The 143,425-nt window shown below is 42.4% G+C and overlaps 4 protein-coding genes and 1 pseudogene across 11 annotated transcripts; 1 reads left to right on the forward strand and 4 right to left on the reverse strand.

Annotated features, from left to right (window-relative positions):
- Positions 1–5,418: 5,418 nt before the first annotated feature.
- LOC129511125 (probable mitochondrial glutathione transporter SLC25A39) lies at positions 5,419–7,788 on the reverse strand (annotated as a pseudogene).
- Positions 7,789–15,288: 7,500 nt separating this feature from the next.
- On the reverse strand, positions 15,289–28,726 carry RNF135 (ring finger protein 135). 2 transcript variants are annotated; one of them, XM_055332647.1, is made up of 6 exons: positions 26,916–27,522; positions 25,504–25,593; positions 21,024–21,173; positions 18,527–18,689; positions 16,893–16,982; positions 15,289–16,343 (listed from the first exon to the last, which is right to left on the reverse strand). In XM_055332647.1, exons 2-6 carry the CDS (start codon positions 25,558–25,560, stop codon positions 15,814–15,816), a joined length of 990 nt encoding a protein of 329 aa, XP_055188622.1. In that variant the 5' UTR covers positions 25,561–25,593; positions 26,916–27,522; the 3' UTR covers positions 15,289–15,813. The 2 variants fall into 2 exon arrangements, with proteins under 2 accessions (XP_055188622.1, XP_055188619.1); XM_055332644.1 differs by lacking the exons at positions 25,504–25,593; positions 26,916–27,522 and adding an exon at positions 28,363–28,726.
- Positions 28,727–30,779: 2,053 nt separating this feature from the next.
- On the reverse strand, positions 30,780–66,167 carry ADAP2 (ArfGAP with dual PH domains 2). Of its 2 annotated transcripts, XM_055333277.1 has the most exons (11): positions 65,975–66,167; positions 64,973–65,103; positions 63,255–63,346; positions 60,052–60,131; positions 58,993–59,105; positions 50,621–50,767; positions 45,703–45,786; positions 42,707–42,769; positions 41,133–41,210; positions 40,224–40,452; positions 30,780–39,309 (listed from the first exon to the last, which is right to left on the reverse strand). In XM_055333277.1, the coding sequence occupies exons 1-11, from the start codon at positions 66,066–66,068 to the stop codon at positions 39,275–39,277; spliced, it is 1,146 nt and encodes a 381-aa protein (XP_055189252.1). In that variant the 5' UTR covers positions 66,069–66,167; the 3' UTR covers positions 30,780–39,274. The 2 variants fall into 2 exon arrangements, with proteins under 2 accessions (XP_055189252.1, XP_055189260.1); XM_055333285.1 differs by lacking the exons at positions 64,973–65,103; positions 65,975–66,167 and adding an exon at positions 63,676–63,747.
- A 15,161-nt stretch (positions 66,168–81,328) lies between these two features.
- On the forward strand, positions 81,329–88,288 carry TEFM (transcription elongation factor, mitochondrial). Its single transcript, XM_055328019.1, has 4 exons — positions 81,329–81,400; positions 82,513–82,976; positions 86,174–86,323; positions 87,652–88,288. The coding sequence occupies exons 1-4, from the start codon at positions 81,370–81,372 to the stop codon at positions 88,087–88,089; spliced, it is 1,083 nt and encodes a 360-aa protein (XP_055183994.1). The 5' UTR covers positions 81,329–81,369; the 3' UTR covers positions 88,090–88,288.
- A 1,759-nt stretch (positions 88,289–90,047) lies between these two features.
- ATAD5 (ATPase family AAA domain containing 5) lies at positions 90,048–139,710 on the reverse strand. Of its 6 annotated transcripts, none has more exons than XM_055327994.1 (24): positions 139,270–139,338; positions 136,733–136,841; positions 134,220–136,111; positions 133,493–133,601; positions 129,544–129,708; positions 127,400–127,526; positions 126,761–126,842; positions 119,828–120,057; positions 117,809–117,966; positions 117,048–117,207; positions 116,306–116,620; positions 113,487–113,583; positions 111,282–111,361; positions 110,985–111,127; positions 110,734–110,884; positions 106,104–106,277; positions 105,693–105,826; positions 104,106–104,199; positions 102,260–102,324; positions 96,353–96,533; positions 94,070–94,248; positions 92,343–93,199; positions 91,371–91,529; positions 90,048–91,268 (listed from the first exon to the last, which is right to left on the reverse strand). In XM_055327994.1, the coding sequence occupies exons 2-24, from the start codon at positions 136,736–136,738 to the stop codon at positions 91,190–91,192; spliced, it is 5,637 nt and encodes a 1,878-aa protein (XP_055183969.1). In that variant the 5' UTR covers positions 136,739–136,841; positions 139,270–139,338; the 3' UTR covers positions 90,048–91,189. The 6 variants fall into 6 exon arrangements, with proteins under 6 accessions (XP_055183969.1, XP_055183978.1, XP_055183962.1 ...); XM_055328003.1 differs by lacking the exon at positions 139,270–139,338 and adding an exon at positions 138,479–138,602; XM_055327987.1 differs by lacking the exon at positions 136,733–136,841 and having other exon boundaries at positions 119,828–120,012; positions 139,270–139,710.
- Positions 139,711–143,425: the final 3,715 nt, after the last annotated feature.

The following is a 143,425-nucleotide window of genomic DNA, read 5'->3' on the forward strand; positions in this document are numbered from 1 at the left end:
TTCATTTCTTTGTAGCCAACGAAATGACTTTGCTCTAAGCCAAACTTAGTTTCTAAGCCAAATTAAGTCACTTTCTGCGGTTTTCTTTGAGCCAGGTCTTCTGATACTTATCTTTAGTTAAGCTTGCCGAGCCTAGTGCTGGACACATGGGTGACACTCGATAGTGAACTATTAGTGATTTTCCTAATATTGCCTTATTTCCTCCTGGCCCTCTCTATCTGGAGGAATTTGTTGCTACATCCCGAATGCTAGAACAGTGCTTGCCACACAGTGGGAGAGAGAGAGTAGGTAAATGGACGGATATTTAGAATTAATGAGGAAATACAATCTACATAAGGCGTGTTTTTTTTTCTATCTTAAATATTACTTAATAGAGAGCACCTGGGTGGCTCAGTGGTTGAGCTTCTGCCTTAGCCTCAGGGCATGATCCTGGACTCTAGTCCTGCATCATGCTGCCCACAGGGAGCCTGTTTCTCCCTCTGCCTATGTCTCTGCCTGTCTTTGTGTCTCTCATGAATAAATAAATAAAATCTTTTTTAAAAATTACATAATACATTTTTAGAGGAAATGAAGTGGGCATAATACAACCCTCCTTTTTCCTAGGAGAAGCCCTAGGTGTTGGTGTACTAGTTAAGAGCTGCTGACAAATTGCATGGGATTGAATCCAGAGTCCATTACCTAATTAAGTATGTAACCCTGAGTAAGTTATTTTATATATATTTTTTAAGATTTTATTTATTTATTCATGAGGGATACAGAGAGAGAGGCAGAGACACAGGCAGAGAGAGAAGCAGGCTCCCTGTTGGGAGCCTGATGCAAGATTTGATCCCAGGATCCAAGGATCACCACCTGAGCCAAAAGGCAGGCCCTTGGCCACTGAGTGACTCAGGTGTCCCAAGTAAGTTCTTTTACTTCTCCAACCTGTCCATTCAGTAACAGAGCAATAGTGATAATAACACTTACCTCTTCAGGTAGTTTTGAAGAATAAGTAAGATAATACAGGTTAAACATTTGGTATAGTGCCAGACTCGTGGTACTTGCTCTATTGATTTCAGCTATCATCTTTGCCTCTTAGTATAAAGATGTCCCTAGGGGCAGCCCAAGTGGCTCTGGTTTAGCGCCGCCTTCAGCCCAGGGCCTGATCCTGGAGACCTGGAATCGAGTCCCACATCGGGCTCCCTGCATGGAGCCTGCTTCTCCCTCTGCCTGTGTCTCTGTCTCTGTCTCTCTGTGTGTGTGTGTCTCTCATGAATAAAAAAAATAAAATATTTTTTAAAAATAAAAAAATAAAATAAAGATGTCCCTAAAGAGCATAGGAGAGGAAGTGCTTCCAAAAAACACTATTATAGGGATCCCTGGGTGGTGCAGCGGTTTGGCGCCTGCCTTTGGCCCGGGGCGCGATCCTGGAGACCTGGGATCGAATCCCACGTCAGGCTCCCGGTGCATGGAGTCTGCTTCTCCCTCTGCCTGTGTCTCTGCCTCTCTCTCTCTCTCTCTCTCTCTCTCTGTGACTATCATAAATTAATAAAAATTTAAAAAAACAAAAAAAAAAACAAAAAACACTATTATATAAGGAGGGAGACAGGTGAGAGACACTCCCTGCTTGCTGAAATGTAATGAAGTCGTATTCCAGGATGGATGCAAATAAGATGGATGGAAATGTGAAATTCAGGAGTCTTGCTAGCCAGATCTTTCAGGGAAAAGAATTCTTCTGAATTTTAGGATTATACAATGGTTGAGTTGAAAAGACCCTACAGAGCACCTATTTCAATCTCATTACTCTATAGGTAAAAGCAAGACCCAGAGAGGTACCATGACTTGCCGAAAGCAATATAGCTGAGACCGAGCCTGGCTCTGCCATCCTTAGTATGTGACTCTGGGCAAGTCACATTACCTGTTGCCTCAGTTTCCTCTCTGCCAGATGAAGACTATCATCTCTTCCCACTCCTCTACCTCATGGAATTGTTTGGAGGATCCCATGAAATAATATATGTGAAAAAACTCTTTTCTTAAAAAAAAACATAAATTACACAAATATTAAACAAAGAACAAAGGCCCTTTATGAGGGAGGGGGCAAATTCCTTAGGGCACTGCCTGTTCTAAGCAACCCTTTGTGAAGAATCTTGACTCCAGGAGCACTGCAACAGCACTGTCAGCCGATGACAGTGTTAATTCTGAGGGACTTCTCCAGGAGCATGAGAAGAGATAAGATCTTCATAGTGTTGTACATGTGTGCTCGGCAACAGCTTTGGCATTTCTATTAATTTAAACATCTGGAAGGCAGGGGACTCAGAAGAGTTTATTTGGTAGGGGAATATCACAGAGTTAATACTGGGAACTCCTTTGTAAATAAAACCTACTTAAAAATCCAAACTCAAGGCTGCAGTAAAGGGACAGCCAGCAACCACTTTCGACAGGCAACAACTAATGGAGACCAGCAGTTGTTAAAGTGTGGGAGAGAGTGTCTGGGCCTCCTGGACAATGTAAGTTTCTTCTTACAGCCCCTCTCCACCTCCTGGTCAGCTATACTTTTAGAGCTTCAGACCCCTGCACTCCCATGATATGCCCTTCTCATGATCTTAACAGGCACCCATCAAGGGTCACTCTGAAGTTCTAGAGACAGCAGAGTTCAGGGGTTAAGAGCAGGGATTCTGGAGTCTGTCTGCCTAGGTCTGAACCTCAGCTTTGCCAGTTACTAGCTGTGCACCATCAAGGAAATTGTTTAACTTCTCTGTGTCCCTTCTGCTAAGTACACCTCATGGAACTGTAATGAAGATTAAGTGAGTTGATAGACCAGGAAAACACTTAGAATAGTGCATGGTACGTGGTCAGTGATTTACTAATGTTAAATAAATAAAGTAAATTGTGAAGAAAGTGACTTCTGTACACCTCTCTGTGCCCAAGCATAGAGCCACATGATGACACACTGCAGCAAAAATAAGCCAGGGAATGGAGTTGTTGGCAGTAGAGTTTACTATTGAGATATTACAGATTGATTACTGTATATTAAGTATATTGGATAAAGCCAAGAGAACAGATTGGAATCTAGAAGGCACTGATGGAATATTCCTCCAAAACATTGCTAAGAAGAAGCTCTACCATCACAAGACAAACTTCTTGCCTCTTCAACTCTGCAGGAGACATGGGGAGGTCTAAACAAAGTACTTCTGCCAGGAGATAACAGGATCCATCTTTTATGTCAGTCAAAAGAGGCGCTTGCCACACAGCCTCTCTTTGCATCCCAGGATAGTGGAACACCCAGGGCCAGTGGGTAGAAGATGACTGACATTGGGTGGAACAAGAGGTTGGCCTCTGATTGGTGAGTTAGACACAGTCCTGGGCAAGAGGCCAAGTAAGACTCGGGCTGGCATTGGTCCTGCTCCTCAGATCCTTCTATCTTTGGTTTCTTTCTTTCTTTCTTTCTTTCTTTCTTTCTTTCTTTCTTTCTTTCTTTCTCTTTCTTTTTTTGTAAGATTGTATTTATTTATTCATGAGACACACACAGAGAGAGAGAGAGAGAGAGAGAGAGAGAGAGAGAGGCAGAGACACCAGCAGAGGGAGAAGCAGGCTCCCCATGGGGAGCCCGATGTGGGGACTGGACCCCGGGATCATTACTGGAGCAGAAGGCAGACACTCAACCACTGAGCCACCCAGGCGCCCTCATCTTTGGTCTTCAAGTTAAACCCGAAGTATCATTCATCATCCACTTATTCTTCACTTTTGTCTCCCATTCCTTCCTGGAAGACGTCTTCCTTTTCCTGTCAAGCTTGCTCTGGTGGAGCAGAAAAGTCCAATGCTTTGATACAGAGTGAATATTTTATCTTGCCTTTTAATGCACTTGTTCTTGGTTTACTGTTCAAATATCCATGTCTTCTACATAGTCACATGGATGGGTCTCTAGAGGACACGGATTCTGTTTACGTGATTACGCTGGAAGGTATGTTACTCAGCACAATTACTTATTAAAAGGCATTTGAGGGATCCCTGGGTGGCGCAGCGGTTTGGCGCCTGCCTTTGGCCCAGGGCGCGATCCTGGAGACCCGGGATCGAATCCCACGTCGGGCTCCTGGTGCATGGAGCCTGCTTCTCCCTCTGGCCTATGTCTCTGCCTCCCTCTCTCTCTCTCTCTCTCTCTCTGTGTGTGTGTGTGACTATCATAAATAAATAAAAATAAATAAATAAATAGATAAAAGGCATTTGATAACTAACCATGTTGAAAGGAAATTTTTCCACATCGGATCCTCATCTGTTAACACAGCATAATTTACAGAGTTGTGGAATCACTATGTTGTACTCCTGAAACTTTTGTAACATTGTGTCTCAACTATACTCAAAAAAGAAAGAAAGAAAGAAAGAAAGAAAGAAAGAAAGAAAGAAAGAAAGAAGAAAGAAAGAAAGAAAGAAAGAAAGAAAGAAAGAAAGAAAGAAAGAAAGAAAGAGAAAGATGCACTCAGCAGGGTACAAATGCTTTATTTTATGGATTCTCTTTAGTTTTTGAAAAAAGCACGGGCATTTTAGGTATTGAAGTACTAGATACTTTTCATAACACTCAACAAGACAGTAAAGGATGATTTTTGTCCAAAAAAGAAAAAACAAAACAACAAAAAACAAAAAAACAAAAAAAAAAGAAAAACCCTCACATATTGATGAGGTTGCATCCAGTTTTCTTTTTAATTTTCTTAAGCTCCTTTCAGATATAGATTGTAAAACAAGAACCCTCAATTAAGAGATGCTTGACATTGAGAAGCCTCTCAGATCCATCCTCCCCACAAGTGGTCTGAATTCCCGTAGGGAATGGATAAGACCATGGGCGCTGGAGCCTACAGTTTATCTCCAACACTCTGCTACCTGTACAACGTTAGGCAAGTTACAGAACCTCTCTGAAAACATAAACCTCATCTGCAAAATGGAGCTATCTCATAGGACCCTTTTGAAAATTAAATAAAATCAAGATAAAACATTTATCACATTGCTTAATGTATAATCAGTATACATTTTATCACCATTTGCTGCATTTTTTTTATTTGGAATTCTTTTGCTGACATACATTATCTTTCCAAGGGCAAATTGATTAGCCTCTCCACTCAAATTGTAAACTCTGAAAGGCAAAAATGCATTTAATATAACTTTTAATCACTGTAAAGACATTAAACTTTTGCTGACTTATTATAGATATTAACTACTTATTCTCAGAAATTTGTAGGTCAATTTTAGGCTATTTCTGCAAAACAAAAAATTCCACAGAACAGTAAATTAATTAGAATTTCTGTTTATTTCTGCAAAGAGGTCACTACAATTAAATATAGTCCAAGAAAATAATTCAAAGAAGAAAAATATATATACATATACATATTCTATTTAGAGGAATATTACACAACAGTTAAAAATGGAAAAGCATATAATTATAAGGGAATAAATTAGTATGACATAAAATTATTAGAACTTTTGCAGTCTTTTTTTTTTTTTCTTTTTTACTGGAAAGAAGTTCATCATCTTTAGATTCCAGGAATTAACAGGGATGGGTGCAGACTACACCAGGCCCAGGGTTTTGTGGCTCCTGGGAGCAGACCCAGCTACAGCAAACACACAGGAAAACAGTGGGAAGGGAGGGGTCAGTTAGATTTGGTCTTCAACTTGGGGTGGGGGTGGGGGTGGGGGTGGAATAGTGATTATCCTTGGGGCTTGGGAATGAGAAATGGCAGGAAGAAAGCTGTTTTGGGGGGGCCTGAGCAGGCCTACAGGGGTAGCCCCCTACCCCTGGGGCTCAGAGTTGAGGGGGAAGGGAAATGAGGCCCCTTCCCTCAGTGCTGAGGACAAGGCACTTGGCTCAGTCTCCTTCCACCCACCACCCGTCCCAATCCATGGAAAAGATGGAGTCCTTGTCCCATCTCCTTCTAAGGGCCCAGAGGCTGTTCTCTGTTGAGCCGCTGGAAGAAGCTTTTGCCGAACTCATACGTGCTGATCATGATGGCACAGGAAGGGGCAGCCTTGATGATCCTTGGGAGAAAGCCTGCAAAGAGTCCCCTGGTGCCTGACTCAGCCCTGATCCTCCGCAGCAGCAGCCAGGTGGAGTCGGCTCTCGGGGGCCTCCCTCTCACAGCCTCCACCGCTCCCAGCGCGACCTGGCGTTGAGTCTTCACCATGTCGAAGGGTAGAGTCAGGATGGTCGCCACCGTCCCTGAGATGCCGCCAGCCACAAAGCTCATGCCCACGGATGTCTGGTCTTTTGGCCTGAGCCCACTCAACCAGCTCTTCACCAGCTCGTAGTTGAACCAGTACAGGGCTGAAAAGGGCACATCCCAAAGGGCAGTGAGGCCCCCCAGCCCAGCCATAGCGAGCGCCAGCCACCCTGAGCCACAGCTGCTCAGACACAGGCGCCCAGCCCAGCTCCCGGGAGGACACATGCTGGGCCTGCAGCTTTGTCCGCACCAGCTCCAAGGGGCCGATCACAGTCACGGTGCCCAAGCGGGCTAGGGCACCAGCCACCATGGGTGCGTAGAGGTCAGAAGTCAGGGCTCGATCACAAAGGAAGGTCTTGAGTTGGTCATATGCGGTGAAGTAGATAGCAGTGGCCGGCACAGTCATCACCAAGGTGGCTGGGAGGCCACTCCACAGGGTCCTGGTCCCTCGTGCCTCACGATCTTCACAAAAGCGTCCATGGTGCCCGTGAAGCGGGTAGGGTCCTGAAACCAGGTGGCACAGCGGGCACCATTTGGACACAAGTACAGGGGTTCCAGAACACCATTGCAGGGATCCCTGGGTGGCACAGCGGTTTAGCTCCTGTCTTTGGCCCAGGGCGTGATCCTGGAGACCCGGGATCGAATCCCACCTCGGGCTCCCGGTGCATGGAGCCTGCTTCTCCCTCTGCCTGTGTCTCTGCCTCTCTCTCTCTCTCAGTGTGTGACTATCATAAATAAATAAAAATTAAAAAAAATTAAAAAAAAAAAGAACACCATTGCAGTATAGGAGGCACTTCCCTGTGGATCGGAGAGAGGAGGGCAATTTGGTGTAGGGGAGGCTCCAGAGTCTGGAGGGAGGCATCAGCTCACTGGCCGTCGAGGGGCGCTGAGACTGCAGGCATACTTTCACCACGTCCAGGGGTGTCATGAAGAGGGAGGTGACCACAGCCCCAGTTCCTGAGGCCACCGTGTGTTGGAGGGGGCTAATAGCCCCAGGGTCCTGGTCAGGCATCTTGCAGCTTCAATTCTGGCTCTAGGCCGCTGCTCGCGCTGCGCGGTGCCCGGGGCCCAGCGGGCCCATGGCAGTTCTGTGGCCGCTGTACAGTCCCCGCGCGCTCACCCAGCACCAAGGCCGCCTCTGCCTACTTTTGCAGTCATTGTGGGGCACCTGACAGGCTCAGTCAGTAGAACACATGACTCTTGATCTCAGGGTCATAAGTTCAAGCCCCACATTGGGTGTAGAGATTACTTTAAAAATAAATAAATAGAATCTTTGCAGTCATTAAAACTAACAACTATTAAAGATATGGAGGGGCACCTGGGTGGCTTAGTCAGTTAAGCATCTGCCTTCAGCTTGGATCATGATCTCAAGATCCAATGATAGAGCCCCATGTGTGGGGCTCAGCTCAGTGGAGAGTCTATTTGTCTCTGTCCCTCTCCCTCAGCCCTTCCCACCTCTCTCTCTCTCTCTCTCTCTCTCTCTCTCTTAAATAAATAAAGTCTTAATAAAAGATATGGAAAAGTATTTACAAAATAAGTGAAAAAATAGAAATATAAAACCACATAATTACAGCTATATAAAAATCAAGTATGATATACATTTATGCAACATTTACCCTCTATACTTTTGTAGCTTTGAACCTTTACAAGTATGCACATGTGGGATCCCTGGGTGGCGCAGCGGTTTGGCGCCTGCCTTTGGCCCAGGGCGCGATCCTGGAGACCCGGGATCGAATCCCACGTCGGGCTCCCGGTGCATGGAGCCTGCTTCTCCCTCTGCCTGTGTCTCTGCCTCTCTCTCTCTCTGTATGACTATCGTAAATAAAAAAAAAAAAAAAGTATGCACATGTGTTCATCGGGTAATTAAAAACTAACGGATGTACATAAATATTAGATGAGAGTACAAAGAAAGGAAAAATGTATTAAAGATTGTGAATTTTTAGTACAACTGTCTTTTGTAACATGTCAAGTTAATTTAATCTTTTAAATAAAATTAATAGAACTATTTAGAAGAGGGGTGCCTGGGTGGCTCATTTGGTTAAGCGTCTGCCTTCAGCTCAGGTCGTGATCTCAAGGTCTTGGGATCAAGCCCCGCATCAGGTTCCCTGCTCAGCAGGGAGTTTGTTTCTCCCTCTGCCCCTCCCCCTGCGTATGTTTGTTCACTCTCTTGCTCTCTCAAATAAATAAAATCTTTTTTTTTTAATTTTTATTTATTTATGATAGTCACAGAGAGAGAGAGAGGCAGAGACACAGGCAGAGGGAGAAGCAGGCTCCATGCACTGGAAGCCCGACGTGGGATTCGATCCCGGGTCTTCCAGGATCGCGCCCTGGGCCAAAGGCAGGCGCCAAACCGCTGCGCCACCCAGGGATCCCAAATAAATAAAATCTTTAAAAAAATATATTTAGAAGAATAGTATCTCAATGCTTTGAGATACTAATGTAGGATATCATGTTTATTAAGTCATTTAACAAGTATTTATTGTCTCCACCATGTGTGAGGCTCTGTGCTAGGTTCTAGGGGCACAGAAATGAACAACACAGATTTGTTATGGGAAGCAAGCTGTGGACAAAACAATTCATCTTTCTTCTCACCAGAATCCTCGCAGTCATTCTCCATGTACCCAAACCTTTCAAAAACCTTCCATAAAAGGTGGCACCTCATAATCTAAATCTTTACCTTCCCTAGCCCAAACCAGCAAGACCCATGTGGCTGTGTCCCATTCCTCTGGTAGTCCCCTCTTCCTACTGGGCTGTGTTAACAGATGACCCCCAGGCAACACCATGCCTTAACCCAGCAAAAATGCCAATATCTCCAGAGAACTCTTAGGAAAAATGCCATGGTTTTAGCCTGAGTGGCCTTCCTGAATGTTCCTAGTATTAGTACATCTGCTTTGATCCCATTTAAACACATTGTGCACCATTTTCAACGGAGACTTCCCTCTAGACAAGGGGGAGGATATTACAGGCAAAGTAGACTGGATATACAAAAGTACATGATGTGACACAAAGCAAGGTGGCTGGGGTGGAGCGTATGTGTGGGAGGATGACAGGAAATGGGGCTAGAGATAGGGAAGATAGAGGTAGAAAGTGGAACCTTCTACTGGAGGCACTGAGGAACACTGAGGAGTTCTAAGTGGAAGAGTGATACCTGATTTGTGTTCAGGGAAGCTCACATTAACCGAATGAGAACAGATGGGAAGGGGGAAACTGGATGGCTCAGTCGGTTAAGAATCTGCCTTCCACTCAGGTCATGATCCTGGGGCCCTGGAATGGAGTCTCCCATCCAGCTCCCTGCCCAGTGGGGAGTCTGCTTCTCCCTTGACCCCTCCCCCTCTGCTCTGTGCTCTGTCTCACGCTCACTCTTTCTCTCTCTCAAATAAATAAAATTTTTTTAATCTTTTTTTTTTTTTTTTTTTTTTTTTTTTTTTTTTTTTACCTATGATAGTCACAGAGAGAGAGAGAGGCAGAGACACAGGCGGAGGGAGAAGCAGGCTCCATGCACCGGGAGCCCGACGTGGGATTCGATCCCGGGTCTCCAGGATCGCGCCCTGGGCCAAAGGCAGGCACCAAACCGCTGCGCCACCCAGGGATCCCCAATTTTTTTTTTAATCTTAAAAAAAAAATAGAAGACGTACTAATACTAGGAGCAATCAGGAACAGATGGAAGGGGGTTCTGACTAGAGATAGAGGGGTTTAAGTCAAAATAATCCAGTAGAGAAGTGATTAGAGTCTAAACCAGAGCAGGTGCAGAGGGAAGCCATAGTTGGGACGATTTGAGAAGGCGGAAATCCAGTGCCACAACTTGGTAACTAATTGTGCAGAAAGTGGTGAAGAAAAGATTGTATGTGACTCCAAGACACTGTGTCCTGAGCAAAGGTGTAAGGCTTTCTTCCCAGGGCATATTAATTTTGAAAAATAAAGATGAAAAGACTTCACTGAGCCAAGAAGGAAGACACAGTCTTCCATACTGCAGCAGGCCAATCTCTTGGCCAAATTATATCTTGGCCAAATCTTAGGCCAAATTATCCTAAGTGGAAGTGATGGAACAAGATAATTGTAGATGGTGTGGGGACATTGGACATAGTGACCCCTGTGGCCAGAAGGTTCTTTCCTTTTCTATTATGTTTCCATCCTAATTAAGTCAAGGTGAAAGCCTCAGTAAATCTATAACACCTGATAATCTCCTTTTGAGAGAGAGAGAACTCAAGCAAGCGAGCTCCAGAGTAAGCCTTGGGTTCAGAGCCTTATAGGATAGAGCCAAGCTAGTCACATTGTGTTTTCCGTGAAACATATTTAGGGTTTTCCTCGTTATTTAAGACACATGATTCTGATTTCCATTTACATAGTTTTACTTTTTTAAGTGTTATTTTTTTAAGATTTTATTTATTATTCATGAGAGACACAAAGAGAGGCAGAGACACAGGCAGAGGGAGAAGCAGGCTCCATGCAGGGAGCCCGATGTTGGGAGTCTATCTGGGGACTCCAGGATCACACCCTGGGCCGAAGGGAGGCGTTCAACCACTGAGCCACTCAGGAGTCCCTAAATTAGTTTTTAAGGACTTTATCTATTTATTTGACAGAGAGTATGAGCAGGGGGAGGTGTAAAGGGAGAAGGAAAAGCAGACTCCCCACTGAGCAGGAAGCCTGATGTGGGGCTCAATCCCAGGACCCTGGGACCACAACCTTAGCCAAGGCAGATGCTCAACTGACTGAGCCACCCTTAAGTTCCCCTTAAGTCCCTTAAGTTTCCTTTTGAAATGAATATACCTGCGGGGAGTTATTGAGTTGGTTTAGGAAAAAACTTTGTTTTTTTTTAAGGGAAAAATATTAGGTAAGTAAAAAATGGTGCAAATGTGACAAGAATCGTGGCACACAAAGGGTTGAAGCTTGGGAAACCATGTCCTGAGAAAGCCTGTGGCTAGTTAGGAAGGTAAACCCCAAATCAAAACAAATCTTTGACATAAGCCTAACTGTAATTAAAAAAGAAGACTGCACCCCTCTGGAAGGACAAAAAGTCATGCAGGGACTGGGGTTTGGGGTTGTTTTTTTTTTTTTAATATTTTATTTTTAAGCAATGTCTACACCCGACGTGGGGCTCGAACCCACAAACCCGAGATCGAGTCACATGCTCCACTGACTGAGCCAGCCAGGTGCCCCTTGCAGTGATTAGGGTTTTCAACAATTACAACGAGGATGAATTTGGGTTTGGGGCTGAGGGCTCAGGCAGGAATGGGGGATGATGGAGCAGAGCATATACCAAAGAAAATTCTCCCTTCCTGCCAAAAGCCCCAAATGCTGCTAGGGAAGGGATTTTTCCTTCAACCACAGCACAAGGGCCTGAGGTATCTCCAAAGAGCAGCATTGTTGCATTTTGTGGCTTGTTTCTGCAATCAGCTGGGAAATAAAGTCTTCAAATTAACTTTTCCAGAAAAAAAATGTATTTGAGGGAGGAAAAGTAAGGGACAGATATAATTGTATCAAATATAACTGTCGTGAGCCTAAGAAGATGGTGGCTTCCTGCTTGGTAGAGGGTTCTTCCAGGAACACAAAGCCCTGGGCCCCAATAATGGCACAACCATGCCTTCCAGTGGGAGCACCTTCCCCATCGGGTGAAGAGTGTGTCTGAGGCGGAGGGGAAGAGAGAGGGAGAGAGAGGAGTGGCCATTGTCACTGACATTACTCCCTTCTTCCTGACCCCCAGAAAAAAAGCATTTCACAGAGACAAGCCTACAAGAAAATATAAATTTTTGAGAGAAACATCTGCCGGGGGTGGGGGGTGAGAAGTAGCTCAGGAGTCCCTGGCACTCTCCCCATGAGCCTTTGCACCCCCATGAGACGTCTTTCCAGCTTGACGCGTGGGTGGACGATTCCTTCCCCCACACTGTAGATCCCAGTGAGAGGCCCTTCAGCCACTGGCATTTCAGCTTCATTATTTCTGTTCTGGAGGATTTTTGTTTTGTTTTGTTCTGTTTTGTTTTGTTTTCAGAAAAGGGTACCACTTTTCACAGTGTCCTGGAAAGCAGATGCTGACAGAAAACTTGAGACAAAAGCAAAGAAGCAGAGTGCTAAACTTCATTGTCTCAGGTTTTTGTTTTTGTTTTTGTTTTTAAGATTTTGCTTATTTATTTGACAGAGAAGGAGAAAGAGAGCACAAGCAGGGGGAGCAGCAGGCAAAGGGAGAGAGAGAAGCAGGCTCCCCACGTAGCAGGGAACCTGATGAATGATTTGATCCCCTGGACCCTGAGATCATGACCTGAGCTGAAGGTAGACGCTTAACTGACTGAGCCACCCAGGTGCCCCATTCTCTACCTTTTTGGTTCTTATGCTTCAGCTTCAGTTTGGGAAAATCATGTGGCCAGGCAATAAAATATCCATGCTCACAGAGGCCCCATTATCCAAACCACCAGGCAGGATGGTATTTAACCAAAGGACCTCAAGATGCTAAAAACCCTGGCCTCTGAATTCTCCATGTTGGTACTTTTAAAGGGCAAATATCAAGGTGACTCTGGGTGAGAAGATAAAAGCTCCATAATGCAGGAAGTGAAAAAGGAGAGCCCTTTAGCGGTCAACCAGCACAAAGAGAGGGCCTGCCCTTGCTCAGACAACCCAAGGTCACTATACTGAGCACCACCATCAACAACAACCAGAAAAAAAGAGTACCTTGTGGCTCTAGGGCTAGTTGTGTCCCATCAGAGTGGAAGGCCAGGTCCTGGTTCAGCACAGGACCTTAACAGAGGGTATTAAAGTTAGAGACTTGAGAGAGAGGACCTGGGCCTGGTCACTGCTCTATCAGCTAACCAGTCCCAGACAAACCACCAACGCTGTCTGGGCCTCCACTTTCTGGTGTGTTAACATCATGTATAGTCGTTGTGAGGCCAGAAAGCAAGTTAGCAGAACATGTGGAAGAATTGGCTTGGCCCTGTTTTCAAGGATATATATGTAAATGAGACACAAGTCTCAAGATCTCAAGGATCTCAAGATCTCAAGATCCAGGATCTCAAGATGTTAGAGGCCAAGGTGCATTGGAGGCCAACACAACTCTGTCATTGTTGCTGTGGTTATAATCACCATGGCACTTTCCCAGTTTCCTGACCTATTACTTTAATTCTTTCAGCAACCCTTTGAGGAAGGTAAGGAAGGGCAAATAATAATTATTTCCATCTTACAGGGCAAAGAGGTGAAATGTGCTGCCAAGGGTTGCCTGGCTGGGTTGTGTTGCAAGGCTTTCTGTTCAAACCAACGCAACAGCCCAAATGTGAATTTCCACATCTTCAAACTGGGTGCTACAGCCTGGGGTCCTACAGTTGAATTGCAAGGAAAGGAGAGGGAGAAGGAGATGTGTAGACTGGGTGACCTACAAGACACATTGGGAGCTAATAGGTATGAAGGGTCTTTCTGGGGTGATGAAAATATTCTAAAATTAGAATACAGTGACGGTCTCATAACTCCATACTAAACATTAATTTGTATACTTAATGTTGCATGTTCTACAGATTGAGACAGCCAGGTGCCCAATCTGTATACTTTATTTTATTTTTAAAAAAGATATATTTATTCATGGCAGACAGACAGAGAGGCAGAGACACAGGCAGAGAGAGAAGCAGGCTCCACACAAGGAGCCCAATCCGGGACTTGGTCCTGGGACTCAATCCTGGGACTCTGGGATTACGCACTGAGCCGAAGGCAGATGCTCAACGGCTGGGCCACCCAAGCTTCCCTTTTTTTTTTTTTTTTTTGTAAGATTATTTATTTATTTATTCATGAAAGACACAGAGAGAGGCAGAGACATAGACAGAGGGAGAAGCAGGCTCCCTCCGGGAGCCCAATGTAACACTCGATCCCAGGACCCCGGGATCACGACCTGAACCAAAGGCAGACATTCAACCACTGAGCCACCTAGGTGCCTCTCGGAGAGAGGGTCTTTAAGCAGACTCTCTGCAGAGCAAGGAGCCCCATGTGGGGCTGGCTCTCAGGACCCTGGTGCCAAAACCAAGAGTCAGTCCCTCAACTGACTAAGCAACCCAGGCACCCCACTCCCTGCCTCCCTACCCCGCCATCTGTATACTTTAAATAGGTGAATTTTATAAAATGTAATTATATCTCAACAAAGCAGTTAAGAAAAAGACATATCCATTTTTTTTTTTACATGGGTAAGCCTCTTGTGACTAGGTGTGCATATTTGGTGCTAAAACTCTAAAGAGATTCAACGAAATGATTACGGTAAAAGTCAGATTCCTTTCATGTAGAAGCAGGGTCCTGTGATTGAGATAAGGCACATGAAGGAGTTTCTGGCAGGGGGTGGGGGTGGGGGGCAGTTAGGAAACTTCTCTTTCTTGACTGGAAGAATAGTTACTAAGGGTGTTTACTCTGTAATAATTCATTGTATTCCACATATGTTGTATAGAGTTTTCTGTCTTATTATGTAATAAAATGGTTTTTAAAAACAGGGGAAATCAAATATGGACAGTGCTGGCCAGACTGTCAGGTGGCCCCCATGACCTTCCACCTCCTGGTATTCCTGCTCTTGCATAAACCCTTCCCATCGAGCCTGGGCAAGATCTGTGGCTTGTTTCTAAACAATAGAATAAGGCAAAGGCAACAGGATGTATGTGATTATGTTAGCGTGATTACATTATATAAGATCTAATGTCCATTTGGCTAGAAGAACTCCTCTTCCTCATTGGCTTTGAGGATGTAAGTAGCTACAGTGCAGAGGCCTGTGGGGTAAGGAACTGAGGGTGGCCAATAGCCAATGGCCAGCAAGAACCTGAAGCCCTTAGTCTGACAACCCACAGGGAACTGAATGTGCTGAAGATCACGTGAGTTTGGAAGGAGATCCTTCCCCAGTTGAGCTTCAGATGCCATCATGGCTCCATATCACCCCTTGACTGCACCTGGTGATGCTACGAAGCTGAGGCATTGTCGAACTGTGCCCTGAAGCCTGGTGTACAGAAACTGAGATGATAACTGTGCATTGTTCGAAACCATTGCATTCATGGTAGTTATTATTACACAGCAATTGATAACCTGCCTCTGTGCTTGGGAGTCCCTAAAACCACTCTCAGATTCAGTGATTCGCTAGAAGAACTCAGAGAACTCAAAGAAGTGATTATAGTCTTGGTTACAATTTATTAACAGTGGAAGGATACAGATTAAAATCAGCAGTAGAAAAAGGCACATAGGAAACAGGCTAAGAGACCCCAAGTCTCCTTCCCCACAGAGTCACAAGGACAATGTTAATTCCCCATGCAACAGCATGTGACAATATACAAGGAGGACTATCAACCAGGGTGGCTTACCCAAGCCTTGGTGCCTTGGTGTCGGTCACATAGGCAGGCCTTTGTCTCCAGCCCCTCCAGAGGTCAAGCTGATACCTTCTGGCCCAAGGCCCTCAGGTAAACCAAAATACTCTTATCAGGCAGGATATGCCAAGCACTTAGAGGCTGCCTCCCAGGAGCCAGTCAGGGACCCATGCTCTCTTGGGAATGTGCAGTTGAACATCCCAAGCCTGCAGTTAGCCCTTTACTGCACACCCGTTAACTCGAGAAGTAGGATTCTTGTCAAGTTGCCACTGGCTTAGAACCAGAGGGGGAGACCAGGACACCACCACCATGTTTTAACACCCAGGGAACCTTTACACATTTACTGGCCGTATAGTCAGAGAGTTTCCAGGATTTAAGCCATAGAGCCAGAAGGCGGGGTGCAGAGGAGAAGAGGCAGAGACTGGGCACTCATACAGCAGCGTCTCCTGGTCAGCCACTGAATAGAAGGCGAGTTTTCCCTCCTCCAGGTCCAGCCAGATGCCCACCACTTTAGGTCTGTCTGAGCCAAGGACCGTTTCCTGGACCATGTGCCATGCAGAGAGTTGGCTATTCCCCTTCCACTCTACACAGTAAGAGTCCTTGGTCCTTCCCAGGATCTGGGTACGCGTCATCCCCCAGGAAGCTACCCCAACTGCCCAGTGGCTGCAATGCTGAGTGTCCACTTCCCAGTACTGCTGCCCAGAAGAGAAGGCCTGGGAACATAAGACCTGGCAGGTCACAAACCTCTCGTGACTCCAGAGATGGGTCTGTGGCCAGTGAGATACAGTCACCACCCGGCAATCCTCGGACACCTCCAAGCTACAGGAGTGGCTGCGAAGGTCAAAGGTTGGGCTGATGGCCCCTGAGGAAAAAAGTAAGACCAGAAAGCATCTCTGTGTCTTTGGGTGTGGTAAAGTTTTACTCACACTGGCATTAAAATTAGTTTATCAAATTGCAGTTTGCTGTACATATCCCCAGTGTTGTTCTAATAACAATACCCCTTTTTCTATCTTAATTTTTACTTCCCCATTAAGCCTCTTTCAGAAGCTGTGTCTGAATCCCACCCAGCATAGCTTGGAATTTTAGAGTCTTCAATCTCTTTTGCTTTTGTGGTTTTTTTTTTTTTTTAAGATTTTATGTATTTATTCATGAGAGACACACAGAGAGAGGCAGAGACATAGGCAGAGGGAGAAGCAGGCTCCCTGTGGGGAGCCTGATGTGAAACTGGATCCCAGGACCCCAGGATCACAACCTGAGCTAAAAGCAGACAGATGCTCAACCACTGAGCCACCCAGGTGCCTCTCCCTTTTGCCTTTGTAATCAGACGGCCTTGTGAGCCCAGGAACAGACCCAGCAGCAGAAGGTGGACGTGGCAGGCCAAACCCAGGTGTTAAGGAGACCACATACTTACACTGAGCAAACTGGAAGGCCCTCCTGGGGGCTGGGCAGCTGTGGTCAGGCAATGGGTGTGAAGAAGAAGATGGAGCTTCCTGGAGTTCCACTAAGGATTTCAAAAAATTGGGAGGGAGAAAAGAAAGTCTCATTAAAAAAAAAAAAAAGGCAAATAGAAGGTATCCAAACATCATGATCAGGGCATATGGCTTGTCTGCTTCATCACATTTCTTTAGTGGATTTTTTTAGTGTCAGACTTGGATCAAGGCAGAACATCCAGCTCAGGTATGTTCAGCCCCATGTTCTCACCATGGACCTTTTTTTTTTACTGCCCGTTTCCCTGGTAACGGCTTCCCTCTAAGCTTCTTGCTGGTAGAGACCTTGTTCACCTTTATGTTCTAAGCACCAAGCGTAGTGCCAGCTACATAGGAAGTAAGTGTCAGATGCATATCTATCAAATAAATTACAGTTACAGCAGGTCACAGCATTCTAACACCCAGAATACCCATGACCTCCTGTCTGTGATTTAAACTGTCACTCGCACAAGTAAATTCTGAATGGGAACTCAAGAAACTAATACAAGTGGTTAACTGAGGCAGGGCAATAGGAAAATTGGACAAGGGTGGGAAAGAGATTTTCACTGTATGCTGTTATATTGTTTTGATTTCTGAATTTAAATTTTTAAATTTAACCTCAAAATCTAAACATTTATTTCTCCCTTTTTCTAGATTTTATTTTTTAGTAATCCCTAGGCCTAACATGGAGCTTGAACTCACAGCTCTAAGATCAAGAGTCACATGCTCCACCAACTGAGCCAGCCAGGAGCCCCTAAATATTGATTTCAAATATGTGTCAGTAAATAAGATCACTAAGGAACCCAATCTAAATTTAGGGGCACACAGGAGCCAAGAGGGCACTTATTTCTCAGATAATTTTTGCAGCAGCTAATAAAGTATGTTCTAACTTGTTTCCTTGAGAAACTTTTCCCAAGGGATCATGTTTCTCCACCTAAATAAAAAATAACTTTTTAAGCAGAGTAAGATCATTTAAACATAGAAAGAGTTATAAGAGATATGTCTCTAAAGTATAGAAAGCTGGCAGCGGGGCAGGAGGCAGAGCAGAAGGAGTCCAGAGCTAATGTCTAAGGGGCAGGTGTGAATTGTTCTTCAGTCATGACAAGGGTTATAATAGAGAACCTACAAAGTTAGGACAGAGAGGTTCTTTCCTGCATTGTTACTGTTTACTATTAGTATACTCACCAGGGATGACAGTTTAATAGAACTTATCAAGGATGATTTACAAAGTCGCATGCTTTGTTAACAAAGACATTTAATAATTAAACATGAAAAGCAGCCTATTTTTGAATCTCCAGGTAGATAACATAGGCAAGCAGCAAAATCAGGTCTAGATTCTGGATGTATAGGTCTCAGAAAATGAGTTTCTATCTTTTAAAGGCTTATGTTACATCACACCTCCAGTTATATCCAAAACACATAGCTAGCCACAAAAACACCTCAGCCTACTCCTTCCTCATTTACAACACCACAGCTGGGCTCTGGGATCCTCATCCCCCCAAAACAAAGCCATGGAACACTTTGTCATTTCCCCCAACTTCCATAGTTAATCCTCTTTCCCAAAATAAAATCAATTCACCCTGCAGATGTTCTTCAAGGGCCCCGTTCCATGTGAAGTTTTCTTGTAATTTTTTCTGGATTTCTTCTAGGTCATGCAGAATGTCTTTCATTTTTCTCTCAGGTGTGTCAGAAGTCACTGGCTTTGAAGAAGCCAAGGCAAGGTCCGCCCCATCAGAAGAAGACTATTGATGAATCATTAAAAATAAATTAATTAATTGAAGTTTCCTAAGGTATGCATCAAGTTAGTATATTCTAATTCTGCCATCTATAATTTTCTACTTGCCTCCTCACAAATTTTTAAAAACATAATTAGGCCCTCAAACTACATGAAAGCAATATGGAAGAACACATAGTGCAGCCAAAAGTATTAAAGAGTGGTTATTTACGGGTGGTGGAGTTGTGGATGATGTTTGTTTTCTTTAAACTGCTATGTATTTTCTAGTATTTTGTACAATAAATATGGATTTCTTTTATATATATATATAAGCTATTTTTTTAAGATTTTATTTATTTATTCACAAGAGACAAAGAGAAAGAGGCAGAGACACAGGCAAAAGGAGTACTTTCTTCAGCTTACTTCTAATTTGTAGAACAACCTTCCACCATAAGTTGGTTATTCCCTTTTACCAAAGAAGTTTCAACTCATGGTGAACTCAGTCACCACAGTAAATTTTTTTGTCCTGCAATTGCCTACCACTTGAGCACTTTTCTTTTTCTGAGCACTTTTTTAGACCAGAGCTTTTTTTCATCCTCACATCAAACCAATGCAATGATCAAGTGTGAAAGTCAGATTCTTAGGCTTTCCTCCCCCTCAACACCTTGCAGCGCTGAAGACCCCTGTCTCCACTCATTCAGTGAGTGTTTGCTGAGCACCCGCTGTGCAGCAAGCACCTTGCTAGGCCTGGGGATACAAGAGTGAACAAAAGAACAAAGGCCATCAAAGTCCCTACCATAATGAAGCTTCAAGTCCAGGGCAAGGGAAGAAGGAGAATGGATATGAATAAATTATGGCACCCATCATTGTCAAGTTGCAACGTATGGTAACTGCTACAAGTGAAATTGTAAGGGCCTCTAATCTAACAGGGGCACTTGTTTGAGGAAATCAGTGAAGGTTTCTCCAGAAAAGTGAAGATCTAGCTGTGGTCTGAAGGATGAGCAGACGTTACCTAGGTGACAGGGTGAAAGAACATTCCATGGAGTGCATCCCGTGGTGGGAAGAAGTGTGACACCCTGCAGGAACCAATAGTGGCCAGAGTGGCTGCAGCATAAAGACCTGGGGAGAGGCGGAGGAGGGGAGCCGGGTGGCAGGCCACAAGAGGGGCAGACAGGAAATGCGTTCTGGAGGGCCCTGTTCATTCTGTGAGGACTGCCAAGATTGAGGTATTAATTCCACAAAAGTAGATGTCACTGGAGATGTTGTAAATCAGATTTGTGTCTGACAGGGTCACTCTGACAATCACTAGGAGAGCAGACCAGTGGGAATAGAGTGGAGTAATTCATTCTTGCAGTAATCCAGGCAAGAAATGATCAGAGGCTTGGATCAGAGATGTCTCCAAGGAGCTCAAGAGTAGTAAATAGCGGGAGTCCCTGGCTCAGCGGTTTAGCACCTGCCTTCAGCCCAGGGTGTGATCCTAGAGTCCCAGGATCAAGTCCCACATCAGGCTCTCTGCATAGAGCCTGCTTCTCCCTCTGCCTGTGTCTCTGCCTCTCTGTGTGTGTGTGTGTGTGTCTCATGAATAAATAAATAAAATATTTTTTTAAAAAAAGAGTAGTAAATAGTTCCAGGGATGTTTAGGCCAGCAAGGGAGGGAGTGACATGATTCCCAGGTTTATGCACTTAGGATAACAGAGCCAGTCATTGAGATGGGGACTCCCAAAGGAGAAACAGTTTGGGACATTTTAAGTGGGATGTCCAAGAAGACATCCAAGAGGAAAAGGTGAGAAGGAAGACATCAGACCATAGTTCAGAGAAGGGTCCAGGATGCAGTTATGTTTGTGCACAGAGTGGTCATTAAAGCCATGGTGTGGGGAAGACCACGGAGTGGGGAAGATAGGGATGTACCCTCAGCCTTGAGGAATTTGGGCACTTTGCTGCTGAGGAGGGAAAAAGAGAGTGAGCCCACAAGAGAGACAAAGAAGGAGCAGCTACAGAGAAATGGGAAGTTCAGAAGACCCCTGTCCCAGAAGGTAAGGGAAAAGAAAGCTTCAAGAATGAAGTGTGGTCAAAGGGTGCTGAGAGGTCAATGAAGATGAGGACTAGACTGTCTGCACGATTTGCATAGAGGTTCCTGGGTATCTCAGAGCTGGTTAGGTGTAGAGATAAGGATGGAACCTAGCCCACCTGAAGCTCCCCTACCTCACCTCAAGCATTCTGCACTTCCAGTCATCCATGTGTGACAGTAAGAAAGTGGTAAAAGATGAAGACATTGCATCCTTCACATACTTCTGTGGCTCCAGCTGGAAACTGTCCCTAGTCCTACTCCCAGCACATGCTTTCCCCTCCCCGCTGAGCCTACCATGCCCATGCTCAGGGTGCTCCTTTCATTTTCTGGTCCAGATTCAGGAAGGTGTTTCTGACTCTGAAGATTCCTGACAATGCCTACAAGCTGTTCCACCAACTCTGTCAGCTCACGTCCAACTTCTTTGATGCTCTTCTGGGCCGCTGCCTTTAAAAGAACAAAAGAACAAAGTGGTGGTGGGGGGTTGGCACCTGGGTGGCTCAGTCAGTTAAGCATCTGCCTTTGGCTCAGGTTATGATCCCAGGGTCCTGGGATGAAGCCCCACATCAGGCTTCTTGCTTGGTGGGGAGTCTGCTTCTCCCTCTGCCTCTGCTGCTCCCCCTGCTTGTGCTCATTTTCTCTGTCAAATAAATAAATGGAATCTTTAAAAAAAATAAAATAAAATAACAAAGTGGAACACAAAGCTGGACCCAGGACCCAGCAGCTCTAGACAGAGGGAGCTGTAAATACTGCATAAAGGAAGCAGGCAACCGAGTGACAAAAATGTCCAGAGAACAAGGAGGCAGACAGCCCATATACCTTGGCATGCCTACTGATCATCCTATAGTCATAACAGGGAAACAGAGCCCATCCACAGGCAGGGGGCAGAGATGAGAGTGAAGGCTAAAGGAAAGTGAACAGAGGAGGTCAGAGAGATGCTGAGAGCCTGGCAGGGTGCATGCACCCGGCATGGTCAGTGGGACTGTGGAGGGCATTCATTGGAGGGGTTGAAGGTCCACTCTCACCAGGGTCATCTTGTGTCTTCACCACTCCTTTCAAAGTGAAAATGACCCTCCCTCTTTCTCCTCTTCAACAATGCAGAGACTCTACCTGTTTACTGTGCAGGGATCTTAGCGACTTTTTTTTTTTTTAAGATTTTATTTATTTAGTTGAGAGAGAGAGAAAATGAGAGAGAGAGTGCAAGCAGGGGGAGAGGCAAAGGGAGAGAGAGAGAATCTCAAGCAGACTCCGCATTGAATGCAGAGCTCAACATGGGGCTTGATCTCAAGACCCTGAGATCATGACCTAAGCTGAAATCAAGAGTTCAATGTTTACTCAACTGAGACATCCAGGTGCCCCGATCTTGGAAACTTTAAAGTGATGCACAGATGCCAGCTCCTTTCATTTGATTATTGACACCCTACACATACGTACGTTTATTTATTTATTTATTTATTTATTTATTTATATTTATCCATGAGAGACACACAGAGAGAGAGAGAGAGAGACAGAGACACAGGCAGAGGAAGAAGCAGGCTCCATGCACGGAGCTTGATGTAGGACTCAATCCGGGTCTCCAGGATCATGCCCAGGGCCAAAGGCAGTGCTAAACCACTGAGCCACCCAGGCTGCCCAAATAAGTAAAATCTTAAAAAAAAAAAAAAAATTATCATAATCACACACACAAAAAAAAAGAAAAAAAGGAAGCAACCATGTCCCATCAGAAGGTGAATGGATAGATTGTGGTACATCTATGTAATAGAGTATTATTCAGGAATAAAAAGAAATGAGCTATCAAGCCACATACCATCATTTTGCTTAGTGAAAGAAGCCAATCTGGAAAGGATATAAATTGTATGGTTCTAATTATATGACATCCTGGGAATAAGAGACAGTAAAAAGATTAGCAAGTGCCAGGGTTTGGGATCAAGGTACAAAGAGGTGGAGCATAGGGGATTTTCAGAGCAGTAAAACTGTATGACACCATAACTGCAGTTACATATTATCATGCATTTGTCAAAACCAATAGAACTGTACAACCCAGAGTGAACCCTAATATCAACTGTGGATTTTAGTTTCAATTGGCAAAATCATACCTTGGATAAACCTCATTGGCTACAATACTGCCACTGCATCAAGCTCAACTGTGGATTTTAGTAAATAATATATTAATATTGATTCATCAATTGCAACAAATGTACCACACTAATGCAAGATGTTAATAATAGGGCAAACTATTATTAGGGACATATGGGGACTTGCCACAATATCTGCTCAGTTTTCTGTAAACATAGAACTGCTTCGAAAAATAAACGCTATTAATTCAAAAAAGAGGATATAACCTGGTTATACAGTGTGACCTCAATTCTGTTAAAAAAGATTGCAGAGGCACCTGGTTGGCTCAGTTGGTTAAGCATCCAACTCATTATTTCAGCTCAGCTCAGGTCATGATTTTATGGATCCTGAGATTGAGCTCCACCTCATTCTCTGTGCTCAGTGGGGAGTCAGCTTGAGATTCTCCCTCTCCCTCACCTTCAGCCCCTCCCCTCCTCAAATAAATAAATAAATCTTTAAAAATATATATTACAGAGAACAGGGGTACCTGGCTGGCTCGGTCAGTAGAGTGTATGACTCTTGATCTTGGAGTGAGTCTGAGTCCCACATCCACATTGAGTATAAAGATTAATTAAGAATAAAATCTTAAATATATATATGTATAAATATATATCTTAAATATATATATATGTATATGTATATCTGAGAACAGCAAAAGGGTGGAGTAGGCAACTCCAAGATCTCATGTTCCCTCCACACAGAAACATCACAGAACCAGCAGAAACGGACAGAAACAATTCTGTCAGAACTCTGTAAAAGACTCAGAGGAAAATTTATAACTGGAAAGACCTGCATTAAAAAGAAAAAAGATCTCAAATCAATCACTAATTTTTTTTTAAGATTTTATTTAATTATTCATGAGAGACACACACAGAGAGAGAGACAGAGACACAGGCAGAGGGAGAAGCAGCTCCCTGCAGGGAGCCCAATGCGGGACTCGATCCCAGGATCCCGGGAACACGACCTGAGCTGAAGGCAGACACTCAATTCCTGAGCCACCCAGGCATCCCTCTACCAAATACTTAAAGAGTTAACATCAATAGTTCCCAAATTCTTCCAAAATGTTGAAGATGGTGAAACACTTCCTAACTCCTCAGTAAGGCCAGCCTTACCCTAATGCCAAAGCTAGATAAACACATCACAAAAAAATTACAGACCATTATCCATTATGAATATTGATGTAGAAATTCTTAACAAAAACTAGCAAACTAAATCCAACAGCATATTAAAAGGATAATACACCACGACCAAGCAGAATTTATCCTAGAAATGTGAGGTGGTTCAACTTAAGAAAAACAACCAATATAATACATTACATTAATAGAATGAAGGAAGCACACACACACGATATACAATCATCTCAATCGATGCAGAAAAAGCATTTGACAAAATCTAACACCCTTTCATGATCAAAAATATATATATACTGAGAAAACTAAGAATAGAAAAGAATTTCCTCAACATGATAAAGGGAATTTACGAAAAACCCACAACTAACATCATACTCCATGGTAGAAGACTAAAAGCGTCTAGTCAGGATCAAGCATGCCTGGTTTCAACTCTGCTACCAAACATTGTACAGGAAATTTAGGCAGAGCAATTAGACAAAAAATAAAAAGCATCCCAATTGGAAAAGAAGAAGTACGATGATCTGTATTCACATAGGATGAGGATCTCATCCACAAGAGAGGATGGCCTGGGTGGCTCAGGTCATGATATCAGGGTCCTGGGATGGAGCCCCATGTTGGGCTCTCTGCTCAGCAAGGAGCCCCATGTTGGGCTCTCTGCTCAGCAAGGAGCCTACTTCTCCCTCTCCCTCTGCCTGCCACAATGCCTACTTTTGCTCTCTTTCTGTCAAATACATTTTTAAAAATCTCTTTAAAAAAAAAGAATCCACAAGAAAGCTAGTAAATGAATTCAGCAAAATTACAGGGCACAAGATCAGCTCCCAAAAAGAAGTGTGTTTTTATACACCTGCAGGGAATGATCCAAAAATGAAATTAAGGAAACAATTCCATTTATAGTAGCATCTAAAGGAATAAAATACCTAGGAATAAATTTAACTAAGGAAATGAAAGGACTTATATTTTTGGAACCTACAGAACATCACTAAAAGATAGTTAAAAAGACCTAAATAAATGGAATAAATAAATGGAAATAATAAATAATAAATAAATGGAAAGACATTTCACATTTCACATTTCTGGGAAGAAGACATAATATATTTTTTAAAGATTTTATTTATTTATTCATGACAGAGAGAGAGAGAGAGAGAGAGAGAGAGAGAGAGAGAGACTGGCAGAGGGAGAAGCAGGCTCCATGCAGGGAGCCCGATGTGGGACTTGATCTGGGTTCTCCAGTATCAGGCCCTGGGCTGAAGGCAGTGCTAAACCGCTAGGCCACCGGGGCTGCCCCAAGAAGACATAATATTGTTTTGCTTTGTTTTTTTTTTTTTTTAAGATTTTATTTATTCATGATAGAGAAAGAGAGAGAGAGAGGCAGAGGGAGAAGCAGGCTCCATGCAGGGAGCCCGACGTGGGACTTGATCCCGGGTGTCCAGGATCACACCCTGGGCCAAAGGCAGGTGCTAAACCACTGCGCCACCCAGGGATCCCCAAGAAGACATAATATTGTTAAAGATGTCACACCCAAGGTAACCTACAGATTCAATCCACTCCCTCTCAAAATTCCAACAGCCTTCTTTGCAGAATGGTAACATCAATCTTCAAATTCATATGGAATTGCTGAGGCCCTGAAGAGCAAAAACAATCTTGAAAAAGAAGAACGAGTAGGATGGACCTATGCTTTCTGATTTCAAACTTTACTACAAAGCTATAGTAATCAAAACAATGTGGTACTGACATAAGGATAGACCAAAAAAAAAAAAAAATCAGTGGAATAGAATTAGGAGTCCAGAGATAAATCCATTCATCTACGGCCAACTGATTTTTAAAAAATATTTTATTTATTAATGAGAGACACAGAAAGACAGGCAGGCTCCCCATGGGGAGCACAGTGTGGGACTAGATCCCAGGACACTGGGATCACGACCCGAGCTGAAGGCAGATGCTCAACCACTGAGCCACACAGGCGCCCCAAGAGTAATACTTGTACAGATGGTTTCAGGTGAAGGTACCCCCTAGCTGATTTTTTTATAAGGTGCTAACTCCACTCAATGGAGAAAAATAGTCTCTTCGACAGATAGTGCTGGGACAGCTAGATTTCCACATGTAAAAGAATAAAGTTGGGCCCCTACCTCATGCACATAGAAACATTAACTCAAAATAGATCAGCAACCTAAATATATGACCTATTACCATAAAAATCTTAGGAGAAAATATGAGGGTAAATCTTCATGAACTCAGGATTCAGCAATGCATTTAGATATGACATGAGAAGAAGAAATAGATAAAACTTTTGTGTATCAAAGGACACCATCAAGAAAGTAATATGACAACCCATAAGATGGGGGGATATATTTGAAAGTGGTATATCTGATAAGGGCTTAATATCCACAATTTATAAAGATTTCCTAAAACTCAACAAAAACAAAGAACCTAACTTTTAGGGACGCCTGGGTGTCTCAGCGATTGAGCGTCTGCCTTCAGCTCTGGGCATGATCCTGGGATCTGGGATCTGGGATCTGGGATTGAGTCCCACATCAGGCTCCTTGCAGGGAGCCTGCTTCTCTCTCTTCCTATGTCTCTGCCTCCGTGTCTCTCATAAATAAACAAATTAAATCTCTAAAAAAAAAAGAACCTAACTTTTAAAACAATCAAAGGACCTGAATAAGCATTTCTCCAATGAAGATATATACATGAGCAATAAGCACAAGAAAAGAGAGGTCCCTGGGTGGCTCAGTCCCTTAAGAGTCTGCCTTTGGCTCAGGTCATGATCCCAGAGTCCTGGGATAGAGCCCCATATTGAGGCTCACTGATCAGCGGGGAGCCTGCTTCTCCCTCTGCCCCCTGCTAGTGCTCTCTTTTACTATCTCTCTCTCTCTCTCTCAAATAAATAAATAAATAAATAAATAAATAAATAAATAAATAAATAAAATCTTAAAAAAACACATACACATGAGAAGATGTTCAGTCACCATCATCAATCGTCAGGGAAATGCAGATCAAACCCACAGTGAGAAAACAATCCTAAATGGGAAAGCTATACTAAAAACAAAGTGGTGAGAAGGCGGAATGAAAATAAAACGAGAGAATAACAAGTACTGGCAAGTATGTGGAAAATTCGGCAACTCCTCCTTTGCTGGTGGAATGTAAAATGTTGTAGCTGCTGCAGAATTTACCGAAAAGAACTGAAAATAAGGACTTGGTTATTTGCACACCAATATTCACTGCATCATTACTCACAGTAACCAGCAGGTGGAAACAATCCAAACTTCCATTAGTGTATGAACAGATAATATTTGGTACATACATACAATGGAACATTACTCAGCCACAAAAAGGAATAAAATTCAGGGGCATGCTACAACATGAGTGAACTCTGAAAACATGGTAGGTGGAAGAAGCCAGACACAAAGAGACAAATATTACACGACTCCACTGATATGAAATATCTAGAGTAGGCAAGTCATGAAGACAGAACACAGATTAGAGGTTAAAAGGGGCTGCAGATAGGATGCCTTGGTGGCTCAGCGGTTTAGCGCTTGCCTTTGGCCCAGGGCGTGATCCTGGACCCCGGGATTGGGTCCCACGTCGGGCTCCCTGCATGGAGCCTCCTTCTCCTTCTGTCTCTCATAAATAAATAAAAATCTTTTTAAAAAAAAGGGGGGGGGGTGCTGCAGAGCGTTGGAATGAGAAGTTATTGCTTAAAGGGTGCAGAGTTTTTGTGGTGAAGACCTTTTGGAAACAAACTAGTGATAGCTGCACATCACTGTGAATATAACTCATGCCACTAAATTCTACCCTTAAAAAAGTATGTAGGGACACCTAGGCGGCTCAATGGTTGAGCCTCTGCCTTCAGCTCAGGTCCTGATCCCGGGGTCCAGGGATCGAGTCCCACCTCGGGCTCCCTGCACGGAGCCTGCTTCTCCCTCTGCCTGTGCCTCTGCCTCTCTCTGTATGTGTCTCATGGATAAATAAATAGAATCTTAAAAAAAAAAAAAAGGTTGGTATGACTCTATGCTATATGTTACCCCAATAGAAGAATGTTAAAAGAGACCACAGTCTGCAGACAGACTGGCCAAGAGTGGAAATATGCCAAGGAGCAGATAGAGCACCCAGTCTGATTGGAAGTCAGGGACCGGGTTTTCCTCCGCGTCCTCACACTCATCCCCACTTCCCCAGGAGCGGGAGTGCTCAGAGCGAGAGCAGATCGCCAAGCAGGCAGGCGGCGGGGCGAAGGGCGCAAGCGCGGAGGCAGGGCACCGGGGAAGCGCAGTCCGCGGCGGGGCGGCGCGGCGGGGCGGCGGGGCGGGGCGGCGGGGGGCGGCGCGGGGCGGGGCGGCGGGGGGCGCAGGTGCCCGCGGCGCCCGCCGGGCCCGGCCGGGCCCGCCCTCGCCTACCTCGCGCAGCGCGCGGCTGTACTTGTCCACCAGCTCCTGCAGCATCGTGTTCTTGCGCAGCTGCCGCGGCTCCGCGGCGCTCGCGCGGCAGGTGGGGCAGGAGCGCGGGGGCCCAGCGCAGCCGGCGGCCCACAGGCCATTGAGGCAGTCGCGGCAGAAGCTGTGGCCGCAGGGCAGCGTGGCGGGCCAGGCGAGCAGCCCGTGACAGATGATGCAGCCCAGGTCGTCCTCGGCCAGCCACACGGGGACGGCCGGGCCGGGGTCCGGGCCCGCCATGGTGACGCGGCGCCCCACCGGACGCCTGGGCGCGGACGTCTCCTCCAGCTCCTCCCTCGGCCTTCCTCTCCCCGCCTCGGCCCAGCCTTTCTTCCTGTCTCTGGTGTGGGGGAGAGCGGCCTTTGAGCTTCCCCCCCTCCCCCGCACGCCGCGCCCTAGGGCAGAGCGGGCCGGAGTCACAGCTGCGCGGGATCTCAGCTCGCCCCCAGCGCTGGGAATACCCTGATGCCCCAAGGACCCGGGCGCTTGATGCCCTCCCTCTGCACACAGACCCCGGCCCATTAAAACGCGGTCCCGACAGCCCTTGAGAAGAAAGAGAGGGTCCGGTTCGAGAACTTTATTACGAGACTGCGCCCAGTAGCTGTCATCCGTCCCCTCCAACAAGTAGTAAAAGATTAAAGAAAACCGGCGCAGGGCACTTGGGGGGCTCAGTGGCGGAGCCTCAGCCAGAGGGTGAGGTCCTTATCCCAGGGTCGGGCGATCCAGTCCTCATCAGGCTCCCCGGGGGTAGCCTGCTTCCCTTGTGCCTATGTCTCGGCCTCTCTCTGTGTCTGTCATGAATAAATAAATAAATAAATAAATAAATAAATAAATAAATAAATAAATAAATAAATAAATAAATAAATAAATAAAATCTTTAAAAAAAAAAAACCCCAGTGCACATAGCTCTTTACAAAGAATGATGCTGGGGCTTCACTCCCAAAGAGTCTGATTTCATCCTCTGGGGTGGATCCCCGCACGGATATTCTTAAAAGCCTCCTCGAGATGATTCTAATATGCGGCCAAAGTTGAAGGACCCCTAGACATTTCAAACCGCCACTACGATGCAGAACTCTGCCACTGTCTCCGTACTGCTCTCTGCTGGCTGAAAGCACATTACCCAACAGGCAACCGGACAAAAACACTGGGTCTGTTTTCTTGAGGTAGCACGCCTGGCCTTGGTCGGCTCGCTCGCTTCCTCCTCTCTCCTTATTCCAGTCTCAAGCTCATCACAGCAGGAAAATGTTGGGGCTGGAAGGCCCCAAAGAGGCAAAGGAACTTTCAGGTTTACACAGCAGCCATTGAGTGGCAGAGACCAGAACCCCCATCTCTCTGATCTGTTGAAATGAACTAACAATATCTCATATTTTATTTCATCCCATCTTGCCTTGCCCCAAAGTAAGTACCAGATAATACGAATTTATGGCTATTTCCAATACTGGAAATGACAAGTAGTAGTCAATAGAACTACCTATTAGGCTACTCAGTGAAGTTTCCAGCTCTTTTCAGCACCTGGTAGGATTGGCACTTCTCTGACCCACTTGAAACATGCAGAATACTTGTCACCTTTCCACCAACTTAAAAAAGCTAGTAAGTCATTGTATCCCTTTCTGCCAAATGCCCTGACTGTGGAGATGAAGCCATCATCTGGTGGCCTGGTGTCTGAGTGGTGAAGATGAGCAGACCCCCTGGGGACCCACACTGGAACCTGCAGTAAAAGAGGAAAATAAACTTAAGACATGTTAAGCTTATGGAGACTTAGTGGGTGCTTGTGGCTACAGCATAATTTAGCCTATCCTGATTGATATGTTACCTGGATTTTGTTCCGAAGTCTCTTCATTGGTGGTAAACCCTATCTCTTCATACCTCTCTTTTCTTGAAATATAGACACAATACTAAAGACACATGCTCAAATTTTCCATCTTGAAAAATAAAATCTCCTTTGATAGAAGCATCCCTCTAGCCACCTCTCCTTCCCTTCTCTTTTAGACACCCAAGTTTCTTGAAGGAGTGGATTAACCAGTGGTCTGCAAACTTTTTCTTGGACAATTCCTGAAAGTTTCATGCAAAAACATGCAGTGGTTCCCAGAAAGAGGGTAGGGGTAGAAGTAGCCCTAGCTGTAAAAATACATTAACAAGTTCTTCATTTACATTGGAAAATTTCTCATTGTTTCATCTTTTTGAATTTGTATTGCCATTCCATTTTCTCCAGAGAACTATATTCTTCCTTTTCTATTTTTTTGGAATAGTTTGAGAAGAAGAGATGTTCACTCTTCTTTAACTATTTGGTAAAATTCACCTGTGAAGTCATTTGATCCTAGTGATATAGGATAGATATTGGGGTTCATAGCCAACAGCCAAGAAAGAATTCTTAAAACGCCTTCAGTGCAAAAAAGTGTTTTTATTTGTTAAAGATTTTTATTTATTTATTCATGAGATACATAGGTACATAGATACATACAACCTGAGCCAAAAGCAGATGTCCAACCACTGAGCCAGCCAGGGGCCCAAAAGTGTTTTTATTGAAGCACAGGGACAGGACCTGTGGGCAGAAAGAGCTGCACTGGGGTCATGAGGAGTGACCCATTATATACCTCCAAGTTGGGAGGGGGTTAGTGAGAGCATAAGTCTCCAAAGAATTTTGGAAGCAAGGTTTCCAGGACTTTGAGGGGGCTAGCTATTGTTAGGAAAAGATCATTTATTACTGTCTGATAGGACGCCTGGGTGGCTCAGCAGTTAAACATCTGCCTTCAGCTCAGGGCGTGATCCCAGGATCCGGATGGAGCCCGAATTGGGCTCCTTGCAGGAAGCCTGCTTCTCCCTCTGCCTGTGACTCTACCCCCCCCCTCTCTCTGTCTCTCATGAATGAATGAATGAATGAATGAATGAATAAATAAATAAATAAATAAAAAAAATCAATCTTTATTACTGTCTAATAAAACCTTAGTCATGAGACCCTCCAGATGTATATTGGTGGATCATATGCTTGGAGGATTATTGCCAACACATATCTTGGGAGGATAAAGATAAAGGAAGTTTCCAAAGTAATTATTTATTTTTTTAAAAAAGATTTATTTATTTTAGACAGAGGGTGAGCATGAGCAGGAGGGGCAGCGGAAGAGGGAGAGAGAATCTCAGCAGACTCCATGCTGAGCACGGAGTGTGACTTGGCGCTCAATCCCAAGACTGTGAGATCACAACCTGAGCTGAACCCAAGAATTGGACGCTTAATCAACTACACCACTCAGATGCCCCTCAAAGGAATTTTTACACGTTAAAGTAGACTTACAGGATTCTGGAGTTGGGCTAAGATTGCCTTTTGCCCTTAGCAAAGCTCTAACATCGAGGCAGCTGAGTTCCTATAGGACTGTCATTCTGCCTGTTTCAAGGACTTGTCAATGGCCTATAAGTAGTAAAGATGTTTGATTTTTCTTTTGTCTTTGCTTCCCACATCACTGGAGTTTCATTTGTTGGGAGGGTTTTTTTTTTTTTTTTTTTTTTTGTACTGATTCAGTTTCTTTGCTGGTTATATGTCTGCTCAAATTTTCTATTTCTTCCTGTTTCAGTTTTGGTAGTTTATATGTTTCTAGGAATTTATCCATTTCTTCTTAGTTGTCCAATTCCACAGAACGATATTCTAAAGCAATCTATTTTATGCATGAAAGTCTTTTATCACTTTGTAATCACTTTTATCAACTTGTAATAATTCTCTGCAATAGAAATATGCATATTTATTGAAATTTTAAGTCTGTTTTACTTCCTATAACAAAAAGGCTCATTAAATTTTTCTTCTGGGGGGCAGCCCTGGTGGCTCAGCGGTTTAGCGCCGCCTTTGGCCAGCGGTATGATCCTGGAGACCTGGGATCGAGTCCCATGTCGGGCTCCCTGCATGGAGCCTGCTTCTGCCTGTGTCCCTGCCTCTTTCTCTCTCTGTGTCTGTCATAAATAAATAAAAAATCTTAAAAAAAAAAAATTTTTCTTCTGGGGGATCCCTAGGTGGTTCAGCGGTTTAGTGCCTGCCTTCGGCCCGGGGTGTGATCCTGGAGTCCTGAGATGGAGTCCCACATCATGCTCCCTGCATGGAACCTGCTTCTCCCTCTGCCTGTGTCTCTGCCTCTCGCTCTCTCCGTGTCTCTCATGAATAAATAAATTAAATCTTTAAAAAAATAAATAAATTTTTATGCTGGATTGACTTATCATTAAAATTATAGGGATGTCTGGGTGGCTCAGCAGTTAAGCCTCTGCCTTCGGCTCAGGGCGTGATCCTGGAGTCCTGGGATCAAGTCCCACATCAGGCTCCCTGCATAGAGCCTGCTTCTCCCTCTGCTTATGTCTCTGCCTCTCTATGTCTCTGTGTCTCTCATGAATAAATAAATAAAATCAGAAAAAAATTAATTAAAAAAGTTATTATTAGCAGTCAGGACACCTGGATGGCTCAGTCAGTTAAACATCTGACTCTTGATTTCTGCTCAGGTCATGATCTCGAGGTCCTGAGACTGAGCTCAGAGTCAGTCTCCACACTCAGTGTGGAGTCTGCTTGGGATTCTCTCTCCCTCTCCCTTACCCCTCCCTGCTCATACTCTTCTGTCTCTAACAAATATTTTTTAAAAATTATTATTAGCAGTCAATCAAAACAAATATAAATTTATATAAATAGGTATTAACTAAAAAATCAAAATTTTATTGGAATTACAGCTCTTAGTGAGATGGATGGGCTGGTTTCTTTTAAAAAATGCATTTATCGGGACGCCTGGGTGGCTCAGCGGTTTAGCGACTGCCTTTGGCCCAGGGTGTGGTCCTGGAGTCCCAGGATAGAATCCCACATGGGGCTCCCTGCATGGAGCCTGCTTCTCCCTCTGCCTGTCTCTGCCTCTCTCTGTGTCTCTCATGAATAAATAAATAAAATCTTTTTTAAAAAATTTTTTTAATTTAAAAAAACACATTTATCTGTGGATGAATATTACTTTTTTCTCCAGCTTTACTGAGTTATCTCAAATGACACATAGCATTGTCTCTAAGTTTAAGATGTACAATACAATGATTTATTTAATGCACATATATATTGCAAAATGATTACCATAATAAGGTTAGTGAATGCCTCCATCATCTCACCTTTTTTTGAGGCTGATGAGAACATTTAAGATCTACTCTCTTAGCAACTTTAAAATATACAAAATAGTAAACAATAGTCACCATGCTGTATGATAGATTCCCAGAATTTCTTCATCCCAAAAATGGCAATTTGTATTTTTTGCCCTACATCTTCCCATTTCCCCCCACTTTCCAGTCCCTGGCAACCACTATTCTACTCTGTTTCTGAGTTCAGCTTTTATAGATTCTACATGTGAGATCATACAATGTCTTTCTCTGATTTATTTCATTTAGTATAATATCCTCAAGGGGTGTGTGTGTATTTTCTTTATCCATTCATCTATTAATGTAGACACAGGCTATTTCCATGACTTGACAATTGTGTATAACGCTGCATTGGGTGCAGATAACTCTTTGAGACAGTGATTTTGTTTCCTTCATATACCCACCCAGAAATGGAATTACTGGGTATATGGTAGGTCTATTATTATTTTTTAAGGAACCTCCATAACTTTTCCACAGTGGCTGCGCCAATTTACATTCCCACCAGCAGTGCACAGGGGTTCCCTTTTCTCCACATCCTGGCTGATACTTGTTATTTCTTGTCTTTTTGATAGCTACTCTTACAGCAAGGTGATATCTTATTGGTGTTTTGATTTGCTTTTCCCTGATGATTATGCTGTTGAGCACCTTTTCATGTACCTGCTGGTCATTTGTACATCTTCTTTGGAAAATATGTATCCAGGTCTTCTGCCTGTTTTAATTTTTTTTTTTTTTGCTATTGAGTTATATGAGAGATGAACATTACTTAGCAATAGAATTAAACAAGATTCGGGAATAAATTATACTCCTATTTTTTGTTTTTATGTTAGGTCTGAAAAACCTCGTTCACATATATGACAACCATGTCACATACTTTACTGAATACTTTGAGATCAAAAAAATCAGTGATCCATCAACAGAAATTACTTAGTAATCTCTCAGCTGACAATTTGATCAGATTTTCCTTTAATCTTTATTAGAGCAAAGAATTTGAGGCTACCTGTGTTGCAAAAGTCAAAAGTATTTACTTTCTTGGGGTGCCTGGCTGGCTCAGTTGAAAGAGCAAGCAACTCTTAATCTCAGGGCCATGAGTCTGAGCCCCATGTTGATTGTAGAGATTAAATAAATAAAAACTTAGAGAAAAAAGAAGTGTTCACTTTCTAATTTTCTGGGAGGTATGGTAACAAGACTTTGCCCGGGCTTATCAAATTACTATCAATTAAACCAGTCACTCTATTACTTAAGAGTCACTTTGTTTAACTTGATATACTCAGGCCTAGAAAAATTGGAATATTAGTCATTTCAATACACCTTTGCCAATCTCATATTTTTTTGGAGAGATACTTTTATATGCTTGAAATATATTTTCTTTAAAATTTGGGGGCTGCAGATTTAGCTTACCCAATTTATGCAAAATTCTTGCCACATAACCTAATTGGCAGGGCCAGTTCTCACATCAAACCAGTCAGGCAAATCAGACTCATTTTCCGTCCGTCTGACATCATTGTTAAATTCAAATAGATGTGTTAAAGGGCACCTGGGTGGCTCAGCACGTTAAGTGTCCAGCTCAGTTTCTGCTCAGGTCATGATGTTGCTGTCCTGGGAGCAAGCCCTCCCTTGGGCTCCTTGCTCAGCAGGGATTCTGCTTTGGTTTCTCTCTCTCCCTCTGCCTCTACCTCCCTCCCTGCCCCTTGCATGCTCTTTCTATAAAATAAGTAAATAAAATCTTTTAAAAAAATGTGTCAATACACATCCCTGTGACACTGGGTTCTAATGTTAGATGGGAAAGGACAAATTCCTGAATTTGTGTGGGGGATGAAATAAGGTATGACTGCCATTAATATCTACCAGTGCATTCCTTCAGGGACAAAGCATATTTTTTTCAGGGGAAGAAGCCATTAAATGAACATCATCCTCATTCCTACTCCGCTTTATATGAATTCAAAATATCCAAACATAAGCCAAAACACCCTATTTTTCATGCCAAACTTCATCACCAACAAAAATCTGCAAAAAACAAAGGAAGCCATAAACCCTGACCTCAATGCCGTAAGAAAACTTCCCTGGCACTGTTAAGAGAATAAAAAGCTACAGATTGGGGTAAAATATTTGCACATTCCATGTCTGTCAAAGGACTAATATCAAGAATATATAAAGAATTGTCAAAACTCAACAATAAAGAAAAGAAACCACGCAATTAAAAAAATGACCGGCACCTGGGTGGCTTAGTCAGTTGAGCATCTGCCTTCAGCTCACATCACGATATCATAGTCCTGGGATCGAGCCCCATGTCGGGCTCCCCGTATTGTGGCAAGTCTGCTTGTCCCTCTTCCTCTGCTCTTCTTCCTGCTTGTGTTCTCTCTCTCAAATGAATAAATAAAATCTTTTAAAAAAATTAATTTAAAAAATGAGACATGGAACCAAAGTCACTTCTCCAAAGATAAGCACATGAAAAAATGTTCAGCATCACCAGCCACTAGAGAAATACAAATGAAAACCATGGAAAACCACTACACATTTATTAGGACTGTTAAAATTAAGAGTACTGACAATACCAAGTGCTGGTGATGATGCAGAGTAACTGGAACTCTCTTCCTGGCTCTGTGGCACAATGGATGGTACACTGGACTTCTGGGCAGAGTAACTAGGATTCTCAAATATCATTAGTGGAAATGCAAAATAGTCCAGCCTCTCTGGAAAACAGTTTGATGGTTTGTTATAAAGTTAAACATACACCTACCATATAACTCAACAGTGCCACTCCTGGATATTGTTGCATGTATTAATAATTCATTCCTTTTTATTGCTGAGTACTATTCCATGGGATAAACAAACTGTGGCACATCCATATAACGCAATACTACTCAGCAATAAGAATTATTGATACATGCAGTGGCTTGGATGAATCTCGAAGGCATTATACTGAAAGAAGCCAGTTTCAAAAATTACATATTGAATGATTCCATTTATATGACATCTTCAAAAATACAAATCTGGACTGATGAAGAACAGATCTGTGATTGGCAGGTAGCAGGGGAAGGGTGTGGCTGAGGTAGCACTAGGGAATGTTTGAAGTGATGTAACCATTCTTTATTCTGGTTGTGGTGATAATTACATGAATCCTATTGTATTAAGACTTACAGAACAGTAAAAAAAAGTCAATTTTAGAGTGATATAAAAAATAAAATTTAAAAAGAAGGCTTGTCACTCTTATTTCAAAAGATCTCTTTATTTGGCATCCCAAATAAAGATTTTTATGCCTTGGAGCAATATACTCTAGTAAGGTTTAAGGCGGGTAAGAGGTATGGCTTTTCTGTCTGAACAAGAGGAGGATGTTTAAGAAAGAAGAGATGGGAAATAGAGCTGGTGTGCTCCCTCAGACACAAGCCCAGAACTAGGCATTACGATGGTGCTTGTGATTTATGCAATGGCCTCCCAACTGATCTCTCTGCTTCCTTCTCATACTCTACATTGCTGCCTTCTTTTCCTAAGTTTGGAATCTGATCATGTGACTTTCCTTCTTAATACCAAGTAGCTTTCTTACTGCCTGTTTACTTCTTTCTTCCTCTCTAGGCATCGCTCATGGGTAGTAAAAAAGGCAGGTGAGTCAACTGACCCTTAGGTATTGAACCCAGCAGGTATTGAAACAGACATTTTCAAGGTGCTTCAGGAGCCAGAAGAGGAAGCACCCACATCTTCCTCTGGGCTGTCAAGAAGCCTCCGAAAAGACACTCCAATAACACTGCTTGTCCTCTGGGGGGAATCCATAGGAAAACACCGTAAAAAGCAGCAACTCTAGTAAACACCCTCCCAACCCTTTCCGTCTCCACCAAAATGAAGAGAGAACACCAAATGTTCCTCTGCACATCACATGAAAGACAAAGAATCACAGAGCAGAGACCTCGGTGATCTGTTTCTCTAACACATCAGCCCTTCACGATTTCTATCAGTTCCTCTTTCCCATCCAAAGGCCTTTGAACATTTACTTCCCTGAGACGAGTGTCTTCCCCACCCTCTTCCCTTTGACTAACCTCTAAATATCTTTAAGGTTTCTATTTCAACGTCACTTTCTGGAGAGGACAGAGGCCGTCCTATCCCCCGACCCTCAGTTAGGGGAAACCCTATGCTGCATGCTACCCAAGGAGCTTGTACTTCCTGTTCTGAACACTCGTGGCATCGTCCCACCCTGTGTAAGAGTTGACTTGTAGCAGCCTGGGATCTGTGACAGCAGGGATCATGTGATTCCTGCCCTATTCCCAAGGCTTAGCCCAGAGCCTGGCACCTAGGAGATGCTCAAAAATACTTATTGCTTCCATTGAATTTCAATAGTTAGCACAACTTCCTTAAGTAAAAGAGAAAAGCCAAGGCACATCAGTGGGAAAGTGAGGTTTTCAACAATTTCAAGTCAGTGGCAAGGCCACAGCTGACACGCAGATTGGACAGCTGTGTCCTAGGGTCCAGCACAGCCGCCTCCTCGGCTTGCTTCTTTCTTTCTGGAGTATGACGATCATCAGTTCAGACATTGTTTTTTTTGTATTCTCTAGGTTTTCATTTCTTCTAACATGAACTGTCAGGAACTATCTTGATTCATATTGAAAACACACTGCTTTTGAAGGCTGAGAGTGGATGTTTCTTTAAAAATTTCCCCAGCTTCCAACTTTTTAGTTTGAACACTTTTGAGTCACTAGAAAATTTGCACCAACAGGACAATAAAGACCCCATCTATACTTCCTGTAGATTCTTCAGTTGCTAACATTTTGCACTGTGGCTTGCTTTTTCTCTCTCTCCCTGTATATATATATATATATATATACTTCCTGTCTTCCATATATACACATACACACACTATATATATATGTATATACTTTCTATATATACATGTACAAATACACTTATTCTTTGCTGACCCACGTAAGAGTCAGTTGTAGACTAAAGATTATTCCATTTTACCCCTGAACTTTTTAGCACGTGTTCATTAAGAACAAGAGCAATCTCCTACACAAATATAACATAATTATCAGTCTCACATCATGATTAGCTAATATACATCCATATTCAAACTGCCCCAGGTATCTCAATTAGGTCTTTTATAGCTGTTTTTTAAAAACTTAGAATCCAGGGTTGCCTGGCTGGCTCAGTTGCTGGAGCATGTGACCCTTGATCTTGGGGTCATGAGTTTGAGCCCTGCATTGGGTGTAGAGATTGCTTAAAAATAAAAATCTTAAAAAATAAAATAAAGTGTAAAAATCCAGGATCCATCAAGAATCATGAATTGTACCTTGTTGCCTCCCTTAGTCTTCTTTTATCTAGGTAAGTTTCCTCCTGACTTTATCTTTCATGATCCTGACACTTTTGAGGAGTGCAGGCCAGCTGTTTTACAGAATGTCCCTAATGTGGATTTGTCTGATTATTCCCTCATGGTTAGATTCAGAATCAACCTTTTTTTTCTCTTTGAGCAAACATGCCACTTGCATGACATGGTGGGTGGCTTTCCATTGCAGCACCTTCATCTCAGATCTCCAGAGCCTTGATGACAGGTGCCAGGTCCCCAAGACCCCCAGGGCAGTGGGAAGGCCCAGGGAGCCAGTAAGTAAAGGCCAAAGCTTCAGTCTTGGCAGAGTTCATGGCCAGCCATGGCTGCTGACCTCGGGGCACTTCTGCTGGGCACCGAAGGCCTAGGTGACAGCTTGTCCTTCTTCCCATGAGCTTCAGGTGACCAGTGGCCAGCTCCTCAGCCAACGAGTCACCTGCTGCTGTGGCCACTCTCCGATGATGCAGCTGCCAGGGGAGCAAGAAGAGAGCTGAGGTGATAACCATGCCAATGCAATCCTACTGGAGAGAAGGGAAAGTAAGGGGACAAGGGCATGACAACAAACAACCAGAATCAAAAAACCAACCAAAGTGGGGTGAGAGACAGAGAGGACACACACCAGAGTACAGGGCGAGAAACAGAGACTCAGACATACAGGCCCACAGGAAAGAAAGTAGCAGCTGATATGCTTCGTTAACAACTTCTGCTTCTCAGGCTCTTTGGCTGTAAGATTTTGGAAAGTGAAAAGGGTGTGTGTTTATCATCAGCTGACTCTTAAGGGCACAGGCATCTCTCCTAAGGGGCTGGGGGCAGTGACCTACTCTGTTCTTTTCCAAACACAGAACATCTTCCTGGTACCCTCAAACCAGGCCCCGGGCCAGAAGTTTCCTGTTCCAGTTCAGAAGGACTTCCTATTTTTCACAGGACTGTCAGTAGACAGAAACCTACTTGTAACATTGAGGGCAAAAGGGAGGAGCAGGGGAGAAGCAGACAGAAGGGAGGACCAGAGAAGAGCATTAAAAATAGCCTTCCCTCTGTGGGAACCTGAGTGGGTCTCAGAGGAACCTGAGACCCTGGGAGTTGCCCAGTGGGTGAGACTGGAGCTGATAATAACAGGCCAGGGTTTCTCATGAGACGGACTGGTGGAGGGTGGGGAGCTAACAGCGTAGAGCTCTCAACGACAGAAGGACTGTGCATGAACAGAGAGGGCTTTCTGGCAGTAATGTGTACCACCTGTACTTTCCTTTGGCAGGAAGAGAAGAAAATGGAAAGAGGACAGTTGGGGGCCATGACCTCCATTTCAGGGCTCACAGAGACCCCTTGTGAGGCTCCTTTCTGCCCTTGGCCAAAAGAATAAGCCCCCCCAGGCTGTGCATCTTACGGAGGAGGTTGAGGGGCGTCAAGGGGCGAGAGAGGACATCCCGAAAACTCTCCAGCCACTCCCGCTGCTCTTTCTCACTGGGGCAGGTGAAGACAAATCTCCGCTCCGGGGTGATGATGGTGAGGCCGGCTTTCCAGCGGTTCCCCCGGATGCCCTTGGGCAGGTCTTCATAGACTCCATACCCCTGCTCGTTGCTCCCCAAGAAGACCTGGCCCTGTTCAAAGGCATCCTGGAAACAGAGGACACGAGGTCACCAGAGGCCACGGCTGGGGCAGAGGGACGCCGGCAGCCCTGACATCCCCTAGGCTCTCTTTTAGAAAGAGGTGTCATATGTGTGCAGTGAGAGTCTCTGCGGGGAATTTCTGCTTGGTGAGACCCAGAATTTGAAAGGCTACAAAAGCCATAAAGGAAATCACACACGTGATCTGTTAAAATGATACTTAACATTTATGGACAGCTTACTGTTTGGGAGCTTTACCTTAAGTAGCTCATATAATCCTCACGGCAGCCTCTGAGGAAGGTGCTGTTATTAAAACTATCTTCTGGAGAAGGAAACTAAGGCAGAGGGTTAAGTGCTCTGGCCAAGGCATACCACTAAGTGGCAGGACTGAAAGCTCTAGAGCCTATGGTGCTAACCGCTAGTCTCCCAAGTGAGAAGCGAGCCCTGGAGACAGAAGGATGAAAAACCACCTGTTTAACTACATTGGCAGCATTTTGGATACACAGAGGACGTCCTGACGGTGGAAGAGAATACCTCTGTGCATGGAGATGACTTAGAGAGATGAGCAAAGATGGAGGCATTTCCCTCACCAAGTTGTTCCAATACTGTTGCTTCCCCTGCAGTCCCCAGCTGGCACAGACCCCACCTGTCTGGGGGTGCACTGGACAGGGGCCGGCAGTGGCTCTTACCAGTGGGTTCTTGTAATACAGCAGCCTCCGCTCCTGGGGATCCAGAGCAAACCATCTTTTCTTGAAAGGTTCTCTTTGCTGCAAAAGAGGGAACCTCATACTAGGGTCACTCAAGTGCGGGGGTGCGGGTTGGGGCACAGAGGTCAGAGAGCCAGCTTGGGCTGGGCTGGGTCGAGGGAGCTGGCCAGTATCTTGGCCGTCACACACCCCAGTGCTCCTCCCTGGGGCTCTGCCCACCTGCTCACACCTTGCCAGCTGCACCTTGTGCCTCTGGGTGCTGCTGTGGGCAGGAAGAGGGGCTCTCCTCTTTCTCAAGCTAGGGATAAGGAGTCTCAGAAAAAGGAAGTGGGGAAATCAGAAAGAGTTCCTGCTCAGCAATGCTGAAAGCGCTGGCCTGGCTGGAACCCTAACCAAGGTCAGGGGAAAGAAAGCCCCTGGCAAAAACCACTGGGGAGTGGCTGTGCCATCTGCAGAAAAAATGTGCAAGGCTTTGACTAGTTTTTAAGCTGCCCAGAGGCTTTCTTTCACACTGATTGCCTAACACCTTTCCCTGCAGAATTAACAACCATCCTGTTAAAAAAAAAAAAAAAAAAAAAAAAAAACAGCATTGGATTGCTGCTGCTTTGGTTTTTTCAGGAGGCTCCCTCTGCTTTCTCTACTCACCCTCCCTTCCCCACCTCCTCCCCTCACAATCATCAGGATCCTCTCCAGCCAGACTTCTGACTTGGAGCTGTGCCCCTCTTGGCATTCAGGCTGGGGCCCCCCCAAGATGCCCTCACAGCAGGAGCCGCCACCCCTCTGGACCTCCAAGGGAGGCCCAAGAGCAGCCAGTCTTCCCTTCTGTCACTGATAAGTAGAAATGGGCAGCACTGGCAGTTGGGGCGGGTTTAGCAAAGGAGAGCAGAGGCTCAGCTGGAGGGAGGATGTGTGTGCTGGGAAGGGGTGTGCCCACGGGCGGGCGGGCAGGCGTGTGTAGCTGTGTGTTCACAGACCAGTCACCAGCCCGTCTCACTTGGACAGTGCTGGTAGGCCCCCAGCACAGAGCACACAAGGGTTCTGGAAAGTGTAAAAGCTGTTACGCAGAGTTCCTTTTCAGCTCTGCTTTCACAGGAGTGGGGTCAATGAGATTGGAATTAAGAGGAAGGAATCTGGGGCAACTGGACGACTCAGTCAGGGAAGCGTCTGCCTTGGCTCAAGTCATGATCCTGGGGTCCTGGGATCAGCTGTGTACGTTCCCTGCTCTCTCTCTGCCCCTCGCCCTCTCCAGCACTGGCATGCACATGCGTTCTCTCTCTCTCTAATAAACAAACATAATCTTAAAAAAAAAAAAGAGGAAAGAAGCTGCTGGTGATGTTGATAAAGGAGGAGGAGGATCAGGAGAAGCACCCACAGCTGGACCACACACCAGCTCACCAGTCTCCTCTTGGTCTTTGGCCCCAGGAATGCACAAACATTGGGTTACTTCCCTTCCCCCCACTCTTCTCACCCCTCATTCCTCACTTTCCAAATTCTGCCCTACTGCCCACTAGAATCAGGGGCACGTGTAAGTCCCCCCAGAGAGCGGCCAAATGTACCTTTGGACCAGTCTTTTCCATGAAGCCTTGTTTGAGGTAGTTCCTGGTGATGAGGGGCACGAGCTGGGGAAAGAGAGACATACACTGACATACACCAACTCACACGCCAAGGGTTCAAGTTTCCTTCCTGAACTTGGCTCCCCAGCAAAGGGGAAGTCTGGAATGGGGAAGGATGTGTGTTCACAGTTCACAGGGTTATATTTGGAATGTGGTAGGGATGCAATATTACCATTTCAACAGTCAGACGACAGCATCTCAGATGCTTGCAGAGCTCACCAGCAGAGCCGAATCGTGATTTAAGGACTTAGTCTAAGAATTCCTTCAGTAACCCTAGGAGGCAGACAGGCAGGGCTCTGAGGAAACCCTCCTGGTGCCAGGAGGGCATGTTTTGAGGGTCTACATGTGTCAGGCTCTGGATGCAATTCTCAATCACCCTGTGAGGTGGACATTATCATCTTCATTGGACTTCTGAAGAAACCAGGCCTCAGAGAAGTGGCTGGCAATTTTCTCTATGCCGTGTTGCTGGGAGGCTATAAAGCTGGGTGGGATTCACACCTATGGCTGACAGACACTAGTGGTATTCCTATCACCATGACACTACACGTAAACATTCCAGAGCCCTCTGATCAGGCACCTGGCCAAGACCTGGTCTTTGCTGGGGTTTCTGACATAGGCCCACAGGAGATAGTGGCAGGGTGGGCAAATAGAGAAAGCTCTGGACTAGGAGTCAGGAGACCTGGATTCCAGGTGCTGTTCTGACCTCCACCTAGCTGTTTTACCTTGCTAAGACCCTGTCCCTCTCTGGGCCCACTTCCCTCCGAGTAATATGGAGACTGGATTATGTGATCTCTCGGATCCCTTCCAGCTTGCCATCCCATACTCAGAGAAGCTTCCAGGAATTAATGGTGGCCTCCTATGCTCTAGGGAGTCAACTGGCAAGTCTAGAGCTTCCAATGACAGCTCAGGCCTCTGAGAGCAGAGGGGGTCCTCTGGAGCTCCAGAGCCCCGGACCTGGGGCAAAGGGGAAGTGAAGTCTGGGAAGTCAAAAGGAAGAAAATTGTGTGAGCCAAAAATGAAAGTATAGCACTCCCCTTTCCCTAAATTACCTTCCGGAGGCCTTAATTTCTTCATTTGAAAAGAAGAGTCCTAAACTGCTCAAGAGTCTGAACCTGAGCCTGGGCAATGCTAGTCTAGGCCTGAGGAGATACCAGAAGAAGGAAGAGCACATGGATGGAGTGCTGCTTATAGGACCCTAGAAGCTGTGGCCCATTCGATTCTCACAATAGCCCTGGAGACTGGGCATTGTCCCCATGGTGACAGATGAGCAAACTGAAGCTCAGAATGGTGAGGTGACATGCCTCAGGTAACACATCAGCTTCTCTGACCTCAGAGGCCACACATTTCTTAGTATGGGACCACCCCCCACACTGGAACTCCCAGGTGTCTGGCCCCCGGATCCCTCAGCCTGAACTGAGGTCCAGGTGGTAGTCCAGACTCTCAGGCCATACCTAGTGACAGGGGGAGGAAAGGCAGCAGAAAGATGGAGGTGGGGAGGAGACTCATGGTGGATGAGGGGAGGCAAGAGGACATTGAGGGGTTGGCCAAAAACCAATTTCCTCTGCAGGGGTCAACAAAGTTGAAGAGCCAGCCTAGATGACTAAAGCTGAGAGTCTGCACTTTGTCCTCCGAAGTCTCCAGTCAGCACTCAGCATGCACAAGCCCTGCCCACAGATTGTGCACTCGCTCATACTGGGTGCTGACTCCACAGAACCAGAGGGTCCTGACGCAGGCCTGGCTGGAGTCACTCACAGAGAACTGCCATCTCAGTGCATTGCTAGGCCTGGAGGGGTAGCCTGTTTCTAAAACTTAGCTCCCTGCAAACTCTGGAATTAAGGAGCATTTAGGTTTTCAAGGAAGGTGTAACAGTTTGGAATAAGAAAGTCCTGGGATTAATACAGTGTCTCCACCCCCATCATTTACAAAATCCTCCTAGAGTAGAGCCTAAAGCAGACCCCAGACCATAGCACCTCTGAGGTGGAAGGGACCCTGAGGATGACCCAGACCAACAGCCATCTTCCAGACATTGAAGCAGATGTTCCGAGAAGTGATGTTAGTGACAAACAGTGAGTTAGCAACAGAGCATCCATGAGAGCCCAAGCCTCCTGGTTCAAGGCAGCGTCCTCTGCCCCACACACCTGAGAGTTGTAGATGGATGCCCCACATGTCTGAGGACAACCAAAATGAAGTTCTCAGGAGCACCCTGTTCTTGGCTACAGAAGGCCAACTGCCCCTATTAGAACTGTAATGGAGAAGATCCCATTGCCTTCCCGAGACCAGAACACAAAAGGGCAAAGGGAGGACATTAGAGTGGGAAGAGCACTCTCTGGTATTCACTTGACCTTCCTGGGACTCAGTTTTCATCAGTAAAATAGGAACAATCACCCCACCTAGCTGTCTGCTATAAGGGATTACTAGATAAAAGGCAATACAAGATAAAATGGGCTTAAAAGCCCATGAAGGCCCATGAGGGATCATTTGCACATTTCAATGGGAGAAGGTATCAGAAAGAGATGCCCAAATTCCAAGCCCCTTGACACTGGGGATGGTGGCTCTGCATCCAAAAGGCAACCTACATTTTGGAGGCTGCCATGCCATGTGTGAGGCCATAATCCCCTAAAGAAAGCCTTTCGTTTCTCTCAAAGTCTTGTTCACAAACAAAGCTAGTTGGGCCTCTGAGTATTTTTGAGGTCAGCAGACAAGGAGAGGAGGTGGCAGAGAGGAGACTCAGAAGCTGGGGTTCATGGGGCACCTAGGTGGCTCAGTCAGTTAAGCATCTGATTCTGGGTTTCAGCCTAGGTCATGAGATCAAGCCCCGCATCAGGCTCTACACTCAGCAGGGAGTCTGCTTCTTTCTTTCTCTCTCTCTCTCCAACCCTCCCTCCCTCAAAATAAATTTTTTTTTTTTTAAAGGAAGTTGGGGTCCACATTTAGCTCACCTCAGACTCTGGGAGCTCAGGAAAGGCCGTTTTTAGGTATTGCAGACGGGCTGCACGGAGGGCATTGAACCAGTCCACTATCTCCTGTGGAGAAAAAATGAGGATAGATATCCTGTGAGATGGAGTAGTGGGGAGCTGAGTCTGGTGGCAGGAAGTTAGCTGGGTCTTCAGTGTCAACACCCCCAATTCTGCTTAGAGGCCTGATCACAGGCATGTGGGAGAATGATGCCAGAGCCTGGGGAGCTCACCTGAGCAGGTGGGAAGCCACTGACAGAGAGGTCCAGAGCCATGAAGAAAGACCAAGGAGAACTATGCTAGAGTTAGGTAATGGTCTTGAGCCATGCTTGGCCCTTTCCAAAGTGTGTAAGAATCACCTGAGGATCTCTTTAAAATGCAGATTTGGGTCTAGTGGGTTTGAGGTAGGTGAGGCCTCAGATCCTGAATCCCTAACCGGCTCTCTGGTGATGCAATGCTGGTCAGTGGGACATAATTGGAGGAGGAAGGGCCCTCAGATGTCAAAGACTGGCTCTCACATGGGGGCAAGTACACCTGGGGATTCCCTTCAATGGGGATGGTCGTCACCTGGCGTGCAACTTGGGCCAAAGCTGGCTTGGACTTGCCAGTGTCACTCTGGGGGAGTGTGCCCTTAGCAGTGTGAGTTACCTTATAAGGACCTGGTGAACCACTTGTCTAGCTGGCTGTGCCTTGGCTCTGCTGCTCTGCAATAGGTCCTCCCCACAGCAGCCAGAATGATTTTTTTTTTAAAGATTGTATTTATTTATTCATGAGAGACACAGAGAGAGAGGCAGAGACACAGGCAGAGGGAGAAGCAGACTCCTTGCAAGGAGCCTGATGAGGGACTCAATCCCAGGATCCTGGGATCATGACCTGAGCCAAAAGCAGATGCTCAACCACTGAGCCACCCAGGGCCCCCCCAGAGTCCTCTTTGCTACCCTCAGGTGAAAAGTCTAAGTTCTCTAGTATGACCACTTCGCCCTCTGAGCTCCCTCCATACAAAAGCATTTGCAATCCTTCCATGTTGTACACTCTACTTAATCCACCTCTCTTCCCTCACCCCACACATAGCTTTTACCTAGAATATTCTACGTATCCTTTAAAAAAAAGAGAGAGAGAGAGAGAGAGAGGATCCCTGGGTGGCTCAGCGGTTTCGCGCCTGCCTTTGGCCCAGGACGCGATCTTGGAGTCCCAGGATCGAGTCCTGCGTCGGGCTCCCTGCATGGAGCCTGCTTCTCCCTCTGCCTGTGTCTCTGCCTCTCTCTCTCTATGTCTATCATAAATAAATAAAAATAAATCTTAAAAAAATTTTTTTAAATAAAAAGAAAGATTTTATTTATTTATTAGTGAGAGAATGGGAGAACGCAATCAGGGGGAGCAGCAGGCAGAAGAAGCAGGCTCCCCGTTGAGCAGAGAGCTGATGCAGGGCTCGATCCCACCACCCAAATGTCTGAGCCAAATGCAGACAGACATTTAACCGACTGAGCCACCCAGGCACTCCACATTCTTCTTATCCTGAAGTTTAGTTTAGTTGTTTTTGTGGATTTTTGCTCAGCCCAAGCCCTGCTTCTATAAGAACCGCCCCACCCATTCTCACACACCACTCACCCACAACTGCAGCCACATTTGCTGCTAGGATCTTCCCCTTCTTGGCCACAGGAACTAGGTCAGGCCTGGACCAATGAAGAGGCTAGCCTGGGCTTATCAGGGCCTTTCTCCCAAATAATTTGGAATTGGGAAGCTGAAAGATTTGTTCAAATAGCTGGTCTGCTCCACCTCGATGTAATACAGTGATTGAGAAATTCATTCAAATACAGTTTCCCAGGAATGCAACATAATGACCCTTTCTCAGCAGCCAAGCAGGCTGGCCCAGTATTCCAGAATTGTTAGCTCTCTTGTCCTGGGCATTAATAACCTATGCAGGTCCCAGAAAACACCCACTCAGACTTTGGTCACTAACTGGTAACCCTAGGGCCAAATCCAACCTGCATACACATTTGTTTGGTTCCAAAGTTTTGTTTGTTTCAGTCCTCCATACAGGTCTTCCTGCTTTATAGCCTTATAGTTGCCCATTCCATATTCAAATGACCTACCTGGCCCCTGCAGGCATGAGTCTGCAGCCCCTGTTTATGCCTATCTAACAGAGAAGCTGGGGCATTGAGGGAAAGAGAATGGCCATACCCAGGTGGTCAGATGCTCCACAGCTGGGGGGGGGGGTACCTGGAAGGGGGGCAGTTACCCTAAGTATTAGAGACCTTGGGCACTTCAGCAAAAGCCCTCATATAGCGACTGGCATGGAGGGGTTGGGGGGCCACTGGCATCCAAAATGGACATAGGGCAACAGCAGAGAACCCATGGACCATGGTTCGAAGACCAAGGACCATGGACAAAGAACCGGGAATCTCCTCTGTGTCTCCCAGTCCCAAGGTTATGGTAGAACTAAGTGAGGAAGTCAAGAAAGATGATGGATATTAGATTTCTTGCCACTTTGGGGAATGGGGGGGTCCTTGAATTTAGAGAAATAAATATGATTTACTTGTACTTCTGGTGCTATAGAATAATGTATTCCTGTGAGAGTCCTTTCCTTCTCTCTCTCTCTCTCTCTCTCTCTCTCTCTCACATACACACACACACACACACACACACACACACACAGACACACAGAGTTCCTGACTAATCTCTCAGGAGACCCAGTCATATCTGTTGCTCTTAAAAAAAAAAAAAAAACTTGTATATTTTCCATTCATACCCCCTTTAAGCTGGTTTGAGTGTCCACTTTTTCAACATATTCACATACTTTTTAAATAGAAAGTCTTTCCTCTGATTGCCCTCTACCCATGCCAGCCCAGACTAGGCCACTGACATGTCTCCTATGTGTCCCCAGCATGACTGACACCCCATCACACAGTATCAACAATGCCCATTTCCCATCTGACTCCCTCTCCAGACTCTGGGATGCTTGAGGCCCACCCATGGCTCTAACTATTCATTACTACACTCTCTAGAACTCAGGGCAGTACTTCGAAGCACAATAAGGATTAACCAAAAGAGTCACTGAATGGGGTGCCTGGGTGGCTCAGTTGATTAAGTGTCTGACTTCAGCTCAGGTCACGAACTCAGGGTCCTGGGATTCAGCCCCTGGCGGGCTCTGCATTCCACAGATGGGTCTGTTTGTCCCTCTGCCCCTCACCCACTCCCCAGTAAATAAAATCTTAAAAAAAAAAAGTGAATGAGTAAGTGATACAGATGTGAAATTGCCCATAAGATTTTACCCTTTACAACTGCTACAATCATGAGCAAATAATTAGCAGAGGTTAATGTTTGAAATGCACTTCACTGTAGGGGCATGTGGGTGGCTCATTCAGTTAAGCATCTGCCTTCAGTTCAGGTCATGATCCCATGGTGCTGGGATCAAGCCAAGCCTTGGGCTCCCTGCTCAGTGGTGATACTGTTTCTCCCTTCTCTGCCCCCCTAGTGGTGCTCTTTCTCACCATCTTTCTCCTAAATAAATAAAATCTTAAAGAAAAAAAAAAAAAGAAATGTACTTCACAGTAATGAAATTCTTTGACATTCATGGTTCATGGTCATTCAACCCTCAAAACCCCTCTGGGGGGTAGGTGTTCAAATCCATAACCAAGCAGATGGAGGAGGGGAAGGGACTTGGCCAAGTAACTCAGCCCAGAGTGGAAGAACCAGGGCTCCAGTTTCTGACTCCAAACCCCTATTCTTCAGACTCCACCACCAGGAACTCTGCCCAGACTATGAGGAAAGCATCCCAGTGCTAGCACCCCTTGGGAAGATCTAGTCCCTGCCTCAGGTTCCTGGCTCCTGCTGCCAAGGATTGTCCCTCCAGCAGAGGCACATGGGGTGGTAAATAGGTGTAGGACTCAGGAACCGTAATCTGGGTGACCCTGAACAAGTTATGTAATGTGCCCACGGCTCAGTAACATAGGGTTAAAACATCTCCTGGACTGTTTTGAGGAATAAGAAATGATATAGAATGGGGCTCCTGGGTGGCTCAATCCATGAAGCATCTAACTACTGATTTCAGCTCAGGTCATAATCCCAGGGTTGTGGGTTTGAGCTCCACATCGGGCTCTGCATTCAGCATGGAGTCTGCTTGTCCCTCTCCCTCTGCCTCTTCCCAACTTGTGTTCTCTCTCTCTCCCCCAATTAAATAAAATCTTAAAAAAAAAAAAAAAGATGTGTGGTGATTGCCAAGAACAATGCCTGGCACAAAATCAATAGGCACTCACTAAATGTCTGCCCTCACCTCTACCTCTCTGCACCTCCACATTGCATCCATGCCCCTTGTCCAGTCATGAGATTCCACACATTCTGACCCAGCTTATTCTCCTGGACATATACTATTGGCTTGCTCTTCTCTGGCAGAGCCTATTTCTTAAACTTTAATGTGCTTAAGGGTCACCTGGAGATCCTGTGAAAATGGAGTCTCTAATTCAGTAGGTTCAGGTGGGTCTGACTGAGACTGTTCCTAGCAAGCTCCCAGGTGATCCTAATACTGTGGGTACAAGACCACATGTGAGAAGCAAGGCCTTGGAGTTCAGGGCTGCAGGATCTTCCCTTCTCCCCTGCTCCCATGTTCAGAATCTCTGCCCTACCTGGGTTTGTCACCCCTGGGCACGGCCCTTCCTGCTAACTGGAGTCCCCTTAGTGGCTGCTCACTATCCAGACACATCCATGGTGCCTGCCAGATTTCTCTCCCTGCTCTCACTCCCTGCTGCTGTGTTGTATGGCTCTCTCAGATTGGAAAATGATGAGAGATGAGGCAAACAGCAGCAGCAAATGCCAAGCAGCAGCTGAACCAGGGAGCTAGCAAGCCAGGCCTGCAGAATCTCGGAGTGCGGGCTGGGGGCCAGGGTGGCCATGCTGGTCATCTCACCTTCCCACTCTCATGGTACACGAACAGGTTCCTGATGTGGCCCTCTTTCCTGTAGGTGATCTGCAGCCCATGGGGGTTCCTTATCTTCTCTGTCTCGAAGGTAGCATTCAAGTCCTTGATGCTGATGACAGCTTTGGGGCCTTTACCCTGAAAGAGAGGAGGCAGGTGACTTCTCGCCACCTTCACCAAGGCCTTAATACAAACCAATAACCAACTGCTAACTCTTCAGGGCTTTTATACGTCCCTGTTCTAATATTGAGATGCACAGATATTCTGCTCTCCTGCGGATTGGCTTCTTGGAGCTGGGATGGGGCCTAGAAAGGCCTTAACTGAGGACTTTTCAAAACTTTAAGCCACAGGGGCACCTGGGTAGCTCAGTGGTTGAGCATCTGCCTTCGGCTCAGGGTGAGATCCTGGGGTCCTGGGATGAAGTCCTGCATCAACCTCCCCACAGAGAGCCTGCTTCTCCCTCTGCCTATGTCTCTGCCTCTCTCTTTGTGCCTCTCATGAGTGAATGAAAATAGAAAAATCTTCAAAAAACAAAACAAAACAAAAAAAACTTTAAGCCACAGAACTTTTTCTGAAGTATATTATCTATGGAAACCAAACAAATAAAATAAAACAGATAAAAGCAGGTATAGGGCCCTTAGGGAGCTCCCTCCTGCACTCTTTTCTGTTGGCAGGGGTCTGGAACACGGGTTAAGCACTAACCAATACTCAGCAAGGAAGGGAAAAGAGTGTTTTCTTTGTAATTGCTAACAGAAAAATGGCACAAACCTTCTAGACCTGTGGCAGCCATTAACCACATGTGGCTCTTTAAATTAAAATTAAATAAAAATAAAACTTCAGTTCCTTGGGGCATGCCTGGCTGGCTCAGTTGGTAGAACATGCGATTCTTAATCTTAGGGTCATGAGTTCAAACCCCACAGTGGGCATGGGGCCTAGGTTAAAAAAGAACTATAGAGGGCCAGCAAATTATTCTGCTCTATGGCTCTCCACATCGGTTGTACCAATATTTACTTCAATTCTAAATACTAAACAACATAAGTGAATAACACAATCATAGAGGAGTTCCACTTCCCCTATGTCCTCACCAACATCTGAATGGCAGATTTAAATTTTTTGCCAATATGATGGGTATGAAATTGTATATCATTATTAATTTTCATTCAATCAACTTTGTTGAGGTATAATTTTTTTAAAGATTTTATTTATTCATGAGAGAGAGAGAGAGAGGCAGAGACACAGGCAGAGGGAGAAGCAGGCTCCATGCCGGGAGCCCAACGTGGGACTGGATCCCAGGATTCCAGGATTGCGCCCTGGGCTGAAGGCAGGCACCAAACCGCTGAGCCACCCAGGCATCCCCCAAGCTGTACTTTTAAAATGAGTTTCATTTATTATTTATAAATTATACCTCAACAGGGATGCCTGGGTGGCTCAGCGGTTTAGCGCCTGCCTTCAGCCCAGGGCGCAATCCTGGAATCCTGGGATCCAGTCCCACGTTGGGCTCCCGGCATGGAGCCTGCTTCTCCCTCTGCCTGTGTCTCTGCCTCTCTCTCTCTTTCTCTCTCTTAATATGTCTATCATAAATAAATAAAAATAAATCTTTAAAAGTACAGCTTGATTTTTTAACAAATAGATATTCTCACGGAAGTACCACCACAATCAGGACACCTGACTGACTCAGTTGGTAGAGCATGTAACTCTTGATCTCGGAGTTATGAGTTCAAACCCCATGTTGGGAATATAGTTTACTTACAAAAGAAAAAAGTTTAAAAAAATGGACTTTGGAGAAGTAGCACCACACTCAAGATATAGACCATCATGGGGGCACCTGGGTGGCTCAGTCAGTTGAGCATCTGACCCTTGGCTTTGTCTCAGATCATGATCCCAGAGTCACGGGATTGAGCCCCAAGTTGGGCTCCATGCTCAGGGCAGAGTCTGCTTGTCCTTCTCCCTCTGCTCCTCCCCCTGCTTGCTTGCCCTCTTACTCTCTCACTCTCTAATAAATAAATACAATCTTAAAAAAAAAAGGTATATAGAGCATCACTATCACCTCAAGAGTTTCTGCATCCCCCTTCGCAGTCAGTTTCCATCCTACCCCAACCCCAGACAACCACTTATCTCCTTTCTATTGATATAAAGTGGCCTTGCCTGTTCTAGAACTTTGTATAAATGGAATTATATAGTGCATACTCTTGGATAAGGCTTCTTTTGCTCAGAATAATTTATTTTATTTATTTATTTATCTATCTATCTATTTATTTATTTATTTATTTATTTATTTAAGGACTTTAGTTACTTATTCATAAGAGACACAGAAAGAAGCAGAGAAATAGGCAGAGGGAGAAGCAGGCTCCCTGTGGGGAGCCTGATGCAGGACTCGATCCCAGGACCCCAGGATCACGACCTGAGCCAAAGGCAGATGCTCAACCACTGAGCCACCTAGGTGTCCCTATTTATTTACTTGACAGAGAGCATAAGCAGGGGGAGTGGCAGGCAGAGGGAGAGGGAGGGGGGGAAGCAGGCTCCCCATTGAGCAAGGAGCCCTGATGCTAGGCTCAACCCTAGGACCTGGGGATCATGACCTCAGCTGAAGGCAGACACTTAACCAACTGAGCCACCCAGGCACCCCCAGAATAATTTATTTTAGATTCATCTACATTGTTGCATTTATTAGTAGTTTGTCCCTTTTTATTGCTGAGTAATATTCATTCTATGGATATACTATAATTTGTTCATTCAAGTGTGAGTGGACCTTTGGGTTCTTTCCTCATCTTTGTGGGGTTTTTATGAATAAAGCATATATGAGGGATCCCTGGGTGGCGCAGCGGTTTAGCGCCTGCCTTTGGCCCAGGGTGCGATCCTGGAGATCCAGATCGAATCCCACGTCGGGCTCCCGGTGCATGGAGCCTGCTTCTCTGCCTCTCTCTCTCTGTGTGTGACTATCATAAATAAATAAAAATGTAAAAAAAAAAAGCATATGTGAACACTTGCATACAAATATTTTTGTGGACATTTGTCTTTGTTCCTCTTCAGTAAATACCTAGGCGTGGAATGGCTGGGTTATATGGTTAAGTGTATATCTACCATTATTAAAAACTGCAAAATGGTTTTCCCAAGTGGTTGTGTCATTTTACAATTCCACCAGCAACATATGAGAGTTTCAGTTTCTCCACACCCTTTAGATGGAGTCAGTCTTTTTAATTTCAGTTATTCTGGTGAGTATGTAGTATATCTCACATGGCTTTAATTTGCATTTTCCTGACTGTCAGGGAGATTGCCCAACAGGGGAAATTAAAAAAAAAAAAGAAAGAAAAAGGTCTACATATAGGAAATGGAGTCAGGTGATAGCTGATGTGCTCAAAGTTTGTCCTTTTCTGATTTTTTGGCTACTCCTTCACATTCTCTGCTGGAGACTTCTCATTTTTATGCCTTCTAAATACTGCAATGTCTTGGAGCTCAGTGTGGTAAATAATCTCCAAAGATGGCCCTCACTGATTCTGGCCCTCCCGGTATACACACACCATTGTACCCCACAAAGGGAGGCGAGGGTCATCTATATGCCCTCCTCTTGAATCAGCGCTGGCTGCTTGAGTTGCTTTGATCAACAGAAGTTAGTTCTTGGCCTCGGGTTTAAGAGGCTGAGTAGCCTACCCCTTTACTTAGGGGAGGCCAACTGCCACACTGCAAAGAAGTTCAATGCAGACTCCTGAATAAGGAACAACCATGTGGACAGACAGCGACTACCTGTAGTAACCAAGGCACCAGACATATGCGTGAAAGCTTCCTGGGCCTTCTCGACCAGCCCAACCACCAGCTCAATGCAGCAGGGTGAATGACCTGACTGATGCCCCATGGAGTACATTGCAACAGCCAAGGCCTGCCCAAATTCCTGACCCTCAAGATTGAGAGAACTAATAAACTGATGTTTTAAGCCACTAAGCTTTATGATGGTTTCTCATTCAGCAAGAAGCAACTAAAATACACAGTCCTAGGATTTCTGCTTTCACTCCTTTTTGGGTGACCACCTCCCCACAAGAACATGCTCCTTGTGAAGGACCTCATCCAACTATCCTCAGAAGAGGAAGCACAAGAAGCAGCACCTGGTGCAGAGTCCCAACCCCTACTTTATGGCCGAGAAGTGCCCAGGATGCTACAAAAAAATCACCACCATCCTTAACCATGCACAAAAGGTAGTTTTGTGTGTTGGCTGCACCACCGTCCTTTGCCAGTCTACAGGAGGAAGGGCAAGGCTTACAGAAGGATGCTCCCTCTGACAGAAGCATCACTAAAAGCACCCTGAAAAAAGAGGAGTGGGAAACTATACCAATAAACACATGTGGGATACAAACAAAACAAAACAAAAAAATATTTTCTCATTTACCCACATTCCCTGCCCAGGCGATTCCAGCCTGTCCCATCCTTAAACCCATTGCAATGCTGAGGACTCCACCTCCAAACTCTCCCCAGACCTCCAAGCTCATATATCCAACTTCCTTCTCAGTGTCTCCACCTAGATGACTAATAAGCATCTCAAACCAAAAAGGGCTCTTGATCATCCCTTCAGAGGGCTAAGTTTTTGCCTTTTCAGTAAATGGCAAATCTGTCCTTCTAGTTACATAGGGCAAAAAGCTGCGAACTAGCCTTGATTCTTCTTACTCTCATACCCCATGGCCAATCTGTCAGTAAATCTTGTGGGTTCCACTTCCAAAATCTGATCACCTCTAACTATCTCTTTCACCACCATTTCATCTAATCCACCATTATTCCTCAATTGAGTATTTTTTTAATTAACTATTTTTTATTTCTTTGAAGTAACTCTATGCCCAATGTGGGGTTCAAACTCACAACACTGAGATCAAGAGTCATATGATCTACTGACTGAGCCACTCAGGCACCCTGATTCCTCACATTATTGCAATGGCTTCCTAACTGCTTTCTCTCCTTCCACTCTTGTTTCCTCTCTGCCCCACCCTGACCCCAGAAGCAACCAGAGTGTGCCTTTAAAAAAAATTTAAATTGGACACTTGGCCAGTTCAGTCAGTAAAGCATGACTCTTTTTTTTTTAATATTTTATTTATTTATTCATGTGAGAGAGAGAGAGAATGAGAGAGAGAGACACACACAGGCAGAGGGAGAAGCAGGCTCCATGCAGGGAGCCCGACGCAGGACCCGATCCTGGGTCTCCAGGATCACGCCCTGGGCCAAAGGCGGCACTAAACCGCTGAGCCACCGGGGCTTTGCTAAAGCATGACTCATGATCTTGGATTTGTGGGTTTGAGCCCCATGTTGGGTGTACAGATTACTTAAAAGTAAAATCTTTTAAAAATAAATAAAAGAGCCGTATCATAAAGGTCCCTGATGCAAGTAGGAATAAGAGTACAGAAGAAACTGTCCCCATGAAATGTTCATCCATCACAAGACTTATATTCCCAAAATATAAAGAGCTTAAATCAAATTGTATTATTTTTCTGCTCAATACCGTCCTGTGGCTTCTCACCTCAGAGTAAAATCCAAAAAGCCTACATTTTTTTGTAAATCATGTATTCAATATGGTCTTATACCTACAATACATAAAGCACTATAAAAACTCAGTAATAAAAAGCCAACTAAACTAATTAAAATATTAGAAATGGATCTGAACAGACATTTCTCCAAAGAAGATAAATAAATGGCCAATAAGCACATGAAAAAATGTTCAATATCAATACCCATCAAGGAAATGCAAACTAGAATCACAACCAGATATTAACTCATATCCCCCAAAATGGTTATAATCAAAAAGATAGATGACGAGGTGCCTGAGTGGCTCAGCGGTTGAGCATCTGCCTTCAGCTCAGGTCGTGATCCCGGGATCCTAGGATTGACCCCTGTGTTGGTGGGGGTGGGGGGGGTGGTCAGTGGGAAGTCTGCTTCTCCCTCTGCCCCTCTCCTCATTCATGCTCGCTCTCTCTCTCGAATAAAGTAAATAAAAATCTTTTAAAAAAAAAAAAAGACAGATGACAGCAAGTGTTGGTGAAGATGTGGAGCAATTGGAACCTTCACTCATTGCTGATGGAGACATAAAATGGTGCAGGGACTTTGGAAAAGTGTGACAGAGTAAAGACAGTTACCACCCGACCCAGCAACTCCACTCCTAGCTATATCCCCAAGAAGAATGGAAACACGTCCACATGAAAATTTGTGCACCAGTGTTCATAGGAGCATTATTCATACTTACCAGAAAGTGGAAATAACTCAAATGTCTATCAGCTAGTGAAAAGATGAAATATCCACACAATGGACCAATACTTGGCAATAAAAAGAATTACAATACATGCTACATAAATGAACCTTGAACACACATGCGAAATAAAAGAGTTCTGTTACTAAACACCACATAGTCCATATACTTGAGGTGTCTATAAATACAGAGAAAGTAGATCATTGGTCTTCTGGGGCTGGGGGTTATGGTGGGTAAAGATAGGGCTAATGGGTGTGAGATTTCTTTTGGGGGTTATGAAAATGTTCTAAAATTGTGTTGACAGTTGCACAATTCTGTGAATATATTAAAAGCCATTAGTTGCATGCTTTAAATGGGTGAATTGTATGGTATGTGAATTTATATCTTTTTTGAAAATTTTATTTATTTATTTTAGAGAAAGAGAGAAAGTGCAAACGTGGGAGAGGAACAGAGGGAGAGAGGGGGAGAGAATCTGGAGCAGGCTTTCCATTGTGTGTGGAGCCTGATGTGATGCAATATGGGCTGGACACAGGGCTTGGTCCCATGACCCTGAGATCAAGACCTGAGCTGAGGTCACAAGTCCCACACTTAAGCCACCCAGGCACCTCTGTGAATTTATACCTTGATAAAACTGTTAAAAAAAAAAAAACAACAATCTTGAGTCTTCTTAGGCCCTACAAAGTCCTTACCCATGTGAGTTCATCTCCTTCCACCCTTTTCTTTGCTCCCTCTGTACAGGTCACTTTGGCTTCCTTGACCCACCAACCAGTTCAGGCCAGGGCTGTGGCTTATGGGCAAATAGTTTGTGCACTAATAAAAAGTCCCTGGCTGAGACAAGAACTGCAATCTAGGCTTCCGCTTATCTGACCTGGGCCCCAGGGCTACACCATCTCAGAGGAGTCATTTTCTAACTGGCACACAGCTGTGCCAAGACCATGTTCAGGGTTTATGCACATCATGTTCCCTCTACTGCTTCTACTCTGCCCTCACATACGCACATAACTTGCTCACCTTTTTTTTTTTAAGATTTTATTTATTTGAGAAACAGAGAGAGAGGGCACCTGGGTGGCTCAATGGTTGAGTGGCTGCCTTTGGCTCAGGTAGTAATCCTGGGGTCCTGAGATTGAGTCCCACATCGGACTCCCCACAGGAAGATGCTTCTCTCTCTATGTCTTCCTCTCTCTGTGTCTCTCATGAATAAATAAATAAAATCTTTTAAAAATAATAATAATAAAAGAGAGAAAGTGGAGAGGGGCAGAGGGAGAGAGAGAGAAACCCAAGCAGACTCCCACCCTGAGCACGGACCCTGACACGGGGCTCAATCTCATGACCCCGAGATCATGACCTGAGCAGAAACCAAGAGCCAGATGCACTTAACCAACTGAGCTGCACAGGTGACCCTGACTTGCTCACTTTTATTCATTTCTCTGCTCCAATGTCATCAGAGGGGCCTTCCCTAAGCCCTGAATGATATCAGCCCCATCATCCTCTCACTCTTCACCCACTTTTATTTCTCTTCACAGAACTTACTACTACCTCGTATATCATATATTGATGTACATTTTGGTTACCATCTGTCTCCTTTCATTAGAATGAAAGCCCCATGAGAATGGGAGCTTCGTTTTATTTATTGCTGTAGCTCCAGTGCCTATGGGAATGTCTAGTATACAGCAGGTGCTCAATAAATTTCTTGAGTGCATTCATAAATACGGTAAACTCAAGTAGTCATCCAAGACTTTATTGTGGACACATCCAAGCTGATTCTAGGTGAAGAGAAGGTGTGTTTTCTGTGGACTGGACTGATCACATAGCCATGGAAAAGTAACAATGCAGTGCTGAACGCTCAGTGGCCAAGATTATCCAGAAGACACAGCACCACTGATTCAAATGTGACCTGAGTTGGGTGAGAGCCAGTGCTCAGGGAGCAACCCCTTGCTGGTTGGGGCTCTTTTTTTTTTATTTTATTTTATTTACGATAGTCATACAGAGAGAGAGAGAGGCAGAGACACAGGCAGAGGGAGAAGCAGGCTCCATGCACCGGGAGCCTGACGTGGGATTCGATCCCAGGTCTCCAGGATCGCGCCCTGGGCCAAAGGCAGGCGCCAAACCGCTGCGCCACCCAGGGATCCCTGGTTGGGGCTCTTACCTCTTCTTTTGTATAGTACTTCAGGAGGCCTTCTCTTGCCAGCAGGACAAACTTCCTCCTCAGGAACTGAGCATTGTCCCTCCCTCGCTTCCACAGGAACCCTTCTCGGTTACCTTAGCCACCAAGGACAAGACAGAGGGAACACTCACATCCTTAATATGAACAAGCAGTTCTCAAACCTCATAGGGTCTTGAGGGTAGAATGCACGCTCCGCCCAGGGCTAAAATATCTAAAATATAACTTTGCCATGTCAGCTGCAGCACGTTCGGACTTTGTCTGGGGCCAAATTTGCAATGTCTCATGATTTCAGTTGGGCCCTCCCTAACTTCCTTCTTTGGCTGTTTCATAAGATAGAGTAAACTCTTAAGGAGGCTAAGTCCCGAGAAACTGGATGATTCTGAAAGATGCCCATATGGTCCTGCCCAACATCATGTCAACATTGGCCTAATGAAACTCTCCAGGGGGTGGACCTAATGAGTGACCTCTGGGTACCTGCTAGCTGAAGAATACTGTGAGCTCTGGGTAGCTCAGAACACTGAGCTCTGGCTGCCGCTGGTCCTCATGGTGGTTTTGTATGCTTTGTTCTCTGGGTCAGTGTCAGCTTGGACTCAGAGTAGCTGGGCAGAAACGACCCCAGGTCAGGGGCCAGCGATGAGCTTGTGCCCCACACAAAGGTGTGAAGGGAGGCTGAAATCCTTCTCATGCACCTTGCCAAGTCTTATGCACACCATGAGTCATACTCACAAGAGCAGGGGTGCCTCTTTTCTAAAGGTTCTGCCTGGCGGGTGAGTCTTTCTGCAATTCTATACTAAGACTCTACATGCATGTGTGGCCCTGCAGGGACCTGAGATAAAAATGCTTCTTGACCACTCAGACCATAAAACTCTACCAGCTGACGTGTTGCTGTTTCAGAGACAGAGGAACCCACATCTTGGCCTCTGTGGCCAGAGTGAGGTCGGCAGATACTGTCTGAACTGGGCCCTGTTCCAGTAGCCAGGCACTTCATTGTCTAGAATTCATTAGAACACAGACTTCACAAGATGATGGAAATAACTTTACCTGGGGATGACATGGTTTTCCCATCGGCCATAAATTCCTGTCTTTCATACTTAGCTCGAATCCACTGTTCCTTTAACACTCTAAAAAAAAGAAAGAACCTTTGGTCAACTGCTGTCTGATGCATCCTCTTCACACAGAGTGGCGCATCACAGCAGCTGCCTGCTCAGACAACCCAGGGCTGCTCAGCCTCAGTACCTTACATCTGGGGCTAATTCTTTGTTGTGGTGAGGGGAAGAATCCTGTGTTCGGAAGAATGTTTAGCAGCATCTCTGGCCTCTATCCTCTAGATGCCAGTAGTGCCCCCTCCCTAGTTATGACACCCCAAAATGTCTTCAGATATTGCAGGGTGTCCTTGGGGAAAATATTCCCCCAAGGGGCTACATAAAAAACACTGGGCTACTCCAACCCCAGCCCAGCCCTCTAGGTCAACCAGCTCCCCTGGACTATCTACAGTCCCCCTCCCACTGCATGCTCATAAGTTGAAGCTAAGGGAGTCCATGAGCCTCTTCCTGTGGCTTGCCCATAAATTCTGGGCATGCTACACTGGACAGAGCCATGATCTTGGGGTCCAATCACCTGGGACCTGGTCCTCTTCTACTATTTATCCACTGTGTGACCAACACAAGTTCCTTAACTCCTCTGACCTTGGGGGAATAGTTCAATAATACTATACCTACCTTCCCCTCAGGGTTGTTGTGGAGTTTAAATATATACAAAAGGGCCTAGTACCACGATCAGCATATAGTAGGAGTTTAATGTTAGCCGAAGCAAATATTGTCATCCGTGACCCCGTGTAGAAAACTTTTCTTTTTTAAAAAAAAAAAACATTTTATTTATTTACTCATAGAGACACACACACACACACAGAGAGAGAGAGAGAGAGAGAGAGAGAGAGAGAGAGAGAGACAGGCAGAGGGAGAAGCAGGCTCCATGTAGGGAGTCTGACGTGGGACTAGATCCCGGGTCTCCAGGATCACAACCTGGCTGCAAGTGGAGCTAAACCGCTGGGCCACCGGGGCTGCCCAGAAAACTTATTTCAATTGTTTGGTTCCCTCTTGCCTTTTCCAGGTAAATGCTCCAAGATTTCTGTGACCTTACTCCAGACCCACAGGGAAAGACCCAGAAGTGGGCACTGGGCCTGAACTCGCTAATCAGAGCTCTGCCCCAGGCTGTGTGGAGTAAAAGGAGTAAAGCTGAGAGGGCAAAGGATTGGAAGCCCTCTCACCATCAAGCTGGGAGCTGGAGCTGGTGATCTGGAGCCAGGGACCTGGAAGTAGCCTTGCTCCCAGCTGTATGAAAGAAGCCTGGCCAACAGAAAGGGGCAGGAATGAGAACCAGACAGAGAGTGAGAGAGGCCGAATAGCATTTGAGTCCCTGGCTTGTCCTTCCTGAGGGTGGCTCTATCTCTGTCCCTCCTACGGTCTGATCCCCAGAATCCATAAAATCCCACTCCTGCCTAAGCTGGTTTAAACTGGTTTTCTGTTACTTACAATCAGGAGTCCTACCTAAGGCAATTCTCACTCTCTCACAGCCCTCACTCCCAGCTCACTGCAGAGAGTCACCAAGCCTTCTGTGAAACCCTGAGCCACAGGATCAGAGCTGGGAGAGGGAGCGGAGACTGAGGCCCCAGTCCTGGTCCTGGAGGTGGGGAATTTAGAGGACTTCCAGAATTATAGGGAGAAGACCATTGGTGTTCCACTAAAAGGGGATAAGGTGTAGGGCTGTGGTTGGAATCATGACAAGTAGTGGCTGTAGTGCTGGCATAAAGCCTAACACATAGTAGGTATTCACCAAATTCTTATTCCTTTCTCCTTGCAGCCAAGCACTGAGTAGCAGCAGTGAGGCAAGGTGAGCCAGACCCTCTGGAGTTAAGCCTGGCACATCCCTCCGCCTGGGCCACGAACCAGGCAGCATTCTGAAGGTGACACTGAGAAATGGATTTAAAACTAGCCTGTTGGGTGGCCTGTAAGACATTTTACATAAATTATCTCATTTAATCTCTACCACCATGCCATGATAAAGGCATCATTACCTACATTTCCAGAGATGAGGATGCCACGATTCAGAGAAGTTTGGTAACTTGTCCACCTTCTCACAGGTAGATAGTGGTAGAGTCAGGAAACAATACTGGAGTCTTCTGAGTAGAAAGCTGCAGCTCCCCTGCTACTCCATGCTGTATCAGTAGTCTCTCGGTTGTTTAACTACTGGGAAATGGCAGGGTACTGGGTAGAGTTGTATAGTTTGTGCACTGTCCAAAAGCTTCCTGCTGAGGCTAGCAGACAATGGTGGCTGAAATGCAGCCTGCTTCCTGCAAGCCATACCCGCTATGAGGCTGTGTTTGCCCAGAGGGTACCTTCTTCCCATTTGTATGGGTGGAGGCAGAATGCTATCTAACAGCCCTGGCAGTGAGGCTGAGTCCCCAGGAGGGAGGTTAAGGCTCAGACAGTCAGTCCTAAGAAAGTTGGGGTCACTAGGTACCAGGGTCACACTGACCCCTCATATCCAGGGGACATGAAACCTCCTGCTGCTTCCCAGCTTCCCTCCTTATATTAGATTTCCCCAGTGCCCTGGTACCCAACACCAGGCCCTGGTGTCAGATGGGCTAGTCAGTCCCAGTTCTGTCTCTATGAACCTCAGGTATGTCACTATACTATAGAGACCATGTCAGTGCTATCTCAGAATCGTTGAGAGAATTAAACAAATTACCGCACACAAGCATTTAGCACAGAGCCTGGTGCATAGGTAAAGTTCAATAAATATTAGTGGTTACTATTATTTTTATGGTGATTATGTAGGCATCCGAGGCCAGACAGCTGCTTTGGAGCTATGCTGAGTTCAAGACATTCCGTAGGAAGTAGCCAAAACACACCCATTCTACCAAACCTCCTCCCCCCCCAAAAAACAGTGTTCCTCTTCTCTATCAAATTAGCCACTATGAGTAGGCTATGAGAACATCAGAGACAAAGGGCCCATCATAGAGAAAATGCCCCATTTCACAGCTCTGGAAACTGAGTCACAGAGAGGGGAAGTGATAAACCAAGCAATAAAGGTAAAGAGGGAATGAGGCCAGGTCTCTGTGTTCTCCACAATAGTACCAAATGTTTTCCCGGATCCACCAGGTCCATGGAAAAGACCACCACACACAAAGGTACTAGAGATGGAGCAGGGATCAGGGAAGTGAGACCAAGAAATCACCCACTCACAGGCAGTCGTTGGCTTGGGGGACATAGTAGAAAGCAGGGACTCTGGCTTCATACTTGGCCTTCACACGGAGGTTCCCATTGTGGCTCATAAACTGTAAGACAAGAGCAACTTGGGGTAATATTAGAACTTGAAAAAATGTGAAATGAAACCACTGTCTACCCAGAAGGCCACTCTTCCCACTGGCTCCTAGGCTGAGTCAGGAAACGCTCCTGGAGTTTGATGCATCCTATTGGGCTTGGTCATACATGCTGCTGGGAAGCCACAGCCTGGAACAATGAGGCACTACAACCGTGGCTCACATGGGCAGAGCACTCTATGGTTTTTACCCTAGTGGATTCATTCGATTCCCTAGACCATTTTAATACTATCATCCCCATATTAGAGGTAAGGAAATGGGCTCAGAGAGGTTAGGTGACTTACCCAAGGTGACACAGCTAGCAAGTGAGGAGCTGGGACTTGAACCCAGACCTAACTCCAAAGCTCATGTTCTTTCTCCCACCCTCTCTCTCCACAGATGGCCAGGACTACCAGCAGCTACGTGCAGGAGATAGACATAGCTGGAGGACAGAAGAAGTTGGAGCTGGCCCCATGGAGTAGGTAGGTCAGGATGATCACTGGGGCCCTGGGACACCTGACACACCCAGAGGCAGATATGCCAAAGTTGGCCTTGGCCAACAGCTGGCACTCAGTAACGGGTGGCATATCTGGGGTGAGGGCACATGTGGGAAGAAACATCAGGTTTTTAATATACATCCTTTGAGCAGAGTGAATCCCATTCTCCCCCAATCCCCAGGGACTCCAGACTATGACACAGGATTTGAATGGGCTCTGGATCCCAACAGAGCAGGTTTGACATCCCAGCTGTGCCACTTACTCAGTGACCCTTGGGCACTACTTAACCCCCTGAGGTTCAGGGATTAGAACTGCAAAAATGAAAAAAGTATAATAACAGGAGGGTTACAAGGAAGGTTACAATCTTCAGGTCTGTGTGCTGGTTTACTGGTTTCTTGTCTTTCTCCTGCACTAGAATGTAAGCTCCACATGGGCAGAGACTGTATCTTATTCATTGTGCTTTCCTAATACCCAGCACGTAGTAGGCTTACAGTGATGTGTCCAACAAATAAGCATCTAGCACAGTGCCAGGCACAGAGTGGGCACTCAGTAAACACGGGTCTACTTCTCCAATAGTCCTTGAAATCCTCAGCCAACCAGCACAATTTAGAACAGCTTGTTCTCTGAAGTTTCTGTGGCCAAAATGGTATTACCATCCAAGCTGAAGGTGTCCTCCATCTCTATAGGTCAGGAAAGAAAACTGTGCCCTTCCTGGCTAGGGGGTGGGCTGGAACCGGGACTATAGACCCGGAAGCAGGAGCTTACATTTAATCCTTAGAGCAGCCCTGTCAAGGGGTAGTGGTATCCTCAGAACACAGACATTTAAACAGGGAAATAACCGGCTCAGGGCCTTGCACTCACCGTCTCTGGCTAAGCAGGGAGTCTAAAAGGCAGTGCTTTCTCTTGCTAGTTACTGCTTCTCTCTGGAACCGTTTCACTGTTTCTTCCCCTGGAGAATGCTCCATCCTCCCCACGCCAGTACCCTAGGGCCTGCCCACCGCCTCCACCCCCCACCTCCATCCCACCCCCCAACTCCACCCCCACCCCCGCTCTGCTGTTCCAAGGCTACCAGTGCCTCCCTCCACCACCCCCGCTCCCGTCCTACCTCCACAGTACTGTCGTCCCAGAAGTCAAGTCTCACGGATTTAACTTTGCTGATGTCTGGGAAGTTGCGGTGGACGCCGGAGCAGTTGAGACAGATGAAAATGCCCAGCTTGTAGGAGGCCCAGTCGGGATCTGCGGGGCGAGAGGGCGGAAGGGTAGTTGGATGGAGAGAGCCAGGCACCGAGACCAGGGCTGGGCTGGCTGCGGGGCTGGGGGTGGTGGTGGTGGTGCTGGGAGAAGCAGGGCTTGGCCTTAGGATTCCTGGGCCATGCCCAGCGCTGCCCACGCTAGGAGCCCTTTCCTCTCGGTCCCCCCACCTTGGGTGAACTAAGATACCAGCATGGTCAGCCCACCAGGAAGATCCTGGAAGGCGTCTAGGGATGGGGCCGAGAGGCTGCGGCGAGGGCGAAGTGGAAGTGACAGGACTCCGGGGAACCGAGAGGAGAGTGCGGAGGAAGGGGCCGACACTGGGGCGGCCGGCCGGGGAGCGGCAGGTGGAGAAGCCGGCCGTGGGGCCCTGGGCGTCGGCGTCGGCGTCGGCAGGGTCCGCGCGCTGCGGAGCGGGAACCCGGGAGGACCCCGGGGCGCCACGGGCAGGAAAGGGGCCACTGGGCCTTCAGACGCCCGGGGTCTGGGACCCCTGGGTGTGGGGGAGGTTTGGGTACATGGGCGTGAGAGGTGGCTGGGTCCGGAGCAAAGATGTCAGAGACCGAGGACCGAGCGCGTGGGGTGTCCGGCGGGGAAGGTGAACAAGATGGCCAGGGCACCCGGGTCCGGGCCCCTGTCGGGGTCCAGGGTGCGGAGGTCAGGGGCCTGGGTGCGGGGGGCGCGGCAGCCGAGGGCGCGGCGCGGAGATTCGTGGTATGGGTGGGCTGGGGGCCCGGCTGCGAAGGTGTCAGAAGGGTCATGCCCGGAGCCAGCGGCGACCCGGGACGGGACCGAGTCTGGAAGGAGAGGGGGTTGGCCGGCAGAGGGGTCCTGCTCCCGGCCGCCGCACCCTTACCCGCCGCTCCGCAGTCCGCGCAGCGCGCGTTGCCGGTGCCCGCCGCCTGCAGCAGTTCCAGCAGCCGCTTCTTGTTGCGCTCGCGGTCGCCCATGGCCGGCCCGGCGGGCTCAGCGGGGCTCGGCTCCGCCGCCCCCCAGCCTGCAGCGGCCCATGGCGCGGAGCTCGCCCGGCAGGTGGAGAGGGAAGCAGCTCCGCGGCCTCCCGCGCGCCAGCGCCGCTGCCAGCCCCGCCCCTCGGGCCTCGGGCCTCCCGCCCCGCCCCCTCGGCCCTTTGGCCCGCCCCCTCGGGCCTCCCGCCCCGCCCCCTCGGCCCTTTGGCCCGCCCCCTCGGCCTTCCCGCCCCGCCTCCTCGGCCCGCCCGCCCCGCCCCCTCGGCCCCTGTGCCGCAGCTCCAGCTTCTCGGCCCGGGCTCTGGCGGGCCAGGCCGGCCACACGGGGTGGGAGCCCAGCGCCGGGCCCGGAGCAGACCCCCGCCAGGCACCTGCCAGCTGCGGGACTGTGGGCCACCCAGTCAGCTTCTCTAGCCTCGGTTTCCACCTCTGTAACAGGCGAAGAAGGACATGTCTGCGTCTCTGGGCTCCTTGGAAGATTAGACACAATCTAACCCGTGTAAGCGTTCTACTGATGTATCGCCTACATCTACTTAGAGAGATTCCAGTGCTAACTCCGAGGAAACTCTCCTTGATACCCAGCCTCGAGCAATCTCTCCGGCTTCTGGTCCTGCTGGAACCCTGTTATGGGATCCGTCCCTCCCTTCGGCCCCCGAGCACTTTCTATCTACATTGCATCACAGTTATTTATATATTTATGTTAACTCCTCTCCCACCTCCAGCACACATAGGGCCACGCTGAATAGTTCACGTCAGTAGATTTATTTCTGTATCCCACACAACCCTAGAAACCCAGCACCTGCACATTTTTAGAAGTCCAATAAATAGTTGCATGACTGTTCACCGGGAAGTGTCGTTTCACCAATGTGGACTTCACCAGGCACTTTTATCTGTTAAGTTCCATCACTGTCAGGTGTGGCCAGGGCTTTGATAGTCTTGAATCTAGGGTCTTCCCCCCACCATCCCTGTCCCTCCTTGACCCCTTTCTCTGGGATCTCCGGGTGTCTGATAAGGCACAGATGGCACACACTTGCCTTTCCCTTTGTAGGTAAACACCCATCTGTCATATGCATATAGCTTTATGCACAAGGATGTTAGATTTCCATCCCGATGATTACAGTTGAAGTTCAAGCTGACCTACCAGTATCCCAACTCAACATGCATGCATAGGTACATGTGAATACATAGGGCAGCATGATATAATGGAATGAGTCCAAGAATACAGATTTTGAATCTTGACTCCACCACTTACTAGCTACATGGCCTTGGGCAAATTCTTTCACTTCTCTGAGCCTTATATTCCTCACCTGTAAAATGAGAATTAGGGACGATCCATTTAATGGGGTCGTTGAGATGTGCCAGGACGTGCATGGCACACAAAGTCCTCAGAACACAGGGCTGCCTTCCTTTCCCTGCCCGTCTGGTCAGCTCGTGGGATCATCATTTGGAATGCTGTGTGTCATTTCCCATCTTCCACAGGGTGGAGGAGGTCAAGCCTCTGGGCCTGGGAGGAGGGGGACATTCCCAAAAATAATCAGTCAGGAGAGTCTCAACTGTGGGGGGTGAGACCTAGCCCAGAGGCAGCTCTAGAGGAACCAGAGAGAGCCCCAGAGGGGTCAGAGGGCATGGGGCTTGTTTACCAAATAGGCTGAAAGATGATTCATTTCCGCTGTTTTAGATGAAAAAGGAGACAGAAATAAATCTCCCAGGAGACAGATGGGAAAGGCGACTTAAGATAGGAAGGCAAGAAGGGAGGACGTAGGGGGCAATGAGGGGACAGGGCAAGGACATCATTTCTCTGCTGCCCAATGCCTGGGCGAAACCCTCAGCCTTCCTAGTTCATGTACCCTTGTCCCGCTCTCCTCTGACGCAAGGGGTCTCACCATTTTGTGAGATCCCACAAAAGCCAACCCCAGCAAAACTAGATCTCCTTCATGGTGAGGAGCCAGAGATGGAGAGATTCCTTTAGATTGTCCTCCTCCTGTTTTAGTTCTGGAGGTTTCCATTTACCGAATTCCAAGCCTCAAGGTGGAATTTCAGGCATTCTCAGAGACTAAATAAATAAATATTTAAGAAATAAAAGATACTATTGTATTTTGTTTGTAATGAGTTTCTTTCTTTCTCTGGGGAATGAAAGGGTGACAATGCTAATTAACAATTATTGATTATTTTACAGAGAGTTTCACACCATTTGATCACATCTGAGTGCCATGACTGCTCTGTGAGGGCAGCATGTTATCCTCAGAGGGGTTAAGTTACACTAAGTTCAAAGAGCCAAATGGGCAGAACAAGGGTCTAAATCCAGGTCTCCTGTGGCCACTAAATCCCATAGGACAAGCCTGCCCTCCCTTTCATCCTCTCCCATTCCTGGGTTTTTTTCCCACTTCTTAAAAAAACTATGGTAAAATCTCTGTAATGTGAAATTGGCCCTTTTAACCATTTTTAAGTGTACAATTCAGTGGCATTAATTACATGCATGATGTTGTGCCACTATCACCACTACCTGTTTCCACAACTTTTTCTTTTCTTTTTTAAAGATTTTATTTATTTATGAGAGAGAGACTGAGGGACAGAGAGCAAGAGCAGGGGGAGGGACAGAGGGAGAAGCAGACACCCCCAAGCACAGAGGCCAATGCGGGGCTCAATCCCGGGACTCTAGAATCATGACCTGATCTGAAGGTAGACGCCTAACCCCCTGAGCCGCCCAGCTGCCACGTTTCCACAACTTCTCATTGCCGCTAACAGAAACTCTATAGCCCACTTATAGGTAATGGACACGATCAGCATTCAGTTCAGATCTGTGTTCAGGAACCAGAGGCTGTTCCTAAGGCAGAAGCACTGGGTCAAAGTCTATGGTGACCAGGATCAGGGTCCAGGCTATGAGGGCAGGGTGGGCCGAGACAGGCTTCTCATGGGCTCCATCCGTGCAACAGCTGCAGGGGTGAGGGGGCAATTCAGGCCCTAGACAGAGAGTCCTCTGTAAATAAAGCTCCCAGGGTCCCTCAGAGCACAAACATCCACCCCTGCTCTCGGGGTCACCGTCTGTTGAACCGAGCCCAGCCACCATGGGGCTGGAAGAAAGCTTTCAACCACATTCCCAGCCCTGGACTTGGCTCAAGATCCTTGGGGAATAGATCACGAGTCCTTTGAAAATTTAAATAATTATGTTTACTAGATTTTTAAAAAGATTTTATTTATTTATTCATGAGAGACACACAGAGAGAGGTAGAGACATAGGCAGAGGGAGAAGCAGGGTCCTCATAAGGAGCCTGATGTGGGACTCGATCCTGGAACTCCAGGATCACACCCTGAGCTCAACAGCTGAGCCACCCAGGCATCCCTAGATTTTTTTTTTAAACTATAATTACAAGAAATTTGGAAAATGCAATAAAGAAGGAAGAAACACCATAATTATGGCCACCATATATTCAGGGATTGTTGTATGTCAAGCATTATTCCATTTAATCTTAAATACAATCCTTACATAGAAACTAGTTTTATGCCCATTTACAGATGAAGCAACTGAGGCCCTGGGAGAGAATTTAAGTACATTTGTCCCAGGTTACACAACTGATATGATGTGTACTGGATGATACATAATCTGGAGCTTTGGGCCCCTTTCATCAATATATTAGGTTGGTAGTATGAAGCTGACTTACAAAAATAGTAATGTCATGCAGGTCAACCTAATATTATCTTTTAATTGTTCTACCACCAGTCTTTTTAAAAAAGATTTATTTTATTTATTTCTGAGAGAGAGAGAGTGCACATGTGCAAGGAGAGGCAGGGGCAGAGGAGAAAGAGAGAGAAAGAATCCTCCACCAAAAGTGCGCAGCCTGACCTGGGGCTCGATCCTAGAACCCTGAGATCAATACCTAAGCCAAAATCAAGACATCAAGAACCAACCACCTAACCAAATAAGCCACCCAGGTGCCGCTCTACCAGCAGTCCTTTTTTTTTTTTTTTTTTTTTTTTTTTTACCAGCAGACCTTAAGACCTTATTAAACTTTCATCTGGCTGTTTAGCTGTAATGAGTATCTTTGTGCCCAAAACCTCTCCCCTCTTTAACGCTAGTATTTTCAAGCACCCGAATCTCCTGTAATTGCTCATTGATTTCCTGGTCTCCCTTACTCACCTAAGCTTCATAAGGGCAGGGTCAGGTCAGTTGTATCCTCTTCTGTATCCCAGTACCTGCCTGCTGTGTAGTGGAGTTTCGAAAAATATTTGCAAAATAAAGAAGTGAATGTGGGTAAAAAATAATAAACAGTAAAGTGAGAGGTCTTGGGATCATGAACATGTTTTCCCTTTGAAGGAAATTATGGGCAGGCATATGAAACAGCAGAAAATCAAGCAACCAAGCCAAAGAATCTGACCAAGTTAACCTATTTCTTTGTATATTCAATATTACTTTATCTTCTATAGGAAGCAGCTAAGAGCCCAGAAGGATTCCCCACTGCAATGCTAATAAAGTGTTTGCTCCTTCACTCATTAAATATTTGTGGGGCATACACTATGTGCCAGGCACTGTTATGGGCACTGGGAATATATAGCTATAAACAAGCAAAGGTTCCTGCCTTTGTTCAGCTTACCTTCAAGTGGGAGAGACAGAACATGAACAGAGAAACAAATATACCTATATACAATATGTTATCAGGGTGATAAATGCTGTAAAATAACAATAAGTAAGAGGATAGAGAAGGATGGAAGATGCTATTTTGATAGGAAGGTCAAGGAGACCCTCTCTGAGTAAGTGACACTGGAGCAAAGATCTGAAGGAAGGGTTTGAGCTAAGTTGGCACCTAAGAAAAGCGTGTCCCAGGAAAAGGGGCCAGCAAGTACAAAGGCCCTGGGGTGACAACATGCTTGCGATGTGCTTTGTCCACCTCCTCTGAGCACACAGCTGCCCAACTCTATGATCTTGTGCCTTGCTCAAGTTGCTTCCCTCTATTACTGCAGCCCCCTTCTCCTCTACCCCATCCTCTTACCCAGCCCCCACTGTTCTAGCAAACTCCTGCCCTTCTGCCCAAATTCAAATCTTACCTCTTACAGTTTGCCCTGTGAACATTTTCTCACAATGTTCATATTTCTGTTATAATAATCATCACACTGTACTGTGATTTTTAAAATCTATCTTGTCCCAGTTGTCAGTGATCTTGTTAACAGCAGATTGCCCTATTCATCTTATATTCTTGGTGCCTAGCAAGTACCAGGCCCAAAAAATGTTGGTTGATCTATTTATGTGAAATGTCCAGGACAGGAGAATCCATAGAGACAGGAAGCAGATTCCTGGTTGCCAGGGACTGGGGGAGGGAGGCAGGAGAGTGACTGCTAAATGTACAAGGTTTCCTTTTAGGGTGTTGGAAATGTTCTGGAGCTAGATAGTGGTGATGGCTGCACAGCACTGTGAATGTATTAAATACCACTGAATTGTACACTTTATTTTATTTTTTTTAATTTTATTATTATTTTATTTATGATAGAGAGAGAGAGAGAGAGAGAGAGAGAGAGGCAGAGACATAGGCAGAGGGAGAGAGAAGCAGGCTCCATGCACCGGGAGCCTGATGTGGGATTTGATCCCGGGTCTCCAGGATCGCGCCCTGGGCCAAAGGCAGGCGCCAAACTGCTGCGCCACCCAGGGATCCCCTGAATTGTACACTTTAAATGGTTAAAATGAGGGGTGCCTGGGTGGCTCAGTGGGTTAAGCGTCTGACTCAATCTCAGCTCAGGTCTTGATTACAAGGGAATAAAATGGTTAAAATGTTGAATTTTATGTTATGTGAATTTTGCCAGACACACCCTAAAAAATGTTGGTTGAATTGGGTGAAGTTGAGAGCCCTATTATTATAGGCATGTGGGTTTGCATTCTGAATAAAATACAACAAGTTGAAACATCCAGTTGTGAAATCCGCTTTTTTTTTTTAAGATTTTATTTATTTATTTGAGAGAGAGAGCATGAGAAGGACAGGGGATGGGGAGAAGCAGAGGGAGAGGGAGAAGCAGGCTCCCCATTGGTTAGGGATGGGGCCTCATCCCCAGGACTCCAGAAACGTGACATGAGCCCAAGGCATACACTTAACCAACTGAGCTACCCAGGCATCCTCAGTTGTGAACTCTAAAGAGCCAGAAAATAAGTCCTGAATTAACACACAATAATTGTTTACATTTTATAATGTGACCTGGAGCACTGAGTGAGAAGTTAGTCACAGAGCTTTACTCACAACTATAATCGAAGGGATTAGGGTGACATCTGTTGGAAATGTGATTTGAACGTTGAGGTGCTACTCTGTTGAACTAGAGTTTTAAAATTGGGCTCGAAAATCTAAAACTTCAATTACCTTTAGTTATACCTAAATTAATCACATAGGCAATTTTTTTAAAGATTATTTTTTAGGGTACCTGGGTGACTCAGTGGTTGAGCATCTGCGTTTGGTTCAGGTCATGATCCCAGGGTCCTGGGATCGAGTCCCGCATCGGTCTCCCCTCAAGGAACCTGCTTCTCCCTCTCCTATGTCTCCGCCTCTCTCTGTGTGTCTCTCATGAACAAATAAATACACTTTTTTTAAAAAGAGTTTATTTTTTTTAAGAAATCTCTACACCAAACATGGGGCTTGAATTCACAATCCCAAGATCAGGAGTCACATGCTCCTCTGACTGAGCCAGCCAGGGTCCCAAGGATTACTTTGGAAAGCATCTAGGTACTTTCTTCTTGAGATGGTTTCTTAGACAATCACATCTTTCATCTCAATCTATATAATCAATGGTCCAATTAATAATATCTTCTATTGTGAAAAAAATAGCTTCCATTGTATAACATTTTCTATTTTCCCAATGATTTATATAATTTCATTTTCATAACAACCTTGTGAAAATGGTACATGAACTTTATTTTGCAAAAGAGAAACTTTTCTTACAGGAGTAAACTGAAATACACACATATATATGAGGCAGTGTTGGAACATGAGCCCAAGTATTCCGATTCTGGATTTCAAATTGTGAATGCTGTTTTTTTTTTTTTTGATCATTTGCCTTATCATTTTAATTGTGTGTGATACTTTTATTTTTTTTAATTTTTAAAGATTTTATTTACTTTTTTGAAAGAGAGGGAGGGAGAACACAGAGGGAGAATGAGAGGAAGAAGCAGGCTCCCTGCTAGATTCTAAGACCCTGGGATCATGACCTGACCAGACAGTTAATTGACTAAGTGACCCAGGCACTCATGTGTGTAATACTTTTTTAAAAGGCAGTAAGACAGTGTAACATAAAAGCAGAAAAGAAATCTAAAACTTTTGCCAAAGAGTAGGAAGGCCAATTACCTTTCCTCTATAAAATATCACTGGGGAAGGGGAGCAAAGAGATATATTGTGTACTCTTTGCCTAGAGTTATCTAAGAATGAACAGCCTTTTCATGGGAATCCTGGCTATGTCTGAGGAGGGGAACGACTTTGAAGACTAAATAAAGTAGATCATATCACTAAATAAATATTTAAACTTTATATGATGCATGTTTATTTCAAATGACTTGGAGAATTAGACTTTGTGGGGTTTTTTGTTGTTGTTGCTATTTTTGTTTTTGTTTTTTAAGTAGGCTCCACACCCAGAGTAGAACCCAATGCAGGGCTTGGACTCACCACCCTGAGATCAAGACCTGAGCTGAGATCAAGACTTGGACACTCAATTGACTGAGCCACCCAGGCACTCCGAGAATTAAATTTTTTTAAAAAGATTTTATTTATTTATTCATGAGAGACACAAAGAGAAGCAGAGATACAGGCAGAGGGAGAAGCAGGCTCCACACAGGGAGCCTGACGTGGGACTCGATCCCAGGTCTCCAGGGCCACCAGGGCTGCTCGAGAATTACACTTTTTTTTTTTTTTTTTTTTTAATGATAGGCACACAGTGAGAGAGAGAGAGAGGCAGAGACACAGGCAGAGGGAGAAGCAGGCTCCATGCACCGGGACCCCGACGTGGGATTCGATCCGAGTCTCTAGGATCGCGCCCTGGGCCAAAGGCAGGCGCTAAACCGCTGCGCCACCCAGGGATCCCGAGAATTACACTTTTGAAGTAAACTTTCACTGAAGTGTAACAAATATACAGAAAAGCATAAATAATAAATGTATTATTTGATGAGTTTTTAGTAAGCGCATGCATATGTTTAACCAGTAACCCAGGGCTAAAACAAACAAACAAAAACAAGAACAAAAACAAAAAAACATCTAAATCAGGATTTCAAAAGGCTCCCATTCCCCTTCAGTGACTAGCCCCTACAGGTAGTCTGATTTTTATCACCATATATTCTTTTGCCTGTTTTTGCACTTTATATAAACCGTGTGGTTTCTTTCACTCAACATTATGTTTTTGTCTCTCATAAATAAATAAATAAATAAATAAATTCCAAAAAAAATTATGTTTGTGAGATTCCTCCATGTTGCTGGGTATAGTTGAAGTGTATTCAGTAGACACATAATCTTTTGACCCTTGAGATATCCCAGGTTTGGGCTTATACAAAAAGCACATTCCAGTATAGGTTCAACCATAGAAAACTGCAATTTTTGTAAATCAACAACTGTCAGATACTGGCAATGTATTATAGCTCAACCTATGCGATGTCTTTTAGTGCACATATGTCTGTATTCTGTTGAATACACACCTAGGGGTGGGATGACTGGCTCATCAGAGATACATATGTTCAGCTTCTGTAGATACTGCCAAGTGATTTTCCAAAGTAATTCCACCAATCCACAGCTCCATCAGCAAGTTTGAGAGGTCCACACCCTTGCCAACACTCAGGTCTTACTGATCTATCAGTACTTTTTTTAAAGATTTTATTTATTTATTCATGAGAGACACAGAGAGAGAGGCAGAGACACAGGCAGAGGGAGAGGCAGGCTCCACGCAGGGAGCCCGTCGCGGGACTTGATCCCAAGTCTCCAGGATCAGGCCCTGGGCTGAAGGCGGCGCTAAACTGCTGAGCCACCCGGGCTGCCCTGATCTATCAGTATTATCTGTCTTCTTCACTTTAGCCATTCTCATGGATGTGTAGTGGTATTACAATATGGGTTTTAATTTTCATTTCCCTGATGACTAATAAAAGAACACCTTTTTTCTGCTAATTGGTCATTTAAACATCCTCTTTAGGTAAGTACTTATTCAAGTCTTCTGCCCATTTTTTCAGTGGTTTGCCTGCCTTTTTCTCATTTTGCAGGAATTTAAAAATTTACTTATTTGAGAGAGAGAGAGAGAGAGAGTGTGAGCAAGCAAGGGGAGAGACAGAGGGAGAAGCAGACTTCCCACTGGGCACAGAGCACAGGCGGGTCTCAATCTCAGGGCTCTGGGATCATGACCTGAGATGAAATCGAGTGGGCCACTTAAGGAGCTGAGCCACCCAGGCACCCCCGTAGGAATTTTTAAATATATTCTGGATACCAGTTCTTTGTTAGTCATATGTATTGCAAGTATCTGCTTTCACTCTGTGACTTGCCTTTTCCCTGGTGTCTTTTTTTTTTTTAAGATTTTATTTATTTGACAGAGAGAGAGAAAGAGAGCACAAGCAGAGGAATGGCAGATGGAGCTGCAGAAGCAGGCTCCCTGTGGAGCAGGGAGCTGGACTTGGGGCTTCACCCGAGGACCCTGGGATCACGACTTGAGCCAAAGGCAGACACTTAACCTACTGAGCTACCGAGGAGCCTCTCCCTGGCATCTTTTAATGAACAGATATTTTTAACTTTAACAAAGTCCAATTTATTTTTTACCTTTATGGTTAATGTTTTGTGTTTTTAAATTTATTTTTTACTTTTGTTTTTTGTTTTTTTTTTAAGATTTTATTTATTTATTTGAGAGAGAGAGACAGAGATAGCAAGAGAGCACAAGCAGGGAGGAGAGGGAGAAGCAGGCTCCTCACTGAGCAGGGAACCTGGCATAAGCTTCATCCCAGGACCCTGAGATCATGACCAGAGCTGAAAGCAGACACTTAACTGACTGAGCCACCCAGGTGCCCCTCATTAATGCTTTTTATGTCCTATTCCAGAAATGTTTGCCTATACTGAGGTCATGAAATTATGAAGCACTAATTTAAAAAAATTTTTTAATTTAATTAAATTAACTTATACTGTATTATTAGTTTCAGAAGTAGAATTCAGTGATTTACCACTTGCATAATACCCAGTGCTCATCATCTAATGTGACCTTCTTAATGCCCATTACCCAGTTACCCCATCCCCAAACCTCCCTCCCCTCCAACAAGCCTCAGTTTGTTTCCTACAATTAAGAACCTCTCATGGTTTGCCTCCCTTTCTGTTTTCCTCTTATTTTATTTTTCCTCCCCTTCCCCTGTTTTCATCTGTTTTGTTTCTTAGATTACACATATGAGTGAAATCATATGATAACTACCTTTCTCTGACTGACTTATTTTGCTTAGCATAATATCCTCTAGCTCCATCCATGTTGTTGCAAATGGCAAGATTTCATTCTTTTTCCTGGCTGAGTAATATTCCTCTGTGTGTGTGTGTGTGTGTGTGTGTGTGTGTGTGTGTGTGTGTGACATCTTTATCCATTCATCTGTTGATGGACATCTGGGCTCTTTCCATAGTTTGGCAATTGTGGACATTGCTATATGGAGCACTAATTTTTAATTTTTTTTCCCAAAACAAAATGAACTTTTTACATATTATGTATGTGACATTCATTAATTTTTTTTTCAACCAACAATGAATTAATGAACCCTCATACGTGCCAGCCAATGTACTGGGTTTTACAGGAGATATAATTATGGCCTTTATTCCTCATGCACTCTTGAAGAATCTTGGAGAGGTGACATCTCTTGTCCTAGTTCATGCTAGGTCTGCTAGGATTGGAACACAGAATTGAAACATGGGGTTGACTGAGTCCAGAATCTGAGCACAACCAGTGAGCTCCTCTGTCTCCAGGAGGGATGCTGAGACATGAAGAATGGATTTTTGAAATATTCTGGTTGGTAGCATCCAGATCCCCTTGGGAAACTGACTAGAGAGTCAAAGAAGGGGACAAAGATGTGTGGTCAGAAATGAAACAAAACAAAAAGCCCACAGGTTGTATTCTGATAGAGAAAAGTCCAGTGGTTGGCAAAAGGGAGAATGCTCTGGCTTGGGAAGCTCTCAGGGCAGGGGGCACCCTTCTTGGCACTTGTGAGGTGAGAATTCAGACCATTTTTTGTAGAGGGGGTGGGAATCTCAGCGAAAGGGACTGGCAGGCACAAAGGTGAGACAACATGAGATGTGTGTCTTTGAGTCATCCCTTTTGTCTCCTGACCGGGTGTGTGAAGCAGGAAGTTATCAGCTTCAAGTAACAAAGCACTGATCTCCAAGTGGCTGGAACAATTAGGGCAGTTTTTCCCTTACTGAACCAAAAGTCTGCAGATGGATGGTTTTAGGGATGATCCAGCAGCTGATCAATGTCATCGAGGATTTTGTCAGCATTGCCTGTCCTGCTCTTCTCAGCTCAGCCTCCCATTGGATCTTCAGGAAGAAAGGGAAGGGGGCCACTGCTCCTCCCACTCTTTATCAGGATATAAAATCTTTCCCTGATGGGCTCCCAAACTGAACCACACCCACTCTTAATCTTAATCCTTAGCCAAGGGAAACGGGATTACCATAACCGGTTCGCCTTCCTTGAAGACACTGCCACCCACCTACAATCAGGGATTCCAACAGGAGTGGCCATGCTGTGGGTGTTGGGTGCCACAGCATGTGCCTGGTGGTGAGCAGAGAAAGAGCTGAAGATTTAGGTGAGGCCCCGACTCAGGGCAGGAATTGGGAGATTTGGTCAGCCCTGGGGCTGTTGGCCAGGACAGGTAGGGCGTGTATGAAGGACAGGGAAGGGATTAGGTTGATAGGCAGCTGGAAAATTGATGGGGTGGGAGGGAGGATATTGCAAGAGCCCAGAGAGAGACGGTGAGATCCTCATTAGGGTAGCCATAGCAAGGGAGGGGTAAGAGAGGACATTTTGCAGGTCACATTGATAGAATTTGTGTTTTTATAAATTTACACATTACCATGCGATAGTGAGTCATGAGATTAATATTGACTTAGTGGTTCCAACTAACCCAGCTTTCAAAAAAAAATCTTACCTCCTCAAAATCCTGTATGTTTTTAGCCTCTTTAACCGACTTTGTCCTATTTCCTTTTAAATCTTTTTAAACATTGCCTCTTAGTCCTTGTGGGAATCTGAATACTCACCCCCAGTACCGGTGCTTCCAGCATTTTCCCTTGACTCAGTTTCTCACACTACCCTCTCCCTGGCTCATCCCATGCACTCTCGTGGGATACAGTGCCATCTCTCTACGCTGACAGCCTCTAAATCTATATCCCAACACAGTCCTCTTCCTTAGCTGCAGACTTACATATCTAACAGTCTACTACACATCTCCACCTGATGTCCTGCAGGCTTAAAAATGGATCAGTGGGTTTTTTTTCAATGAAATAAAATAGAAAATATCAAGGTGCATTATACAGAATAATGCAAGTGTTTTTTAATAAAGCTTTTGCTTCACACCATACATCTATGTGTCTTGTGTCATGGCCAAAAAAGTTTTAAAAACAGAAACCAGGGGGTACATGGGGGCACAACTGGTTAAGCATCTGCCTTCAGCCCGGGTCATGATTTCAGGATCCTGGGATCAGCCCTATGTCAGGCTCCCTGCTCACTGAGGAGTCTACTTCTTCCTCCACCTCTGCCCATTCTCCCTCTTTCTTAAATGAATAGATTAAATCGTAAAAAAAAAAAAAAAAAAAAAAAAAAAAACCGCACGTAGAAACCAGATAACAAGCTAGACATAATGATGAAGGGAGGGGGAGGAGCCAGGGATTTCTGCAATGCAGACAGGGAAGTGAGAAGGAGCTGGTTTCTGCGGAAAGTTAGAACTTTCATTTTGAACAGAGTCTGGTTTACAGTAAATCATGCACCTACCAGAGCTGCTTCTTTCCCTACCACTTCCAGCTTCAGGTCAACGTATATTGAATGAATGCTCTGAGGAATGAGGGAGTTTCCTCTGAAGGGCATTAATAATTAGCTCCCAGGAAGTGGCAATGCTTTGAAGGGGGAACTAAATTTACTGAACCCTTATTGTGTGCTGGCCTCTCTGCATCCAGTTTCTAACGAGAAATCCTCTTAGCAGCTTGTGTGAGGCAAGTACCATTTTCTTTATTTCACAAATGAGGAAGCCAAGGTTCAGAGAGGATGAGAAAGTGTCTCAGGTGGTGCAGTTAGGGAGTGATTTGTTTTATGTCGCCAGTGAATGTCATCACCTCTGAAAGCATCAACCACCATGGCTCCTTACGGCCCCCTGTATTAGTATCCTAGAGCTCCTGTAACAAATTACTCTGAACTGGGCAATTAAAGCAACACAAATTTATCCTTTCACAGTTCTGGAGAATAGAAGCATGGCATCACAGTGTAAACAGGGCTGGTTCCTTCTAAAGGTGAATCGGTTGCACACTTTCCTCCTAGTTTGTGATGACCTGCTGGTGATCCTTGCCTTCTTTGGCTCATAGATACATCACTCCCACTTCTGCCTCTGTTCTCATATGGCACTCGTATGGCCCTCTTCTTTTAAGGGCACCAGTCATATTGAATTAGTCACTTGACCCTACTCCAGGATGACCTCATTTTACCTAATTACATCTGTAATGACCCTATATCCAGATAAGGTCCCATTCTTAGGTACTGAGGGCTAGGACTTCAACATATTTTTTTTTTCTTTTAAGATTTTATTTATTTTATTTTTTGAAAGAGAGAAAGCGAGAGAGGAGCAGAGGGAGAGAATCTCAAGCAGATTCCCCACTGAGCACAGATTCCGACTCGGGGCTCGATCTCACTACCCTGAGATCATGACCTGAGTTGGAATCAAGAGTCAGAAGAAGGGCAGCCTGGGTGGCTCAGAGGTTTAGCGCTGCCTTCAAGCCCAGGGCCTGATCCTAGAGACCTGGGAGGGAGCCTGCTTCTCTCTCTTTCTCTCGAATAAATAATAAAGAGTCAAAAGCATTTTTTAAGGCAAGATATTTTATTTTTTATTTTATTATTATTATTTTTAAAGATTCTATTTATTTGAGAGAGAGAGAGCACAAGCAGGGGGAATGGAAGAGGGAGAAGCAGGCTTCCCACTGAGCAGGGAGCCCAACACTGGGCTCTATTCCAGGACCCCAGGATCATGACCTGAACTGAAGGGAGATTCTTAACCTACTGAGCCACTGAGGCACCCCAGTTTATTTCTTCTTATAGCCCTAAGTTTTCCAGGACTTGGTAAGATTCCTAGAATTCCTAGGAGTAATTCTTATGAATACTTAGGAGTCCCTACAGCTCCACCGCCTCCTGGACAATATCCACAAAGACACTGGCGCCTCATAAAGGCACAAACCCACCACCTTTCCCTTCAAAGGCCACCTGCCTCCTGGCTTCCTTGCTTTTCACGTAACTAGCTAAAGTCTCCCCACCTTCCAGACAGAATCTTTTCCTTTTCGCTCTCCGTACACCTTCCAGGTTCAATTCCTCATGGCTGCCTGTCCCTTGGGAAGATACACCAGCGCCCTGCCTCCTCCTGGCTTCCCCGGCTCGCCTCCAATCCGGCTTCACACTTGTACAGGTGGCCCAGTTTCCAGAAACACACCTCTGGTCTGACCCTATGCAACATTCATTTGACAACGACTCATTCCCCCCACCCCTCACCCCCGACCCGACCCGATCCATTCTGAGTGGACGGCGGCTCCGACTCGCAAGGCTCGGAGGCAGGGGCGCGGGCTCCTCGGCCGCCCTTCCTGACCCCCTGCCTCTCCGCGTAGTGATGGGGTCACTGGTGCAGCGGCCCGCGCTCCCACCACACTCCGCCCCCTGCACCCCAGGCAGGGCTGCCACGGCAGGGCCGCACGCGACCTCATCAGCCCACGCGCCTGGAATAAACCCAGGGAGGCTCCCTGGAGGAGGGACCTTGCCAACTACGGACTAAAACTGGCCTAGGCGTTTGCCTCCCAGAGATTCGGACAGCCGGGCCGAGAACGTTTCGGGAACGCTGTGGAAGGACGGTGCGGACCCCCCAGGGGCTGGGCTGGGCTCCCCCACCCCCACCCCCACCCCAGCCGCCGGAGCCCCGCAGCGGGGAAAGCGGCTTCCGCACCTCCCGCCCCGCCCGCCTCGGAACGCCGCTCGGGCCGGAACCTTTCTGCCGCGGGCCCGGGCACTTCCCGGCGAAGCACAGACATGCGCCGGAAGTCGGTGGAGGAAGACTGGAGCGTGGGAACCCAGTGCTTGATGTGGGAGGATGAGCGTCCGTAGTCTCCTCGTGGCGGGAGGTAGGGTTCCCGCCTGTCCTTGGCCGCTGGTCCTGGAGTGGATCCTCCCGCAGGCCCCGGGGTGTCCTCGCTGAGCTGACGGCGCCTCGGACCGACCATGCTTCCCGGCGAGGGGTTCTGCAGCGGCCCCTTCCCCAGCGGGGGGCGGACGGGGGGCGGGGGCTCAGGGGCGACCTCCGGGGGCGGGACCGTGTCCACCTCCACTTTACAGGATTCTTTCTTTTTTTCTTTCTTTCTTAAAGATTTTATTTCTTTATTCATGAGAGACAGAGAGAGAGGGGCAGAGACACAGGCAGAGGGAGAAGCAGGCTCCACGCAGGGAGCCCCACGTGGGACTCGATCCCGGGTCTCCAGGGTCACGCCCTGGGCTGCAGGCGGCGCTAAACCGCTGGGCCCCCCGGGCTGCGCCAGGATTGTTTCTTTTATGGTGTGTTTTTCTGCTGGCCGTAGCAGTCCGAGTAGAAATCTTGAAAAGTGTACGGGTGAAAATAAAAACCGCCCCTTGCATCTGCCACTCAGCTGAGACATTTCTCATAAACGTGTACAATTTAATTTTATTTGGTCCCAACGCATGAGAAAGGAACTAGTGAAAATGGATGTGGAAATAAATACTAAGAGATATTAATTACAAAAAGATCCTTCTAAAGTTAATGTCAAACAGGTTAAGTAGTTGAGGTCATTCTTTTTGTTTTTTAAGATTTTTATTTATTCATGAGAGACACAGAGAGGCAGAGACACCGGCAGAGGGAGAAGCAGGCTCCATGCGGGGCGGCCGGTGTGGGACTCGATCCCTGGACCCCAGGATCACACCCTGAGCAGATAGATGCTCAACCACTGAGCCACCCAGGTGTTCCAAGTCATTGTTTTAAAAATATATATGCTTCTTGATGGGTATAAAATAAGATTTCTAGGTAGTAAAACCTAAGAGCTTATCCAGGGAAATCAAGACCTCTCTTCTGAGTGTAGTATATAGTTCTAAAATTACAGGAGGAAAAAAAATAATAAAATTACAGGAGAGTCTCTCCCTTTGAAAAGGCTCTGGTCAGGCCACATGTAATACCAAAAAGAAGTAGGTTATTCCAACTTAACATTTGGCTAAATTTCCCTTTTAGGAAGGTGGCGATGTTTTCCAGTTCCGTTAGGGTCATCCTTGTTCCAAGTGATACCTAATTCCTACTGTCGGAAGAAATGCACTGCACCTAAGAAGATCATTCCCAATGCTGCTTTTTGTGATGAAAATACAAAAGATTCTGGAAATGAACTTGACAAGCTCTTCTCTTCAGAGCAGCAGGCTTCCATCTTGCATGTGTTGAATACAGCATCTAATAAAGAACTCGAAGCTTTCAGATTGCTTCGTGGAAGGAAATCCGTCAATATTATCGAGCACAGAGAGAAGTTTGGGCCGTTTCAGCATTTGGAGAGTTTAATGAATGTGCCCCTGTTCCAGTATAAAACTGCTATTCAAGTTTGTAACTCCATTCTTTGTCCAGAGACTGAAGGGAAAAAAAGAAAGTTCCAGGACAACCGGCTCTTGAGAAAGCTCATCAAACCAGAAATAGAAAGAGAGAGGCTTAAGGTATATCATTTTTCTTTTCTTTTTTTTTTTTAAAGGGATTTGTTCATTCATTCATTCATTCATTCATTCACGAGAGACAGGGAGAGAGAGGCAGAGACATAAGCAGAGGGAGAAACAGGCTTCTGACGGGGAACCCAATATAGGACTGGATCCTGGAACCCCAGGATTATGCCCTGAGCTGAAGGCAGATGCTCAACCACTGAGCCACCCAGGCGTTCTGGTATATCGTTTTCTTAAGGTCTGTTACACTACGGCATAAGCTTATAGTTTAGTTTGGTATGTGATCAGTACAGAAGAATGAGATGTAGAGAGGGTAAGTGGGCAGTGAGGAGGACCGAAAACCATGGGCTGTGCCTGGTGGGCAAAGTTGACAGATAGATAGAACAAAACCTGAATCTCAGAGAGAATGAGGCTTGTTGGAGGAGGCCGGCATTCTAGGAAGAAAGAATATGTGTAGAGAGATAGGTTTGTGCAAGGTTTATTTAAGAGGAATTGAGGAACTGATTGCATCTGAGGGTTATATCGAGAGTAATGAGAAATTAAGATGCAAAGAGGGTTATGGCCAGGGAATGACTTCAGAACATTATACTGGTCTTTTCAGCTTGACTTATTTTCTGTCCCTCCCTCTTCCTCTTAAAAAGCATTCTATAAGCAGATCCTTTTCAGTGTTTCTTAAAAAAACAAATCTTAGAATCATGTGGCATGTCAAACATTAAATCTCAGAGGAGAAGCGTAGGTCCTGTGTAGCAATACGTGATAAAATATTCTCTCATCCCATACTGAGAGTAAGCACATTTTTTCTGGACCAGTCTTAGTTTATGGATACTTTCTGAAAACCTGATAAAAGCTAGGGACCCTCTTTTCAGAAAACAAAAAACACATTTACGTAGAATATTGCATATACTTTCAGAGGACTTGTAGGTTTCATGAAGTCCATTCATGGGCCAGTGATAGAACTCCTGCAGTTGATCTAGAACATATTTGAACCAAATTTTTCAGGATTTGGATTTCCCTTCAGAGTTTTGACTACAAATACTATTTATACTCATTATAATGGAATTGCAGTCTTACTTGGATAGGTTCTAAAGTCATTTTGTATGTAATACAATTGTACTGACTTCCAAATAAAGTTTTTTTTTCTCAAGAAAGTCATTTTGTATGGAGAAAGTCATGCAGTAGTCTTTTTTTTTTTTTTTTAAGATGTTAATTTATTTATTCATGAGAGACACACAGAGAGAGGCAGAGACATAGGCAGAGGGAGAAGCAGGCTCCATGTAGGGAGCCCGATGAGGGATCCGATCCCGGGATTCCAGGATCATGCCCTAGCCCTAAAGCAGGCGCTTAACTGCTGAGCCCAGGCGTCCCTCATGCAGTAGTCCTTGAAAAAAAAATCCGTTGCCCGTGATGCACTGTGTGCAACCTGGTTCAGTAATACTTTTTTTTTTTTTTTTTTAGATTTTATTTATTTATTCATGAGAGACACAGAGGATCACACCCTGGGCTGAAGGCGGCACTACACCGCTGAGCCACCGGGGCTGCCCAATGCTCAATTAGTTTATATGATAGAAATATACTGGGGCACCTGGATGGATCAGTTGGTTCAGCATCTGACTCCTAGTTTCATACTCAGGTCATGAGATCGAGCCCCTCATCAGGCTCCACATTCAGCAAGGAATATGCTGAAGACTTTTTCTCCCTCTGACCCCCCACTCTCTTCCTAAAATAAATAAATTTTTAAAACAAAGAAAAATACTTCCAGTTTATGAACTGAATTGTTAAAGAAATGCAAGAATAACTATTATTAAAAGATAGCCAGTAGCTGTCGGTTTATAGACAACCTTTACCTAACCCAAAGTAGGCATTCAAATATTCAAATGTTCCTGGCGACTGTGCTAGATGCCAGGAAACAAGGAACATACACATACATTATAAGAAATGCCACTACACAACAATTAGGCTGTAGAGAGGAGACATGGTCCGAGAAGACTTCCTGAAGACTAGGAGGATGAGTAAATAGTAAACAGAAGTTATTTCACCACATGTCCACACAGATAGGCTATGTGACACCTCACACACTCAGACCCAGACCCTGGAAATGTGCAGACGGGAAGGCGGATTTTTGCAAAAGTACCTTGCTTTATCCTGAGAGCTCCAGGAAGTCACCAAAGCATGCAACATTCAGGCACAGCATTTACATCAGAACCATCACAGACTGCTGTGTGGAAGATGGGCCATAGAAGGCTAGACTAGAGGTAGGGATCTGTAAGGTGCCTGTTATATAACAAAGCATTAAGAACAGAAGACAGTGGCCATGACAAGAAAGACCAGAGATGATGAGGGTAAATTGATATTTGGGATGGGGGAGCTTAAACCTACTTTAATTGCAGCGAATAAATGGCACTGTTAAGATGATAGGAAGCAGATCAACTTGGGAAGGTAGGGGAAGAGGAGTTGGTTTTTAACGTACTGTATTCAGGTTGCCTGTAGGGCTTCTAAGGGGAAATGCGTAATAGATCATTGGACGCATGGATTTAACTCCGCCAAGTCTGGGCTGGAGTACAATGGCATCACTTCACCCGCACATAGTTCATTTAGTTATAGGGATAAATAAGTGTGTTCCACAGAAACAAAGGCAGAGAAGCGGGACCACTGTGTAATTCTATACCTATCTCCCTTTCACTGCTAAGGAATGAATATCCACTAAAGGCAGAATAGTCTGGATGCCCAGACATCTACAAAATATAGACCTCCTTTTGGTTCTTTAGCTCAACAATCCTCAAGCTTTAGTGTACATAAGAATTACTGAATCAGGGCACCTGGGTGGCTCAGTGGTTGAGGTTGAGCGTCTGCCTTCGGCTCAGGGCGTGATCCCAGATTCCCACATGGATCGAGCCCCACATCAGACTCCTTGCATGGAGCCTGCTTCTCCTCTCCTCTCTGCCTCTCTTTCTGTGTCTCTCATGAATAAATAAATAAAAAGTCTTTAAAAAAAAAAAAAGGTCTCACATCGGGCTCCCTGCATGGAGCCTGCTTCTCCCCCTGCCTGTGTCTCTGCCTCTCTCTCTGTCTGTCTCTCATGAATAAATAAAATCTTAAAAAAAAAAAAAAAACCTAATTGAGCATTATGAGTTTATAGTTTAAATTTTGTATCTCTTAAAATGTTTATACTTTTAATTAAACCAGCCTTTTTGTTTTAGGCAGTTACTAGTATCGTATCCATTGTTTTTGGAACTCGAAGAATTGCTTGGGCTCACCTGGATCGTAAATTGGCAGTGCTGGACTGGCAGCAGAATGACTGTTGCCAATTGATGAAAGGAACATACTTATCATCTGCCTATTTACAAAAGGTAAAGCAGCTGCCCCTCTAGATTCCTGCCTGCTAGATATCTCCTTGTGTGGTTTAACCTTCTAGTCCTAAAGGGAATGTAATGTAATACTACAGATAGATTTCCTTTGGGTTATTATTACCCATTCTTTTTTTTTTTTTTTTAATTACCCATTCCTATCATGTTTTCTGTCACCTATGATTTTCAAAATTTGAATCTTCATTTGGTTCATGAAATACCTTAATATATTAAAGGCAGATACTGAGAAAATTGGTGGTAAAGTACATTATTCTAAATATTACAGGACTTCATCACTCTTATTTATAAAGCTTATTTTAAATTTTTAAAAAGATTTTGTTTATTCATTTGAGAGAGAATGTGCGTGCAGGAGAAAGGGCAGAGGGAGAGGGAGAAGCAGACACCCCTGCTGAGTAGGGAGCCCAGCCCGATGTAGAGCTTGATCCCAGGACCCTGAGATCATGACCTGAGCCGAAGGCAAATGCTCAACTAACTGAGCCACCCAGGCACCCCTTATTTTTCATTAAAAAAAAAAAAAAATTTATTTACTTTAGAGAGAGAGCAAGGTTGGGGGTAGGGACATAGGGAGAGAATCCTAGAGCAAATGTGGGGCTCAATTCCAGGACCCTGAGATCATGACCTGAGCTGAAATCAAGAGTTAGACACTTAGCTGAGTGAGCCACGTAGCCGCCCCAAAGCTTATTTTTCAGAATGCCTCACTAATTGTCTTTTTGGAGTCTTCAGAACCTTGTGAGATGGGCAGTAATTACCATCCTGATTACATATATGAAAACTGGTATAATCAATCAGGGCATCTGACAGGATTGTAGGCTAGGTATTTTTTTTCTTAAGTAGGGTCCACACCCAGTGTGGAACCCAACATAGGGCTTGAACTCACAACCCTGAGGTTAAGACCCCAGCTGAGATCGAGTCAAACATTCAACCCACTGAGCTACCCAGGCACCTCTGATGGAGGCTAGTTATTCTAACCCTATGCTCTACATATTTTTAAAAGGTTAATAAACATTTTAAATTGTCTAATCTTAAAGTCAGTAGATTTTAGAAATTTTGAAGTCCATTTTACAGATGAAGAAACTAGTACTTGGGAGGACTAAGTGATTTGCCTTAGCTCAGTTTATTCCAGATAGAACCATGAGCAGAACATGGCTGTCCCGACTTCTCCATAAAATTATTTTTCAGTTTTCAAAAACAGTAATAGTATAATGTACATTATGTATTTTAAAAATAGAAACGGGAGAAGGAACCCAAACAACGAAACTTAATTATTTCTATTCACTCATTTTTTTCATTTTTTTTTTTTTTTTTTAAAGATTTCTTCAGTCGTTTCAAAGATACCTACAGCTGACTTCTACGTTCTGGAAAAAATAGGGCTTTCAATTCAGAACACATCTCGGTTTCCCCTACTGTTACATTTTCATATCATGGAAGCCATGCTGTATGCCTTATTAAACAAAACGTTTGCCCAGGATGGCCAGCATCGGGTGCTGAGCATGAATCGAAATGGAGTGGGGAAGCACTTTGAACTGATGATTGGGGACACACGGACTAGTGGAAAAGAGCTGGTGAAGCAGCTCCTCACAGAGTCTGTTCTGAAGGAAGACCCTCGGGTTGTCTTCCCTAAGGAGAAGATTGTACGCTACAGACAGATGTTTTCATCTACTGAGCAAAAGAGAGCAGAAGAGTTATATGATTCCCTATTACAAGCCGTTGCCTTCTATGAATTAGCAGTTTTTGACACCGAACCTTAAAATGCTGAGGTTAATAAAAAGAACTCTGATGTTATATTAATTTATATTTATTAGCTCTAAAGCCATAAAGCCAACTGTTTTTAACATCCATGTTTATGGAGAAGAAAACATTTGTATTTGGATGTTTAAAGTCAGACTTCCGGCTGTTGAATTGTTCACAGAATAAGCCAAGTCAATAAATACCTTAAGAGATTCTGAACCTTTTGGGTTTACGTGTTAAAAGTAAGAGGTCTCCTAAACAGACCAAACAAGAAAGTTATTCCCCCTGAAAACCTAATTCCATCCTATACTAAAGGATTTGCATCATTAAAAGAGTGAATAATGACTTTTCTGGGTGGAATTCATCATGGGAATAACACTAAATATAATCAGGAACACAATTTATGAAATTCTGTTAATTCTGTAAGTAGTATGTGGTTCGATGTACTGCTTCCAAAAGGTGATTTTCATCAATTCTATCAGGCCCAGAACAAACAAGCTTTGTCTAATAGGTTCATTTTTTTTTTTTCACTTCGAAATATTTTACTTGGATAGACCAACATTTTTTTTTTTTTTTTTTTTTTTTAAAGATTAGGGGAGAGAATCCCAACCAGACTCCATGTTAGGCATGGATCCTGACTTGGGGCTTGAACCTAGGACTCTGAAATCACAATCTGAGTCAAAACCAAGAGTCAGGGGCTTAACTGACTACACCATTCAGGCACTCCTAGATAAACCATCTTTTGAGAAGAGTAGCATTTTTTTTCCTAACACATTTCCCACTACATTTGACTTAGTTCAGGCCCTCATATCTTAGCAGTCTTAAACCCAAGTCTCTAATGTCAAAGCATCACATTTTTCCTTTAATCTGTAAAATGAAATATGCTTGTTAGAAGAACATTCAAATAATCATGTAAAATAAGTAGAAGTCCTCTCTTCTAGCATCTCCCAACTCGCTAGGGAATCTGGGATACAGTCTGGACTTGTCATTCACTTGTAAATCTCTACATTTACATATGGTTGTACACAAATATCACCTTGGATCTGCTGTTGGTATCCCAAGTTATATGTCTCAAATAATCCTTTTTTCCTTCAAATCCTCTCCTTTGCCAATATTCTGGTACTTTGATAAATAGCTTCACCAACCATCCAGTTGTTCATGCCAGATATGTGGCATTGTACCTCCCACATATTTCTGGAAATAGCTTTGTGAAAATTTGTTCATTTTAGACATTTACAGGATAAGATGCTAAGTACTGAAAAAGCTATCAATTTAGTTACTTTAACTCAAAAGTGGATCTAAGTCTTAAAGGAATTTACCACCTTTAAGTATTCATAATTTTCAAGGTGCCTGGGTAGTATAGTTGGTTAACTGTTGAATTCTTGGTTTTAGCTCAGGTTGTGATCTCAGGATGCTGAGATCAAGCCCCATGTTGGGCTCTACACTCTGCTCAGGGTAGAGCCTTTTTTTTTTTTTTTTTAAGTTTTTATACATTTATTTCACAGAGCACATGAGCACAAGCAGGGGGAGCAGCAGAGGGAGGAGGAGCAGGCTCCCTACTGACCAGGGAGCCTGATGTGGGGCTCGATTCCAGAACCCTGGGATCGTGACCTGAGCCAAAGACAAGACACCCAACCAACTGAGCCACCCATGCATCCCACAAGGGTGGAGTCTGTTTGAAATTCTTTCTCCCTCTCCCTGTTCCTCATACTTGTGCTCTCGCTCCCTCTAAAATAAATATATACATCTTAAAAAAAAGAATTCATAATTTCCCCCCAAACCAAAAAGAAAATCTTATGTGTCCCTATTAGAAATATTCCCATTATTTCTTGATTTTTACTTTTTTTCTCAGTTACTGAGAATTACCAGAATTTTCTAGTAAGACCAAATTAACAGGTAAGTCCTCTACAAATAGTGAATGCTAGTATGCAACAGAAAAAAATTCATATACTTAAAAACCCACAAAACTTCAGATCTCTTCTTTTGTACAAGAGCAAAACCTGTAACCTTTAATTAAATCAACATACTATCAATGAAAAAGTAGACTGAACAAATAAGAGGTAAAACATATCTTTCATACACATTTGTAAACAGGTATACACATCAGTATTTTCCATCTGTACAAAATTAGGATCCTTACCTTTGAGGTAAATATATAATTCACCAGATAATGTAACTGAATTCTAGGCTAATAAATATAAACACTTAAAATAGGAAACTATTTTCAGATATACCTAATTATGCAATAGCAAAAATGATTTGAAGTAAAATGTGGGATTTAAAGATCTTGTAATTAAAAAAAAACACACTTTCTCCAAAACCAACCTGAAGTGGAAATGGCTATGATGTAGAAAGTTCATATAGTAATATCCTTTGTTAAAATTTTAATGAATAAGCAGTTTGTCCAAAATAGATATATTAACACCATTAATATCTTTATGAAATAAAATACTGATATAAAAATACAAAAATTGTACAAGCAAATGATGTGAGTTGGCAAAATATACAAGATATCACATGTATGGTTGCTAAAAAAGGATTTATGAAAATGACAATTCATAATCTTGTTTTCACTTTGTCAATATTCAATGATTCAATGGTAAAATATGCTGGAGGAATACACTAAAAATAAGCTTATTGGGAAGATGGTACTTTTTGAAAAATGATGCATAATTTCTTCCCTAGGAAGTTCTTATGTATTACATAATTTTGTATTGTGTAAACTAGATTATCTCCTAGATGATTCATATATACAACTTGACAGAGTACTGACAGGCTGGAGAGAGGTGGGTTAAAATTAACAGGAAAGAAAAATTTTGGATTAACAGTGCAACACCTTTAGAAATATTTAGTGAATTCTACCTTCTAGAACAGCTCACTCACACAAAAATACAACAACACTAAAGCAATACAAAAAGTTTCAGAAAAAAAAATCACCACAATCATAAATACAATTTGTGACTCAAATTTTTTCACTTTAAATATTTGCACACTAATAATATACAAATAGTCCTTTTTTAAATGTACATTAAGAGAAATAAATTCTTCCATGAAGATCAATATAGAAATGTATCTTGAGGAACACATAATAATCTGTACAAGGCATTGGTAATGTAGATGTTAAGGGAAGCCAGCTGCCAGAGCGTTCACCGTCTCTTTCGAAATGTTAAGATGAATCCCTTCAAGATAGTGCAGGAACCTGTCAAAATTACAAGGAAAAATGCAATTTTTAAGAATCAGATGAGAATATTTATTAATCTTCAAATAGCTATATACAATGTTATTTATATAGAGCCTTTACCTTCTTTTATTTTTTCCTTGTTCTTTTAGCTTCTCAGTCCTACAAATGTTCCGAAGAGTTGGCAAGTACTCAGTTATACTAGCTTGTCTGTTACCCAGGTTTAGAAGAGATCTGCTAGAAAATACACTTTTAATGACTGCTATCCTCTTCCAGGCACTGCTGTAAATTAAAAGTAATGCATTACTTTTTATTTTTAATGCCCAAGAAAAATGCAGCAATCCCAAATACAACCAGTTTCTAGTCTTTCTTAAGACTAGATTAACCAGGGATCCCTGGGTGGCGCAGCGGTTTGGCGCCTGCCTTTGGCCCAGGGCGCGATCCTGGAGACCCGGGATCGAGTCCCACATCGGGCTCCTGGTGCATGGAGCCTGCTTCTCCCTCTGCCTGTGTCTCTGCCTCTCTGTGTGTGTGTGTGTGTGTGTGACTATCATAAATAAATAAAAATTAAAAAAAAAAAAGACTAGATTAACCAGATTCCAGGTTAACTTCCCGTATTTTTTTTTTCCTATATCATTTTCAACACAGTCACTCCCATACCAAAAGAATCTTTAATGGCTACCCACCATCTGCCCCAAGCATATCCAAACCCCATTCCCTGTTATTCAAGAGTCTTCTAATATCTCGTTTTTCTTCCTAACCATCAGGCTGGTCTCCCTGTCTTATTAGAAGCTACATTATTAAGTGTTTGTTTCTTTTAGATTTATTTATTCACAAGACACAGAGGGAGGCAGAGACACAGGCAGAGGATGAAGCAGGCTCCACAGGAGCCCAATGTGGGACTTGACCCGGAATCCTGGGATCACGCCCTGAGCCAAAGGCATACACTCAACTGCTGAGCCACCCAGGCGCCCCAATATTAAGTGTTTAACCTGGGATCAATAAAGCCCAGCATTTCAAAATTAGTAAAAAGAAATGAATAATTTCCTCTTTATCATCTGTTATTGAAAAAACAAAAGTTAAAGGATGACTTACTCTAAATTAGCTGCTGACTGACTAAAGTATACATTGTTGCGCTTTTGTGAAATGGAGAGAGTAAGCTCTTTAGTTGGATCTCTTCCTGATTTCTTGCAAGAATTCAAGGAGGTTTCCAGTGCTTTTGAAATAGTAGATGAACATTTAGTAAAGCTGAGTGCTTCTATAGCTGCCTTTAATTCTCCAGAGCTCTGAGAAGTCCATCCATCATTAGTCTCGAGACTAAACTCATCACAAAGTCCGCTTTTAACATTTGTCCAACTAAAGTCATTTTTACCAAATTCCTTTTGTTCTCTTACATCAACTAAAAGAGCATCTAAGAAGGACATGTTATCCATGAACTCAGTGAGAGAATTTAAACAGTGAGAAACAAGAGCAGAACATTTTTTTTCTGCTGGTGTTTTAGGACAAGGAATAGATTCCATGTTAGACTCTAAACAGTTGTTCAGTTTCTTTGCATCTGGATTGCTTTCTTTGTCTCTGGCTTTGCTGTCTTCTGAATTTGAGGAAGATGCAGGAGAACGGCTAAGAAATTCATTAGAGAAATCCAATTCGGTGTCAAACAAGTCGCTATCATCTAAAATTACCATCTTTTTCTTTTGTTTCTTTTTTTGTGGCTTTTTCAATGGCTTCTCTCCTTCAGAATGTTTCCTAGCAAGACATTTCATATGTTTTGTTGCTGTACTGCTGTCCACACTTACTGATGAACCATAGAAGTTTTCTGTTTCTGGAATGATATTAACAGGTAGTGGTAGAATGAACTCAAGATTACTATGTAAGAAATCTACATTTTGCATTCGGAATTCTGTAAGAAGCTGGATGAACTGATGACATTCTTCCTTTGTTCTGATTTTGTGCTGAAAAACAATTTTGAGTGAAGAAGTGTTAGAACATAGTCTAAACATTTTCCTACCTATATGAATATAGTGGCATCCTTATTCTATCTTAAAAGTAATGAGTTGCTACCCTCTCATAATTTTATTGACGTATGCTCCCTTAATTCATCAAAATAGTTCTGAGTCTAAAAACTAAATTTAGACTATTAAAATTTGAAGAATTAAATTTTCTTTTTTTTTAAAATATTTATTTATTTATTCATGAGAGACACAGAGACAGAGAGCGAGGGAGAGACACAGGCAGAGTGAGAAGCAGGCTCCATGCAGGAAGCCCGATGTGGGACTCGATCCTGGGACTCCAGAATCACACCCTGGGCTGAAGTTGGTGCTAAACCACTGAGCCACCTGGGCTGCCTCACAATTAAATTTTCTAATAGTTTATACCCCAATTCAACAGAAGCTCATTTATTTAAGAACTACCTTTCTTAAACTGTCTTTTTAATCTGAAATCTTTCTAAATTCTAGTCTAAATCCTATAATATTGGGATGCCTGGGTGGCTCAGCAGTTGAGCGTCTGCCTTTGCCTCTGGAATTCTTGGATTGAGTCCCACACTGGGCTCCTGCATTGGAAGCCTGCTTCTCCTCCCTCTGCCTGTGTCTCTCATGAATAAATAAATAAAATCTTAGAAAAAAAAATCCTATAATATGTATTTAGAGATCTGTCTATGCACCACTTATCAAAGTGGTATAGTATGTTAAAATCAGAAATCTAAAGCCTATAAAAATTATATGTAAATTTAAATTAACCTTAAGATTCAAAAGATGGGAATGAATGTTATGAAGATGAAAAGGAATATAAATTTGATATCCCACATTAGATATTGAAAATACCTTTAGAAATGAAAATAAATCTTCAGATGAGGAAAAAATGTTCTTAAGGCCAAACAAGGTCTCAACACAGCCGGTGTCACATTTGGGAAGGTCTGTAGGACTCCTCTTAGTACTTTTAGGTTTATTTTTGGAATCAGGGCCATCCTCAGAGCAAACAAGTTGAGTGTTTCTGCTATTTCCTACAAAATTAATAAAAGAAAATCTTAAGCTATCTATATTTTTATAAATTGTAGCAAACAATTATTTAAAATCTAAGATCTTTTGGCACCTTTTGGACTTACAGTCCCATTTTGTTCTTCACATATGTATTTAATTCATAAAGAGTATAATACAAACATTTCTAGCATACGGAGGTTAATAGGGGTGGTGGTGGTGGCCTTAAAAACAATCCAAAAGAAAAAAGTGCAAGGACTATGAACAGACAAGTCACAGGAAAAATACAAATAATTAATGAACTCATAAAAAGATGTGCAATTTCACTACTGATCAAGGAAATGCAAACTAAAATAAGATATTTGCTTCTCACCTTTTAAACTGGCAAAAGTAAAGCAACTGGTAACCTAGTTCTCTCAGAAGTATACATTAAAAAGCCATCATAAACTATTCATGGGAACATAAATCAGGACAATTATATTTGGGAGGGCAACCTGACAATACCTATTGGAATGTAAAATGTATTCTAGCCTTTGGGCCAGCCACTATACTTCTAGACTTCTCTCCAATGGAAGTACTGACGGATAAGCTCAAGGATGTGTATAGATATTCACTGCATATTTTAATAACAAACTGAAGATAACTTCAATTTCCTTTAATAAATAATGGTTAATTAAATTATGTTATATCCATTCACTACTATGGAATAGGATGCAGCTGTGAAAGAGAGGGCTAGAATTGTACGTACTAACTAATTATCAAGTAAAAAACAGCAAATTGTTTAACCGTATATATAGTATTGGTTAACTTTGCTAAAAAAGTAGGCAGCAATATTTTTACATGCATAGATAAAGCTTTCATGGTGACTAACTTTAAGAAGTAGGGAAGATCTTTTACTTTTTACTTTATATATTTCTGCACTGTTTGAATTTCCAATGAGTATGTATCTGTGTTTAAGAAAGACAAATAAAATGCATATAAAGTCTTCAAGAAAAAAAATAATGCTATACTAAGATTTCATCTTTTAAAATTCCTGACATAACATTTTATATCCAATAGCATGGCAATAATTACTAGTTTGTTTTTTTATAAGAGCATATTTTCCTTGTCTTATTTATCATATTTACTTCTAAGAAATAGTTAAAGATACAGGCTCACACTGAATTAAATATATACAATTGCTATTATGAAAAAGAATAATACATTAAAAAAAATTTTAACACATTAAAATTTTGAACTGATCAAAGAAAAAAAAACTTGACAGGGGATTAATATTACAGAACTTCACCTTGGTTTTATTTAAATATTTGTGTACTTCCCAGAGCAGGATCTGTAACTATAGAACAGACTATGGAGCATGAAAACCACAAACTATGAACTTCTTCAGGGAAGGAACCATGTCTTATTCATGTAAACACAGGACCTGGCATGGAGAAAGTCCTCAATAAATGTCTGTGACTTCAATTAGGTAACAATGACTGAAGATTGATAAGAAATAAAACATTTCTTAAATTATAAAGTTCTTATGAAAAATAGAATTATAGACTAGTGAAGAAACTAAAAACTCACAGTCATATAAAAATAATTTATATATATGGAAAATTCACCAATATGTTTTCTAAGGAGTAAAAAAAGGAAGCTAATTGCTAAATAATATCATCCTACTTGCTTATAAAAAACTATGATTATGGGGCGCCTGAGTGGCTCAGTTGGTTAAGTGTCTGACTATTGATTTAGTTCAGTTCATGATCTCAGGGTCTTGAGATTGAGCCCTGGGTTGGATTCCACACTCAGCACAGAGTCGGCTTGAGACTCTCCCTTTACCTACCCCGTGTTCTCTCTCTCTTTCTAAAATCAATCATTCAATCAAATCAATCAATCAATCTTTGGAAAAAAGGGAAAGAAACTATGCTTATAAATGTATAAAAATTTGTTCCATGTAGTTTAACTCTATTTAACCCACTTTTAATGTTTATAAAATTTTTATAAACAAAGTTGACATACATGTTTATTTTCAAGATTAACGTGATACATGGATGCTCAAAATTTTAAAAATCTTTCAGATAATTTGGTATAGCATGTACTTTAACATAGGGCCTCACTGTAGAAATTTTTCTTAGATCAACTTACGACAAAGGGATAATGGCCTTTCTTCTAAAAATCCACCTCCACTTCTAATCCAGAATTGTAAGTAAAGGATACTTTTTCTGATATCACAAGTATTTGCAGTTAACAATGTTACAAAGTCTTTCACATCAGTTCTAAAGTTCTCAGCCAAGCAGATCATTTGTAGGTAGCTGGCCACATTACGCTGAGAAAAAGAAACAGAAAGAAAAAGAAAATTGGTGAATTGCAGAGTCAAACAGGAATACATCAGTAATACACATCTAAAAGTAGACAAATTTAACTAAAATTCACATTATTTTAGCTCTTGAGAATGAAACTAATCTAGAAAAATATAAAGGAATATACGTACAAATTAAAAATGTTTTATGTATACTTATTTTAGTAACTGTATTTGGTCTAAAACAGGAAGGAAATTTTATAGATTTTCCATAAATGCTGGAGGCAATTTTATTAAAGTTTGAGAAATTGCTTTAAGATTAAGTAATGATACAACTTGATGGAATATTTTACAGCAATTAAAACTATAAATATGAATACTATAATAATACTGAAAAATACTTATATAATTTTTAAAAACCAGAATTAGAAAATTGTATCATGCATGCACAAATGCATAAATGTATGTAAATAAGAAACATTAGGAAAAAATGAAAAAACAACCAACCCCCCCCCCCCAAAAAACAAAACCCAAACCCCATGTGATTTTTTTCTTTAAGATTTTATTTATTTATTCTTGAGAGACACAGAGACAGAGAGGGAGAGACACAGGCAGAGAGAGAAGCAGGCTCCATACAGGGAGCCCGATGTGGGACTCGATCCTAGGACTCTGAGATCACGCCTTGAGCCGAAGGCAGATGCTCAACCACTGAGCCCAGGTGTCCCCCCATGTGATTTCCTAAGAATAAATGGACCAAGGGATGCCTGGGTGGCTTAGTTGGTTAAATGTCTGCCTTCAGCTTAGGTCATGATCTCAGAGTCCTGGGATTGAGCCCTGTATTGGAGGCTCTCAGTGGAGTCTGCTTCTCCCTCTCCCTCTGTCCTTCCCTACCACTTATGCTCTCTCTCTCAAATAAACAAACAAATAAATAAAATCTAAAAAAAAATATGGACCACATAAAAATTTTTTTATTTAGTGATCCATCAATATTGCTATAATATTATTTGTAAAACAACAAAATAGGGCAGCTCAGGTGCCTCAGCGGTTTTGCGCCGCCTTCGGCCCAGGGCCTGATCCTGGAGACCCGGGATCGAGTCCCACACGTCAGGCTCCCTGCATGGAGCTTGCTTCTCCCTCTGCCTGTGTCTCTGCCTCTCTCTCTATGTCTCTCATGAATAAATAAATAAAATCTTTAAAAATAATAATAATAAAACAACAAAATACATACTATTCTCTTCCCCCCATTTATGGAAAGCTTTTTACCTTGAGAAGCTAAAAACAAATAAAATTATATTTACATTCTGCAGACTTTACAAGACCACTAGCATTTTACCTTAAAATAAATAAGAGAATTAACAAAAAGATTTCCCCTATTAAATCTGAGACTTTATTCTATACACATACACTACTCTTGCACACTTCTGGAACTTCTGCTTCCCACAAACTAGGAATTCTGCTTTCAATAATGAAGTACCTACTCTCAGACAAACCTTGCCATCAGTAATAACAATAAACTCTATAATCAACTACAAATAAATAAATATTAAGGGCAGCCCCGATGGCGCAGCAGTTTAGCGCCACCTGCAGCCCAGGGTGTGATCCAGGAGACCTTGGATAGAGTCCCACGTGAAGCTCTCTGTATGATGCCTGCTTCTCCCTCTGCCTGTGTCTCTGCTTCTCTCTCTGTCTCTATGAATAAATATATAATTCTTAAAAAAAAAAACACAAATAGGGATCCCTGGGTGGCGCAGCGGTTTGGCGCCTGCCTTTGGCCCAGGGCGTGATCCTGGAGACCCGGGATCAAATCCCACGTCGGGCTCCCGGTGCATGGAGCCTGCTTCTCCCTCTGCCTATGTCTCTGTCTCTCTCTCTCTCTCTCTGTGTGACTATCATAAATAAAAAAAATAATAATAAAATAAAATTTAAAAACCCACAAATAAATATTAAAAAACACATTATTTGAAGGCACAAGAGAGTAACTAAATGCAGAAGATTACTGAAGGGAAATCAATACTTGGACAAAAAAAAAAAAAAAGGCCCTGGGTGAAATGCCTCCTTTAAATTGATTTCTGACTGAGGAAAGGATGCAGCAGTGGTGGCTGAAACTCAGACAGAAACTCACAGTGTTACTGGCTTGAATCAGAGGACAGAGTTTGGGATGATGGCAGTAGCTGGAAAGTGAGGGGAGGTCTGTGAAAGTAGTGAAACAGAAATTCTAAAGAAGAATGCAAATCCCTGGTTGATGCCTGAACTTCACATGTGTGGGCCTGTCTCAAAGCAGCCCAGCTAAAACTAAAAGACCTGAACAAAAAAAATAAAATAAATAAAAATAAAATAAAAATAAAAGACCTGAACAGAAACTTTAGCTGCTACCTACTACAGGAGAATATTTGTTTAGAGGAATATAACAGAATCCAGAGTATGTACAACATACCACTTGCAAAGTACAAGATAAAAATCTAAAACTACTACACAAAGAAACAGAGTAACTAATTCCTCAGAGGCAAGACAATCAGTAGACTTAATCACAAGACGATAAAGATGCTGGAATTAGAATTTTAAAACAGCTAGCAAAATTCTATGCTTAAAGAAAATCTGCTCATAATCAACAAACATAAGAAATCCCAGAAGAAAAATAGAAGCCATAAAAAGAAGCAAATTATAAAACTAAAAACCATAATATCAGAATAAAAATTTCACTGGATGGGCCTCACAGAAGAATGGAGATGACAGAAAAAAAAAAAAGGTGTCAGTAAATTTAAAGACAAATCAATATAAAAGGATCAAATCAAAAGTACAAACAAAAAAATTAGGAGGGGGAGGAGAACAGCATACTGTAGTGGCATGTGGACAATGTAAAATGTTTAACATACCTGTAATTAAATTCCCAAGAAGGAAAAGGAAAATGGGCATGAAATAAATTTGAAAAATAAGTTCAAGTATGTCCCTTAGGGGGCGCCTGAGTGATTCAGTTGGTTAAGCATCTGCCTTCCGCTCAGGTCATGATCCCAGGACCCTGAGATCAAGCTCTGCATGAGGCACCCTGCTCGGCTAGGAGCCTGTTTCTCCCTCTCCCTAGGAGCCTGTTTCTCCCTCTCCCTCTGCCCTCCCCCTGCTGTGCTCTGTCAAATAAATAAATAAAATATTATTTTATATATTTTTATATATTATATATATTATATATAAAATATTATAAAATATTGTTTTTCTGTCAAATAAATAAATAAAATATTAAAAGAAAAAAGTCCTTCATTGGAGGAATGACATATATTTATGGATTGTAGATATCCAAGAACCATAAGCAGGATAGATATGAAGAAAAATAACTCCTAGGCACATCATAGGCAAATTGTTGAAAATAACAAAAAGAATATCTCAAAGACTCCAAACTCTGGGAAACAAACAAGGGGTAATTGAAGGAGAAGTAGGCAGGGGGATGGGGTGACTGGGTGACAGGTACTGAGGGGAGCACCTGATGGGATGAGCACTGGGTGTTACACTATATATTGGCAAATCAAACTCCAATAAAAAAAATACATTAGGGATCCCTGGGTGGCGCAGCGGTTTGGCACCTGCCTTTGGCTCAGGGCGCGATCCTGGAGACCCAGGATCGAATCCCATATCGGGCTCCCGGTGCATGGAGCCTGCTTCTCCCTCTGCCTGTGTCTCTGCCTCTCTCTCTCTCTCTCTCTGTGACTATCATAAATAAATAAATTAAAAAAAATAATAAAAAATAAATAAAAAAATACATTAAAAAAAACATTAAAAAAAAGGAATATCTTGAAGGCATCCAGAAAAAAATGACATATTACATAGGAGGCAAAAAGGAAAAAGTGACTTATAATCCGAAATAGCAGTGACCAATAAAATTAATTAATTAATTAATTTAAAAAAGAAAGAAATAGCAGTGACCAAAAGACAATGCTATGATATCTTTAAGGTACTGATGCAGGGGGACCTGGCTGGCTCAGTTGGTAGAGTATGTGACTCTTAATTTCTGGGTGGTGAGTTCAAGGCCCGTATTGGGTGTGGAGCCTACTTAAAAAAAAAAAAAAAAAAAGTAATGATGGAAAAACTGAGAACCCAGATTTCTATACCAAGGGAAAATATTCTTTGAGAATGAAGTAAAAATAGACATTTTCAAGTAAATGAAACCTAATATAATCCACTGCCTGCAGACTAGCTCTATAAAAATTGTTAATGAAATTCTTTAGGCTGAAGAGAAAATCAAAGAAAAAGATCTTCAGGAAGGAATGAAGTATATTAGAAATTACAAGTATAAAAAAAAGAAATTACAAGTATATAGGAGAATATAAAAGTCAACGCTTTATTCTCCTCCTAATTTCTCTCAAATATACACAGCTGGCTAAAGCAAAAAAGCTGAGCATTATATTGGGAGTTTATAATAAGTAAATGTAAAACATTTGAAAACATATAAGATAGAGGGATGGTAAACGGACTTCTATCTTTGCAAGGTTGTTAGATTCTCCATAAATTAGTATAATACTAACACTAAATACACTGAAAAACTAGGGTGCCTGGGTGGCTTAGCCAGTTGGGTATCTGCCTTTGGCTCAGGTCACGATCTCAGGATCCTGGGATTGAGCCCTGCATTGGGCTCCCTGCTCAGTGAGGGGTCTGCTGCTCCTTCTCCCTCTGCCTCTCTGTCCTCACCACCACTCATGCTCAAATGAATAAATAAAATCTTAAAAATATATATACTAATATATATATGTATATATATGTGTGTATATATATATATATACACACACACACACACACACACACACATACTATGAAAACTAAGAATGCATACTATTTCTAAAGAAACTACTAGAGCAGCCCGGGTGGCTCAGTGGTTTAGCGCTGCCTTTAGCCCAGGGCTTGATCCTAGAGACCCAGGATCGAGTCCCACATCGGGCTCCCTGCATGGAGACTGCTTGTTCCTCTGCCTGTGTCTCTGCCCCCCGCCCCCCCTCCGTATGTCTCACATGAATAAGTAAATAAAATCTTAAAAAAAAAAAAAGTAGCTAAAAATATATGTCCTAATCAATTTCAAATGGCCTAGAAACCATCCACCATCATCCTTCATAAATGTAGACATGAAAGCCTATAATAATATATGAACAAATCCAGAACTTTATTTATTTATTTATTTATTTATTTATTTATTTATTTATTTATTTATTTATTTATTTATTTATTTTTAATTTATGATAGTCACACAGAGAGAGAGAGGCAGAGACATAGGCAGAGGGAGAAGCAGGCTCCATGCACCGGGAGCCCGACGTGGGATTCGATCCCGGGTCTCCAGGATCGCGCCCTGGGCCAAAGGCAGGCGCCAAACCGCTGTGCCACCCAGGGATCCCCAAATCCAGAACTTTAGAAAAGATGTAACACACATCATGATCATATACAAGACTGATCTGACATTCAAAAATAACCATCGTTCACCATATTAATAGAATTAAAAAGACAAACATATGATTGCCTCAAAAAATAGGAAGTATGTGACAAAATTTAACTACCATTCACAATAAAAACACAGGTAACTGATGAAGTGCATTTATGAAAATATATAGCTGATATCACACTTAATGGTAAAAGAATGTCTACTTTAGCCCCAAATTCAGAAACAAGGCAGAGATGTTCACTCTTAATTCCTACTCAACAGTATACTGAAGATACACTGCCACTATCATAATAAATCACCTTTTATAGAATTGTGACATATGATCAAAATTAAAACTTACAAGCGAAGGAGTACTGAAATTAATTTCTTCAAAGCAGCCATCAAACATTAAACTAAATGTTGGATCTATAGGAAAAGAAAACATTTTTAAAAACTATTAAGACTACTAAATTAATTTTTCCAGTTACTTTTTCTATGAATATATTCTCTATTTTATCGGTAATGAAAATATCATGTAAATTAAAAATCATTAAGGAACTGAGTTTTTCTTGACCTAAAGTAATTTTTGATCTTTTAATTAAATTCTCATGTAACCGGGACACCTGGGTGGCTCAGTGGTGTAGCACCTGCCTTTAGCCCAGGGCGTGATCCTGGAGTCCTAGGATCGAGTCCCACATCAGGCTCCCTGCATGAAGCCTGCTTCTGCCTGTGTCTCTGTCCCTCTCTCTGTGTCTCTCATGAATAAATAAATAAATAATCTTAAAAAAAAAAATCTCATGTAACCTTTGAGTAATATGATTTTTATCACTATTTTTAGAGTACAATCACTAACGGTCAAATGAGCCATTAATTTGTAAGTGGAATCTAAACACATTTTCCTATAGAAATCCATAGCAGAGATATGCTGCTGAATATGTGCAATGAAAAATAATTAGAAGACAATCTTATAATTCAGTGTTTATAATGAAAAAAACAGGGATCCCTGGGTGGCGCAGTGGTTTAGCGCCTGCCTTTGGCCCAGGGCGCGATCCTGGAGACCCGGGATCGAATCCCACGTCGGGCTCCCGGTGCGTGGAGCCTGCTTCTCTCTCTGCCTGTGTCTCTGCCTCTCTCTCTCTCTCTCTCTTTGTGACTATCATAAATAAAATAAAAATTAAAAAAAAAAAAAAAGACAGGTGAGTCTCTTCTCAGACCTGCTTCTTAAAAAAAAAAAAAGAAAAGAAAAAGAAAAAAAAGAAAAAAAAAAAGAAAAAACCAAAACAACTGTGTTTTAAAATTGAACACTGAATGCAAATTATTAGGAAGTTGGACCAATTCCAGGGGCACCTAGCTGGCTCAATCAGTGGAGCATGTGACTCTCAATCTCAGGGCTGTGGGTTTAAGTCCTATATTGGGTGGTATAGAGATTATTTAAAAATAAAATCTTTTTTTAAAAAAGGGAGGTGTGGGACACCTGGGTGGCTCAGTGGTAGAGCATCTGCCTTTGGCTCAGGACATGATCCCGGTCCAGGGATCGAGTTTCACATTGGGCTCCCTGCACAGGGCCTGCTTCTCCCTCTGTCTGTGTCTCTGCCTCTCTCTCTCATGAATAAATAAATAAATAAAATCTTTAAAAACAAACAAACAAACAAATAAAAAAGGAAGGTGAACTAATTCCATTAGGCTGGTGGCTTACTTTAACTAAAATATGCAATAATCACATGGAAGTGTTCTCAGGGGATAAGGAATTATTAAATTCGATATTAAGATACTACTACAGAAAAGTTGGACTTCATAAACAATTCTGACCAGTAAGTGACATTTAGTGATCTAATTATAAGTATCAGGAAGAGGCAAAAAGAAGGATCTATTATCGCCCCTATCAAAATCCATTTACCGGCTAGTCCATAAATCTCTTTACCTGCATTCTAGGCTGTTGCAATATCTAATACTCAACACAATGATTCAAAGTAGTATCCAGTTTCCAAACCACTGCAATTTGCAGGGTAATATATGAATTTTATAATTACTCAAGGCTGTGAATTGATAGCAAATTTGAATAATTCTTAATTTAAAAAATGATCCAGGAGCCTCCAGATTTTAGAAAAAAATGACTTAATTTACTATAAAGGAACATTTCTAAAATGAGACGCTTTCTCAAAATATTTTAACCAAAAGTAATTAGTTGTAAAATCATTGTTACCTACCACTAGTAGTAAGGATTACAGGTCTTTTAGTTGTTGCCATGAATGTTTTGATTGCATTCAGAAACCCAGCATCTTCTTCAAAAATGACATCAACCTAAGAGCCATTTGTGAGAATAATATTGTATTGAGTAACAAAACATTTACTGGATAGGTTACGTATACATACTAGATATACTATATGTCTGTTAGAAATAAAATTTATTGGGATCCCTGGGTGGCGCAGCGGTTTGGCGCCTGCCTTTGGCTCAGGGCGCGATCCTGGAAACCCGGGATCGAATCCCATGTCGGGCTCCCGGTGCATGGAGCCTGCTTATCCCTCTGCCTATGTCTCTGCCTCTGTCTCTCTCTCTCTGTGACTATCATAAATAAATAAATTTAAAAAAATTAAAAAAAAAAAAAAAAAAGAAATAAAATTTATGAATTTATGAACAGTATGAATTCAGTCCACACTGAAAGCCTAAAATGTTTTACACTATTAAAAGTAAAAAGCTGGGATCCCTGGGTGGCGCAGCGGTTTAGCGCCTGCCTTTGGCCCAGGGCGCGATTCTGGAGACCTGGGATCGAATCCCACGTCGGGCTCCCAGTGCATGGAGCCTGCTTCTCCCTCTGCCTATGTCTCTGCCTCTCTCTCTCTCTGCCTCTCTCTCTCTCTCTCTCTCTCTCTATCATAAATAAATAAAAAATTTAAAAAAAAATAAAAGTAAAAAGTTATCAAATATTAAACCAAAACAATCTAGTTACCTGTAACTGGACAAGTATGAGTCAGAATAATTTCTATAATCACTGAACAATAATGAATAATCCTGAACTGCATTAATCATCTTTCTGAAAAATTCTTCTACAGTTGACAGTTTCATTCACTTTAAATTCAAAGAGATACAGTGAGGTGCCCGGGTGGCTCAGTTAGTTAAGTATCCGACTCTTGATTTAGCTCGTCATGATCTCAAGGTCCCGAGATCGAGCCCACGTCAGGCACCACACTCAGCATGAAGTCTGCTTAAGATTTTCTCTCTCCCTCTGCCCCTCTCCCGACTCATGCACACATGCGTACTCTCTTTAAATATACAAATCTTAAAAAAAAAAAAAAATTCAAAACAGATACAAGTATTCCTGACTTTCTTGGTGATTTTATAATACTTTATAGAAACACATACAGTAACCTTCTAGAATAACTTAAAAAAATTTTTTTTACATTTTTTAAATTTAAATTCAATTTCCCAACCTATAACACCAGTGGTCATCCCATCAATTGCCCTCCTCATTGCCCATCACCCAATTACCCTAACCCCCCCCACACCTCCCCTTTCACAGCCCTTTGTTTCTCAAAGTTAGGACTATCTCACGATTTGTCTCCCTCTCTAATTTTTCCCACTCAGTTCCCTTCCTTTCCCTTATAATCCCTTTCACTATTTCTTATATTCCACGTATAAGTGAAACCATATGATGATTGTCCTTCTCCGAATGACTTCTTTCACTCCGCATAATACCCTCTGGTTCCGTTGATATTGAAGCAAATGGTGGGTATTCATCTCTTCTACAGTTAAGTTCTTACTATGAGATATCATGAACATATGCCCATAAGCCTACCTCCTCAAAAAGAATGAGAGATGTTGCATTTTTCCTGCTGGGTTCCTCAGCTCCAAATTCTTTGACATTTGACTTAATTGTGTTTGTAGATTTAGTCTGAATAACTGGTTTTTGTTCACAAGAAGTTTTTATTCCTGCATAAATAAAATATTAGTATTTTAGATAGAATCAAGTTTTAATAGAACACTGGATGTTTCTGCAGAATAAACTCAAACAGAAACCCCCCTATCAAAAGTGAAACAAGGGGTGAAGAAAAAATGAGCAAAAAATCAAAACTCCTATATGTAGGACCGTCAATCTAGCTGAGGTTTAATAAATAGCAATAGGAACTCAGGAAATATGATATTTTTATGTATCAGGGTCATTAGCATTAAAAAATGTCACATATATTATGTCCATTTAATGTCTTACCTTTATTATTTTCCAGAAGTACTATTTCTTCATTATTTTTTGGCTTGGAAGACACTTTAAAATAATTTGCCAAAGTTTTAGGTGGAAGTGTTCGCTTAGGTACACTAGTTTGTGATGACGGTGGAGGAAGTTTCCTTGGTGATGTAACAACTTTCTTAGGGGAGTTTAATTTTTCTGCCAAAAACAAATTTAACTAATGATAAGTATTCTAAAAGTTAACCGGGTGGTAAGATTAAATTATCCACAGTCTATATTTCTACTCTTACCACTTAAAAATTGATATATTTTCTTTCATTCTTACATTCAAATACTGTGTACCAATAGTACTATATTATTACAGTTATTCTATCATCAGAGACGGTAAAACCAGTCATTTGGAAAAGACACTCTTTTCTAAAGAAATGTATATCCTTGAGGCAAAGAATGTTCATAATCCCTCCATTCACTTTCTCTACATCTGCTGGAGTTCAGAAGAGGCTAGAGGAAAAGTGATAATGGTACATTCTAAGCACATTACAGAACATTGTTATCCAACTTCACTTTAGCCCTGTAGTATATGGATATTGCAAAGAAAACAATATGTTTTTCTAGTGATACTGTGGAGGATAGATACAAAGTTTAAAAATAAATGGCTGATCTCGACCCTCCAGAAGTCCTATGGTGCCAAGCATTTATTCTGGAGCATGTCCTTTTCTCCCCTCTAAGTGCTCTGATTGAGTCCTCACACATTCAAATTATTTTTTAATATACCCCACTTCCACAGATCTTTTCATATCCTTTGCATATTATAGGTGCTTGAAAACTTACTGAAAGTTTTGAGTTTACTACGTGCAATGACATGGATAGAGCTAGAGTATATTATGCTTAAGTGAAAAAAACAAAGACAAATTCCATATGATCTCACTCATATGTGGAATTTAAGAAAACAGATGAACTATATGGGAAGGGGAAAAAGAAAAAAAGGAGAGGGAAACAAGCCATAAGAGACTCTTAAGGATAAAGAACAAACTGAGAGTTGATGGAGTGATGTGCGTAGGGAATGACTAGATGCCTAATGGGGATTAAGGAAGGTATTTTTGTGATAAGTGTTGGGTGCTACATGTTATAAATCACTGAATTTTATTCCAAAAACCAATATTGACTGTATATTAACTACCTACAATTTAAATTTAAAAAAAGAAAAAAAAGAAAATTTTGAGTTTGAAAAATTATCCTAGATGTCACTATCACGTTATAAAAATAGGGCATTTCAACACAAGGTAACAGGCATATAATCTTAAAATAAAAAATATTCCTTTATATGGAATAGATTTCAATTTACTAAAAAATTACCATTTTTTCCTTATTTTTCTAATTTTGACATAGTACAAGGATTGCTTGATCATGGACTGGCATCAGTCCAAACTGGTATTAGAAAATACATGCCAATTTTTACTTACAGATACTTAGTAAGTGCTTGGTTAAATTTTATTGATATATTCTTTTTCAAGGATTTTCCACAAAAGCAATCAGCTCCATGGAGAGAGTACTATTTCTAGGTCTAAGACATCTTAATAAGCGAGAAAAAAATAAATATCAAGATTACTGGGGAAACATCAAAAGGATACAAGCCAATTAAGTGGCATTACCACTAAAGAGCAGATTATATGAGCACAAAAAGAAAAAAGGTTTCTGCTGCCTTTTTTTTTTTTTTAAGATTTTATTTATTTATTCATGAGAGACACAGAGAGGCAGAGACATAGGCAGAGGGAGAAGCAGACTCCCTGAGGGTTCTGGAACCCAATGCGGGACTTGATCCCAGGACCCCGGGATCACAACCTGAGCCAAAGGCACGCTCAACCACTGAGCCACTCAGGTGCTCCTAAAAGGTTGTTTCTGACAAAGACATACATTGGATTTACCCATGTATCTGAATTAACACAAAAAAACCCCAAACGTAATAGATGAAACAATGCTTTTCAAGACTTTGGACATCATGCAAAAAAGGACAGTCATATACCTGAGAGACAGGAAACAAAGTGAACCCCAGGAATTGCCTAGCTTCCTGCCTTGTGAGACAGTATCTAGGCCACATTGTAAAGAAGGGGAAGCCAGTCCAGAGGTTTCCTGAACTGAGGAGACTCAACAGGAGTCTGGAGATGTCAAGGTAGAAAGTCATGGGGCAAAAGAGTGAAGAGAAGAGAGTTACACAGAGTGTTTCAGAAATTTGCAGAGGGTCCCCCTCAAGTCTTCCAAATTTGATGAAAATATAAACTCATTCATACAAGAAGCTCAGTAAAACCCAACTACATGAAGAAAATACCCATGCACATCAAATCATAGTCTCTTGTAACTAGTGACAAAGAGAAAATCTTAAAAGCAACCAGAATAATGAATACAAAGGACTAAAACACATTAAATATATACAAATCCATGAGTTCATCATAATACTAAAATAAACAAACAAACAAACAAACTACCCCAAACGTCATTGGACACTTCAGAGATTATTAGGATACCAATACGCTAAGAATTGATAAATAAAAGGGAAGAATGAAGCATTTCTTGTGCCTTTCCTGTACAAACTGTGTATCAGTGTCTAAACGGATGAGAGAAGTGCTTCTTAGATGTATAACTAATAAATTCAGAAAGGCTAAGTGAATTATAAAATCACTCATTTTAAAAATCCTTAATTAAAAATTAAGGACTAATTATTTTAATTAATAATCAAGTTAGATAATCAATAATCAAGTTTAATTAAATAATCAAGTTAATCAGTTAATTAAATAATCAAGCAAGATAAATATTATTGATGACTACAAAATACTTTTAGTTAACGGAGTGATGGGGGAACTTTATAGTGGGTGGATCAGCCTGAAAACTGAACTCACCAATCCATGTTAATACCACAATTGTATCTTTGGCTCTGATGTCATAGGAAGTATACAGCATTGCCTATGCATGTATGCCGGCCCTGAAACAGAACCTGAATCTAACCAAACCCACAGATCTAACTGCCAGCTTACAAGAAAAAAGGGAAGAGGAATATATTAACTGATACCATGAAGATACAATCAGCCAAATTGAAAACATGAGTAATTTTATGAAAAATGACTTATGTTCTTCAACAAGTAAATGATATGAAAAGGATGAGGTAAATATTATTATTTTTAAAGATTTTATTTATTTTTTTTTAATTTTTATTTATGATAGTCACAGAGAGAGAGAGAGAGAGAGAGAGAGAGAGAGAGAGACATAGGCAGAGGGAGAAGCAGGCTCCATGCTGCTTCTGGATTCGATCCCGGGTCTCCAGGATCACGCTCTGGGCCAAAGGCAGGTGCCAAACCGCTGCGCCACCCAGGGATCCCAGATTTTATTTATTTACTTAAGAGGGAGAGAGCACAAGGAGGGGGAGCAGCAGAGGGAGAGGAAGAAGCAGGCTCCCTGCTGACCAGGGAGCCTGATGTGCACTCGATCCCAGGACCCCAGAATCATGACCTGAACCAAAGGCAGAACTCAACCAAACCACTCAGGCGCACCAGGATGAGGTAATTATTAGGGAGACTGAAAGAAATTTAAAAGACATCAATCAAATGTAAGATGTAGGGACACCTGTGTGGCTCAGCAGTTGAGCGTCTGCCTTTCACTCAGGGCATGATCCCAGGTCTGGAGATCAAGCCCTCCATTAGGCTCCCTGTGATGAGCCTGCTTCTCCCTCTTGCCTGTGTCTCTCCTCTCTTTCTGGTCTTTCATGAATAAATAAAATCTTAAAAAAAAAAAAGATGTAAAGCATGTTTGCACAAATCATTTGAAACAGAAAGCTAAAATAAGAGTATGTATTAGACCAAATTAAGGTATAAAGTTAATTTCAAGGTCTAATTATGATACTGTGGTTATACTACTTTTTAGAAAGTCCTTATTGGGCAGCCCTGGTTGCCCGGCAATTTAGCGCCCCGTCAGCCAGGGGTATGATCCTGGAGATCTGGGATCAAGTCCCACGTGGGGCTCCCTGCATGGAGCCTGCTTTTCCCTCCACCTGTGTCTCTGTCTCTCTGTCTCTCATGAATAAATAAATAAAATCTTAAAATAATAATAATAAATAAATAAAGTCCTCATTAAGGGCCGCCTGGGTAGCTGTGGTTGAGCATCTGTCTTTGGCTCAGGATGTGACCCTGGAGTTTTGGGATCAAGTTCTGCTCTAGGCTCCTGCATGGAGCCTGCTTCTCCCCCTTTGCCTATGTGTCTGCCTCTCTCTGTGTCTCTCATGAATAAATAAATAAAATATTTAAAAATTTTTTTTCTTTTAAAGTCCTTATCAAAGGATCCTTGGGTGGCTCAGTGATTTAGTGCCTGCTTTAGGCCCAGGGTGTGATCCTGGAGTCTCGGGATTGAATCCCACGTCAGGCTCCCTGCATGGAGCCTGCTTCTCCTTCTCCCTGTGTCTCTGCCTCTCTCTGTGTGTGTTTCTCATGAATAAATAAAATCTTAAAAAAAAAAAAATTGTCCAGGAAAAAATAATAATTTTAAAGGTATGTGCGTGTGTGTGTGTAGGAAAATATAAAAAACGAATGGCAAAATGCTGATTACTAAAATTCTTTTTGCAGATTTTATTTTTTCAAAGGTTATGACCTAAGGAAAATAATTTACTTACTTGGTGACTTGCCTAGGTTGTAACTATTAAAAAAACAAGGTTTTTGAGAGTTTACACCTTGCTTGTCCACTTGATGGGACTGAGTAGCTTCCTTCAGTTGAGATAGAATTTGTCTACCACTGCGCTGAGAAGATGCATTGACTTCAAATATCTAAAAGAAGAATATACGAAAGCAAGGCAGAATGGTTGGTTTTCCTTTAATCCAAGTGTAACTACTACATTAACATTCTCCCAGTGTAGCTCCTACTAACCTTGAATCCAAGCTCCTGAGCACAAGCATACACTGCAGCAGTTTTCCCCACTCCTGTTGGCCCTGTTATAAGAACAGTATTGCAAAGGCGAGTCTCTTCTTCGTCATCTGAACTGCCTTTAAAATCTATGCTATCCGACAGATCTGAAAAATTATTCAAATGCAAATTATGAATTGATAATTGCTTGGGCAGCAATTCTATCTCACAAAATGCAATGATCACACCTTACAAACTTCTTGCCAATAAATGCTGGAAATTTAATTTATAAAAACTAGAAAATCAAATGACTCAAAATACCTTCCTGTTTCTCATCTTTTTTTCCCTTCAAATTTTGTCTTTCTTCCAATTCAGCTCTTTTCTTCCAGTCTTTCAACCAGCTGCCATGAGAAAATGTATGTTAATAAAAATAATTCACAGAATAGAGATCTCTTTGAACCAACTATATATAGTAAAATATCTTTACATGGGCATGAATATTTTTATTTTTTTTGCATGAACATTTTTAAATGAAGTAATTTTACCAAAATACACAGACTCTGTGTACAAAGTTATTCACTGCAACATTGTTTATACTAGCTTCCAAAGGGAAAAACCTAAGTATCTCAGTAGGAAAAAAAGATACATACAGTAGAGTTACCTAAGAAACCAGTACAGAACAACTGTAAAGAACTGAGGAGACCATGTGATGACATGAAAGATGCCTAATACATGGTATTAAGCATAAGTAGAAAGATTAAGTTCTAGACTGCCCAAGTCTGAGTTTCAGCTCCAGCACTTTCGAGCTGTGTGACTCTGGACAAATAATTCAACCCCGTAGGCCCATTCCTCATCTATGAGATAAGGACAATAGTATCTACCCTCATGGTACAGTTTTAAGGATTAAATGAGCTAAGAACAATGAAAATATTTAGAACAGTACTAAGCTCAAAGTGTTAACTATTATTATAGGCCCCTATTTCTTATATGAAATCCTTTGGACAAGTGAGTTTTAGAATTCAAAAATTTTCAGGTATTAGAAAAGTAATTTGGCACATATACCATATATACTACAATACCTCCCGGTGCGTGGAGCCTGCTTCTCCCTCTGCCTGTGTCTCTACCTCTCTCTCTCTCTCTCTCTCTGTGATGACTATCATAAATAAATAAAAATTAAAAAAAAATACCTCTAATGGGGTCTGTAGCGTTACATCTACAATTACTTAATATTTCTATTTTAAAAAATATATGAACTCCTGGGCAGCCTGGGTGGCTCAGTGGATTAAGCACCTGCCTTCCGCCAGGGTGTGATCCCGGAGTCCCAGGATCGAGTCCCACCCCAGACTCCCTGCATGGAGCCTATTCCTCCCTCTGCCTGTGTTTCTGGCTCTCTCTCTCTGTGTGTGTGTGTGTGTGTGTGTGTGTGTGTCTATCATGAATAAATAAATAAAATCTTTAAAAAAAAAAAATCCCTGGGGGATCCCTGGGTGGCACAGCGGTTTGGCGCCTGCCTTTGGCCCAGGGCACGATCCTGGAGACCCAGGATCGAATCCCACGTCGGGCTCCCGGTGCATGGAGCCTGCTTCTCCCTCTGCCTGTGTCTCTGCCTCTGCCTCTCTCTCTCTCTCTCTCTCTCTCTCTCTCTGTGTGACTATCATAAATTTAAAAAAAAAAATTCCCTGGAAAGATTTTTTTAAAAAATAATAATAATAAATAAAAAATATATGAACTCCTATTAAGTGAGATTCCTAAAACTCATGATATATGATAAAGTTAGTAACTTTCGGTTTTCAGAACTTCTTGGATATGGGAATCATAAACAAAAGATTATGGACCTGAGGGATCCCTGGGTGGCTCAGCGGTTTAGCGCCTGCCTTTGGCCCAAGGCGTGATCCTGGAGTCCCAGGATCGGGTCCCTCATCGGGCTCCCTGCATAGAGCCTGCCTCTCCCTCTGCCTGTGTCTCTGCCTCTCTCTCTCTCTGAATAAATAAATAAAATCTTAAAAAAAAAGATTATGGACCTGAATTAATAGTAATATGATCCTATTTGTTAAGAAGAAAGGAGCCAATATATGCATAAAATTTTTTCCTGGAAGGTTTTACAAAAAATCTTTAATGGTTGACCTCTGGAGAGTAGAAATGGAAGAAAAAAGGAATATTTACTTTTCACATTTTTCCTAATTTTCTTTTTTTTAATTTTTTTTTTTTAATTTATGATAGTTACAGAGAGAGAGAGAGAGAGAGAGAGAGAGAGAGAGAGAGGCAGAGACACAGGCAGAGGGAGAAGCAGGCTCCATGCACCGGGAGCCCGACGTGGGATTCGATCCCAGGTCTCCAGGATCGCACCCTGGGCCAAAGGCAGGCGCCACACTGCTGCGCCACCCAGGGATCCCCAATTTTCTTTTTTTTAAAGATTTTATCATGTAATGTATTACTTTATAATTTCTAGATTTTAGTATAAATAAAATAAAGTAGTAAAACTAGATTCATAAACAGTTTCTCAATTCTTTTACAAGTTTTACCAACCTATGTAACTTTTTTATAGCCAGTTCATTGCCTATGAGTTCATTGGAGTTCTGAGGTTGGTACTTTTCTGTCCAAAGCATGTCTTCAGTTCCAGAATCTAAAGCAAAAAATATGCATTAAAATATTGCTCCTTGACATAAGTATATATTCTTAGACATTTACAGTATTGTTTCATGTAAATAATACGTATTTATACAAGTATTTATATCTACAAAATGCCAAAAGGGGCAACTTTACATTAAAGTTCTTTTCTTAAAATTAAAAAAAAAAAAGTTGTTTTTTTTTTTTTGAATTTTTAATATTTTTATTTGAGGGAGAAGGAGAGGAAGAGGGAAAGAGAACATGAGTAGGTGGAGGGACAGAGAGATAAGCAGACTTGCCACTGACTATGGAGCCCAACGCAGGGCTTGATCCCAGAACCCTGAGAGCATGACCTGAGGGGAAGTCAGACACTTAAGTGCCTGAGCCACCCAGGTACTCCATATTTGAAATTCTTCGTTATCAAAACACTTCCCCCTTAGAAGCTAACCACCACTGGGCCAAGTGGGTGACTCAGTCAGGTAAGTGTCCAAGTCTTGATCTCAGGACAGGTCTTGATTTCAGGGTTGTGAGTTCAAGCCCCACATTGGGCCCCACAATGGGTTACGTGATGGACACGGAGCCTACTTAAAAAGGGGGGGGGGGAGGGACACCTAGGTGGCTCCAGTTAGTTAAGCAGCCAACTCTTTGATTTTGGCTCAGGTCATGATCTCAGGATTGTAAGATGTCTGGCTCTGCACCTGGCAGAGTCAGCTCCTCTCCCTTTGCCCTCTGCCGAACCTCCATCCTCCCCTTCCGTGCACACTTTCAAATAAATATATCATTAAAAAAAATAATAATAAAAAGCTAACCACCATAAAGTCTCATGACAGTAAAGTACACATTTAGGGCAGCCCGGGTGGCTCAGTGGTTTAGCACTGCCTTCAGCCCAGGGCGTGATCCTGGAGACCTGGGATCAAGTCCCACGTCAGGCTCCCTGCAAGGAGCCTGCTTCTCCCTTTGCCTGTATCTCTACCCCTCTCTCTCTGTGTCACTTATGAATAAATAAATAAAATCTTTAAAAAAAAAAAAAAAAAGTAGGGCAGCCCGGTGGCTAAGCGGTTTAGCACCGCCTTCAGCCCAGGGTATGATCCTGGAGACCCTGGAATGAGTCCCATGTCGGGCTCCCTGCATGGAGTCTGCTTCTCCCTCTGCCTGTGTCTCTGCCATGCTCTCCCTCTCTCTCTGTGTCTCTCATTAATAAATAAGTAAATCTTAAAAAAGAAAAAAAAAGTACACATTTAGAAGCGTAGAGCATGGCTGGCTCTGTGGGTAGAGCATGTGACTCTTGATCTTGGGATCATGAGTTCAAGCCCCATGTTGAGGGTAGAGATTCCTTAAAAAAATTTTTTTAGGGGATCCCTGGGTGGCTCAGCGGTTTAGCGCCTGCCTTCGGCCCAGGGTGTGATCCTGGAGACCCGGGATCGAATCCCACGTCGGGCTTCCTGCATGGAGCCGCCTCCTCCCTCTGCCTGTGTTTCTGCCTCTCTCTCTGAGTCTCTCATGAATAAATAAATAAAATCTTTAAAAAAAATTTTAATATTAAAAAGATAAATATTAGCACATATTTAAAACTTTAATAATCACTAAAAAAATGAAACATGAAAAATAATGTATACTGTAAGAAATAATCTAAAGAGCAAAGGCAGGGCAGCCCCGGTGGTGCAGCGGTTTAGCGCCACCTGCAGCCCAGGGCATGATCCTGGAGACCCTGGATCAAGTCCCATGTCAGGCTCTCTGTAGGGAGCCTGCTTCTCCCTCTGCCTGTGTCTCTGCCTCTCTCTCTTTCTGCATCTCTATGAATAAATAAATAAAATCTTTAAAAAAAAAAAGAGCAAAGGCAATATAATTTTAGTGCAATTTCCTTTGACTCCTGGAAAAAAAAATTAAAACGACCTAAGTCAACTTGGGTAAATGGAGATGTGCTACTCCCATTTAAGAAGACGGAATGTTGGGGATCCCTGGGTGGCGCAGTGGTTTGGCGCCTGCCTTTGGCCCAGGGCGCAATCCTGGAGACCCGGGATCGAGTCCCGCATCAGGCTCCCTGCATGGAGCCTGCTTCTCCCTCTGCCTGTGTCTCTGCCTCTCTCTCTCTCTCTCTCTCTCTCTCTCTCTCTGTGTGTGACTATCATAAATAAATAAAGAAAAAAAATAAAAAAAGAAAAAAAAAAGAAGACGGAATGTTGTAAAGATGCCAATTCATTCCAAATTAATCTATACACTAATGCAAAATCAAAACCTAAGGGGATTTGTGGGGGTAGGAGAATCTGTAGGTCTTTCAGCAGTGCAGCTACATAAACATAGTTTTAAAAAATGATAGGAAATTTGCTGTATAAATATCAAAACACCTTTTAAAGCTATATAACTGGATGACTTAATTAATTTAAAAAAAAATACTTTGAAAAAGCTAGATAACCCAAATGGGAACATGTCAGAGACACGTGAAATAGATATAAATTGTATAGCATTAAAAAATAATAATGATAAATACATAAAAATTGTATAGTACAATTCCAGGTTTTTAAAAAAAACACATATTTACAAAAGCACAGAAAAATCAAAGACCAAACACCAATCTATTAAATGTGTCACTGTGTCAGTGTGTAATTAATAAGGCTTCCACTTTTTGTTTTATATACATATATAGCTTGAATGTTGCAATGAACATGTATTAAAAAGAGAAAATGAAGGGTTAAATAAACAAAAGTGTTATAGGAGCAGAGAAAGAAGGTCTGATTTACCAGGAATAGGAGATCTTTCTGAGGGAGACTCTTTGCCATCATCTATTATCAGAACATCAGGATCTTCAACTGCTTCTGTTTCTACTTTACACGTTATACTCAAAGTAGTTTGTTTCTTCCTGGATGTTTTAGAAAGGCCTTGCTTTATCCTATTGGAGTTGTTTCTCTTGTCAAATTCTTCTGGTTTCTCATTTATCTTTTTTGGACTTGGTGAAGACTCATTTGGTTTCTTTCTTTTTGACTTATGAATGTCTATTTCCACTCGTTTCCTTTTGGTTTCCTTTTGATTGACATCAGGCTCTAGTTGTGGACTTTCTATTTCAGAAATTACAGAAGTGCATGTGCTTACTATTCAACCAAAAACCAATTTTAATATCCAGTCATCTATATATCACTTCAAAATATCCAATAATTTTATTACTCCAAGATAGAGGTAAGGATCAAATGTGGCACAATGAATGCAATCAGGACATCTTGTTCTATAGACTGCCTTTTATACAAAGTATGTAAATTCAAATGATCTCACCTAAGGCTTTCCTTAAATGAACTATTAATGTTTTAACCTAATAAAATCTGTCTTTAGGTTTGCATGGTAGGGGCCAACACTGCACTGACCAAGATGCTTTACTCCAGTTGAACAGCTGATCATCAGCAATATTCTCTCTGGACTTCCAAGAGTCAATGACCAAGTCTTAATGTTTTCAAAAGCAAAATGTTAACGTAAATGATAACTGTCACTAACCTTGTTTACGATGACATTCAGAAAGTACTTGGTGCTCACTTCGTTTTTTTAGAAGCAAAGAAAAATATGTCCTCAAAGAAAACTCAGGATTTGACCACCTAATTTCCTCTAGCAAAAGATTTCTTATTTCTTCAGTCATATCTTTCCTTCTGTCCACAAACTGCAATAAAGAATAAAATGCTCAACAGACCTACATTATCTATTTTAAGATTTTTTTTTTTAAGTAATCTCTATGCCCAATAGGGGGCTCAAACTCACAACCCTGAGACCAAGAGTTGTCTGCTCCACTGACTGAGCCAGCCAGGTGACCCCTACATGGTCTATTAATATTAGTCACCAACCACTTTCTAATAAGTCAGTATTAATGTAGGAGTAGTTTTAGTGACTAAATACAACACTGACAGCAAAGCTGCATTTGCATAGCTTTTGAAGGATTTCATTCATATTTTTATTGTTTCCTCTTTCAACTAACTGTAAGTTATACATTTATCAGATTAGAATGCTGACATATACAATACCTAAATGTGCTATATAACCTAATATTCTTTTGAAATTGGCTACCATTAATTCTTAAAATGTTTCCAAAGCTGTAGGAATATTTAAAAGAGATGTCTACCTCAACTGGGATTTATTTTTTTAAATTGGACTCTAGGGGAAAAAAAATGAACTTTAGATGACAATAGTAGATATCCAATTTTTTTTTTTCCCCTCTGAGAGATGTGAAGGAAACACCCTACAAAGGATGAGCTCTCTATACTTACCACAACCGTAGAATTAGTAATTTTGGAGTTTGAATTCAATGTTGAAAATTCACCAAGAGCAAGAACACATTTTGAAAGATCTATTACTCTAGTATTCAGTTCTTTAAGTTTGGTTAAGAGAGGGCACGTAGGTGGTTTCAAATGCCACAAGTGGCATCCTAAAGAAAAACAGAAAATAAGTATCTTAATTACTTTCCTTGTATATTACTTTCCTAATATACATTCAATGCCAAATATGCAAACATGCAAAGACCTGACAACTACACAGTTAACACAAAGATACCAAAACTCAAATGACTACACAGGGAACACTTCCAACAAATAAAATCAATAAAAAATTAGTGAGTCTTCTGTTCCAATTGTTTAAAATAACCAAGTAATAGCAAACTTTGTTTTCTTTTTTAATCAACCTTGCTACTCAGGGTAAAGATTTCAGGGGCAGTTAGCATCCTGCTCTAAAGTTTAAACTCTGAAGTCAGACCTGGGTTCAACTCCAAACTGTGCCACTTGCTAGCTAGGTGAGCATGAGCAAGATCCTAAACCTTAGCTTTTTCATCTGTAAAGCAGAGGTGACAACTGTAATAATCAAAACCTCCTAGAGTGGTTATGGAGATTAAACTACTTATGCACACATATGCCAGATACTAGTAAATCAATATGTAATAACTCTTAAGGTTCTAAGAGAGAGATTCTCTCTGGGCTTCCCTCATCTCATCTACAAATATATATGCTAAGTTTGACAGCAGCGCTCTGGTGAAAATGTGTTTATCAGTATCAGGGAAGAAGAGTGTAACTAATTTCTATAGTTGAATATAGTAATACAAATGCTGTAGAAAATTAACTGGTGAAAGTAACAAGACAAGTTTCATCAACTGAATGGCGAATGGCAGAGCCAGGGAAGAAAGGGAAAGAAGTCTGGTTGGGAATTTCCCTGTATAAATGGAAGGCTGAGGGGCACCCAGCTGGCTGTCAGTTGAGCATCTGACTTAGGCTCAGGTCATGATCTCAGGGTCCTGGGATACAGCCTTGTGTTGGGCTCCCTGGTCAGCAGGGGAGTGTGCTGTCCCTCTCTGTCTCTCCCTGCTCGTGCTCTTCTTTCCCTCTCAAAAAATTCAATAAAATAAAATAATAAAATCAAATCTAAATGGGAGGCTGAACAAAACTCAAAAACTATTAAGGTCAGAAACACAAAAGGAAAAAAGAAAGAAAAGGAATGTAGATATTTCATTGAGTAGAGGGAGTGCATTAAACCAAACCACAAAGCCAGCTGAGAAGAATACAATTGCTTATGTACTGACAAAAAAACCTACAGGCAGGAACAATGACGAGGATGATATAAAGCTTTGTACACTTTTGGTAATTAAAAACTATATAAGTAAAATAAGACTGTGGTTACTATAGCATTTGAATCCAAATAGAATCCAGTTCTGATCAAGCTAAGACAATTGTGCAAGTGGCTTGTGCAAACAACTCACCCATGTGCATAGTGTGTGTGAGGAAAGGGTGAGATGGAGCACGCAACGCTGCTACTTACTTGTTTGTTACCTATTCTAGCAGATATTTATATGGGATGAGAGCGAAAAAAGCTGTTCTGGAAAGGAGGCAACCAGATTTCACTTGAACATTCAGTAGCCCATTGGAAAGGACAGAGCTGGAGCTCCTCTGAGAAAGTCTTAAAGATGACCTGTTATACACAGGCTACGTGTGAAGAGCACTGCCTTTTTTAGAACACAGTGCCTCTCAGAACAAAAGCACTGAAGGACCCACCCACGTGCCTACTCTCTATTAGCACTTGGGGTGAGGGTTGAGGGCTGAGGATGCTGCTGGTTCTCCTGCCCCAAGCTCCCCATCCTCAGTAAAGTGAGTCCAAGATTGAGGAAGAGAGAATGAAACACATTCTTCAAGTTCCCACTAAAAATCCCTTTAAGAATTATCTTTAAACCTTTGCCTCATTTTAAGTCACCTTACAGTTTCACATTCCTTCTATCATTTAAAAATATTTCATTATAACAAACTCACCATCATCTTTTTGTTGTACGTGGACAACTCTCTGGAAACTGGTACTCACTGCATTGTACACATCTAATGCAGCAGCTTTCTTTGCAATCTGTCGTTTCAGCAATTCTGGCAAACCACTCATTAGAAAGTCACGTTTTGCTTTAAACTGCACATCACAATCCTGAGATTTTTCACATGTATCTTGACTTTTAAGAAAACGATGTGAAAAAGGAAACCTAAGGTTATAAACACTTAAAAAAATAAACCATAGAACACTTTTTAATTTGATAAAAATCAACTATTTGAGATGTTAGCTGGTCAAATTCATTTTTGCTTATCATAAAAAGTATATCAGTTTTAAGAAATTACGTAAAATACATAGAGAAAAATGATTTGAAGGACATCCACCAAAATGTTAATAGAAGCTATCTTTAAATGGTGAGTTTCTTCCCTGTGTCTTCTGTCTTCTTTTTTAAGAAGCAAGCCTTTATATTATAATCTGAAAACAATGTGTTATATTTCAAAAAGTTAATATAGGAATTTCTAAGGTAATGTTTCCCAAATAGTAAGCGAGAACATTAGGGCCTTTATTACTGACACCTGGGTTTTACCTGGGTTATCTCCATCTTGCTAAATGTAAGAGTCTTGACTTCCCTGGGAGGGAAATGAGGGGGTAGAGGAGGATGGGATGCTGGAATAGTGGAGTGGGGAGACTGGTATCACAGCTTATCTGCCCTTCCTAGCTTGTTACATACAGAATGAGAACTGTCATATTCTCTACAGAAATTTGGATCAGTAATTAAAAAGAGGCAACAAGAACTTCCATTTCTCTTTTCCTTTACTATTTGAGAGAAATGAGGGAAAGATGAGATCCAAAGAGAGTGTGGAGGAATTAATCTTAGAAAAGTGGAGGTATACCTTTTTTTAGTGTTAGTTGGAGGGATGGAGGAAAAGATGGGTGAAGTGGTAGCTAAATGAGTATGTGCCAAGGGTACCTGGCTGGCTCAGTCGGTAGAGCATGCAACTCTTGATCTCAGGGTTGTAAGCTTGAGCCCCATGTTGGGTGTAAAGTACTTAAAATATTAAAAAAAAAAAAGAGTACCTACCTATAGCAGAAGGTAAACTTTCAGGAGAAGGGTACAAGGTAGTGCTGTAAAATATACATGTTATATATATGTGATACAATATGTATTATATGCAATTATAAATAGTTTGGATGTGTGTGTATATGTGTATGCATATATTTGTGTGTGTGCATATTTCCTAGGTTTTTTTTTTTTAATTTTTATTTTATTTATGATAGTCACACAGAGAGAGAGAGAGGCAGAGACACAGGCAGAGGGAGAAGCAGGCTCCATGCACCGGGAGCCCGACGTGGGATTCGATCCTGGGTCTCCAGGATCGCGCCCTGGGCCAAAGGCAGGCGCTAAACCGCTGCGCCACCCAGGGATCCCTTCCTAGCTTTATCTGCTAAGAAGCCCAGAAGCTCTGATCCCTCAGGAGCAATGAGTAAAATAAGCACTTAGATGTTGGCTTCTAAATACCATCCTACAATAAAAAGAACCAAGGCTCTGTGGAATAAAGGCTATATACAGAGCTGGGGCAGGGCACATCAAAGATGAACCTGGAACATCTTCCTGTTCCACAAAGTAAGGAATGCCAAATAAACGACAGGGATGTGTCAAAGGGACACAGAAACCATGCTGAAAACTTCCTACTAGCTAATTAGAAATAATCTAAATATCAAAATAAAAATTGATGGATTAAAACTCCATGAAAAAATAGGAAACCATGAATAAATATGTAAATGAGAGATGTAAAAGCACTTTCTCATAGCAGCCAACAAATAGAAAAAGATAGACCAAGGACAATGAGCAACAGCTCAACACCATCTGACAATGATCACAGTGTGGTTAATTAATCCAAGTGGAAACCATCAATGTTAAGGCTAATAACTGGAGGTCTGCTGAAGAACAAGATACTGACATTATTTTAGAATATCTTTCCCCAAATATGAATCAGTTTCCAAGGAAAGGGTGAATTTAAGGTGGAGAAATCTAGCAGACGTCAACATGCCCAGCGGGTCAAGCTCAGCATCACCAGTGGTGAGGTAAGGTCACCTACACCTCCTTATGTGATGCAGGGAGAAGAGCAGAGCACTGTTTTCTGTGGTAATTCTGACAGAAATGTAGAACTTGAGTCTCATAATGAGGGACTATCAGTTTTAAGAAATTCCATAAAAATAAATACATAGAGAAAAATGATTTGAAGGACATCCACCAAAATGTTAACAGAGGCGATCTTTGAGTGGTGAGTTGAGAGTCATCCTACAACACATATGGTCTGCACCCTTCAATAAAAACAGTCGCAGAAATGGAAAATCCTGGTAAAGGGATATGGAGTTCTTTATAGTATTCTAGTAGCTTTTCTTAAAGTTATTTCAACATCAATTATTTTTAAAATTCTTTCAGGGGATCCCTGGGTGGCGCAGCGGTTTGGCACCTGCCTTTGGCCCAGGGCGCATCCTGGAGACCCGGGATCGAATCCCACGTCAGGCTCCCGGTGCATGGAGCCTGCTTCTCCCTCTGCCTATGTCTCTGCCTCTCTCTCTCTCTCTGTATGACTATCATAAATAAATAAATAAATAAATAAATAAATAAATAAATAAATAAATAAATAAATAAATAAATAAATAAATAAATAAAAAATAAATAAAATTCTTTCATAATGCACCAATTAAGGAACATAATAATTTTAAGAAATTTAAGTAGTCCAAAACCAGCAAATTTCTTCCTTCAAACAATTCTACTGACTAAAGCAAATGCATCTAAGATAATAGCATTAGGTGAAATGGTAACTGTGGGATCTACAGATTAAAAAAAAAATCAATTTTATTTCTATATACTAGAAATCAGCAATTGGAAAACAGTACCATTTACAATAATAATAAATACATGAAATAACTAGATATAAATTTAACACAACATGTATAAAATCTCTACACTGAACCACAGAACACTGATGAAAGAAATTAAAAACTCAAATAGAAATATATGCCATGTTTTTAGATCAAGACTTAATACTGTTAAATCAATTCTCTCACAATTTAATACAATCATCAGCAAAATCCCAGCAGACTTCTACACAAATGTTTTTGACATCTTTATTCACAATAGCTTAAAACTGGAAACCCAAAGGTCCACCAACAGGTGAGGAGACAGACAAAAAGTGGTGTATCCAAACAATGGAATACTATTCAGCAAAAATATTATAATAATGAACTACTGATTGATTCTTGAACAATATGGGAGTTATGAATGCTGACCCCATGTGTAGTCAAAAATGCATGTGTAATGTTTGACTCCCCAAAATCTTACCTACTAATAAAAGCTTATTGTGGACTGGAAGCCTTAGTGACTAACACTAACAGGTGATTAACATATAGTCTGTGTTGTATGTATTATATGCTATATTCTTTACAATAAAGCTAGAGACAAAAATATTAAGAAAATCATAAGGAAAATAGATTTTTACAGCACCGTAATGTAAAACATCCATGTAAGCGGGCCTACATAATTCAAGCCATGTTGTTCAGGAGTCAACTGTGTTTGATAACATGAATAAATCTCAAAATCAGGACACTTAAAGAGGCCAGGCAAAAAAAAGTATTATGATTTCATTAATAAAGATTTCTAGAAAATGCAAATTAACATATAGAAAAAGAGATTGGCACTTGTCTGAGCTGGGACTAGAAGAACTGCAGAAGGGCATAAGGAGTCTTCTAGAGGACAATGGAAATAAACCAGTATCTGTATGGCAGTGATGGTGCTTTCACACAACTGACAAAGGTCACCAAGTAAGTTATACACTTTAAATACAGGTGACTATATGTAAATTATACCTCAACAAGGTTTAAAATGTAACTAATTGGGATGCCTGGGTGGCTCAGTGGTTGAGCGTCTGCCTTTGGCTCAGGGCGTGATTGTGGGGTCTTGGGATCAAGTCCCACATCACACTCCCTGGGGGAAGCCTGCTTCTCCTCTGCCTATGTCTCTGCCTTTCTCTCTGTGTCTCTCATGAATAAATAATTTTTAAAAATTAAAAAAATAATTGATTAAAAATAATACGTAAAAGAATAAAAAATAGTAATATATCACTAGAAACCTATTAAAATGGCTAAAATTTAAAAAGTCTGATAATGCCAAGTGTTAGCAACTGGAACTCTCCTATATTGCTAGTGGGAGTGGAAAATAGAACCACCACTTGGGAAAAGTTTGGCAGATTTGTATACTGTTAAACATATACCTACCCAGTGACAGAACAATTCCATTTCTAGGTATTTACTCAAGAGAAATGAGAACACTGTCTACACATGTGTATGGAATGTTCACAGCAGCCTAATTAATAATCTCCAAATATTGGAAACAACCCAAATGGCCATCAATAAAAGAATGGATAAACAAACTGTGGTATATTCATATAAGGAATAGTATTCAGCAATAAAAAAGAATAGGCTACTGATACATTACATTGACTGAAAGAAGCCAGAGACAAAAGTGTACCCTGTATGATTTTATTTCTATGAAATTCTAGAAAAGGCAAACCAATCTATATCAACAGAAAACAGACCAGAAATTGCATGGGATTGGGACCTCGGGGCAGGGATTAACTGCAAAGAGGCACAAAGGAACTTTTTTGAGTGTGAAGAAAATGTTCTCTATTGTTATGATGATTACACAGATGTGTACATTTGTTAAAACTCAAACTATGAACAGCCCGGGTGGCTCAGCTGTTTAACACTGCCTTCAGCCCAGGGTGTGATCTTGGAGACCTTGGATCGAGTCCTACGTCAGGCTACCTACATGGAGCCTGCTTCTCCCTCTGCCTGTGTCTCTGCCCTCCCCCTCTCTCTCTGTGTCTCTCATGAATAAATAAATAAATAAAAATTTCAAAAAAAAAAAAACCCTCAAACTATTTACTTGACATTGTGTACATATGATTGTACATTATACCTGAATAAAGCTGATTTTTAAAAAGCGTGTGTACTGAGCAAAAGCAATTAGATACTGGCAAAACAAATCCATGGTAACAGAAATCAAACTAATCAACTGTGATGAAATCAGAATAGTGGTAACTTTTTGTTGTGGTAGGGACAATAATAGAAAAAGAATAACCTTTCAGGAGTAAAAGAAATATGTTAAATCTTGATTTAATGTACTTATCAAAACTGTTATGTTTAAGGATTATGCATTTAACAAAACAAACAAAACAGAAATGGACTCATGACACAGGAAACAAAGTGTTGGCTACCAGAATAGGGAAGGGGTGGAGGCAGATAAAATAGAGGAAGAGGATTAACAGGTACAAACTTCTAGTCATAAAATAGTTGAGTTGTGGGATGAAATGTACAGCAGAGGGAGCATAATCAATCAACGGTAGTAACTTTCTATACAATGACAAAGGGTTACTAGACTTATGGGGATCTTTTTGTAATGTATAAAAATATTGAATCACTATCATGTACATCTCAAACAGGATATTGTATGTCAATTGTACTTAAATACAAAAAAAGATTTGTGCATTTAATAATATGTAATTATGCCTCAATAAAAGTGAAAGAGGAAAAAATAACCTGAACCATGATGTCCCAAACCTGGTCTTCTTTCATCATGCCATCCGCTTGCATCGGGATACTAGAACTTAAGTATCATCTTTACACCTTCCTTTCTCCTACCCCTAACCCCCAGATATAATTAATCATTATGGATTTTAATCTAGCAAATTGATCCAGTAGTCAGAATAAACTTTCCAAAATTCAAAATGGTTATGTTCATACTTGTGTTTAAGTATGGATGCTTCCTATTACCTAATTCTTATTGCCCTTGGTATAATGACACAATTCTTTCACATGGTCTAAAGGTGCTACATGGACTGGCACCCACCTCTCCAGCTTAATCCCACATTCCTCTCACTTCTGCTCTCTGTGCTCAATCCACACTGGCATTCTTTCAACCTTTACTATTTTCCATGCTCTCTCCAGCTACAGGGACTCTGCAGACTGTTCCCTCTGGCTAAAACACTGTTCCTCCTGATGAACTCCTGCTAATACTTCAGTTCAGGTGACATTTCTTTAGCAAAGCCTTCCTTGCTTGACCAGACCAAATCCACTTAATAGAAACGTAAAAGAACTTGATACCTCTCCTTCTTAGCACAACTGCAATTTTCATTTGTTGGTCTAACTGATGTTTAATCATAGATTATCTTTCTTCCAGAGTATAAACCTCATGAGGACAGAGAATGTGTCTTGTTTTGTTCTCCATAATATTCCTGTACCAAATACAGTGCTTCATACATAGGATGTATTTAAAGATTTTATTTTATTTATTTTTAAATATAATCTCTATCCCTAGTGTGGGGCTCAAACTCATGACCTCGACATCAAGAGTTTCACACTCTTTCCACTGAGCCAGCCAGGCACCCCCGTACCAGGTATTTAAATATTTATTGAATAAGTTCATAATCAGCTCTCTGGTGCTTTTGGTTTATTTTCCCACTGTTTCATCTAGAGATGGCCACAAAATGTCTGATCTTCAAGTTGCAGTTGCAGCACTGTTAATATTGTCACCTTTAAAAATGAACTTGTTAGAGATGCTTGGGTGGCTCAGCGGTTGACTGTGTATACCTTTGGCTCAGGGCCTGATCCCAAGGTCCGGGATCGAGTCCCACATTGGGCTCCCTGTGGTGAACCTGCTTCTCCCTCTGCCAATGTCTCTGCCACTCTCTCTGTGTCTCTCGTGAATAAATAAAAATCTTTTGAAAAAATAAATAAAAATAAAAATGAACTTGTTAAAGCCTCAAATGATAATGAAAACGCTTTCTCATCAAAGTAAAGCAAAAATACAAAAAAACATTCCATAAGATATTTCAGCATTTAAAAATTTGTATTGGACTGACCTGCTTTCATCAAAACCAAGAACAGGATCAGCTGTTTTCTGAGTCTTTCTGGTAAGAAATAATGGAGCAACTTTCATTTTCCCTTAAAAAAATAAATACTTAGGTTAGTGCCAATGTTTATCATCTCTACTTACCTCCAGCTACTTTCAAATTATAGCTCTACTTTCTTAAACTTAAAAAAAAAATAACTCTTTACTTTTTTTAACTTAAAAAAAATACCTTTTTAATTTTAAAAATTTCTATATAATGATCTGGTCTCCCAATATCATTATCAGAATTTCCTGGAAATTTTTTTTTTAACTACAGATTCCCACACCCACCTAAAGAGATTCTCAGTCAATATGCCTAGGGAAGGACCTAAAGATTTAAGGACTTTTTAATTTATTCTGATGATTTTGATGGTCTGTCAGGTATAGGAGCCTCTAACTTAATGAGGCTAAATAGAAATTCAATAACCTAAATGTACAAAATCACCTTTATAAAACTCTACACTACACTATAATTTTACTTATTAAATAAAAATACTTAATATAAAGTTTATACCATATAAGACAAGGAATTAAAATGACAGCATTCAGAGCAATATAATCCCTCTGAAACATTCTAATGTTCATCATAAGCATTATCAAGTTTGATTACCAGGTACATTTTTAGGAATCTTGTTTAGTTTTTTTCCTAGCACATCATTCAGACACTGAAGCTTCTTCTGATTTTTCTCAGGCTGCTTTAAAGAAGTATGATCTGAATCGATTATTATTAAAGAATCCTAGGACAGAATAAGAAAACCATTTTAAAAATACGTCATATAATTGATGTTTTAAAATTTCAAAAGGAGGGGATCCCTGGGTGGCGCAGCGGTTTAGCGCCTGACTTTGGCCCAGTGCGCGATCCTGGGGACCCGGGATCGAATCCCACGTCGGGCTCCCGGTGCATAGAGTCTGCTTCTTTCTCTGCCTATGTCTCTGCCTCTCTCTCTCTCTCTGTGTGACTATCATAAATAAATAAAAAATAAATAAATAAAAAATTTCAAAAGGATTATGGTGCTAGTAGCCATAGGTAAGACAATGACATTAGCAGCTGCAAATACCTCTCCATCAGACATTACCTGACTGATACGGGGAACATCTAAGTGACATCAACCCAAGTAACATCACATAGGTTCACATGCTGAAGAGTAGATTTATTATGATCATGGGTCTTCTTTTTAAAAAAAGCAACCAAAAAATAATAAATAAATAAATAAATGAATAAATAAATAAATAAATAAAAATAAAAAATAAAAAAATAAAAAAAGCAACCAGGGAATCCCTGGGTGGCTCAGCGGTTTAGCGCCTGCCTTTGGCCCAGGGGGCAATCCTGGAGTCCCGGGATTGAGTCCGTCCCACATCAGGCTCCCCGCATGGAGCCTGCTTTTCCCTCCTCCCGTGTCTCTGCCTCTCTCTCTCTATGTCTATCATAAATAAATGAATCTTTGAAAAAAAAAATAAATAATAAAAAAATAAAAATAAAAGAAGCAGCCAAAAGACTTTATTCCAGATAAAAGAATCAAAATGACCAAGCTATAAAAATTCTAGCTATATTCTTTGAGAGCCATACACCCTATAAATGTATTAGGTGAAGTCTGATGTTTTCATGTTGTCAGCCTATATTTACTGAGCATCTACTATATGTCAGGCACTGGGAGTACAAAGATGAAACAAGACTTGGCTTCAAGGTTATACCAGGGCTTATGGGACAAAGGGAGAGCTAATCTGTAAGTAGGTAGTTCCATATAAAACAGTATGGTGAGAGCAATACTAACCAAAATACAAAAAAAACATAGAAGTATATATAGGGGAGGAAACTACCTGTCTTGTCGGCATCAGCAAAGCTTTCAAGAGTCATTATTAATAGCCAAAAAGTGGAAGCAATCCAAATCTCCATGAACTGATGAATCAGTAAATAAAATGTAATATATCCATATAATGGGGTATTATTTGGCAATAAAAATAAATGAAATTAAAAAATAAATAAAAATAAATGAAATATTGATGCTACAACATGGATGAACCTTGAGAACATTATGAGTGAAAGAAACCAAACACAAAGGACCATATATGGTATGTATGTTACCATTTATATGAAATGTTCAGAGTAGGCAAATCTCTAGAGATAGGATTGGCTACAGCCGGGGGAAGAGAGATTGGGAAGTGACAGCTAAGAGGAATGAGGGTTCTTTTTGAGGTAATAAAATGTTCTAAAATTGTGGTAATGGATGTACAACTCTAAATATATTAAAAGCCAATGAATTATACACTTTAATAGTGGATTGTATGGTATGTGATTTATATCTCTATAATAAAGCTAGTTTTTAAAAAAAGAGGAGGTGTTAGCATTTAGTAGGACTTAATGTTTGAGTAGCAATGCTTTATGTAGAAAAGAATATTTGGAATGTGCATTTCAAGCTGAGACTACAAAATGGAAAAAAGTAAAAAATTACACCATTTGGGGAGGAATGAATAATTTAGTGTGACTAGAGCAAATACTGTCTATATGAGGAAGGGGGTTGTTTTGAGGAAAGGGAAGAGATAATTCAGCCTATAAAGGATCTTGAATGACTTGATAAGCATTCAGACTGTATTCTGCAGGCAAAGAGCCAAAAGCTTCTAAAACAGAACTGAAAATGATATTCTTTCTACCACCTCAAGGGTATCTTACAAATCTACCCTATAACTTAATAATGACTTCCTTCTCCCACTCCAAGCAGAATAGAATTCATACCAATTAATATTTTTAATACTTACTTCTGTTTCTGACAATTCTGTCCTTTCAGGAAGTGTCTGATGTCTAGATGAACGTCTCAAGGGTGTCACTATTTCTTCAGTAGCTTTTGACCTACTAATGTGTAAAGCTTTTGCTTTTTCAACCAATTGTTTTGCTTTTGATAGATTTTTTGAAGCACTGCTTGCCTAAACAAAAATTTGAAATATTAGTTTAGGTCAGTGGCAAATATTTTAGATTTAACAATAAAAAATTTTTTTAAAAGGCAAAACTTTGGAGAGTAAAAAAGGTTGGTGGTTGCCAGGAGTAAAGTGAGGAGAAAGGGATGAACAGACAAAGCATACAGGATTTTTAAGGGAGTGATATCATACTATATATATGATACTATAATGGTGGATACACATCATGATACATCTAATCCCAGAGAATATATAACACTAAGAGTGAACCCTAATGTAAACTACAGACTCTGAGTGACAATGATCTGCTAATGCAGGTTTATCAATTGTAACAAATGTATTATTCTGGTATTAATAATGTGGGAGGCTATGCAGTGTGGATACAGGAGATATATGGGAAATCTTGGTATCTTCCATTCAGTTTTGCTGTGAACCTAAAATTGTTCTAAAAAATAAAATCCATTAAAAAAATATATATATATAAAACTACAATCACAAATCATATTAAATAAAAGACAAAGTTACTCAAATCTTAGCAAGGAAGTTAAATTACAATGTGTCCAGTTATACTTGGTTTGACTTTATTTCTAACTAGAAATTTATTCAGATAAATATAATTACATTTGTGGAAAACACCCAGAGAGATGTCTGTTATTAGATGTCTGTATGGATTAGAATTGTTGGTTATTTTCCCATCATCTTCATGGCATCTTTCTTTTAGTCGCCTTTAGGGTGAATCCATTGGAGAAAGGCTGAAAAGCTATTGAGGACGCAAAACAACACTAGACAAGAATAAAGTCTAGCCTTTACGACTGACTTTGTCATTGATGTACTAAGTGACTTTGTGCATTTAAATATTATCTTCCGGACAATGTGCTTTCCATATTCTGAGTTCTACAGGCTTTTTTGTTTAGATTAAAAACATCCAGGGGCACCTGGGTGGCTCAGCAGGTTAAGCGTCTGACTATTGATCTTAGCTCACGTCTTGATCTCTGGGTTTTGAGTTCAAGCCCTGCACTGGGCTCCACACTGGGCCCCCAAAAACCAGCAAGCAAGCTGCAGAACAGTTTACATTATATGATCCCTTTTAAAAGTGACATATATCTGTTTAATCAGAAAAAAGTCTAGAGGCACCCCCGGTGGCGCAGCGGTTTAGTGCCGCCTGCAGCCCGGGGTGTGATCCTGGAGATCCAGGATCGAGTCCCACATCGGGCTTCCTGCATGGAGCCTGCTTCTCCCTCTGCCTGTGTCTCTGCCTCTCTCTTCGCTCTCTCTGAATGAATAAATAAATAAATCTTAAAAAAAAAAAAAAAGTCTAGAAGGATAAACATAAAACTATTAAACTGGGTTACCCCTTGGGGCACCTGGATGGCTCAGCTGATTAAGCGTTGGACTCTTGATTTCAGCTCAGATCATGATCTCAGGGTCCTGAGATCGAGTCCTGAGTCAGGCTCTGCAATCAGCTTGGAGTTTGTGCTTGTCCCTCTCCTCCTCCCCCTGCTCACTCTCTCTCTCTCAAATACATAAATAAAATCTTTAAAAAAAAAAAAAAAAGTGGGTTACTCCCAGAGTAGGAAATGAAACATTTTCACCTTTAATTTTATACAAGTGCTTGCTGTTTTTTAAAACCTTAAGAAGTTTTTAAAAAACCATAGAAAAGCGCAAGGATGCATATTCAAAATACATGTAAGGTTAGGAAAACAAAGATTTACTTCTGTACAGTAGAGCAATAGATTTCTGTTGTTCTGCTACCAAAATTTTTGGCAGCCTGATGAAACCTTATAAATTCATATTCAAAATAATTTTCTTAAATTTAAATTAACAACTCAACTACTGAAACAAACTGTTACACAAAAAGATGTTTTAATGAATGTGTGGAGGGAAAAAAACACACATAAGCATTTTGGCAAGTAATCCTGCTATTGCTTAAAGTCTTTTTTAAGTTATTTTTTTCTTTTTTAAAAAAGGCTTTCTTTCTCTTTCTTTCTTTTCTTTCTTTCTTTCTTTCTTTCTTTCTTTCTTTTCTTTCTTTCTTTCAGGTGGGGGGGAAGGAGAGGGAGAAAGAATTTCCAGCTGACTTCTCACTTAGCACAGAGCCCGACCTGGGGCTTAATCTCTCAACCCTGAGATCATGACCTGAGCAGAAACCAAGAGTTGGATGCTTAACTGACTGAGCCACCCAGGTGTCCCAGTTATTTTTTTTCTGATAAAAGTTTTTTAAAGTTCATGTTTATAAAAAAAAAAAAAAAAAAAAAAAAAAACAGAAAACAGGGGCACCTGGGTGGCTCAGTGGTTGAGTGTCTGCCTTCGGCTCAGGCCGTGATCCCAGGGTCCTGGGATCGAGTCCCACATCAGGCTCCGTGTGGGAAGCCTGCTTCTCCCTTCTGCCTGTATCTCTGCCTCTGTGTCTCTCATGAATAAATAAAAAAAAATCTTAAAAAAAAAATAAACAGAAAACAGAAAAATAAAGAAAATTAAAACCAACCATAATCCTATCACCTCAAAAATAGTCATTTCCAACATCCTAATTTCTGACCTAGCCATTCATTCTCCCAGCCTTACTTGGTTACTCCTGACTACATCAGAAACTTGTCTCTTGATAGCACTTACTATCTTCTCCCTATTTGTCAGTCTCTACTCCATCCACCCAGCTTGGATTGCACTGTATACCACTTCAACTACTCTTAAAAATGTTCTCATTTCTTTTGGCTCCACTGTACTTCAAAAAAGGGTTAAATATTTACTTTATGAGATTAATGATGAATACTAAGCCTAGTACCTGGAATTCGATAAGCAGTCAAAAAACATGATAGCTGTTAAATAACAACAAAAGAGACACCAATCTTCTGTAGCAGTGGTATTCACCTAAGGATTATGTCACAATCACCTTGAGAGCTTTTCAACACATACATACCTGTACCTACTTACCCTAATGAGAATCCAATTCACTCATGGTAGAAATAAGCAGATTAGTCTGTAAAAGCAGCTAAATTATTCTTAAATATCCTACCTTTTCCTTTAGGGAAATGGTTTTCAATGGGGCAGGGGTGGATTTGTTTCCTTCTCGGGGATATTTGTAATGTGTGGTGACATTGTGTGGTTGTCATAACCAGGGTAGCAGGAGAACTACTGGCATCTCATGGGTAGAGGCCTGGATTATTGCTAAACATCCTACAATACACAAGCAGTCCCCTGTAACAAAGAATTATCCAGCCAAAATGTCAACAGTACCAGGGTTTTTAGACCTGTACCAGAGTTACAGACTCTACTTTTTGGCCTTTTATCTATAGAAATAAACAAAAACTCAATCACAACCTATAAGCAGTCTTAAGGAAAATTATTAGATGTAATTTCTACCAAGAAAACTTTTTAAAGATTTTATTTATTTATTTTAGAGAAACAGATTGAGAGAGGGGGTGAAAGAGTGCACAAGTGCAGGGACGGGCAGGAAGAGAGAGACAAGCAGGCTCAGGACTCAGAGCCTGACTCAAGGCTCAATATCATAATACTGAGATCATGACCTGAGCTAAGCTAAGGATTAGACATTTGGCACTCCAAGAAAACTTTTTCTAATTATACTGTCCTTATCAACCGTTTTCATCTCACAATAAGATATGCTGACTGCTTAATAAACTAGCCAAAGGAATAGAAAAATAGTGAATAATAATATGCAGCTGTAGTCAACATAACCAATCTATAAAATATGTGACTCTTCTTTGAGCATATTACTTCTACTAGTAGTCGTTTTAGGAAACAGAATACCACTTACAGGACCCTCTAATATTTCAATTACCTTTCTAGTCTGAGAAGTAAAATCTCCATCAGTTGCTTCAGATTTCTCGCATCTTTTCTTATATTTTCTCTTAGGTTTTTTGGGAATACTAATTCTGGTGAATTTCATTCTGGGGGAAAAAAAGATTTTCGGAAACATTCTCATGATTATGTGTCAGATTTTCAATTAAATACAGAAAAGAACCAACTAGGGCTCAAATTTCTGGACATTTCTTAAAAACAAAAAGACTCCTTATTAGTTTCAAACTACTAATGAAAAGTAAGCCAAACTCAAAGCTAAACTCTTAGAAAATATAAAATGTTTCCTTTTAGAAATCATAAACTTTACAGAAAATTACCTCCTAAGATCATTCTTCCACTGGCCAAAACCAGCATGAAAGTATATACCTCATAGTACACGACTCAGTTTACCCAAGAAATAAAACTCTGACTTATTTTTAATCTTAAGTTTGTTAGATGCACAAAATTCCTATTTGAAAAATATTTCCCTAGGGAATTAGTAACTGTTGTAATGGTTTGAAATCATGTAAAATACATCTAGATTTCTTCTGAAATCATGCTTGACTTTAAATTAAATGTGGAAAATAAACAGCATTTTTAAACTGTTTTGTTTCTTATAAATCTGCTGTGTTCTAGAAAAAATAATACTCCAATGCTTTACATATTTTCCTTCCCAGCTAATAATGTATGCAGATACTGAGAACTTCAGAACAAAAACAAAACTTTACCTAATAGGGCTCTCTGAGTCAGATGGTACTGTTATTAATTCTGCTGTATATAAGCTATGCTTTTCTGGTAAGTTGGCTGCTTTTGGAGTGGAGGTCTTTGCTGGACTACCATCTTCAGAATCAGTACCACTAATGACTATTGCTGTAGGTGTACTGCTGGTTCTTACAGATCTTCTGGTTGACTTGGGTGTGGAAACATTTACCAAACTGTCTTCAGCTTCAACTTTAGAATGTATAACCATATCCTTAACTGGTATGCTGATTTTTCTTGAAGACTTCTTGTTACACAGAGAGGAAATCTTTAGATGGTCATCATTTGCTAAATCTTTGTAAGTAAGACTTTCACAGTTCAATAATGTACTGTTTTTGAAAATCTCTGTTTTCTTTGGTCTTAAACTCATTCTAAGCCTATTTTGATTCCGTTTATCTTTTAAGGAAAAAGTTGTTGCTTTCTTTTGAGTATTTCCCTGTCTATTTTCACCTGGAATAGTACCAGTATCCAACATTTTCTTACCCCTTTTCTTCAGCTTTTTACTTTTCTCCTTAGGAAAACTTCCTTTATCAGTGTGTGACTGTGAATTTGAAACCACTTGACTATTAGGATTTTCCATGGTTTTTTTAGAATTATTGTCTCTTCCTTCCTCATTTATAGATTTTTCATTGAGCTCTTTCTGCTTATCAGAAGACTTTCTGACTCCATTTTTAAGCACATCTGATGCTGGCTGTCTAAATGCTTTCATAAACTGCTGTCTTTCCTCTAGAGTGCATTTTGGTTTCACAGCTTCAGAATTTCCAGTTTCCAACACCGCCAATTCTAATTCTTCTTCCTGTATAACAACATTAGATTTTCTTTTCTGAACAGTCTGTTCACTCTCAGGATCAGACAGACTATTTTCCATTTCCAACTGCTTTTGTTTCAAGAAAATTGAGGGTATTTTCCTTGTCTTTCTGGGGGGAACAGGATGAACCTGTGCAAGAACAGTAACTGTCTTATAGCGTACATGTTGGGAAATTTCACAGGTTTCTGGGTCACTTATACAACCACTTTTGACCATCTCTTCAACAGTTTCAGAAGGAATACAAATTGACACTGCAGAGTCTGGTATGTGTTCTACTGTATTTTCCTTGTGACTTTTTAGAAATTCCTCATATGAGACAGTAATTGTATTATCATTTAAGTGGGCTGTTTTAGTTATATCACCTCTAGAGTCTGCATCATTTGCAGTACTCTTGATCTCATTAGTTAGGGAAGGCATGATCTGTTTCCCATATTTACCATCTTTTTGAAGATTTAGTTCCTCTGCCAATGGTAAGCTTTCAGATAGATCTATTATATCTCTGTGCTTCCTTTTTCTCATTTTTTTGCAATCATTTTTTGTGATCCCTTGTTTAGGATTCACTTTCTTAGAGCTTTTTATGGAGGTCATAGTACTTGACTGCTTTTTGATATCTTGAATACTTTGTGCAAGTTTCTTGTAGAGTAAAGCAGAAGTTCTACTTTCTACAAAATCATTATTTAGACTAGAGTCTTCTTTGCTATCATCACTACTAATTTTAACCGAAGATTCATTTTCAGTTTTAACATTATTTAGTTGATGAGATAAATTAACTCTCTTTCCTCTCTTCTTAAATTCTATGTTTGAGAACATTTCCAAAGGTGTTTTACAGTCTTTGCCACTGTCAGCAGACAATGGTGCCGAGGACTTTTTCTTGCACTCTTTTGCTGATTGTGTCTTTTCATTTGTGGGAGAAGTCTTTCTAAAATAATCCAGAATATTGCTGGATTTTGGTGGAGAGAAAACACTCTCTCCAGTCTTCCCAACTGGTGATAAATATTTTGTAATTGTTTTGCAGGAAGATTTCTCATCATCTTTCCTTCGCTTTTTGCATGCCTATCAGTTTAAGAAGAAAAAAAAAAAAACGCTTATTTCAAGCAAAGTAACACAAAACATAAATTGTAAACATGGATTTAATATTTTACCCAAATTGATTTAAAAAAGGAAGGCTCCCTTAGGTAATGAACCTGATATATTAGGAAAACAGAGCTTTAAAATTAAACCTACATTCAAATCGCAATATCACATCAAGTAATACACTTATAATTCGTGTATTTTACTTTATATATGCTTCAATAAAAAGTTTCAAGGCTACTACACATACGCACAAAGGTGTTCATTTCTATTGGTCGCTGTTTACAACCTTTGAGTAGTAATACCCACGTAACACCCACCCCACAACATTTGTAACAAATACACTGCATAAAAATAATGTGAAATCGGGCAGCTCAGGTGGCTCAGCGGTGGCTCAGCGGTTTAGCGCCACCTTCGGCCCAGGGTGTGATCCTGGAGTCCCGGGATCGAGTCCCACATTGGGCTGCCTCCATGGAGCCTGCTTCTCCCTCTGCCTGTGTCTCTGACTCTCTCTCTCTCTCTCTCTCTCATAAATAAATAAATAAATAAACAAACAAACAAATAAATAAATAAAATCTTTAAAAAATTAAAAAAAAAACCTACCATCATTTAAAACAAAGTACTGGAGCCACCTGGCCAGCTCAGTCAGGAGAGCGTGCGACTCTTGATCTTAGGGTTATGAATTTGAGGCCCACACTGAGTGTAGAAATTACTTTAAAAAAAAGAAAAAGCATAAGGTAGCCAACATAATGGAATGGGTTAGAAAACCAGAAAAAGAAATAAGTATGTATTTAAGAACTTGGTATATGAGACCAGTAGCAAATAAGTTAGTGAGCAAGTAAGTAGTTAATAAATGGTATTGGGACAAATTTCTTTTTTTCTGTGGTGGGGGGGGACGACAAATTTCTAACCAGCTGGATAATAGGAGGCAAAATAAATTAGAGATTAAAATGTTATATGTTGAAATGAAATAGTAAATGCATTAGAATAAAATGCTAATGAGCTATTAGTATTATTATTATTACCCTGAGATGGTATCAAAGGCATGATACCATAGGCTCTGGAGTCAGGCAGATATAATTTAAGTGCTGGCTCTGACGTCTACTAGCATGGTACCTTAAGCATTTACTTTTGACTTTTTTAAGTTTTTTTGTTTTGTTTTGTTTTTTAAGATTTTTTAAAATTTGAGATCCCTGGGTGGCGTAGCAGTTTGGTGCCTGCCTTTGGCCCAGGGCGCGATCCTGGAGACCCGGGATCGAATCCCACGTCGGGCTCCCGGGGCATGGAACCTCCTTCTCCCTCTGCCTATGTCTCTGCCTCTCTCTCTCTCTCTCTCTCTGTGACTATCATAAATAAATACAAACTTCTTTAAAAAAGATTTTTTAAAATTTATTCACGAGAGACACGCAGAGAGAGAGAGAGAGAGAGGCAGAAACATAGGCAGAGAGAGAAGCAGGCTCCATGCAGGGAGCCCAATGTGGGACTCGATCCCGGGACTCCAGGATCACGCCCTGGGCTGAAGGCAGACACTCAATCGCTGAGCCACCCAGGCGTCTCAACTTTAAGTTTTTAAAGTAGACTCCATAGTGTGGAGCCCAACACAGGGCTTATACTTACAACCCTGAGATCAAGACCTCAGCTGAGTTCAAGAATCAGACACTTAAGGGATCCCTGGGTGACTCAGTGGCTTAGCGCCTGCCTTTAGCTTAAGGCTTGATCCTGGAGTCCCGGGATCGAGTCCCACATCAGAATCCCTGCATGGAACCTGCTTCTCCCTCTGCCTGTCTCTCTCTCTCTCTCTCTCTCTCTCTCTCTCTCTGTGTGTGTGTGTGTGTGTGTGTGTGTGTGGTGTGTGTTCCTGATGAATAAATAAAATCTTTAAAATAAAGAGTCAGACACTTGGACAACTGAGCCACCCAGGCACCCTCTTTAACTTTCTAATTTTTCTAACTTAACTTACTTTTAATTACTTTAAAAAAAAAATTTTTATGTGAGAGAGAGAGAGAGCATGGGGGTGCAGAGGGAGAAGAAGCAGACTCTCCACTGAGCAGAGAGCCCAACTTGGGGCTCAATCCCAGGGCCCTGGGATCATGACCTGGGCCAAAGGCAGATGCTTCACTGACTGAGCCACCCAGGTGCCCCACTTTTATTATTTTTTAACCTTCTTCCCTCATCCATTCATATGGATCATACAGATAATGAGAACTCATGACAGGGTTGATATTAAGCAAAATAATGTGTACAAGACTCCTACCCTTGCAATACTAAAAGGTAAGCATCATTATTATGAAATAAGATAGGCAGGGCACCAAAAGGAGAAACTGTAAGGAAAGCTTGATAAAAACTGACCATACAAGAATCAAGAACTGTCTAATTCAAGTACCATCAAGTCCTTCTTCACACCCAGGAAAGCTGAGCAACTGCCTTGATTTAGCAAACAAGTATCAGCATAACAATTGGCAAGTTGACAAAAGTTATCCACTGATAAAAAAAAAGAGAGAGAGAGAGAGTCAGTCCCAGTTAAATAAATGAACGTACATCTTGGCTCCTTCCAAGGGCACCTGTATGCGTCTTTCAGTTAGAATGCTAGCTTGAGACGAAAAGGTGTAAAAATATAGCAACCATCACCTTGAGATGCTACTCCAGCACTTCACGGCATTGGAGTATCCTCACACCGACTGCTCAGTGCATTTCACTGAAACTCGGTGAATACGTTAAGAATAGCAGCGTTCCCCGCTGGGACTCCTAACCGCAGTAGCTTAGGCTCTAGGGCCATGAGAACAGACAGACGAGTTGAACTTCAAGATTCTTTTCAAGCTAAAGTTCTGATTCCTTACGATGAGCCCAGACCTGATCCTGGGGGCCTCTGAGACATCTCACAAGTCCAAAACGCCAGGTTCCGCCAACTCTTTTCAGGATCTGGGACCGGGGTCGCGCGGTGTCTCCCGAAGCCCTGCCTTCGCGGGCCCGCACACGTCTCACGGTCTCCACGGCCGTCGGTCCCTTCGCGACTCGGGAAGCGACGGGCTCGAGCAGTCGTGGCACGCAAGGTCACAGCCAGGTCCCTCCTCTCCCCTCCCAGGGCCGGGGTCGGGGTCACCCTCCACCCACCTCCTCCGGCCAGAGACGCGCTAGCTCACCTCAATCTCGTAGTCCTTCACCGGAGGGGGAGCAGCTGCCGCCGCCATGGCCAGGACCCCCACCATGCTCCCAGCTTCCCCGAACGCCGGCTCCTAGGGCGCTGCGCGGCCGGGCCCCCTCAGCCCGGGGGCCATGGAGGCGGCCGGCTCCCGCACAGGGAGCAGCCGGGCCGCGGGGGCCGTCTCCCTCTGCCCCGCGCCCACCCGGCCGGAGCGGTCGCGGAGGCCGGGCCCAGCTCACCAGCTCCGCCGAGTCGGACGCGGGAAACGGCGGCAAGAAAGCGCGGGCTGCGAGGAGCCCGGGGCGCGGCCGGCCGGCGCGGGGGCGCCTGGACGCGGGCGGGCCCCAGGCTGAGCGCCCGGGACTTCGACCCCGGCCGGCAGAGCAGGCCGAACGCGGAGCGGACCCGCGGGCTTCGGACGGAGTTCTTGTCAATTGGGTTTTCGCGCCGTCCGGAGCGCAGGGGGCGGAGCTTAGGCTTGCTTCTGGAGGCTGCGCGGACGGCGCCCGGAGAGGGCCAAAACACTTCTGGGGCGAAGCTGCGGCGGGCGCGGTCCGTCTCCCAGCGGGACTTGGAGCTCTAGCCGGTCCGTCGGAGCTTCGAACTGCTCGCGCCCAGCGTCAGCGGTGAAGACGTGATTGCACTCAAGTCCGTTGGTGGCAGAGTTAAAACGCTAGGCTTTTGACGCCCCGGGCTAGCCTCTTTTTAAAAGCGGAAATTCGAAAAATACAGAAAAAGGAAATAATGCATTACATTCCTCCCAGACGGGATGTTATTTAGGCAAGCGTCCCACCTCGAGATGCTCCCATTTGGGATCCGAGATTGTGACTTTGAACCCTTAGTTGAGCTAAAGAGGCATTTCTTCTCTTGGACTTCGTCCCCCGCAGGCAGTTAGGAGCCCAACAGGGGCCTCAGCTAGTTGGGAGTGTTTTCCATCTGTCGCAGTTACCAGTGCTTTGCTGGTTTGAAGTGATGCTAATCTTGTACGTTATTTGCATTGTTTGCATTGTTTTCGTGGATTGGTTTAGCTATGACCTTTTTTTTTTTTTTTAACATTCGTTGCAGTGACATATAGAGTCTGTTTATTTTGAGTGCCTAGTTTTGTCTATGTGGTATTAACCGCAAAGTAAGGCAGGTAAAAGGATGTATCAAACAGTAAGGGGAAGCCACCCTGTTAGGGCAGGTTATGCATACTGCTTGTAACTACTGAGGCAATTGTGTTGCTGTTGTTTTGACGACATAAAGGATACAAATTTCTCCAATGAAACTGAAGATAATCATTGTTTTCTTTAAAATTATCAGCCCAGGGGGTGCCTGGGTGGCTCAGTCGGTTAAGCATCTGTCTTCCACTGAGGTCATGATCTTGGGGCCCTCAGATCCAGCTCCCTGCTCAGCAGAGCCTGCTTCTCTTTCTGTCTGCCACTCCCCCTGCTTGTGCTCTCTAAAAAATAAATAAAATATTTTTTAAAATAAAATTATTAGCCCAGGATAAGGTTTTTCAGGGCTACCTTCAGTCTTCTAAAATATATATTGTTTTGTTGTTCTGTTTTTTTTTTTAAGATTTTATTTATTTATTCATGAGAGACAGAGAGAAAGAGACAGAGACACAGGCAGAGGGACAAGCAGGCTCCCTGCAGGGAACCTGATTCGGGGCTTGATCCCAGGACCCCAGGATCACACCCTGAGCCAAAGGCAGAGATGCTCAATCACTAAGCCACCCAGGTGTCCCCTGGTTTGTTTTTTTTTAATTACTAACCATAGAGTAAGAACATTGCCCAAGGAGATGGATGAGGAAGAGGACAAGGAGGAGAAATAAATGAGAAGATTACAGAGAAAATAGAAAGTCCCCTTGACTTCCACCCCCAAACTCACTGTCTTCTTGGCCCCGGTGCTGGCCATTACTATCTATTTTGTGGGTAGCACTGCAAACATTTATACTTTTACCTACATATATGTATCCATAGAAATATCTTTATGTTGTCTTTATTTACAGAAAAGGTAACACTGTAAATATCACTCAGCAATCTGCTTTTTTCATTCATCATTGTTTTCAAATTTTTTTTTTTTTTATAGGCACACAGTGAGAGAGAGAGGCAGAGACACAGGCAGAGGGAGAAGCAGGCTCCATGCACCGGGAGCCCGATATGGGATTCGATCCCGGGTCTCCAGGATCGCGCCCTGAGCCAAAGGCAGGCGCCAAACCGCTGCGCCACCCAGGGATCCCTCATCATTGTTTTCAAAAGCTATCCATGATACATGTAGATCCGATTCACTCTTTCATTCCTGAGCATTCCATCCAATTAGCCACATTTTATTTATCCATTTCCTTAGTGATGAACATTTAAGCTGTCTCCAATTTTCCGTTTCTGCAAGTCAGTGAAAACTCTTGTCTATGTCTCCTTAAACCTATGTAATGTTTCACCAGAAGACACACCTAGAAGTAGAATTGCTGGATGATCAGGGTATATTTCTAGTGCTTTTTATTCTTCTCAGTTACTAAGCATTTAAACTGTACTGGGTTTGTTTTTGTTTGTTTTGTTTTGTTTTTGTACTGGTTTGTTAAGCATTTGCATTGAGTTAGTATTTTACACAACTCTTCTGTAGGAGCTCATGGCACTTAGAAGTTTTAAATTAAATAAATATTCACATTTGTATAGCAATTTAGCATTTACAATATGTCCGTGGGGTTTTTTTATTATCTTCCCCTACTTTTTTTTTAATTTTTTTTTTAAATTTTTATTTATTTATGATAGGCACACAGTGAGAGAGAGAGAGAGAGGCAGAGACATAGGCAGAGGGTGAAGCAGGCTCCATGCACCGGGAGCCCGACGTGGGATTTGATCCTGGGTCTCCAGGATCGCGCCCTGGGCCAAAGGCAGGCGCTAAACCGCTGCGCCACCCAGGGATCCCTTAATTTTTTTTTTTTATTCATTTATGATAGGCACACAGTGAGAGAGAGAGAGGCAGAGACACAGGCAGAGGGAGAAGCAGGCTCCATGCACCGGGAGCCCGACGTGGGATTAGATCCCGGGTCTCCAGGATCGCGCCCTGGGCCAAAGGCAGGCGCTAAACCGCTGCGCCACCCAGGGATCCCTCTTCCCCTACTTTTAAAGATTTATTTATTTATTTAAGAGAGAGAAGGTAGGGGGAGCAGAGGCAGAAAGACAAGCAAACTCCTCGCTGAGGGCAGAGCCCATCACAAGGCATATCATGACCTGAGCTGAAATCAAGAGTCCCAGGCTTATCCAACTGAGCACCCAAGCACCCCACCCCTACTTTTAAAAACTATTAACTTTTATATTTATCGGGGCACCTGGATGGCTCAGTCTGTTGAATATCTGCCTTCCGCTTGGGTCATGGACCTTCCCATGGTCCTGGGATCGAGCCCCATGTTGGGCTCCCTGAACAGTGGGGAGTCTGCTTCTCCCTCTCCCTCTGCCCCCGTTTGTGCTCGCTCTCTCTCTCTCTCTCTCTCTCTCAAATAAATAAATAAAATCTTAAAAAAAAACCTTTTATATTTATCAAAGTCATGCCTGCATTTAGTTAACAAATGTCAAAGAGCATTACAAAACTTACTATCAAAAAAGAGCTGGGGCACCTAGGTGGCTCAGTCAGTGAAGTGTCCAACGTGATCTCAGCTCAGGTCATGATCTCAGGGTCAAGCTCCATGATCAGTGGGGAGTCTGCCTGAGATTCTTGCCCTCTCCTTCTCCGCCTGTCCTTCTCCTGCTCATACTCGATCTCTCTCTAAAATAAATCAATAGGGCAGCCCCAGTAGCTCAGCAGTTTAACGCCGCCTTCAGCCCAGGGCGGGATCCGAGACGCGGGATCCTGGAGACCCGGGATCAAGTCCTGCATGAGGCTCCTGCATGGAGCCTGCTTCTCCCTCTGCCTGTGTCTCTGCCTCTCTCTCTCTCTATGTCTCTCATAAATAAATAAATAAAATATTTTAAAATAAATCAATAAATCTTAAAAATAAAAAGAGTTCATTTCTTTCTCTCTTTTTTTTTCTTTTTTAAAGATTTTATTTATTCATGAGAGACACACACAGAGAGAGAGAGGCAGAGCAAGAAGCAGGCTCCATGCAGGGAACCTGATGTGGGACTCGATCTGGGATTACACCCTTGCCCAAAGGCAGGTGCTAAACTGCTGAG

Source organism: Nyctereutes procyonoides, unplaced genomic scaffold, assembly GCF_905146905.1.
Source record: "Nyctereutes procyonoides isolate TBG_1078 unplaced genomic scaffold, NYPRO_anot_genome, whole genome shotgun sequence".
Lineage (NCBI taxonomy): Eukaryota > Metazoa > Chordata > Mammalia > Carnivora > Canidae > Nyctereutes > Nyctereutes procyonoides.

What these genes read in the sequence shown, in the direction of transcription:
- RNF135 (XM_055332644.1), bottom strand. Translation starts at nt 28,638, where the DNA reads ATGGCGGGCCCGGACCCCGGCCCGGCCGTCCCCGTGTGGCTGGCCGAG. An exon ending in GCACCCTGAGCATGGGCATG is followed by an intron (nt 18,690 to 21,023) that starts GTAGGCTCAGCG and finishes ATTCATCAATAG; the next exon opens with TCTTCTTCTGATGGGGCGGA. An exon ending in CCTTGAAGAACATCTGCAGG is followed by an intron (nt 16,983 to 18,526) that starts GTGAATTGATTT and finishes TGAAATCCTTAG; the next exon opens with TGGAACTCCAGGAAGCTCCA.
- ADAP2 (XM_055333277.1), bottom strand. Translation starts at nt 66,068, where the DNA reads ATGGGCGACCGCGAGCGCAACAAGAAGCGGCTGCTGGAACTGCTGCAG. An exon ending in GGGACGACAGTACTGTGGAG is followed by an intron (nt 63,347 to 64,972) that starts GTAGGACGGGAG and finishes CTTGTCTTACAG; the next exon opens with TTTATGAGCCACAATGGGAA. An exon ending in GACGCCCCTCAACCTCCTCC is followed by an intron (nt 39,310 to 40,223) that starts GTAAGATGCACA and finishes CTCCCCTGGCAG; the next exon opens with CTGCATCATCGGAGAGTGGC.
- TEFM (XM_055328019.1), top strand. Translation starts at nt 81,370, where the DNA reads ATGAGCGTCCGTAGTCTCCTCGTGGCGGGAG. An exon ending in TAGAAAGAGAGAGGCTTAAG is followed by an intron (nt 82,977 to 86,173) that starts GTATATCATTTT and finishes TTTTTGTTTTAG; the next exon opens with GCAGTTACTAGTATCGTATC. An exon ending in CATCTGCCTATTTACAAAAG is followed by an intron (nt 86,324 to 87,651) that starts GTAAAGCAGCTG and finishes TTTTTTTTAAAG; the next exon opens with ATTTCTTCAGTCGTTTCAAA.
- ATAD5 (XM_055327970.1), bottom strand. Translation starts at nt 139,335, where the DNA reads ATGGTGGGGGTCCTGGCCATGGCGGCGGCAGCTGCTCCCCCTCCGGTG. An exon ending in GATTCCTAAAAATGTACCTG is followed by an intron (nt 126,843 to 127,399) that starts GTAATCAAACTT and finishes TATTTTTTTAAG; the next exon opens with GGAAAATGAAAGTTGCTCCA. An exon ending in CAGTCAGCAGCTAATTTAGA is followed by an intron (nt 91,530 to 92,342) that starts GTAAGTCATCCT and finishes TTTAATTTACAG; the next exon opens with CAGTGCCTGGAAGAGGATAG.